This window comes from Temnothorax americanus, unplaced genomic scaffold (assembly GCF_048541705.1).
Source record: "Temnothorax americanus isolate GAGA-0224 unplaced genomic scaffold, ASM4854170v1 Scaffold8, whole genome shotgun sequence".
Taxonomy (NCBI): Eukaryota; Metazoa; Arthropoda; class Insecta; order Hymenoptera; family Formicidae; genus Temnothorax; species Temnothorax americanus.
Genome location: NW_027509802.1, coordinates 229727 through 348519, shown reverse-complemented (window position 1 = coordinate 348519; position 118793 = coordinate 229727). Strand labels below are relative to the sequence as shown.

The 118793-nt window shown below is 41.4% G+C and overlaps 8 protein-coding genes and 1 non-coding gene across 20 annotated transcripts; 4 read left to right on the top strand and 5 right to left on the bottom strand.

Annotated features, from left to right (window-relative positions):
* Positions 1-308: 308 nt before the first annotated feature.
* Positions 309-10287, bottom strand: LOC143907041 (uncharacterized). Its single transcript, XM_077423533.1, has 9 exons — positions 7235-10287; positions 6388-6719; positions 5832-6163; positions 5232-5413; positions 4433-4644; positions 3578-3913; positions 2728-2850; positions 2196-2363; positions 309-1725 (listed from the first exon to the last, which is right to left on the bottom strand). Exons 1-9 carry the CDS (start codon positions 7621-7623, stop codon positions 1487-1489), a joined length of 2313 nt encoding a protein of 770 aa, XP_077279659.1. The 5' UTR covers positions 7624-10287; the 3' UTR covers positions 309-1486.
* A 4021-nt stretch (positions 10288-14308) lies between these two features.
* LOC143907033 (retinal guanylyl cyclase 2) lies at positions 14309-60815 on the top strand. 4 transcript variants are annotated; one of them, XR_013259706.1, is made up of 24 exons: positions 14309-15094; positions 27503-29311; positions 34690-35045; positions 36564-36727; positions 38328-38454; positions 39261-39413; positions 42253-42631; positions 43867-44168; positions 44677-44779; positions 45290-45392; positions 46474-46662; positions 47525-47605; positions 47695-47871; positions 48253-48412; positions 48897-49046; positions 49600-49771; positions 50167-50307; positions 50543-50735; positions 51046-51217; positions 51664-51934; positions 53067-53078; positions 53960-54561; positions 54979-56711; positions 57310-60815. XR_013259706.1 is itself a non-coding variant. In XM_077423520.1 (24 exons), exons 4-24 carry the CDS (start codon positions 34778-34780, stop codon positions 55227-55229), a joined length of 4170 nt encoding a protein of 1389 aa, XP_077279646.1. In that variant the 5' UTR covers positions 14309-15094; positions 27503-28138; positions 28386-29311; positions 34690-34777; the 3' UTR covers positions 55230-60815. The 4 variants fall into 4 exon arrangements, 3 of the variants coding, with proteins under 3 accessions (XP_077279646.1, XP_077279645.1, XP_077279647.1); XM_077423520.1 differs by having other exon boundaries at positions 27503-28138; positions 28386-29311; positions 54979-60815; XM_077423519.1 differs by having other exon boundaries at positions 54979-60815.
* Positions 60816-60968: 153 nt separating this feature from the next.
* LOC143907034 (uncharacterized) lies at positions 60969-63040 on the bottom strand. Its single transcript, XM_077423522.1, has 4 exons — positions 62743-63040; positions 62066-62300; positions 61685-61864; positions 60969-61380 (listed from the first exon to the last, which is right to left on the bottom strand). The coding sequence occupies exons 2-4, from the start codon at positions 62296-62298 to the stop codon at positions 61371-61373; spliced, it is 423 nt and encodes a 140-aa protein (XP_077279648.1). The 5' UTR covers positions 62299-62300; positions 62743-63040; the 3' UTR covers positions 60969-61370.
* Positions 63041-66578: 3538 nt separating this feature from the next.
* LOC143907212 (uncharacterized) lies at positions 66579-74243 on the bottom strand. Of its 2 annotated transcripts, none has more exons than XM_077423842.1 (10): positions 74103-74243; positions 71338-71496; positions 70645-70809; positions 70001-70171; positions 69754-69862; positions 69287-69440; positions 68940-69066; positions 68241-68408; positions 67755-68069; positions 66579-67273 (listed from the first exon to the last, which is right to left on the bottom strand). In XM_077423842.1, the coding sequence occupies exons 3-10, from the start codon at positions 70766-70768 to the stop codon at positions 67008-67010; spliced, it is 1434 nt and encodes a 477-aa protein (XP_077279968.1). In that variant the 5' UTR covers positions 70769-70809; positions 71338-71496; positions 74103-74243; the 3' UTR covers positions 66579-67007. The 2 variants fall into 2 exon arrangements, with proteins under 2 accessions (XP_077279968.1, XP_077279967.1); XM_077423841.1 differs by lacking the exon at positions 74103-74243 and adding an exon at positions 72043-72470.
* Trnat-cgu (transfer RNA threonine (anticodon CGU)) lies at positions 73203-73274 on the top strand. The gene has a single exon. It is a non-coding gene; the product is annotated as a tRNA-Thr (tRNA).
* Positions 73951-78193, top strand: Parp1 (Poly-(ADP-ribose) polymerase). Of its 2 annotated transcripts, none has more exons than XM_077423823.1 (5): positions 73951-74195; positions 74707-74848; positions 74960-75462; positions 75613-75818; positions 75934-78193. In XM_077423823.1, exons 1-5 carry the CDS (start codon positions 74082-74084, stop codon positions 77888-77890), a joined length of 2922 nt encoding a protein of 973 aa, XP_077279949.1. In that variant the 5' UTR covers positions 73951-74081; the 3' UTR covers positions 77891-78193. The 2 variants fall into 2 exon arrangements, with proteins under 2 accessions (XP_077279949.1, XP_077279950.1); XM_077423824.1 differs by having other exon boundaries at positions 73956-74195; positions 74933-75462.
* Positions 78194-78877: 684 nt separating this feature from the next.
* Positions 78878-82082, top strand: LOC143907219 (uncharacterized). Its single transcript, XM_077423852.1, has 4 exons — positions 78878-79251; positions 79318-79416; positions 81249-81537; positions 81791-82082. Exons 1-4 carry the CDS (start codon positions 79144-79146, stop codon positions 81985-81987), a joined length of 693 nt encoding a protein of 230 aa, XP_077279978.1. The 5' UTR covers positions 78878-79143; the 3' UTR covers positions 81988-82082.
* Zip (myosin heavy chain 10) lies at positions 80859-114608 on the bottom strand. Of its 7 annotated transcripts, none has more exons than XR_013259763.1 (11): positions 113459-114608; positions 96500-96656; positions 95926-96044; positions 91246-91269; positions 90363-90392; positions 89055-89147; positions 88703-88865; positions 87271-88607; positions 83654-87189; positions 83262-83448; positions 80859-82679 (listed from the first exon to the last, which is right to left on the bottom strand). XR_013259763.1 is itself a non-coding variant. In XM_077423814.1 (11 exons), exons 1-10 carry the CDS (start codon positions 113813-113815, stop codon positions 83397-83399), a joined length of 5868 nt encoding a protein of 1955 aa, XP_077279940.1. In that variant the 5' UTR covers positions 113816-114608; the 3' UTR covers positions 80859-82679; positions 83353-83396. The 7 variants fall into 7 exon arrangements, 5 of the variants coding, with proteins under 5 accessions (XP_077279940.1, XP_077279941.1, XP_077279937.1 ...); XR_013259764.1 differs by having other exon boundaries at positions 83262-83380; XM_077423814.1 differs by having other exon boundaries at positions 83353-83448.
* Positions 114609-116074: 1466 nt separating this feature from the next.
* LOC143907226 (poly [ADP-ribose] polymerase-like) lies at positions 116075-118448 on the bottom strand. Its single transcript, XM_077423859.1, has 4 exons — positions 117839-118448; positions 116994-117334; positions 116677-116882; positions 116075-116557 (listed from the first exon to the last, which is right to left on the bottom strand). The coding sequence occupies exons 2-4, from the start codon at positions 117042-117044 to the stop codon at positions 116521-116523; spliced, it is 294 nt and encodes a 97-aa protein (XP_077279985.1). The 5' UTR covers positions 117045-117334; positions 117839-118448; the 3' UTR covers positions 116075-116520.
* Between the last annotated feature and the right edge of the window lie 345 nt (positions 118449-118793).

Genomic DNA, 118793 nt, shown 5'->3' with positions numbered 1-118793 from the left:
GAGAAAAAGAGAATAAAAACTACAAAAATGCGAACAGAAAGGCATCATCGTCTTTAAAAGAGAAACACCAATGAAGAAGTAACAATGTATACACTATACATAACATATGAGTATACAAAAATGAATAAATCTACGTATATATAAAAAATGAGAGATAGATTAATAAAAAATCTCAAGCCACTACATATCATTATTATTTACCAATGCCGAGAGTGTACTTACCTTACCTTACCTGTTATGCTTACCTTACCCCGATAAGCATAATCGATATTCTCAGTTTAAAGTTCGAGTAACTTAATTCGTAGGATATTTCGCAGGATGTGCGATTGTGAAGTCGAGAACGCAAATAAAGGTATACAGCGTTTGACATAAAAGAAACCGATTTAATTGGCTTAAAATAACAAATTGCATTGTACATTCGAATCTCGAAGAAAAAAAAACGCGACGTCGAGCATACGGTGCGAGCAAAGACGGAAAACGTATTCATAAAAAATAACAACGTTAGCTCCGCGTGTGTGAAATGTCACGCTCTGTGGCATTTCCCGGCGGCCGAGAAAGTGTAAATACTCGGCTCGCAGAGGATATCGCGTCGAATAAAATTCCACCAATTTACAGAGTCTAAAAGGGCCTCTCTGCGCGCGGATATATCACGTTATGTTCCATCGCATGTATAATTCTCGCGTGCGTACGATATGAAGGTAGATTTATAGAAAAAAAAAACAACGTGTGTGAAAAATACAATATCGCCTACAAAATGATGATTAAAATTCGAGAACGCGCGGAATCGTCCTCTCCCCACGCGAGGACACACGTTAATTTGCGCCGATTAAAAATTTCCGCGTTACGGCTAATCTGCGAGAGAAACGCGAAAGTGACTTACAAAAACTCGCTAAGTTGCTTGGCAAACTTCAACTTCAACCCTCTCATTTCATCGTCCCCTTGCTAACCCTGTTTGCTTGCCTTTTCTGCGGCAAATTCAATTTCGTTGTACAATTTAAGAAGCTCATTTAGGCTAATTTTAAAACGATGTAACAATTAAAACGCCCACTTTTTTCCGTCCGCGAATAATAAGATTTCATTCCTCCTGGGACATATTTTCCTCCGCCAACTTTTTTCGCGTTAATTTTTGGAAATTAAAAAGTCAGCCGGGATACGATGCTGTATCTTTTCAAAAATTGTAAATATGTTATTAAAAAATGATATTCCGTATATTTTGTCGAGTAAATAATTCTTAATGGTCAGCAGTAATTAAAAACATCGATATAATTTCATGTGTACCTTTCGAAAGATATCTTTTTTTTCCATATGTTATTATACGTTATTATTTATTCAATAATGATATCAGTTTATTAAAAATGTCATATCGCTAGTCAGCAAAAGTTGTTTACTCGATCGAACGTACAGGATATTATTTTCAACATTTACAAACTTGTAAAATATGACGATACAGCATCGTGCCAACTGACGCTTTAATTTTTAACGATATTCAATCGAGCTCATGTGCAACGTACAACGGTTCGTGCATCTCCTTGTCATCGTTGCCGTTCTCCTCCTCGTAAAAATTTCCGATACCGTCGGCCATACCGTCGGTGGGGCCAACAACGTGCACCTCCTCGCTAACATCCATTTGCTCATCCTCCTGCGCCGAGATTATGACGTTAGTCCCGTCAGAACCCTCGCCATCAGGCTGATCGGACTTTTCCCGATTCTTCGATGTCGCTTGGCCTGGAAAGGTCACATCGGCGTGCTTAATCTATTGGACGTCTCGTTGCGAAAAGGTGAAAAGTCGCGGCAAACGTGCCGCGACAAACAAAATTTCGGAATAAATGATTTCCCGCGTACTCTGTATACCTCGAAAGTTCGTGAATCTGGTTAAAAGATCCATTCCCACGCGCGCGCGGAATACTTTTTGCGATAATCTACGATGAATTTCGATGCTTTTTAACTGTCTGGCTCTCCGTCAACGACGCTTTTACAGGAATTGTGCAAATTTTACGGACGCTGTAACGTCCCTTACGACACAATAGGGAGAATTTCCCGGTGGAAGGGTCGATTATGAGGTGCGAGCCCACCGTGCGCGTTTATTTACACACATCGTAAATATGTATGGAGGTGTAGAGCGTATAGCCGGGAGCTTAATCACCTCCTTTGAGAGGGTCCGCGACGAAGGCTGCCGAGTCGGATATTATACTGACCTTGGCCGAGATCTCGCGCTTTGCCCAGATAGGAGTACTCCCGTGCGTTCGCTAAACCCGCTATCACACAGGCACTGAGCGCGCTGCGACTGAGATTCATAGGAGATGCATCGTACCATTCGTTGTAATCCGCGTCGTAGCACTCGACGTACGCGATTGTGTTGGATCCTATTACAATAACGTAGTTTGTTTGTAATCGTAAGCCGCTTATATTTTACGCGAAAGTGAAAACCGCTCTCTCAACGAGTAATTTTCGCATTTATAGCTCTTACTTCATATTTATTACATTTTACGCTTCGTCATTGCGCGCATATTCTGAATTATGACGAGAACTCAAAATTCCTAAAAGCTTTCCCATTATTTTCAAGCGGGTTAATTAACGTTTTCTGCACTTTTGCCGAAACCGTATCTTCCGTTACAGCAAAAAAGACCATTACAGAAAGACATAAATATGTACTTTTTTCTCGAAGTTACGCTCGAGGATATAATAAATCAGTAATATAAAGAAAATAGCTCTTTCTTTTTAGGATACCATTGTAGCCGCCGATAACGAAAATCATATCGTCGAGGATCACCGTGGCGAAATTGCTGCGTGGGCTAAACATCTCTGAGATTTCGTGCCATTGGTCCGAGTGATTTGGAGTGTAACGTTCCCCTGGAAAATATAAATGTTTATTTTTCTCCCCGAATGATGCCACTTTTTCCAGCACCTGTCACGTCAAACGTCCGCGTGGAAAATATTTAACACGTAGTTATGCACTATGCAAATACTAAAGATTACGTCATGTACAACGGGCGTTGCAATTCGAGAATGATATCGCGCAACTGACGTAGTTACAACTGAACGAGACTATCATTGTTTGCGCGAACATTTCAGTGTCAAACTAAATTCTGACAAATGTGCGGAGCATCCGCAAAACTTTTTTAATTAATTAATTGTTAACACCCGTACACGTTAACATATCCATTTATGTTATGCCTATATGTATGCAAATAATAATTACCAGAGAGATTTAATTTCCAGTAATTATTTATACAAGTGGAAAATATTAAAAATTGATTGCTTCCTTTTAATAAAGCATTTTTTTTCTTTAATAATATCTTGAAATGTCGAAGTATTTTCTGATCGCGATTTGATTGCTTTCCTGAATAAAGCATTTCTTTAATAATATCTCAGAAATAATGTCGGAAGTACTCTCCGATTGCGCGGTTGCAATTATTAATAACGAATAATAATGGCAAGAGATAACCGGAATTGTGCGTCGGTGAGTTAACTCTGTATCATCAGGCGATTTAATCCTGGACAAAGCCATAACTTTTCAATTGCTATCAGAAGCAATCGGGAGCCCTGTTGTATCGATATTGTAACAATCGAAACTAACCGGAGCTCAGTCTCGCGACGCCGCTGAATCCGCCGAGGGCGTAGAGACTGTCGCGAAAGGCGACTAAGGAGACGCCGGATCGCGGGCTGATCATCGAATTGATGCTGGTCCACTGATTGGTCTCCACGTCGAACACCTCCGCCGAGTCGAGGACCTCCTGGCCGTTGAAGCCGCCGACAATGTAGATCTTGTCGCGCAGAGCGGCCGCGCTCGCGTCCGATCGTTGCCGATGCATGGACGGTATCATCTCCCATTGATTCCGCTGCGGCTCGTACCGCTCGCCAGAACTCATTCTCGTGCGACCATTGTATCCGCCGAGCGCATAAATCTTGCCGCCTTGAACGATGCCAGAACCCAGAACAATGTGCGATAAGTAGACAATAGAAATTATATGAAAGAATGGTGAGACAAATGGTCTTTAGTTTTTATTAAAAAAATATATATAGGAGGATTTGTTTTAACGTAAGTAAGTAAGTAATAATACGAAGAGAGAAAAGAATTTTTTGCACGACTTTTATGCATACATTCGTCTTAAGTAACAAGGCAAATGTATGCATAAACGTCATGCAAGACAATGAGTAAATACCCATTTAAACAATAGCTTTACGCTATTTTAAAGCTTTTATTGATAAAGCGAACTTATCATTGTTTCAGAGACGGCAAAATCTGATTTAATTATACTTAATAATTTTTTTGAAACATTATGAACCAGATAAAAGCGAAGACTGCCGAGCTTTGAGTTTTATCTGTCTAATATCATTTAATGTTATATTAAGAGATTAGAATCGGAGAATTATATTTCGGGGAAAAAGATCTTCTCCTTCTTCTTAGATTATTATCTCGCAGAAAACTCACCGTGTGTACAAACGCTGACGTAACACCTGGCATGATACATGCAGGCTCGCTCCCGCCACGTTTTAGTCGTCGGATCGAAACATCGTACCGTATTAAAATGCTCGTTACCGTCAAATCCGCCGATCATATAGATGAGATTGTTCAGGACGCATAATCCGTGATAAGCCCTCGGCGTTACATCAGTGTTCACTGATAGAAACCATCTGTCAGCTCTAAAGTTCATATTTAGGTAAGTTACAAGACTCTTGAGGTGTTCGTCTCTACCTAACATTTGCGATGTTCTAAAGCGGTGCTTGTGTAAGATCAATATCCCTTTCGCGATGTCAAAATTGAACAAATATTGCACTAATATTCTTTTTAATTATTCTTTTTTTTATTGTCTTATATATCGTTTTATATTCCGCTATATTGTCTTAATATACTGTCTTAATATACCAAATTTTGACGATTATTTTTTGACGAATTTATAAAATATCAAAAGTATATGGTATATCATAATATTTAATATAATAATATTAAATAACAGAAATTGAGCAACATATATATTATTGATGTTAGAGAACAATGGACAATAATTAAAAAGTAAAATAAATATTTTTTCCTTAAGAGAGGTCGACTTCAAATGGGTTAGAAAAATACTGTCACTGTTTAAAAAAAGAAAACGTTTATTTATTCTTATTTAAATCTTAAACTGAAATCCAGCATAGACATCACGGTAATATTTTTGGAACCTTTGAGAAATTTCGATTTCTATGGAAATTTCGGTTATACGATGTCACTTTGTAAGAGCTCGGCGCACCTTGTGTCGTAAGTCTCTACAAAACTGGTGGGCGAACCAGCACTCCATCCGCCAATCGCAAAGAGAATTTCGTATGGCACTCGCGGTCTCGCAATAGGATTTTTTAGATCAATCTCGCCGTTTTGTTTCAACTCTTGCTCGGTTAGATGAGCGTTCACGGAGAGCAATATTTGTTGGCACGCCTTAGAAAATTCGAGCGGATTTTAACGTTAAACTAAAACATTATTTACAGAAACAAAAACCAAAAGAGACATCATAAAAATTAAAAATATAATAAGAATATTATTGCTCATATAATTCCATTTCAATTTATATTTTTATTACAATAATTGTATTAATAGATCGTATTTTTATGAAACTATTACGTATTTCGCGATTTCCATTTTAATATTTCTATATTCCCTTTTAGAGTAAAATAGGAACGTTAAATAGAACGTGAACAAAGTGCCAATTGACTTATATGCTGTAACAATATCTTGTTAGAAAGTAATTGCCAAGGAAACATATATCAGCACTACGCCTAACTCCATTATATTCGATTCGAAATGGAGCGGCAAAACAAGGCGCGAGGACAGCGGTGACGAAGGTATACGAGCTTACTTCATCGTTCTCGACGAGCTTCCAGTTGGCGATGTTATTAATGAAATACTTATGACTCATGAGACCGTAACGTATACATTCCAGCAACCTCGGTAAATAAACCCGCCTCTCCTCGACTCTGGCTTCGACCCACGTCTTGACGGCGTCAAACACGATTTCCTCGTTTTTAACATTGAGCTCGTCGTCGCGCAATATCGCTTCCAGCTCGTCGCAAAGAAGATCCTTGAACTCCGCGCTCTCCTGCAGTATCCGCTTGAAGTGATGACGTATGTACTTCCGGCCCTGTTTCTCGAGGTCGCGGCAGAAGTAGTGCCGTGCAAATTTGAAAATACCTGTAACCGTAACAACGGTCCAAGTTATTTCTAACATAAATGTGTCATAAATGTCATTGTTCGTCCGGAAAATCGAAAATCAACATCCCAAAGTTCGGTACGCGCAATTTAACTTTCAAACTGTTATCTCTGACTAGCGGAGAGCCAGACCGAAATTATACGCCGTACCGTTGTTTCGCGATTGATTGTGCATTTTTATATTTCATATACACCCTTTCGCTTACCTAAACAATTTTCCGGTCGTAGCTCCTGCAACAAAAACTGACAACAGAGCTGGACGATTCCGAGGACCTCGAATTGATCGGCCAGCGGCAATAATTGTTCGACATTATCGGCATTTACGGTGCAGGTGCCCGTGTAGGCGTAGTCGAGGATCAGGCTGAAGATTTCACCGGGGACGGAAACAACGACTTCCGTGGTCTCGGTTTTGCCGCCTTTCAGGCTGTTGGTGAACAGGGCCTTGAAATAGGGGCTCACCGCGGATAATATAGCGCGATGAACTGAGAAGACTTGATCCGGGCATCTTATGACACCGTCGCACAGCTGCTGGTTAACCCTGAAGCCGATAGACTCGTCACAATTCTGAGAACGTTGCACGTGTTTTATAATTAACCATTTATATGTAGAGTTTCAAACGTGCGAACGAATTGAACGTTGTTTGATTGAATTGAAGCTATATATGTAATATATTCGGGTAAATCAATTTACAAATCGTGAAATTTTACAACGCATTAAAGCTACGTTCAGCCCAATGTTTTCATGTCATTAGACATATGTAATAACATGTAGCTAATTTTATGAAACAAAATTATTATATTTTATCCTTAATCCTTAATCCTTAATCCTTAAAAGTACTCCTGAATCGCTCCTGTATAGAGCAGCCGTTCGCGTTACGCGTAACAATTGCGAAAATCAGCTAATTTCCTAAAAGCCAGCAAACATCTCGTAAGCTCGTACTATTATCTCGAAACCGCGCATTGTCCCGAGAGAGAAACGTTAATAATCCGCGCCGCGGACGAGGGAGGAAGCGAGGCAAACGCCTTAATTACGATGGCGCATGATTATACTGACCTGAGCTCGGACCAGACCACGGGGAAGTCCACGAGGGCGTAATTGGACGGCAGACACATGCATCTCCTGATTCTCGCAGACTGCTTTCGCCTGGCCTGCTTGAGGAGCCTGATGCCAGCGACGGTGGCGTGGTCCACGTGCGCCCGGTGTCGCGCCGAGTAGGTCAACGCGCGCGGTCCCGAGCTTCCTACAGCCTCCTCCGCTTCGCCGCTTCCGCTGAGCTGCCGGCAACCCTCGTATTCGTTCTCTTCGCAGACGCGAGTCCCGATAGCGCCGAGACGCGCGGCCATGACAGACGAAGGCCAAAAAATTGGGAAATTGGCCGACTTCGATTCGATCAAAATTGTATCTCTGTCTCCCTCGTTTTCGATCTCTCGACAAAATCGCATTAGATCGATGCTCGATGCATATTCCTGTCATTCGCGAACGATCAGTAAAATTATCTTTGTCGTATAATTATTATACACGAGACAATTATATTTTCTTGAGAATGAGAAAGTATATATCAAATTGTCTTGGTAATCGTGCAATTAAGCTTTTACACAGCACATTTCCACTGGAAATTTTTTTCTGTTTTTCTCCCATTAATCATATCGCGATGCACGATAGTACGCTATTTCCGAACACAAGCTTACCCTATCTTAACAGAAAGCAAAAATCTAACCAGAAGTTATTTCGCAAAAACTTGTGCAGGCATCTCGCCGGAACTATTTTATCAGAATTTTGTTACGGAGCACATAAAACGCTTTATCACGTCTCTCTCTTAGCTTGTGGTAATATCTTCCCTCGCAGATAAAATGTTTCTAACCCATTTATAATCTCGCAACAAATAAAAAATCAAGTAATCTCGAAATAAACGACTTTGAAATATAAAAGCCGTGTATTGACGGAGGATATACAATGTCTCCAACATATGATGCGCGGTTCGTAAAAAAATTCAATAAAGAATTATCGGTTTTACGGACAGAAAGTTTCAAGTAGACTCTACTTTCAATGCCACTCTAAAAAGGAACGGTCTTTCGTGCTCCACTCGGCTGATAATATACGCTCGTGTATAAAGGATAAAGGCACAGAACGAAAATGAAGAAACACGGTTAGAGAGAAAGAAAGCGGAGGCATTCTTATGGAACAGACAGATCTTTAATATATCGATTACTATCGGCGACTAAGATTCTGTTGCCTTATACTAGATAGACGCAGTATCCTTTATATCTTTCCGACAGCTAAATCAGCGGCAAGCTTTTCCAAGAAGTTTCCAAGGATCTCTTTATCTTTCGCGCTTCCATTATATTAACTATTATATTCGAGAAGCATTGAAATAAAATCCATAATTGTACAGGGTATCTGTATACAATTTATCTGTTTATTTACATAAAACATATTGCATCATGCAACATATCCATTTATTATCTCTATTAATAAACTTTGAGCAGAAAATTATAATTGCCATGCGCTCTCTCATGGAGGTTAACAATGTCGCTTTTTCTCTCAGAAAGCCTTTTTTCAACCCAACTCCGCAAAGTATTTTTCATATACCACTCGGGAAATATTTTTACTCGCACTTCTGAGTCCGCTCTCCCACAAAATCCTCTTAAATTAAATCGGCAATGCAATGATCTCCGGGACTGTTAGGCAATTTTTCATTTTTCTTATCTTATTGCCATGGCGAGACCCGCTGTGTCTGTCTCTATAATAAGCGGGTGCTGTGCCCGACTCGTTGATAAAACAATTCGCGCACCGGGAAGAAAATCGTCTCGGCGTTAAATAAATATGTATATACGACTGGCGGGGAGTTAACATTTACAGAGTCTCTCACAGGAACGCTTAAGAAAACTCCCCGTTCTCTTTTTCTCGTCCCGCCGCAATTTCCTTTAATTTACCCTTTATTTTAGACACTTTAGACAATGTCGATTTTCTAATTATTTTGTGCCCTATCTCCCCCTCTCTCGTTCCCTTTCTCGTTCATTTTCTTTATAAAATTAATAATAATTTGCAAAATATATTTGCTGAAAAAGATTATAGGTACGTAAAAGCGTAATATGCCTTCACGACTTGCAAACGGTACATCCAGCGCGAAAGATGATGAACTTCATATTTCTTTCATACATTTCATTCTTTCCGTTGTCTTTTCCTCTTTCTTTCCTTCTTCTTTTTCTATTATTTTTCTCTTGCTCGCCTCTCTTATTTTTCTTTCTTCTTCAGCTCTGAATATCTCTTGACATAAGAACTTTGGTTATACGCCCAACGTCGTATGAGTTCGCGAATTCTATTTCCTACGTCGCACGAATGTTTACGTATACAAATTTACACTGTCTATATACAGGAAGTACATATAAATTCTGCAAACACAACAATATGTATCGCAGGTATTACAGAAATTGAAGAAATTAGCGAAATGTCTCGTGTGGAGTATGATTGTTTCGTAACTGAAGTATTTAGCGAGTCTGCAGCTTCACGACAGTTTACACTCGGAAATGTAAACTCCGTAAATAGAATCGTTTGGATTTCCCGCATTTCCAATTACGCTTACACGAGAGCCAACATCGGCGTTAATCAAGCGCGCGCGCGCGCGAGTAAATTAAATTAACCGATAAAAATTACCCTGCGAGATAAACAACGATGTTGCTCACACACGTGAGTATTAAATACTTTAAGACTTAGGGCTCTGCGCAACAGTACGGAAATTTACGTAAAAGTTTCCGACACACGTCACTCTTAATTTACAGCTGAGATACGTATGCAAATTCCTGCACGGGCACCCCCGCACGGTTTCGCATTACGCGCATGCAGCGTAGTAAACCCCAGCACGCTCATATGCATGTTCACGACCGGAACATGACGCGTCTGTTACTAGGTGTTACGCTTTTGCCCGCGATAATTGTAAATAGGGGATAGGGTTTGCAGTGTTTGCACTACGGGGGTCACGGAAATATCAGCCACAAAATCAATTTATACAGACAATAACACCGGCATGAATCTCGCAATGTGACATTCAAACGAAATGCTTTTAGTGAGTTAGATATGTTATATATGTATAAATTTTAAAAATTACACGTCAGCTGTATATGCAAATTATTTTGATTTTGTTTACATCTCGAAATGACAACTACATTGACGTTTGAGTTTAAAATTAAGTGTCGAAGGAATTAAATTATAAGATGGGCAGCGACACAGCCTCGAGAGAAAGGGCAAAACATTTTATGGAGTATGGAAATGAGTCGATCTCTCTAACAATACGGTACGAGATGTCGCATAATGATAGAGCTGAACGTAATAATTCGAAAATGGTACAACCGGAATTTATCATTTTTATGGTTGCGAACTTTAGCGAATACTTCCACCGGCTTACGTACGTAACTGGTGACTATACCAATCGTCCGAAACGCGTGGAAAACACATTCTCTAATGGGCAGCGGGGGCATCGATGTTCTGAAAACGGCTAAAACTTGAAATCGTGTTTACCCGCGAGATCGGCCCGGCGCTAAGTTAATAAAAACGAAATTGTCAATTTCGCACGTCGACGGTAGAACGTTGCGTGATCGTTTTTTTACGAGTATTCGTGAAATATTCAACGCCGCGAATGCTTCTTAACATTTCGTTGATTATCACGTAATATAAATGTGGAGAGTTGGTAGCTCGCAATTATTTAAAATTTTAAAAGTTTGAAAGCTTTTAAAATAATGTTAAAGTTGATGCATCGAAAGGGTATATATTTATTTTCATGAATGTGTTTTACTATAATTCAATTATACTTGAGCGAAATAATTTTTGAGTGACGTTCGATATAATATTTGGGTCACGATAAATTTGCACAGATTCGCAAAATTATGTTTAAAGTGCCTATGATAATTTATTCAAGAACCAAATTTCGTATTTCGCAGACGATCTTCCGTCCGCTCATCCTTTCCACATTTCTGGGATACATTTTATTTCATTTTTTTTTACGCGCGCGCGCGGTCGACGGAGCTCAATCTCTCGTCATCAGATTTAATTTAAATTCGCGAAAAATGAGAAATATTCCGATAAATGAAAAATTCCGAGTGGCAGCGAATTGTCAAAGGATTGGTGGGGATGAAATGAAGAAAAGAGAAAGACATATATTAAATCCGTTTTTGTACATATACCACGTTCGCATCAGACCCGAGAAATTTGTCCAAGATGAATCGTTCAAGATCTTTTGATCGGAGAGACGCTTCACAATTTCAGCCAGTCATGCTACTTACACAAGCTTGACCGTTACCTCAATGGATACACATTGTTGCGCGATGATTTAATAAACAGTTTCTCATTTACTTGAGGGCAATTCAATATTTTATTTAATTTTTCAGCGGCGCTGACGGAATCTCACTTAATAACAGTTTTTATTATGATATCTCTCGTGCATCAAATAAAACAAATTAAATTGTATTATTTTAATGAAAATAATGTTTATTATCGCTGACACTTTAAAATGTATCGTCACGTTTACGGCCACAATTCGTGTGATTACATATAACATTGATGCGCGGTTGCTGATTTATTAATGCAGAAATACAGTGTGAAACGCGAAAGCAGGACATAAGAAGAAAAGGAAGATATGGAGCGACGAGACTTTCGTAGAAAGACACCGTTCAAGGAATATATCTGTCTATATGTAAATTTCTTATATACGAAAAATCGTGGACTTGCTGAAAAATATTTTAATCCGTAAAATAGTTTTCGAGGCGAGACCAGCTGTATAATACATGCACATATCTCACTTCGTCAGATCGAAAAGATAGAGAACGGAGAGAGAGAGAGAGAGAGAGAGAGAGAGAGAGAGAGAGAGAGAGAGAGAGAGAAATATTAATCTCAATTCTTCGCAATGACAGCGTGACTGACTGAGACAAATACAGGCTAAATCCCATGGCAAAGGTGAGTTATCGCGAAAGTTCTTTATACGCGAAAGCGAGTTTCTCGTCTTTCTCCAATCTCGCCGATCGCTTCGGCGCGATTTACTTAAATGTTATATCATACGCAGATTTAAATCCCACTTCGAATATATTACACACGTCACCAGAGCTCGCGCGCTCACATTTTCATTCTTATACGGTCGATGGCGTTCAATCAAATTGTTAGATTCCATTCCAATTCGTCGGATTCGTCTTCGGTAAACGCATAGGGAGATGGGGAGAGAAAAGTAACGAAACGTGAAAGCTTAATTTACTTCTCGACTGTCTGACATCGTCGTAAGGAGCATTTATCCCGCTGAAGTTGCTCGAAAGCTATTAACTGCCACGGCGTTTAAGCCGAATTAAAAATTAATCACTTTATCTTAATTGACAATTGATCCTAATTGAAGTTTAATAATTCGTAATAAGCGGAATAATTCGCCGATTAGTAGGAAATTTATCGAATTACGATGAATATTAGAGAGACGAATACTTAGAGGGAACAAAACTATTATTAAAGTAATTCGAGGAATTTGCCGTCTCTTTTAATTTACCCAAACGCCAACTAGTTCGAGTTACCACAGCTTAGCGAAGGGAGAGGCCCCATACCTCTCTGACCAAGACCGTCCATAACTCTAGTGTACTTCGGTAAACTTCACACTCTCTTCCGGCTTGAATTTACTTCGGTCTAGCTCGCGGTAATCTGGGTTACCGTGGTGAAAAGAATAACTATTCCGATTCTTCGTACTCTTTTCATGCTTACGTTAACAGTTCGACTTTCCAGCGTGTATTGATTTTACATGGTCGAGGGCCATGCATCTCATTGGATTTGCAACTTCCGCTTCAATCTACGTTTTGTTTCAATCTACAGAAAATTCCGGATTTCGCAGTAGGATAAAGATATAAATGGAAAAAAAGGATCCTATCTCGATTCTCCTCAGTGTGACGTCGACGATTAACGTGCACGTTGGATTCTCGACGGAATGAAAGAAATCAATTTTTTTTTATTTTTTTTTTTATTTTACTAAAATGTATTAAAACGGAATAAAGTTTTATTATTATTTAGTAATTGTTAATAATAAATATTGTGAACTAAATATATGTACGTAAACTTTTCAGCATACCTATATAATGTCATTAAAAAGGAATTTGTATATTTTAACATTTATTAAAATACAAATAAATCAAACCCACTTAATTAAATATTAAATATATTTATAAAAAAAATTATATAAATAAATTTGTAAATAAATTTATAAATATTATGAAGATAAGTAACATGCGCAGCTCTATATCAATGATACACATGATACAACGACGAGTTTTAAAATATCTTTTTATTATAATCTTTATTTAGTATTAAACGAAAACGAATAGGATAGAAAGTCAAGATAAAACAAGATAATAACTTTATCTTTAGAAATATAAAATTTGCAATATGGTTGCGTGACGGTCCGCATAATGTATGTTTATATCACTGAAATATACACAAGAGTCAAGAGATAAATATAACGGACACGAGCCATAAAAATAAACGTCTAATTTTATAAATCAGAAACACGCGTATGTGAATATCTCACACTCCTATAATATATCTTCCTTTCCATATCGAGAATACCCTGATATCCTGGAATTCCGAGACAATTTTTGCGAACCCTATTGGAATTGAATAGAATCCCAATACATTTAAGGGGCCGATATAAGATTGTTGTGCGTCATGTATAAGGGACCACACGCGCGCGCGCTCGATGACAGAAACCACGAAGAGGTGCGCACGCTGACCGCACGGCGCACGCGAGACCGCACCGAGATGCACGTTCCATTTCGTACGGACGAAGGCGTCCAATCAAGCTCCAGTCCGGTTTCAATTCCGATCCGCGAAACGTCCCGGTGAACGAAGGGAGCGAGAGAAGGAGAGGATTGCGCGCGACAGAAAAACAGAGAGAGAAAGAGAACAATTCGGATGTAGGACGACGAGACCAGGGGAAAAGTCTGCGGCGACGAGGATCCTCTCTCATCTCTCTCTCCCGCTCGCCTTCTCGCTCTTTCTCTGGGTGCAAGGGGGGTAGGTAGGGATGATCTGGCCTACCCTCTGGTGCTGCTGGCGCGCGCGCTGGTGCTTTCGACTTCCCCGGGACGGACTCTCGCGCTCTCGCCCGCTGCGCCGCGCCGCTCCGCTCTCTCTTCGTCGCCGCGCGATTGCGAGCGCGGCGCGGCGTCGCACGTCCCGTTAAGAGTAGGAGTGAGCTGGCCATAGCCTGCTGCTGATGCTGGCTTGCTCACACAGCGACAGCAGTCAGTTCGATACCGAGCGCCGAAGCGTTCGGTTCGCTCCGATTCCGGCGTGCGCCGTTATCGTCCCGCGGTTCCTACATATCCCGTCACCACGTTCGCGCGACCGAACCGGGCCGCCCCCTCCTCCCCCCCGCGTCCGGGGTACCGGGCCGGTGCGCGCTGACCGGGGGATGACCGGGGGCACGGAGCGCGCCGCGGGCTTACCTGCGACACGCGGAAACGTATACCGCGAGACATGTGCGCTCCCGCGGAGTTGAAAGAGCCGCTATAAAAAGTGTAACTGGACCGAAGGGGGTATCCCGCGCGCGAAATATTATAAAGGGTTACATTTTTCGATCGCGATCGAATAAGGGTTTCGCATTCTTCCTTTCGCGACGGAGAGAAAGTCTCGCTCCTTTATGAACGGGACGCGGTTCACCACGCGTTCGACCGGTGCGGGACAATGCTTTGGACCATGTGCACCTTTGAGGGTGCAGAGCTTCGCTCTGCGAACGAGCTTTTGAATTCCCGGGCCGTTGTGGCGAGCGGCGGTGAGACCGCGAAGGGGACACCGCCACTGCTCCTCTTCTCTTATTCAATGGGTCCTCGTGCGAGGATAGGAGAGCGTCGGGAGAAGAAAACGCAGCTTAAGTGCCATCGTTAACGCGATCGCCTTGTGAGTACACTCAGCTCTACGTTCGGTTTATCGCGTGTATATATACCCTACCTATATACCTACCTGTTAAAGCCCTTCCTTTTCACACGCCGTTCGTCGGCGATTACTTGGAACGCGTGTAACATCAGGCGGTATATTTACGCGGGCTTAGAGGTTGGAGGAAGACGGCTCTAAGGCCGAATTCCTTCGAGATGACGGAAAATAAGTTACTCGGCCGTTCTATGCGCGAATTTCTCTTTGAAAGGGAAAGTACTCCCCGCGCGCAATAAGCGACTGCGACATTAATACGCGAATTCTCGTTGCTGTTCCGCGAATTAATTCAAAGGGTGTTTTAATAACTCGTTGGAAAACGTCGTCCTCTTCGGCGAACGCGATTCTGAGAAAAGCCGTTTAACTTCTTTCTATTCTCGATAGGACGCGCTCGTCTTGATAGTCCACGATTTCATTAGATTCGCTCGTCGTGAGAAACGCGTTCGCGATTATTCGCGGAAAATTAACAATTTCGCGAGGAAGCGATGCGCGTACGGAGGAATGCAGCGGGTAATATGCCACACACGCCGTATATAGAGTCGGTAGAGTACGCGCGGCTGGAGTTTGCTTCGCCGTGTGCAGCAGCGGCAATTGGCGGGACGCCGGGGGTTCATATATAGCGAGCGGGCATAACCCACGCACTTCGCATATCGACCCTCTTCTCACATTTATCGCCCTATTAATTAAGCCGCTAAGCGATGTGATTTCGGGTAGCGAAACAACTTGGCTACGGAATGAGAGCGCCGGCGCCGCCGCGGCCGTCGAGGATGCTGGCTCTCGGCGAACGGGCGAGAAGTTAGGATTCACTGGCCGCGCGTTGGAAAAGCGGAGCGTTAAATAAAAAATGCGTATGTGCATTCAATGTTAAGGGATAATTAAATAGTAAGATTGATACCAATCGCTTTTAGCAAATTTATCGAGAACGAGAGAACAGATATGTAAATGGCATATTATCCATCAGTTTTTCAATCATCTTACTCTAAAATGTTTTAATCTGTCAAATTGTATATCGGTTCACGGTATACAACGAAAAATATTTTTGCGTATTAAATATTTCAATATTTGAGAACGTATGAAGCTTTTTTTAATATTTATTACAACTGTTCTCCAATGCTGATGTAAATTAGAAAGTATGGAAATGTAATCTTCAAACTTTGTTGCGGCGAAAAAGTGGTACCGTTTCTTTGAATTCTTTAGAAAACAAGACAACTTTTCTTTTCTGTCTCTCTCTTTTTTTTTTTTTTTTTTTTAATATAAAAACTAAATTTTTTTTTTTGGGTAAATTAATATTCTTTATTTTTGTACGGAAAATATGATACCGAAAAATGCCAAGTATCCTGATTGCATTTTGATTTGCAATATCTCGTAAAGTATTCACACTTTTTGTCCAATTCTAAATTTTCGTTATATGAAAATTGCTAATAACTGTTTTCATTGTGATCAAGTTGAACTATAATATGTACTTTGTAATGAACTCTTGAAGCGTTATCCAGAGCTTTCAAAAAAGAGCCAGATTTGCGAAATGAAATTTTAATTCAAAAAATTTCTAACTAAAAACTGAAAAATTTCCACAACTCTGTTTCGGTTTTTATCGTTCCAAGTGTTATTTGCGCAAAAGCTTTATCAAAAGTTAAAAAAAACTTCAGATCTCTTTAACGATGAAGCATGAGTCAAGTCTATCGAAATCTTAATGTAATATTTTGAAAGAGGGCTGGAACTAATTTTAAAACAAAGAGCTCTTGGACGGACAACTTTGTAAGAGTTTTTTATTGGGCTTGATTAAATTTGCTATCTCAAAGAAACAAAATTTAATTTTCTTTATTTAAAGGCGCAGATTATTAATTCACAGAGAAGATTCACACAGTCGCAATTACTTCCGCTTTAACTCCGTTTTTTTCCTTGTTCCTTCGATTCAGATGTGCGCATATATATATATAATGTAATTTAATTTCGTCGTAAATTATAACAGAATTGCGAAGCGTCGTTCAAAGGAATTTCTCTTGCGTTATAACTGTATACGTCACCACGCATACAGTGCGAAACTCGCAGGTTTTCCAGATACCTGATAATCGCGCGACTCGTTTTGCGCCGCGCTACAATTACTCGCGCTCCTGTTCTTGTTTCAAACAGGACACGCTAAATTGGTATGCACCGGACAGCGAAATGACAGCGTTTTGCCGGGGCTGCGAGAGTCCTGCACATTCGCGAGGGGACCGTCCTTAAAAACGTGCCACAGTGAAAGAAAAAAAAAGAGAAATTCTCGCTCGCGTACAGCGGCGAGTGAAAAGGCTCTGGCTCCACTACGCGTTTTATAAAACGGATAGCATCGAATTACATTCGTATCTCGCTGGAACAAGCGTCGGACGTGCGAGAACGAGAGAGGGGGAGGATGGAAAGAGAGGATATTTATTACGTTCTGGCACAATGTTCCCCCGAAGACTCTGTAAACAGTATCATAAGAAACACAGGGTACATATTTACAGATCGTGCGCGGCGTTCGCGTAGATTGCGGCTAACAATGAGCACTCCTTTTTATCTCATCGCTCTTTGAAACGGCGGTGAAAGTACGGCGCGGAATAAAGTACGACGCTTCCGGAAGAGCCTCTTTTCCGCGTTATAAATCCTTCTCCACTTTTCAAAGTTTTTCGCTAGATAAAGTCGAGTCAAAATTGCTCTGCGCCGGGCTCGGCTCCGCCGAGATTTTCCGCGGAGGCGCGAAAGAGCTTCATAACTCGAAAACGAGGTCCGCCCGGGCGCATAAATCTCTCTCGAACTTCTGTCATTGCGTTAATGAGGGTGGTACAGTCTGACGGATGATTACCTTCAATTTCGAAACGGCATCATGCGTAACACGGAGTAATTTCTACCGACGGTCGAGCGGGAAAGAAAGCGAAACGAACGAATAAGTTAAGCGCGCCCCGTGATGCGGAGTATAGTATTGAGAAAAAGCGCTCGCGCGGACGGACCTCAAATAAAAGTGAAAAGAACCTTTTTCTCGTTTCGGTAATATTGAATATAACGTCCCAAGGTCGCTTCTCGAAGTTCCAATCGTATCCTTTATTAGGATACGTCCGGAAGCGCCCGCGTTGATCCACCATTATCGTCCCTGCGCGGAATACGAAATGAAAGTGGCTCGATGTGCCCGCGCTTATTTGTAACTCCATTACCGGAGAGCGACGATTGAGATTTTCAGAGAGAGCGGGAGTCGCCCGGCGACGACGAGGAAGAAATGTCGAGATTGCAAATTCTCGACTTCTATAGAAGCGCAATTCGGCGATTCGAGTTAATAACTTTACTCTCAGGCCCGCGGCTTTTGTTTAACTATCGACGTTTAAAACGTCTCGCTAAATGACTTTTCATGCAAGAACAAATCAATGTGTTTCACTCGTTTCCCGCAACTTGCCGTTTTCAACATTAAAAGAGGAAGTTTAATAAAATTATGTTTCGAAGTTGCCGTGCCCGGATGTGATTTCTAGCTCGTGAGATATTCTGAAGTCCGCGAAAAAGGTCATACGCATGTGAAGTATTTCATAGGGCGCGCGCTGCCCTATGCGTACGTGGATTAAATCAAACTCTCCGGTGGAAGTACACTAATACTATCACGGTGCAATTCTCGCGATCGTCCGTAATCCTCGATTATGACGACAAATTGAAAACAGACAATTCCTGACGAAAAGAGATTTAAATCATTAAAGCCGCGCGCGTACGCGCGCGCGCGATCCGTCAAAGCTGGATCACATTCCCATTGTAAAATGTTGCAAAATTAGCGGAGGAGGTAAGCAACGTGGATCTATTTAGTATGCGAAACGCGCAAATTTTGTTTAGCCCGTTGATTGAAAAACAATATTTTGCCGCGAGCGTCCTATTAGTGTTTCCGTAACGAAATAGCACACGGTCGTGTTTTCACACGCGTATATAAGTTAATCGGTTAAATCTGAACGATCGCCACGATGTTTCACGTGGAGTTAATTTCCGCGTTTAAAGCAGCCCCGAGTATCGATTTAATAAAGCGCTTTAAATAAAGAGCGTCTCGGTTCCCCGGTCGTCGCAGATACGATGCAGACGATGATAAAGCGGCCGGCGAACGGTGACGGTGACGGACCGTATTTTCGTTGCGACTATCGGAAAATACAGCGGGGCGTTTTATATAATGAGCCGGCAATTATCTACGACGGAGAAATATTGAATACGCCCGGTGTTGTGCAGGTATTTTTTATTTTTAGTGTCAGCGCGGCACGTCCCTCTCGACCGGCCTCTGTGCTGGAAAATATTTACAGCGCGGCGCGGCCGCAGCTCAGCGTGATTAACAAGGAGGAAAACCGCTTGCGCCCGCGCCGTCCGCGCGTCCCGTCCCTCCTCGATTTTCATAGAGAGATACATTGCAGTAGCGCGGGAGTGGCACGAAGTAAGAGAGACCCGTATTCTTTTTTTATGTATATCTTCTCCTTTGCAAATTTAAGGGTTGGTTTACGGCCCCCTCGGAGCGAAGTCGATAAACGTGTCAACGGAATAAAATGTGAAGGGCTCCCGCAGGGGAAGGGACTCGTCGGCACTCGTCGGCATCCAACTTTTTCGTACCTACGGGGAATTTGAAAGTTCTGTTTTATTTCATCGATATTGAAAATCTATTAAATAACACAGCTGTTATTTTTTATTGATGTTGAACTTCTATGAAGTTACAGCTGTCATTTTATCGATATTAAATTTCCATCAATTCGCGGGACTCGACGGTACAGAGTTCGTTACAGAAACCATTGAGCGCGGATTACAATGTCGACAGTGAGCAATTAACAGCGCGGGAGTCTGTATTTTGTGAAATTAACGAGGACCAGGCCGTGTCTTCTTTCCCTCGTATAATTCTGCCCGCCGAAATTATTTTACCTCAAGCTGGCTCAGATTTTAGGGAATACGTGAGGGGCGCCGTCCAAAAGTCGCCTGTCCCGAGCTTTATCCAAGTTTATCCCCCATGCAGGCGGATCTTCAAGTTGGATACAGGATATATTCACGTATAGCTGCAAGCGTTAGGTCGGGGTGTTTCGGTAACCTGAACCTGAACATTTTCATCCGAAATGCCGCACGCAACGTTCAATCGAAAACTAATCGTTTTCGAGAGCCAGCGCGATTGTTGCACCAATAAATGGCACAAAATCGATTTCGTGTAAATACAAATACAGCTGCATGTATCGCGAGCGGGAGACAATATCGGGCAAAATGGAAAATCTCCCCTGACTGTCGACGGACATCTCTCTTTACCGCTTTTTACTTCTTCAACTAGGCCACGCGCCCCGTCAGGATGAAACTGTAGCCCCGGCTGCAACCGTTACGTCGAACTCTCTCCGCGTCGTTCCGTCTTATTGTTAGCTTAAGCGGCCTGGTTTGCCTGCAAATATTTGGGAGCGCCAGTAAAGTCATTTCCACGCGTTCGCGGAACAGTCTCATGAGCCAGAGGCAAGAGAGGCGCACGATGGTGATGAGACTATCGCACACGGTCTCGCATGACTGCGAATGTGGGCTCGTGTCTGTAACTGCCGCCATGGAATGTGTTTCCATCCAACCGCAGAGGAGAGAACAAAGAACAGAGAAATGTGTGGTAGCTGTTTCAATATTTAGTAACGAAAACTAGAACCGTTTGGCGAATTAAGCTGGCGAGGGGCTAAATAATAAAAACTTGTTGTCAGTTAATTTTATTTGACTTTGCCTCAACAGAAGTTTCGGAGCTGAATCGCCAAAGTTGACCGTAAGATAAAAGCTTGCAGTTAGCAGTCGTTTTCCATTAGAGCTTCGTTAGGAAATAGTTGAATTTAAATTTATTCTATTTGCTTCTATTAAAAAGCTTCCATGAATCAATTCCATAGATATAAATGTATTTTTATAATCAATCACAATTTTATCGAGATTTCAGATTTTTTAGATAATTTCTTACACAAGGCTATTGAACGAAATGAAATTATCCGAAATTATAAATTTACTTAACTGAAAGGTTAATTAAAATTAAAATTTATTTATCGCAGTTAATCTAAATTTAATTGAATCAAATTTCAGCATAATTAAACAATTTAATGCTACTTTATCATCTCGATTATCATCAAACATTTGATTATAATACCACGGGTTGTACAGTTTAATCTCGGTTAATGATATGTACATGGTATCCACACTGTCGTAAAAAGTTGCTTAACAAACTCGCTAAATGCTCGGATCGTTAAAAGTCGAAGCTTTTAATTAAAAGCAAATGCTAGGCACTTTCATGATTTCCTCTAGGGCGAAATTACAAAGCGGGGTAGTTTTGTCGGAGCTAATAAAAAAAATTTATCTCAACGTACAGAAATGAAAAGGTCTTGCTTTCACGTTTCAATTGCAAATTCAAAATATCGGATATAAAGCGCCAGCCGATAATCCGAGAACGCTGTATTTTTCCCCTGGAACACTTTGTAGCAAACGATTATAATATCAACGATATTAAATGACGCGCGCGCGGAAGCGAGGGAATCAACAATGTAAGACTCCTCTTGCGTTCCGAAGCTTTTGTTATCGGCAAGTGTCTCCGTTGATTTTCCGCAATCTCCGCGTTTTCAATTTACGACCTTAGACCGTTCCGCCGTTATTGCACCATGCATAAAATATGATCCAACAATAATAAGAGTGACCTCTCCTCTCCCGTCGGATGAACGGTCTTTTCAAACATTGCATGTCGGACGGGGGGAGTTCGTTGGGCTGCTTAATAAATGATTTTACGAGCCGGACCGTGAGACACGTATACGCTCGTGTAGGGCGGGTGGATTTTTCCGCCGGCACATTCTTCTCCGTTTGCTCTCTCTCCACCTTTGCCTATACCGCGTGTGTGCCTGCTCAATAAGAGATACAACGTCCATCCGTTCTCGTTGCATCGTTGCAAGCTCCCCCGAGGGAACAGTATTTTCCAAGCAGATGACAGCCGCACGGATTTCTCTCCGCGGTTTTGACACGGTTTTGTCTTTCGGGAGTGACTCAACGACGCTACTAACAGGTTGTTACATGTCGCATTGAGATAAATAACGTTTATCTTATTGCTGATACACAAGTAGTTCTTGAGACACGCAAACCATCGGGCATTAGTCTGGCAAACTAGACGAATGAAATTCGACCTTTGCACACAAATGCTCTCACACAAAACTGGTTTAATATTAACTAAATTTCCTGACAAACGAGCAACTACCCAGATATTAAATGGTGCTAATTAGGATATCATTGAAAAGGTATGGCCATTCATTAAAATAATTAATTGACACCCGAAAATCGATTTCAATTTACGACCCTTTAACGAGTATGCATACGTTACAATGTAATAATACGCAAATACCGTAAATTTTCGGGAAACAAGTTAATTAGCATTAATTAGCGTGGTGTAGTTAACTAATTCTATAATATTCTACAATTGGCGGGGTAGCAAATGTAAAATTAATTTGCGAGTAGGTATATAAAGTAAATTGCCTCGTGTGACATCCCCGCGATTTGTTGCCGCGCACGACAACAGGTCTCAATCACCTCTCTCTCTTTCGCGGAACAATGGGGCACATTTTTTTATTCAGCGTTTTTGTTTCCCCCGTATATATTTCGATTTCGCGGAACTTATTCATTCGTATGGTTGCTTTGTGCCGGGCGGGAACGCGCGCGCTCGGCAGCCAGTTACGTTATGTAAAATGATTGACTCGCTTTACTGGTTGAATAACTGGTCACAATAACGCAACGAAATCAATAATCATCCAGACACCGGTACGCGGTGCTGTCGGTGATTTTAGAGTGCCCCATTGTGCCAGCTGTTCTGTGTACCGCGTGTATTACATTTTGGAAATTTAATATCTCGAGAACAACGACCTTAACAGCTACCCTTGTGGATCTTTGATATCATTGTTTATATGCTTTTACGAAATTCCCTGTGCATTCACATGTACATGCACACGGAAAATACACCTAAATTATTATTCGCTATTACATTTGAATAGCATACGTTCGAATACATTGCTCCTTCTCGCTGGATAATCTCAATCATACGCGTGAAAAACATAAAAACAATCTTCCGCGGGAATATTTATAAAATACAAATTTAAGAAACCTTCTCTTGACAAATAGAATGTATAATTTCGAGAAGCCGCTTCCTTCCGAGCTGTTTTTATGTATACTTTATCTCTGACATCCCCGGTATTTAATTATGTCTTCTTGGAGTAAAGCTGCTCTCTAAGGAAAAGCGTCATCCTACAGAGTATCGAACATCAATGAACGTGCTAAGACGTTTCCGACTTTCGTAACAACGTCTGGCGTACTCACGCGCTATAATCACCCACGCGAAACTCACCTGTGCCATTTGACATTTTCACATCGTTACATTGAAATTGTATATTAAGACGCGCTCTGTGACATCGCGCCGTGTGACGCGTAAATCGTTGATCTCGAAAGTCACAGACGAGATAGCTGTTTAGTCGGGCGAGATCGAGGATGGCGGGGTACAGACGGCAATTAAGAGAGGATTACGCTATAGGGGAGAGATTTTGTGGCCTCCGCGAAGCCTTCTTCCAGGACATTGGCTCCCGTTTTGTCCCTTAACAAGGTCCCCGCTAAATTCGCCGTTTCAGCGTCGAGGGATCGATACACTTTTCTCAGCGATGCAAAGTTTCCCGCCGACAATGTAGGGCGGGGGGGGGGGACATTAAAGAAGAACGCGGACAACATTGGGCTCGGACACAGGGGGTACGAGAGGACGGAATTGCTACCGAGGTTCGTAGCGTCATATGTAAGGTGCCTCGGGCTAAATATTGATTTCTATTTTAACTTGCAAGTACGTAAAAGACTCCTTTCTACACGTAAACAATCGCGCGGAGTACGTGTTTTACAAATTGTAAACGTATAATAACATCACGTTCTGATATTCCGTCAACAAAATGAATTTAGTCATCAGACGATTTAACACGAGATGGCGAGAATATACATTTACAGGAAATTAATTACACAAGCGCTAATTAAGCGAAGAGCTGCATTAGGATAAAAAAAAATATGAATCGTTATCATAACTGTCTCAGTATAAATGCAATGTATTACTATTTCCTATTTTCTAATTATAATAAGAGAATCTAATGAACGCAGTTGGTCAAAGACATGTCCTAGGCACGAACCTATGTGTGTATAAGCCTTGTGTTTGCGGTGGCTGTTAGCCCTTAGCATTCAGCTTCCGTTGAACGACATGAATTTCTTGAGCACGTTCGTTAAACGATTACACCGTCGCGACGCACGTAGAATATGGCGGGGAATAAACGACGTGTGTGGGCAATAAACGATATTTTCATGTCGGCGCAGACGGGTACAAATGGCAGCGGATATATACGCGACGTCGCGCAAGAAACGTCGCGCGAGATAAACAGACCTCCTTTTATTTGCGCCGGCCGATTTTATGCCGGGCCGCGTACAATCTCTTCGCACATTTAGCCCGGCCACTAACAAGTTACGACCACCGACGGCGGACGAGCGGCGAAAGGAAATTGGGCAGGAAACCCCGCCGGGATAAATTTGCGCATCGCCTTGTGTACCGCGTAATTGAGAGATTATCCACCGCAAACACACGATGATTGACAAATTTTTCATTATCTCGATCGATACGCTCGTGTACGCTCGTGTGCTGCCACCACTATAATTTTGATTATCATTATTGGGATTTGCCCGTATATATATATATATTATATACAAAAGGGAGATACTTGTTTGTTTACCCTCAAGTAAACTTTATTATACTTGCGAATTACATTTGTTACATTTACTGCCTGCCGTAAAATTCAGTTTATGTAGTATAATCGCGACTAAGTGAATACAAACATCAATACGATTCTCGATTTAATGTAATCTTTATATGCACGAAACATATATGACGCTATAAATTTCCTGAGATAAAAAATGAGATTTTGTTTTCAACAAATTAATGTAACTGTCCATCCTTAAATAGAATGGCGTGATTAAAAATCTGTGGCAGGAAATGTACGCGATACACTTTTTCAATAAAATTAAAAAAGGTCGCTTGGAAGTCACGGTGGAAAAAATGATAAAGCACAAATTTACGTAACTTTGGCGAAAAAAAACTGTCACAAAGTGAAGTCAGAGAAACGTTTTAAACCCTGGAGCCTCGGCTTTTAAATTCCACCAAGTTTTTTCTCGATGACGCTTCTACTTCGAGCGACCTCATTTTCGCGATTCAAAATGATTCTTTAATTTTGATGAGAAGTGCATCTTATTTAACGGAAGAAATATAAACGTCAAATTCTTTTTCGCACTGTGCGCGTGACTTGAATCAAAAATTTCAAAATAATTAAATTGATTTCTTATCGAGTAAAAAATCGGACGAAAAGATTAAATACATCGTCTGATCCTCTGGAGAGTTAATTAACTGCCGGATAAAGAGGTAGATCAAGTGGACAACGCGCAGCAGCGTTTTAGTACAATTTATTTTAAGAGAGACGGATTATCTACTCATATAGTCTCTCTTTTGCGTAATCTCACAATCAGTAAAGGGGGTCTCTCTTTTTAAAGAAGTTTTCCTACGGCGTATAAATCGCAATACAGGCACGTTCTCTCGCACCCTATTCTCATGAATACACACCACCACCATTACATGCCTTGCATTTATTTCTGAAGTTTAATAACGGTAGAACCATTTAAATCAGGAGAGAGAGAATTTATACGGACGGAAGATGAGACCGTCGCGAGATACCCGAGTGTTCGAGGATCGATCCGATTCTGCGGTTTCCGTAGATGGCGAAAGAAAAGGGACGTATTACACGTTTATTCACGATACGGCAGCTGCGCGACGCAATTCAATTGCGATATATATATATATAATGCATATTTCATGATGAAAAGCACAAAAAGTTGGCTATTATTGCGAGATTCTGATAAGTGCAGACCGTTTGGTATAATCGAAAAACTTTACTCGTTATCGCGAGCCACGATTCTCATAATCGTTTTTATTTGTAAAAATTTTCGATCTTTTGTTTTTCCTCTCTCTCATTAAATATGAATAACTTATGCATCTTATAAATCCGTCGGGTAAAAGCGAATACGTCAAACGTCATTCTGACATCCTTAACGAATAGTTTATATGCACGATATTATATAATAACTGAAAATCTTTTTTCTTTTTAATAAATTGTTCACCATTTTTGAAGCATATATAATACCGAAATAAATTACATCGCGAAAAATGAGTACACGATGGCGTTTTATCATGTTAATAAATGTTAACAACATGATTTACAATCTGGTCGTGATCAAAAACTCGTTTTTAAACTATGAAATATTTTTTAATAACATCTACATAATGGATAATGATCAGCACGTTGTTCCACGTTGTTCAAAGAGCTCGATCGTAATAGTTATGTAAAATTAATTGCCCATCGAGGTATAACCGTGAGTTATTGTATCAGATCCGAATGCGCACAAATCAGTTCTTTATAATTGTCGCAAGTCACAGCTCACAGCTGTATTTAACACGCGGACTGCGCTTGATCCTCTCTGGATATATTTTAATGAAATGTCTTTGAGCCTGAGCGATAATTAACTTATCCTCGGTCCACCACGAGCACAGAAACTCGATAGGATTAAGCCAGAAGTAATAGTGGCTCGTAAACGCGGGCTTCCAGCCGTTGCCAGGTGCATGATGTACATTTACACGTACTACGAATCAATCTTTACTTGTAGCCTCGTACAAATACGTATTTCCAATTTTCCTAATGAATTCAATAAACGTATTTCGAACATTCGGATGATGACCAAATTGGTATTAAATTCAAAATTCTATTCCGGATAAATAAATTTAATACCATCCACATTGTGTGATATCTCGACGGGATGCGATAAGATTAATCCGATATCATTCACAACTCGTAAGTATTGGCTTTTATCGGCTTTTGCAGGTCACGATATACTTAAAAAAACCGGCATACTATATAGATTCTTGTTTGTAGCTTCCGTAACAATTCATTTTACAAGAGGTTTAATACATCCTCGATATCCAGAAAATATTTGTTCCCGATAAATGAGTATTATTACTCACCGTGTAATGTCTCGGGGCTTGACGAGAATTAACGCAGAATTATTAGCAGTTTTATAATTATTGGTTTTCTATCGGCTGCCGTGTAGAGATCGCGATATGTCTCAAATATATCGATATTAATCCTTAACTTCCGACCTCCGAAAATTCGCGTATATTCAGTTTCAATAAACGCGCCCCTGATATCCAGACAAATGCTCGAAGGAATTCATTGTTCTCTCTCCGTCCGCGCGTAACATATCGGGGGCACGACAGGATTAACCCGAAATTATTGGCAGCCCATAATTACTGGCTTTCGTTACCTGTTACAGGTCATGACGCTGCGAACGCGCACGACCTTTTCGCCTAATTAATCATCGCGCCCGGTACGTCATAATCGGTTCAGGTGCAATATCGCCTCGTCAGTGATTTCGTGTGCGGTCGCAGGTGTGCGTGCAGCTCGGACTCGCCCCAATCACGTCCAATTTGGCGACGTCGTCGACCAGGGGCACCGCGGGGAACCCTTTCTTCGGCGGGGGACGCGAGGACCGTTTGCGCCGCGCGATCAACGGCGATTCGAGCGCGTCGGGATGAGGTGGCGGACGACCGGCACCGGACTTCCGAATTGGGACGAATAAGCTGCGCTCCGGCGATCGAACGCGGCCACTCGCCCCTTGAAGCGGCGGAGGCTGCGGCACTCAACCCACCCTCCCGAGGAGGACACCTCCCCCGAAAAACAACGACCTCGATCCTCGTTCTCGCGCCGCCATCGTTTCCGGCGCGATCGATATATAGACGCTTCCGGGACGGAGAAACGCGCGGATCCCGCATGCATATGTATAGCCGCGTGCGTTAAAGTGTGCGGACAATCAGAGTCAAGGTTGAATCGGCCGTCCCGCTCCGCCAGACCGATATCTGAATCACGGACAGACGTAGTCGGAAATAGTGCGCTCAATATCGTCTCTCCGGTATTATATATATGCTATTCCTGGCTAAAACGAGCCAGGGTGTTATTGTCTCTGATTGGCAGTAACCGAGAGCTAAGATCGAGCCTTAGCCTCGCTCCATTCCTCACTCACTCTCTCTCTCTCTCTCTCTCTCTCTCTCTCTCTCTCTCTCTCTCTCTCTCTCTCTCTCTCTCTCTCTCTCTCTCTCTCTCTCTTTCTCTCTCTCTATCTATCTATCTATCTATCTCTCTCGTTTGAAACTTTGAAGCGGATATACCGCGATTGCGATGTGAACATTGTGCGAGCAACGATCTTTCTGCGGGAATGGAGATATCGGAAATGGAATTCGGTTTACGAGTGGTACAAGTGGACTCGATCGTAAAATATAAAATTTAATGGTCGACCGCCAGCCGCCCGGCACGTGAACGAGAACGTTTTGTGAACAGAAGCGTTTCTAACAAGGGAAGAGTATCGGAGATGGAGAATCGAATTTACGAGTGGAAAAACGATGTAAACGACAGTGTCGGGAATACAAAATTCGCCGAGCAAAGTTCAACGAGCTCAAAAGATCGCTGTGACCGCGAGAATATTTCTATTCGTTAGACACTATAAACTGCTGGAATGTGGAATTTGGTTTGGAACTTTGGACGATCCACCACACGCTCGACCAGTAAAGTTTCATAACTGTCAACACCGTCGGATTAGCTCTATAATGGTGGAAAATTAAAACGTGTGTTGCGGATTATCGGACAGCGGACGCGACGCAAACTATGATAGAAGAACGCTGAAATTGTTTAATCTCGCAAATTGACAATATTGAATGTCGCGGCAAGACCACGGACAAAAAAAATTTCGCGGATGGAAATAACGGCGCAACTGTTGCTGCCATAAATTAGGTCAATGTTTCAGCATCTCTTGTTCAATCTCCGCGTGCGAAGCGCGCTAACGCGGCATTAAACTCGACTCGGGAAGGGAGCTGAAAACTGGTGTGACGCGGTGTTTTTCCCCGCGGCGACGGCGACGGCGACGTTGCGACAAAATGTGTAAGCGCGGAAGTGGTTTGCACGCTATTCATTTTGAGAGGAAACGTTTTAACCACTCTGCGCGGTGAAGCATTTTATTAAGAAAGAGGCGTGACGTGCGGAGATGTCAACCCGAAGAATCGAGAGTTCCGTCGCGTGTAGCGCTTTACAGGTATGTGGACTTGCGCTTTGTTCCGAAATAAAAGCCACCGCCGACTTTGAAACACGAATTTTTCACGAGAGCATGCTGGAGTACCTCACAAAGCTGAGACTTCTCGAAGAAAATATATAAAGTTACAAGAAAGTTTTAACGGTAGCTAAACTCCAAACGGTTATACACAAGCACCAATATCAATTCTTAATTTTTTAGCACGTCGCTACTCTAACGTTAAAAGTTTCTAACTTCTATTTTTTAAATCTCTTAATTTTTAAATTGTAACTTCTGCGTGTTAAAAAATATATTTAATCGTTAAACTTTAGCGTTTCTCAGGCCGATATAATACCGCAACTCCTAAATGGTCAGTGTTATTTTAGCGATATATCAACACTAAGTCCAAAGTTATATACACCAGAACTAAGGTACAACATTTGACCCGATTTTCCAACTTGCAACCGCAACGACTGGGATCGGCGAACCTCGTTTGTCCTCGCCTCTTTGACAACATTCGAGGCTAATCTTCCACACACTTCTTAATGGATTAAAGACACTTCTTCTCGAAAAGGCCACTATACGTATAAAGGAAAAAAAACGGATAAAGTTTATCAACACCTCGGGAAACGTAATGATGTTAAAATGAGGAGTATATACACCGCGGATTACATGCAAAAATAAAGAATCGTTAACAAAAAAGCAATCAGATTACTTGTTGCAAATTTTAATCAATATTTTAAGATTCTTGCATTTGGTTATCTCTGGCATTTTCTTGTGCGAAATTTTTTCGTTAGACAAACACGTAAAAAATTTTATTCGTTTAAAATACAATTTTGCATCAACGCCAAATAAACCGTGCTTGATGCCGCAACAATTTATTTCCGCATCGTTGGGAAGTCGCGCGACAATGTAGCTGACGTTAAATTCCTCAGGTCCACTAATTTACCGTGCTCTATGCCATAGCAGATTCATCACCTGTTGATCTCATTCTTTCTGTATTTGACGCGAATTGGATCGGATTCAATGTGTCAACCTAACCCGCGTCAGTCTTCGCAATTTACGATCCGACAGGAATTAAGTGATCGAGTAGTGCAAACGTTGCTTTAGGCAAACGCTACCACGCCGTACAACTTTGATCAAAATTACGGTGCACTATTGATAAATTGAAGAATTTTTCTTGCAAAGACCGTATGTATAAGCAATAGCGATGTTTCTAAAAATAAACTTAAAAGATTAAAAAAAAGAATTAATTGCGCTAAATTTCACATAAAGCATAACACAATTAGAGGAATAATCTAAATTCGATGATAAGCGCGAACGACATATTGATCTGTATGAAAAGGTGTAAAGAAGATACAGAAAGAAATAATAGAATTATCAGATCGCGAACGTGGACTTCTAGCTTATGCAATATTAAGAATCTTTCATAATGAAGAAATAGAGTGAACTCTATATACATATATATACATATATATATAATAGAATCGATCACCTCGCATATGATATAATGCAATTCCAATTTAGCGTCATTATGAAATAATGAGTGACGTATCGAATTACGTAAAGTATCGATGCACATGGCAGATATTATATCGCTAAAGATTAAATTAAGACAATAATACATTTTTAATGCTTTTTCTTATAATTGCTTTATCCAGAAAAATCGGACTATTTAATTAAAAATCTGGCATTCGATTATTCGCAATTACATCTATGTATATGTACTTACACAATATATCTCTCGTCTCGAATACATTAATGGAGAGAAATATACAAGGGAATAAAGAGAGAGATGAGTTTGACGATGAGTCTGCTGAAACGAAAATAATCATTCCCGCAGTGAATGGCCCCGAAATGTTTTAGGATCTTACTTCTCGATTCTGATCATCGTAAAGTAACATCGCGACGATGTTTTGACGTACGGCCATAAAATTCAGGAGGTCGTCGCGCCATTTTCATTCAAAATTGACGTCTTCCATATCTTTCTGTCTTTCCCGTGCATTTTACGGCACGTTTCCAATTTAGGATGTTGAATTATGATAATCCCGCGTGTCTCCCGGGTGTCGTCGAGAACGTCGAGCTGTTCGCAAGAAATCGTTACGAGTATTCATCAGAGACCGATGCATCCGATTCAATGCATCTATCGATGACGGTTCTCGACGCGCGCTCGAAACTTGTTCAGACTGTGTAAACAGGAAAATCATCCTCTCGAAGTGCCCCATAGATGTTAGAGCGAATTTCTCTCGTTAATTGGCGCGTTACCGTTATTGGCATTTACACCGCGCTAATAAGAAGAGGAGAGAAAGACAGAGAGAAAGAGAGAGAGAACACGAATCTTGAGCATCACAGTGTGCGACGATTTTCTTTAATCATTACAGAGTGCATCGACGGTAAATAACTCGACATTACGTGTCTTGTTAATTACATCACGGCAATTTTCCCGACATAACAAGCTCGTAATCGATTATAAATGTCCGCGTAACGAGAAAACGAGACCAATACTTGATGTTGTCTGTAATAAACTGGCACCGGACCGTCTCAGATGTCGTAGGTTGCAACCTCCGTGAAAGACGAACCCTTTGAGACGTGTTCTCGTGTTCCAATCGTGTTCTAGATTGTCACGTTCCATCGGCGAGAGGATTGCGTAAAAATGAATTATTCTTTGTACGCTCGGCATCGCGAGTGATACGAAAGTTAAGGTATTCGCGAAGACTTTTATAGACAGACTCAAAGTGGATTTGTCCCGGATCATCCGAGGTCCGGGACAAAAGTCCGCGTCGATTCAGATACACGGAAAACGCGACTCGAGAAACGCTCACGTTCCTTTTATCAGAAAAATTCATCTATTTATTTCCGCCGTCGCGCATTCCATCGCCGCGAGAGTTCTCCATCGATATATCCGGCCTGAGAGAAACCAATTTAATATCCCGACGCGGTGGATAAAGTACATCTTTTCTTCTCTTTCAACGCGGAATAACGATAGTAATTATCATAGCCAATAACAGATACGGACGTGACAAGCGTCATAAAATTTTTCGCGGAGATTCGTGCAGCAAGAAATTCATTTCGGAATTTATTACCATGTAAATTCGTTGTATTACATGTATTGCGTTATTGCGTATATTGTTATTTGTTTCGAAGAGATTATTGCAATTTATATTCTGAATTACATTTGTAACTCATTGACGCAACGTATCATTATGTGTTCAATATCGTATTGACCTAAATTAATTAAAGATCTCGATATCACGTATTTTGTGCTCCCGTTTCAATCCCGTATTACGTATATTGCTTAACGTATAACAACCTTACAACATCAATCAATCTGAGATAAAAGATATTACGTGTTTGTTGCGTTCTTTATAATAAATATGTGGTTATAAAATTATCAATTGACGCATTGACGAAGTCGTGAATGATCTCGCGAATATTAACAACGAACCGCGCGGGTGCAGGAAACTTCAAACCGACGAAACAATCCTGTTTCCAATTCATGTCCTCTCTTCCTGGAAATCCACGGGGAGAGAGAATAAGTCACGTGCGCGAGCGGCATTCAATTTTGTAGTGATGACGTTACAGAAAGCTAGCGATGGAAAACGCAATTATGCGCAAATCTACTTACCGCCGTCGCGCGCAAAACGGAATCTGGAGCGTTATCCCAAAAGCGTTAAGGGAGACGAATGCGCGTCGGGATATGCCCTATTCATTATCGAGATAATCCCATGCGAAATCGAACCAGCAATCAACCGCGCTCGATAATTACGTTAAACGGAATTAAGCCGATAAGCATCATAAGTTCACACGTGGGCTGCTCTGTCGCGCATGTGTGCGTGTGTGTGTGTGTGTGTGTGTGTCAGGGGGTAACCGTTATCCAGTTATCATCATCAAAAGGATAGCTGTGCAAACAGAGTTAGAATGCAATTTCTGTTTTCCCAGTAACTCTCTGTAAAAACTGTGTACCCTGCACTGTGTAGTTCTGATCGCGTACTTGTAAAAACTGTTGGTGTACAGGTTTTTTTTTTACGGCGCGATAACGTTATAACAGTGTGTTTTCGATAAAACCGGGGCACCATCTCTGTTGTTCGACTTCGCGCGTATATTATACCAAAAAGATTTTAAAGCCGATGGAATGATCGAAGGGCACGTAAGTATATGACGAAAAGGAAATGACTCTTTTACGGCTGTTTTTCGCTTCGGCAGTTTCGACCAACATTGCGCGCGGTTTTTCCTTGTCAGTTTTATAAATTTTGTTGCGCCGACAGCGTTTTAACTATTATATTGGTTTAATTAGGAATTTTACGTGGCGTGCATAAGTTAAAAATAATTATTTTGACATTCATCAAACGACAACGACAATTCGAGCTTTCGTATGAAGTATGATAAATGATATAATTATAAACAGAAGTTCTAAAGTTTCTCTTTTATACACACGCTTAAATCTACTACCTTTTTTTTATCTGTTAAAAGTCTAAGCTGATTGAAATATTGTAGGCGAGACCGAGAGGAAAAGTGGAATGTTCGGCGAGTCTGAAATATATTCTATGCATTTTTATGTTTTCTTTCGTCATTTTGAGCATATAAAAATATTACAAAGTTTGTGTTGTACAGATAATGTTTCGTCGACTGTACGGGACATCGTTTGCCTGTTGCTCGCAAAGTTACGGAAGTTCATATAACTTTGCTCTCGCAATTTTTCACGTTAGTATTCATCTCATCACCAAACTCTGATTTTCCCCACACAAAGCGATAGGAGAGCGGACGCGCGAGTTGTTTAGAAAAATCTCACCTCGTTGCTGGATTCAGTTGCAGCATTTCAAAGAGCTCTAATTACGCCACGGAGCTCCTTGTTCTTGCGGCATTAAAGGAGAGGAAAAAAACACGCGCACGTATTCCGCGTGGCAAACAAAGAGTCGTCCCGATTTCATTGGCTCGCGATATCTACTTTCAAATCGCCTCACGCATTTTCTCGCGTATGCCGCGGACGGCTCGCTTCGCTAAAATGTTTCTGCGAGGTCAAATGTGACTTAAATAAATAAAAAGTGAAACTAATAACAATAAATTGACACATCGATCGGTTACTGTAAATTTCATATCTTCATCATACATGAGAAGTTCATTATTATTATTATTATTATATATTGATTAGAAAAAGTACATTTGTGTAAATAAAAACGTATCCAATAATATTAGGTCCATTCGTTTTCGCTGCACTTCTGAACTAGTGCCAATAAGTTAGAATGAAAGAAAATATATTTGTTTCATGATCTAAAATAAAGACATCGCGCCAGAAATCAATGCCATTATGAAGCAACTTTGAAAGAATCTTTCGAGTCCGATGCGAAAAAGATTTAGCCTTGTTAAGTATCGTCGAAATTAGGTCACGTTTACGTATTCCGCAGGCGAGGGTGAATCGACGGAACAGAGCGTTCTCCCGCCGTTCCCCGCCGCGGTGGCAGTGACATCGTGGTCGGCAGGGTCCAGGGGCCCATGGCCGGGAACTGTTTTCGCCGGTTCTGGTGGTGGCTCCCGATCGCGATCCTATCCGGGTGCTTCTCCCCCGCTGTCGAAGCCGGTATCTCGTGCACGTCCACCTACCCCTCGGAGACAGCGCGTGACGTGCGGCCCCGGCCCGACGCGGACGTGATAATCTTCCTGGGCGAGAGATGCGACGCGGAGATCAACGTCACCGAGATACAGGATCACTTGGAGCGCGATCTAGCCGGCGAGCACTCGATCAGCGTGATGCCGAGATCCGGTGAGTATATATATATATTATATATATACTACTTGTGCCGGGGATACTTTATCCGATGATACTACTTATTCAATAATTCGGCGAAGCAGCCGTGCGAGTACTGCAAATTTTATACGCGATATACGATATTGGAAAAAGTACAGTTTGAATATTTTATGTAATTACCAATTGATGTACACGTGATGTACGCGCGACTAGAAAATGTTGTCTGAACGTGTAAAACGGACGTTGAAAATTTACAAGCGCGCGGCCGATGGTATTTAATGACGCGTATATAATTAATTATACAGGGGGGATTACATGTGCGAAAGACGATAAATCTGAAACACGCACCTCGCAACATCGTAATCTCGAATACATTAATTAATTCGAGGGCTATTTCTCTCACCCGAGTAATTAATTATAATAATTATACAGAGCAAGCGCTTATGCGTTCGCTGCATGCCAGAGGTGGCAATGTTAAATTTTAACGTAACGTTTCGCTCCTCCCCCCGTCGAGAGTAATGCTATTACGCATATATTCGCAAATATACATAGATTATAGAGCGTAATATAATCATTCGCGCACTTCCGTAACAGGTTATCAAGCCGGCCCTAAATTTACACGCCCATGAATCACGCGACGTCCAATAATCCCATTACGTATTCAAATCGAAACTCGGCCGGCTATGCCGATTCGGCCGGTTCGACGTTCGACGTAAGTGCCGGGCTAGCGAGAACCGTTGATGGAGATTCTGTAGAAAGGGTCCAGGTCTCGAGAGAGCGCGACGCGTTTGCCGTTTGTAGACGGCAAACGCGTCTCACGGAAACGACGTATATAGCAAACTAGAGTACCGTGTATACCGTCGACGATGCGACCGGAATATAATGCGATTCGCGTGGCACGAAGTTGATACGCCGAGCTCGAGAACGACTCAGGCGACTCCCCGCAGTCCCCGCAAGTCCCCGCCGCAAATCCGATTCTCCGGATTCTCCCGCGAGAGTGGCCGCGAGAGATCAGCATTCAGGAAGCGCGGCTAATAGCGTCTCCGCCGCGCCGAATTGTTTGCGGCGTTTGCACCGTTGTATCTTGCGCCAATGATCGCCAACGGTCGCGTACACGTATCTCTTGCGCGCTGAGTGATACGTACGTATGCGTCTGGGTCGACTGGGTCTGAATAGAATCGTGGGATTCGACGTTGTTGAGTGCCGGCTGTAACGAGCGGAGGGCACGAGAGCGTATATAAGTACATCGGTGACTGTCTCCATCTCGGGATGGAGGAGGATAGCGAGTTTATCGGAATCGATAGCCGACCCATTGAAAATTACGCCATTAAATCAGTGCATCACATCCGCACTCGGCACTCGCCATCCTGTAACTGTAACCTGTAATCTGTAACACGTCCTTCAGAGGTGGTATAACAAGTAGTCGGAGACAGTGGAAGATCGCCCGGGCCGGTCGCCGATAAATCTCCGATCGTCGTCGCTCTAAATGGGAACTGAATGGTCCGATTAATTAATTTCCACTATTTCCATCAGAGACGTGTGAGACGGAAACCGGGGGCCTCGGCGCGCTGATCCACGCTCTCGGCGAGAGCAAGACGAAGGCGGTGATAGCCGCGCTCGACAGCTCGATCTGCGAGGTCGCCGCCAAACTCGCGCATCTTGGGAATAAACCGCTGCTAACTTGGACTTGTCCGCTGGTGAGTGTTATCGTTTACTCCGCGAACGGTCTTCGCAGTTTACACACAGTTATCGGAGCTGTCGAACAGCAATTAAGGTACATTTCCCGGTATCTCGAGAGACACAGCTGGGGTCTTGCGATAATACTCGATATAAAACGAAGCTGTTATACACTACAGCTCTTTCTCTTGAAGAAAAATAGCGGAGAGAGAAAGATCTAGAATTTTACGTCGGAGTAATTAAACGTTACGTTCCTCGGGTATGTCTGACTGTTGTTGACTTGTATCACTAGTATCACTTGAAAACATTCTACGTGGATATTTTGACTGTTATTATTTTTTATACCGATCAATAAAAGTATTTTAAACATTTTAGAAATTTAATTTTTCGAGTGTGACATTTATGATACATATTGATGTACGTGTCGCTTTGTTTAGATTAAATCAATGCGAAAATATGTTTTTACGGCAGATTCCGACACGTGTTTTTCGGGATGCCGATATCATACCTTGACAGGATGTTGTTATTAGTAAATAAATATATTCGCGCTCTTCTATGGAATAATAAATATAAAAGTGTAAAATAATAAGGACTGCGCCGCGTCAGACGTGCAAACGAAAGGAGATATCAAAATGCACGCGGTATGTTTATTGCCAGGCGCGTTTGTAGCAAACCGTGAAATACGGCGCGACGTTATTTAGCCCGTTGCATTTCTTCCCGGCGAGCAAAAGTTAAAATGATGAAAATTTGTGCGCTCGTAAATAATTATATACAACGTAATATCCCCGACTGGAAATTGGCAAGGCTGTAAATTTCGCCTCGGTCTCTGTATACGTAAATCGATTCTACTGGGAAGAAGCAATTTTAATTTTAATAACCGACTTGCGAGCATCGGTTGAATCGAACCGGATAAATGGTTATTTCCCGATATTTAGTTTTCTAATTGGTGCATGGTCCGATTATGGACATTTCCGATGCAAGCGGCAAACTCGCCAGTACTTATACTCCGTCAGGTGCCTGAGTGGAGGCAATAAATATATAGAGCTTCGTCAAATTTCCTTTGATTCATCCGTGAACTTTGTCATCGGCACAATTCGCTTGAGCGAAACAAATCGCCGCCTCCGCGAAAAAGCTTTTTATCCCGCTCGTAGATATTTCACACGTCCCCCAAGACGACAGTTATGTCATCGTTTCAGCAAATCCAACACTTTCGGGTATTCTTTGACTTGCCTAAAAGGAAATTGAATTTCACAATGCCGTTATATTTAACTTTTAACCTTTGTCCGAAGCAGTTTTTTAACGAAAAAGAAGCGAAAAATCGTTTCAAAATGATAACATTGCGGAATATGAATGCTATAAAAAATGTTTTGGATTTTATTTTACTATATGAAAAAACGCAAATAAACCATACGCACATCTGTTATTGCTTTGGAAAAGTTATGTGCACCAAAATGAATATCCTGAAAAATTTTTACAAATATTTTTCCGTAAAACAATTTTGTTCGTCGGATAGTATTGATTTCAAACAGAAGTACCGTAGACCCCGAACCGAAAATAAAACGTCTCGAGTAGCGCCTCGTTAAAATTTGAGATCGTGAATATCGCTAACTTGTTTTCCAGAGAGATTTAAAGGAAAGGGATCTATCCTCGATCATTAGGCTCTCTCCTTCATTACCGTCAATGGCTAATGCCGTAGCGGAAATATTCCTGCACTTGCAGTGGAAGTCCGCGGATGTTATCAGTATAGGTAAGTCCTCGGAAAACACTTACGTATATATGTATAATTACTCTAGATAAATTCTATTGAGCGAATAGCATTAGCTATAACAAATAAAAAATATTGCCTATTTCAATTTTTGTTTTATTCTAATGTTTTTTTATCATCAACATACAATATTTTTTCATTGTCCATCCAATTTAAATTATTTCAAAACTAAAATTTTACAAAATAGAAGATAAATAAGTGATTTTTAAGATATAAATACAACAAAAAATATGAACTATTTCAATAATCTTAAAAATATAATTTGTAAAAGATAAATTTTTTTATAGAGATGCTATAAAATTTAATCTAAATATGTTCTGCATTTCCAACAAAAATATAGATACTTCGTGACAGCTGATTAAAACTTGGTTAATTCACGTCTTTGTTAATTCACGACTTAGCTTAAGAATTACGTAATGTATTTTGCAAGTCGGCTCCGTCAAACGAAGCGAGAGAGGAAGAGAGAGAGAGAGAGAGAGAGAGAGAGAGAGAGAGAGAGAGAGAGAGAGAGAGAGAGAGAGAGAGAGAGAGATGCGCGATGCAAAAAAGCTCATTTATTCCAACGTGCGCCGCACGAGAAAATTACGTATGACTTTTTGCCCCCTGACGTCACAGCCCAATTTCGTTCAGTCGAGCCAGAGTTTAGGGATTAAGGATCTGGGACAATAATGACCGATAACAACCGAGGACAGTCGGAACCGAACTGTCCGACCTGTCCATTAAAACGCGATGCGCGACCAGCGCGTTGAATTTTAATGCGCATTAGAGAGATACGATTAATGCCGTAGATCGCGAGCCGTGGTCCAGTCTGGACCGTGCTGTGATCAATGCGTTCCGAAGGATCGGCGTCGCCCTGCGGTACCACCTGATTCTACCCCATCGCGCCACCCTCGAGCAGATCCGCAGGATTCTGAGGTCCGTGCACAGCGTTTCCCGTCGTGGTAAGTAATGCACGATTAATCCCGTTATACGAGAAACTCGCGAGTATTACTCGGCACTCACAGCCCCGGCTCCGAAGTCTCCGTGTGCGTGTGCGTGTGTGTGTGTGTGTGTGTGTGTGTGTGTGCGTGCGTGCGTGTGTGTGTGTGTGCGTGCGTGCGTGCGTGCGTGCGTGCGTGCGTGCGTGCGTGCGTGCGTGCGTGCGTGCGTGCGTGCGTGCGTGCGTGCGTGCGTGCGTGCGTGCGTGCGTGCGTGCGTGCGTGCGTGCGTGCGTGCGTGCGTGCGTGCGTGCGTGCGTGCGTGCGTGCGTGCGTGCGTGCGTGCGTGCGTGCGTGCGTGCGTGCGTGCGTGCGTGCGTGCGTGCGTGCGTGCGTGCGTGCGTGCGTGCGTGCGTGCGTGCGTGTGTGTGTGTGTGTGTGTGTGTGTGTGTGCGTGCGTGCGTGTGTGTGTGTGTCTATCTCTGCTGGAGTAACTACCGAAACTATCGGATTGAGGATTAAACGGCGTGAGGCAACGCGCGCCTTCGTCCTGAACACGAATGGCGCGTACACGCGTCCCCCTCGTACTTTCGTCCTGATGAAATCCCTTCGTGATCGAGGACGTTTATACAGTTCTAATGCCCTACGACTCGCGCGAGTCACAGTTTGATGGCGATGCCATCAGCTCTGAACTATTCCAGATGGTGTTCGCGAACTTAATCCTTTAATTACGTTCCGTCGTTGCGAATTTACATAGGGTGTCTCGGAACCCTTCGACTTTAACTCAATTTAATCCTATTTAGGGTCGATTTCCTTTCTTCCTTAATACACGTCGAAGTATCAAAAGGTGTCTTTCAATATTAAGCAGCAATCTTTTGCAGAGATGAAATAACAAAATTTTGAGAGACGCGAGTATCGTCAAAGAGAAGGAGAAAAATCCGTCGTTGAAATAAACATGCAGATTTATTACATTTTTGCAGAGTAAATTAATCCGCTTGAAAAATATTGCTCAAGACTAACACTGAAATAAAATAAACATAGCCGTCGCAATATAGACAGGTGCGAGTTTATTGCTGTTTATATGCTCTTTGAGAAATGGAATTTAAGTAGAAATCTATATATATATATATATATTTCTGAATCTCTTTACAAATCTTTTATGCGCTTTATATGGGGCTTAAGATAGCTCAGCAAGCGCAATTTCCAGCGAGTAGAAGTAAATAGACAAGAAGATTGCTCTCGCTAGTACGTGGTGTGCGTTTATGGAGGGTCGTGAAGTTAACAATGTCTTTTTAAATGTTTCGCCGTACATAAAAGACGTCGCGGGACTTAGCTCGGCTGCTGAACCCAGGTTTAGCGGCGATAAAACCCACCTGTGCGGCCAATCTGCAGGTCTTCCAACTGCTATATGTATGAGAGAAGAGAGAACGCTTATGAGCCATCCGAGGACCGTTACGAGAAATTGAAATTTCGTCGCAATTTTTTTTCTAAATTTTTCGCATCGCACCGATCGCCACGTAATAACCGCGCGTTTCAGCATCTCCGCAGAAGCGGGATTAACTTGTTAGTTAACAACAATTTACGACGCCCGGCGGTGTACTCGGGATTGCAAATGAATCGAGTAATGGCACGACGACGACGACGTGAACTTTCCATGGAGGGTTCGCCTCAAGCGAAACGTATAGCTTAATATGAGATATGACGTAGTCAAAGCTCGTTTTAATTAATTTCAGCCTTATGAATGAACGGTTCGCTTCGCATTTCACTGAGATAAGCGCAATCTGCGTTTACGCAAATGTAAAGGACACGAAATGGCTTTTACTACGTACGAGTGGGTCTTGCCCGTTTATCCGTTTTGTCGTCGGAATATACATTTCAGAGTTTACGATTTTATTCTACGACGGAAAGGTGCATGGCGTCTCTTTGTTTCTCTTTTTTTCCTGCAGTTAATTAATATCAGCATTTCCTATAATATTTTAATTAAAATCTCCGGCTTTAAAGTTCTTTTGAAAAGGTTATAGATATATATATACGGCTATATAAATTCAATCTCCACTCGATTGGTCATTCCCTGGTCGTTAGCTAATACATCATTTTCTACGATTTATCCTTCTTTTCTCCGTGCCCTTTTTCCGTTCGTCCTTTTACTCTCCTATTTATTCGTGCACGTACATTCATACAGTACAGAATATTGCGAATCATACCTAGGGGCTATATGATGGATGACGTAAAACTATAGCAAAAAGGATGAATTTTACTATTTACTTTGAAGACTTTCTCGTTTCTCGTGTCAATTAAACATATATTTTGACTTTTCAAATATTATTTTTATAGAAAACCAATAACTCATCGGAAGCATTTCAAATTTTTATTGATTATTATCCAATTAGATATATGAATACTGAACACGCTATTTAGGCGATTATATATTTCTAAGATATATATTATATATATATATATATATATATATATATATAGCAGTTACTATATCTAATCCCTTGGTTTATTAACGTGAATAAACTACGATAGATATTGCTTTGAATACAATTTCTAAAATAATATTACATGTTGAATAACGTCACTCTGAATGATAGATATAGAGAAGACTTCTACATGTCGATTTATAAGAACCTACTTACAAAAAAGATTGTAAAAATAGATTTATTATACCTTATCTTCTCTTTATCTAAATTACAAATCACTTAAAATCCAATAAGTAAATAATAACATCAAATAATAAATAATTCAATTATGATCTAAAATCGTCTATTCAGATCTCTCTTTGACCTTTTATTCGTTTACCTTCATTTCATATTCCTCTTTATGCAGTCACGCGAACTTGATCCTTCTTTTTTTTTGCCAGTTATGGTGCTTTGTCTGCCGCTACTCGACGAGATGACGAACCGCGTTCTGATCGAGCTGAACGCCGCGTGGCAAACGCACATCCAGAATTCCGTCATTCTGATGATCCACACGGAGGATATCGACCTCTTCCTACCGAGAGACGACTCGCCGCCGCCCACGTCACCCCCCACCGATCCGTCGACCTTGGCCGAATCCGCGATTACACAGTCTTCCAATTTTTCTACCTCGAATGTAACTCGCGCCGGCCCGTACACGACCCCGGAGAGAGACGAGAGAATGCGGAGGGTGCAGCAGACCTCGCGAAGATTCGCCCCGCCGAGGAATCTCAGCAGCACCACGATGGAGAATCTGCTTGTGGTCGCGCCACTCGATCAAAGGTAATCAATTATTAACGACGTTAACTCTCGGGGTCACTTTATATCGATGTAAGTAGTTGCGGGTTTGAGACATTCTAGACCCGCGCGGAATAATGCAGCTTCTTCATGAAATATAAAATTATACTTTTAGACAGAATATAAAGTTAATTAACAAAGATATAGATTATTCAGTTATAAACGTTATTATAAATTTTATATAAATGATAAAATCTATTCTAATTTTGTTACTGGTTGATTTCTTCAAGATCGATATAGACAATCGTTACAATATTCATAGCTTTTCTTTTCACAGCCTGAAATCTGCCTTCGTTACATTAGTCTATAAGTAAACGATATACCGTTCGTGATGAATTATCTACGTCATGAATATGTAATTTTTTTTTCTAGAAATCGATATCAAGTATCAGTTAGGGCATCTTAAGTCTCAATGATTATTAATTATCGCGATTAAGTCATCCACAAATGTCGTAGTTAGCAAGAACGCAACAACGGATCGTGAATAATTCTGCAGTCACGCTGGCAAATTAATTAACGTCCTCAGAATTACGTAATTAATCACTTGTCCTTCAGAATACTTGTAGCTCATTTTCTTCGCGTATATACTTGAAGGGATATATAAGTACTAACGAGAGAAGATTTATAATGGCAAAAATTTCCCGTTACTCAGATCATCCTTCAAAGATAGAGTTTTGAAGATCCTCGAAATAACAGCAAAAAATATCAGCGTGTCGTAATGCAAGCAACAGCTTTCATCTCTCTTTAGAAACACGCATTTTTACTGCGTTCTGGGAAAAACTAACATTAATATATTAAAAATATTATAAAACACGAGATAAAATAATGTTTAAGAGATGAATCATATTCTTAACCAAATTTGCATTAATTGTTTAACACAAATCTAAGGAAATTCGACTGGGACGTAAATTGTCGGGGAGTCAGCTGAGAGGTTGACCTTAATCAAAGGGCTTTTCTTTGATTGAGGCAACAACGAGGCTACGTAATTACGAAATTCCACCGCCGCCGCCGTGCGGTGCGCACATGACGATCCCGAATTATAATACAAATCGTGTCTGTCGGATCATCGAGCCGAGTTAATTGTAGACGTCGATCCGTATAATTCGCTACATGATTAACTCATGGGAAGTGGCCCCGCGGCGTCCCCGGCGCGGCGGGGCGTCGCGACGCCGCGTCGCCTCCTCAAGAGACACTCCCGACGTCGACGGTTTCTTACGCAGGTACGACGTGAGTAAGATCCTCAACGGCACGCAGAATTACGCGACGCTGGCGTTGCTCGATCGACTGAATGAATCGCTGACTGTGCTGACGCGCGACAACAGCAGCCTCGACAGCCACAACAACAAGATATACACGTATGCCCTAATGAACTGGCGTGACGCCGGCTGGGAGCCGATCCTCACGGTGGTCGAGCGGCATCAGCAGCAGCTGATGGTCCAGCAGCTGACGCCGAGTGCGATGGCGTTTCTCAACATCGAGGCGCCCGATCTGCCGTCGTGCGACGTCGACGGCGATTGCCCGAGTGAGTTTTCAGAGGATATGATAACAGCATCCCCGCCCCCGCCGTCTGTCTCTTTACGTGACGGTTTTATTGCGTAATTAATATGACATTAAAGGCAATAACACTTCAAATGGAAAATCGCGCTTGCGAACGGTGCAAACTAGTCTGCGGATGACGTGCAATTATTAATGCATAATTAACATCGTATATATATATATATATATATATATATATATATATATATATATCGTGGAAGAGAATGAATATATATATATATATATATATATATATTATATTTTTATTGGGTTTTGTCTATAATGTGCGATGCTCGTGCGATCGCGTCGCGCTACGATCGGAGGGGGTATTGTCAAAAATAGGATAGGATAATTGCGGAATGGGGAAAAGGTGCGAAGGAAGGGCCCTCCCTTTGTACCTTTCCGATCGGGATCGATAGGCAGCTCCCTCGATTCCGAAAATATCGCCCTATAACGCCGTAATGAGGTAATGCAGTGCATTAATTATTTAACAGATGGCTTGGCCGACATGTCTTTCCGTTCCACACATATCGTAGCTATTATTCTTGGGTCGCTGCTGTTCACCTTTGTCGCCATTGCCGTCGCAATTATAATCCGGTGAGCGATCACTTTATCACGTTATACATCATATCGTTTATAGCCTGTAGCCAAACCGAAGAAAGTGACGTGCGTCAACGCTTCCATTGCCCCCTAATCGCCAGAAATACTTCTTCTTTATTTCTGTTGAACATATATTTACAATTTTAGAATCAATATCAGGTTTTCATGGATATGTTCCTGAGTTATATTAAATTGATTAGCATTATTTTGATTTTTAATTGAAATAATAACTAGAAAACAAACAAGTTACAATAAATTTTAATATATTTTGAGAAATGATGAAGCATTTGTGTTGATCAATAGTAGCGTAATTTAAATTAATTACGCTACAAAGTTTTAATATACAGAATACGGGAAGCATTTTGATACAAAGCTATTTTGTTATGAAATTTTTCACACTTAAGGGAGCGTTTATTTACAAAGTGGACATAATTTATAAAGTTCTCAGACCCTTGTTATTCTTAATAAGCAGAGACTTTGTGTTGGATACATGGCAATTTATTGCAGGAAGCGGCTGCTTAAGAAAAGGATGTCCAAGGGCCCGTACAAAATCATTTTAACGACGTCGGACTTCGTTTTTCCTCAAGTGCCTCCAGTAGATTCAAGAACGGTGAGTGGAATTTCATTCGGAAGCAGAACATAACAGGGACTTTTAATCCTTTCCTTTCAGCGCCGCCGAAAGGATTATAAAGAATCCTTGCATAGAATTACTAAAATTATTAATAAAGCTACTTGGTTACTTTTTTCATCAATGTCTTTGATCGTTCCCCCGTGAAATATCCCGCGAATGGCGTGAAAGGAATTAATATATCTCGCTAAACTCGTCGGTGAGTTTACGTTGTGAAATTCCGTGTTCACTTTTTATTAGTATACGTCGAAACAAAACCGTAATGCGACGTTTTATATGGCGGGAGCAATTTTTCACTGTCGCCGAGTCAGGATTGTGGAGTCGTGTTAGCGCTGCGGACGAACTTTTCTTTGCGGGGAAAAATTCTTCTTAATATGACGCAACGGAACGTTTCGTACGCGAGGGGCCGCTACGCTCTTGATAGGATATATTTCACGCGGAGAGAACGGTCGCTGAGCTCCTAAATGATCAGTCTACGTGGTAGAAATAGCTGATAAAAGTGCTAAATGTCACCGTGACGCTAGTTCACTCGGCTTAATTGAACCGCCGAGCGAACTTTAACCGCGCTTCAGGCACCCCTTATATATATGCTACCGCATATTAAATATCATGAATAGTCATCGTAATCTTCGTTTTAAAAAAGTAATGTTTACGGCTCTTTTACGGTGCTCCATTCAACTGCATGCTTGACATAAAAGAATAATATAAACGACGTATTTCCAGAATAAAATCTCTCCTTGAAGAAAGAAATTATTTATACACAAAGTAAAAATCTTCTAGAAAGAAATGTACATAAAAGAGAGATTTGTAAAGCACAAAACGACTACAATGAATGCTTTTTGCATAGCTTGTTCATGCGTATAAGGTATTATATTAGCTTATTCAGTTTCTCTTTTTCCGCGTTTACAACCATTTTTATATCAAGGATATCAGGTCGTAGCGAGGTCGAGCTTTTCCGGCAAACATTATGTACAACCATTCGATCCTATTACCTCGCATCCTACCCGTTCGAATATCCGCGGTGAAGTACACTTTATCGCACACGGCGCGCGCGTGTTCTTAGGTAGACGAGGGCATCGAGGCGATGCTGTGCTGCTGGCTGCAGCAGCTGCAGGAGTTCGGCGGGCCGGAAGTCGAGAAGCCGGATCTGCTCCAGCTCGGGAGCGTGAACTCGCTGAGGCCGTACCTGCAGGCCAGCGGCGGGAACATACCGCGGAACACCTTCTTCAAGGATCCACGCGCTAGATATAACGTGAGTTGTGCACCTGGCAGTGCCTGTTTAACAATCGCGTCCGGATACACCTCGCGTTCACCTCGCCGTGGCTGCGAGACTCGAACGCTGCGAGAACCTCCGCGGTCCTCCTTTCCTTTATCTTCGCCCCAGATTTTAATCTCCGTCGATCGAGTTTCCGTGTTGATCCAGACAAGATCTAAGCTCGGGCTAACTTATATAAGCGTCTGATAATTTACGAGAGACGACACGCGATAAGAGGATAATAGTACGTAGAAGAAATATTGTACTTGACCAATATTTTCTAGCTTCCAATTTTATCCCGTACCCGTGTTTTTATATATAAAAAGAAAATAGAGCGAGAATCAGTGAGGAGGGGAAAAAGAAAACTTAGGATGTCCCATATATCTGCTTTCAAGGCATTATCGGTATTCTACATTGTATATGTACCTTCGCCCTTGCAAACAATTTCATCCTTGATCACTTCCGAGAATTTTCTGCTTGACACGACGCGCGGTATTATCCGATAGCGCTAAGAATATATTCCGAGACGCACATCGATATTCATTTTCGCACTGACGTCGTAGACGTCAGTGTCCCTTATATCCTTACACGGTGACGCTGATTAATGCCGATGCCGTAAGTTCCGGAATATGATCGGACCGATAAGAACCTTTTATACGTAATGAAGATTGATAAGATATATGGTATTAAAACGCACGCTGAAAAAGATGCGAGCTAATCTCCGGTTTTATCTCAATCAAATGTCACGTCGTCCGAACGCTCCCCCCCCCCTCGGGCGACAGAAGTCGATAGATTACAAGACGGATGTAACGTTGTATCAATGTGCTCCGAGTTAATGATCCGTCCTGATTTCTGGTAGGGCGACTTGGTTCAATTGAAGGAGCTGCCCTTTCAAGGTACGTTCGAACTGAAGAACAAGGCCATGGACGTGCTGGTCACGGTAAAGACGCACATCCTTTTATATTCATTCCTCTGAATTAGATTTTGATCTGTGTTTCTCCCCACTTGCACGTTTCTACTTTTGAGCAGATCCACGGGCTGCGACACGAGAACCTCAACCCACTGATTGGATGCCTTAATGAACCTACGAGACCCTGTCTGGTGTCGGAGTACTGCTCGAGGGGCTCCCTGGAGGACGTACTCGTCCAGGACGAGATTAAACTCGACTGGTCCTTCAGATTATCCTTGCTCACCGATCTTGTACGGGTGAGTAAGACCTGAAATATGATGCGTTAAACGCACGTGCCATGGCACACCGCCAAGAAGATTTCGAAAAACCAGAAAGATTTAAAAGAGATGAAAAAATATCAGTGGGATTATACATTTCGATTATATATTTCGTTACCGTTTAATTTTTAATTAATATAATGAGACTAACGTGAAAATGAAAAGGAAACATTGAGTGTGTGTGTATATGACATGCAAACAGGTTAAACCGTTAAAATTATTATGCAGAATAATCAGGGACGTGTAAATTTTAATTTTGATGAGAAATCCCTGAATAATTTTAAAGTTTTGAACTTGAAATTGATTCTATATGCATACTTTGAAACTATGATAATTTTGTATGGCTTATGTTTGCTTCAGGGTATGAAATACCTTCACAGCACTCCGATACGCGTCCACGGCTACCTCACGTCGCGGAATTGCGTGATCGATGCGCGGTGGGTCTTGAAAGTTACCGATTACGGCCTGCCTGCATTTTATGAAGTCCAGAACATAGTGCCGCCAGTGAAAACAGCTCGAGGTAAGTTTCCTTCGCTATATACGACTCTTGTTTTGCCTCATCATATCATCTTCATGGTACATTCGTTCGATGTGATCTCTTATGTGGAATTTTTAAATTTAAACTCAGATGAGCAAGAAAGATTACAATAACTCCTATAGCTCCTGAAAAATATCATATTGTTATAAAATTATCTTTTTGAACCTACTTTTTTAATTGCATGAAAATTACATTTTGTGCTCATCAGGCGCTATTATCTCAGTGTTTGCGCGCTATTTAGAAATTTTGCCGAGATACAAGTTACTCAAGTTACAAAGTTTTACTAATTAAAAGTTAAACTGCATGCTTTGCTAATTGAAGATATTCAAACTGTGAGATCCAGGGTTTCGTGTTACTTTAGATAATATAGGATTATATTAGGGGAGTGAGAATAGGATTAGAATAATTAGCATAAGCGAGCCGCTATTAATTTCGTTAATAACTGCCGGCTTGTTGTTCGGGATAGACCTGTTGTGGACCGCGCCGGAACTGCTTAGGCATCTGAATTTGCGGAAAAAAGGAACCCAGCCGGGGGATGTTTACAGTTTCGGAATTATCATGCAGGAAGTTGTTGTTCGCGGAGAACCATTTTGTATGCTCGCCCTATCTCCGGAAGGTAATGTGCGCACGATTTCTGTTAACGTTCGAAGTACATGAGGATCACCTCTTCTTCCATGAATCCAGACTTGAAATAATTCAGTAGACCGAGAAAAATGTATTTATTTCCTTATATCAATTATTTCAAGTTGTAATCAATTAATTGTTTCTGTAAGGCCAGGATTAACAATTTAAATTATGCTTAGAGATAATAATTGCTTGGCGAACATCTCGTATAGCTTTCCATTAAAATATCGAAAAAAATATAATTATAGTAAATGAAAGAGAAATGAGATAAGAATGAGCCAATTCTTCGCGCATATCGTTTTCCGATAAAATGATTAACGATAGACACGTAATTACAACTCAGATTTTGCGATTACTGAGGATTAACGCTGTATTTACGCATTAATTTATTGGCGTCAATTATCCAAAAATACAATAAGCGTGAAATTTCGGAATCTTGTAACGGCGCAGTGTCGATCGTCAGCGATTTGAAATTCTAACGCTAGAATTTTACAATCGCTACGTTTGAGGATCAAAACGTCAAAGGCATTTCACGTATCTCGTAGATATAATCGAGAAAGTAATGAAGCCACCGCCCCTGATCAGACCATCGGTCAGCAAGGGTGCCGCGCCACCGGAAGCCATAAACATCATGCGCCAGTGCTGGGCGGAAACTGCTGAAATGAGGCCCGACTTTGACGACGTTCACGATCTCTTCAAGAAGTTAAATCACGGGAGGTAAAATCGATGGCCGACCATATAATCTTCAAGGCATTGTGCCCCTTCAGAGCAGAAATATTGGATGTGACATTGGGCCGGAAGTCAAGGACTGCGGTGCCGAAATTTATTTTTCGCAAATCTAATCACGATTCAATGATGTCGAACAGTTTTAGCTTTGAAGATAAAGACTTTTTTTTGTTAAATATTAGTTACATTTTTTTTTACGTCAATAAACTTCAGCAAGTTAATAATGAGTAACTAAATATTTATTTTTTTTATTATATATTTAGAAAAAAAGATCTTTATCAATCTCAAAGAAATATTTATTTCTTTACCCAGCTTTAAATTTCATCGACAAAACAAGTATTTTGTGATAGTAATCGAAAAGACGCCCCAACACGTTTTATTTTCAGAAAGGTAAACTTCGTAGACACGATGTTTCAAATGCTGGAGAAGTATTCGAACAATCTGGAGGAACTCATTCGCGAGCGTACGGAACAGCTTGACATGGAGAAGAAAAAGACCGAGCAATTATTGAATAGAATGTTACCTAGGTAAACAACAGAGAAATATGTAAAATTTTTATTTCGCGAAAATAATGCTGTCAGAATTGGTTGGATAACGTTATTGTCGATATTAAATTAATTCACTTCTGTTGCTTAATAATTAAAATTGGAAATTGACCAATTTTTAACAAATTGACTATCGGTAAAAAATGTATTAAATTGACAGAATTATTATTTTAACTTTTTTCGGGGAAAATTAGCGTATTTGACTCGGTGTTTCTAGTTCGGTCGCCGAGAAACTGAAGCTCGGCATGCCCGTCGATCCCGAAGAGTTTCGCGAGGTCACGATTTATTTCTCGGACATCGTTGGCTTCACGACGATATCCGCGCGTTCGACGCCCTTTCAGGTGGTTGATCTTCTCAACGATCTGTACACTTGCTTCGACGACACGATTAACGCATACACGGTTTACAAGGTAATTGCATGATAATCGCGTGGCCATACTTTGTTTCCAACAAGTTTATTTACCTACAATCTTATTTATATAAAGATAAAATAAAATAAATAATTATGTTTGCAAAAGAAAGTCTTACAAAGGAAAATAATAAAATTAGATATCAAGTATAATTTCACCAAGTACTATATAAACTATATAAATAAAAGTCGGCTGCTGCTTTTCTAAAAAAAAAACAGCATCCAAAATTTTAATTTTCTGGTTAGACGATATTTTTATCAGAAGACATTTCGGATTCCGAAATTACAGAATGCATATTCGAATATCATAGGTGGAAACAATCGGAGATGCCTACATGGTTGTAGGCGGTTGCCCTGTTAGGATACCCGATCATGCGACTCAAATAGCAACCATGGCACTCGATCTGTTACATCAGAGTGGAAAGTTTAAGCTAAAACATCTTCCGGACACGCAGCTCAGGTTACGCATCGGTCTCCACACGGGTTAGCTATTCAAAAATAATTTCTAATTAATTTATAATATATATATACTATATATATATATAAAAGTAATCGTACGGTATAAAATTGCACTTGAAATTTATATCCATTTATTTATTTCACTCCTTTTGCTGTCAAGGAGCTAACACAATTTGTCACAATATAACGATCGATGACATCGGTTTAATTGAATGATTAAAATTTAAAAACTGACTTTCAATCAACTTTGAGAGCCTTGCGAAAACAAAGTTTCATGTAAATGGTCGATCGAATCCTCTCGCTCGGAGATTTATATCGCTCCTATATTTTACGCTGATTAAATCCGTGCTGAAATAGCAAATCCGGATGGCACGTCGTCGTTTCTTTCATTCGGCAACTTCGCGAAAAGCGTTTTCGCGTACCTCGATCGAAATATTAAGGAAAGGAATTTCACTTTTTCCTCTCGTCAGGCCCGTGTTGCGCCGGCGTGGTGGGTTTAACAATGCCGCGTTATTGCTTATTCGGCGACACGGTGAACACCGCTTCGAGGATGGAGTCGACCGGGGCGCCGTGGCGTATCCATCTAAGCCAAGCGACGAGGGATCGATTGACGCAGGTCGGCGGATACCACGTCGAATACCGCGGGCCCACCGACGTCAAGGGCAAAGGGAAGATGCCGACCTACTGGCTGCTCGGCAAGCAGGGCTTCGACAAGGAGCTCCCCAAACCGCCGCCCCTTAGGTAAGACGTTCCATCGAGAGCATTTTCTGAATTTCCACCCTACCTCATTCCCCGGCTTCCAGCAAACTCGGATCGTCGTGTAAACGTACTCCGTGATTTAACGCTTCACGCGCATCCGGCAGGTCTTATTAAGTTGAATTTATTGCGACCGGTCGCTTCCCCTCTTTTATTCGACGCGGATGTCACCACTCTTTTTTATCGCATTTCGGGCGTTTTGCTTGGAATGTAACGTGACAAGGGTAGTTCCAAATAAGTTGCCGAATACTTTCGGTCTACGAAGCGTACCCGAGTCTTCGTGAAGAAAAGGGTCGGATGTAATCAACGAAGTTACGACGCATATTCCTTTGATTAAGTGTCAGAGAGCGCCGAGCGCTCGAGAGTTTTTAATTATGTAACAATGGATTGCGCGGCAGGCGGCCCGTATACTACGTGCGCGTTAAGTTTATCGCAACAACCGCGCGACTTTTGCCTCGTATCTTACTATTTATGATTGTGCGACGTACTCGCGAAAGTGATACAACAACAAAGTTTCCTCTCCCGCACCGTAACTAGATTCTTTTATAACACCCGTGGGCAAAAAGTGACCTACTCGGTGCGTGAATAAGCGGGAAAGGAAGACCTGATATTGGAAGTATTTTTAGAATTAACGTTTATATGCAGGGTGTTTCTTCGATCTGACGCGCAACTTTTCAGCCGCAGATGGCAGAATCTAAGAAAAATAGCTTCCTCACAAAACCCGAGAGAGTCAATTTAATGTTCCGCGCGGTGGTGGAAAGTGGAAATAATTAAATTTACACTTATTACGCAAGTAGTGACAAAACTTTGTCGGAACTTTAGTTTATAATTAATTTCGAATGAATTTGAACAGGAATTTTTAATTAGTTAGTCGATCTTAAAATTAAACTGAAATATTTATATAAGCGAAATACTATTTGAAATGTATTCTAAATTTAATTAATTGAATTTTATCATCGTCGTTTAATGAAAATAATTTGATTACTTAGCATGATGAAAAGGCGTTCAAGTCTATTTTTAACCATGCTCTTTGCATTTTTAATGTAGTTTTATTCGCGTTATTTGATTTCCAGATATTTAATGCTTTTATCTGTTGCCATTCTGCTGCTGCACTCAGGGAAAACCATGGGTAAGTAGATTCGCATATAAATATGAACGCATTTAAATCGGTCATATTATTATCTCACATATTGAATAAATCTCTTTTCACGCTAGATACGTGGCGAAAAATTAAATTTTATAATATCATCTGTTAAAATTTTTTGTCCGACACGTTAAAGAGGAATTCTTATAAAAAATTCATCGCGAACTTTTTATCAGCCTGTTACAAGCAACGTAAACCAAAATGAGAATGCAAAACGCAGCGCATGAATAAACATACCCCAGTGACCATCAGGATCAAAACGATGTCAAAATGTCAATTACTCTCTAAAAGTTGCATCTCACGTCCTTAACTCGAAAAGTTTATTCCTTCCTCGCCTAAAGTTAAATCCTTTCCCTCCAATGATGTAATCATATCATTCCTCGGGATGCAACTATATAATCACTTTTATAACTTTCCAATTTCTGTCAGTTCTTCACGAGCGATATACCAGCCCAGCGTTTAAACGGCGCGACGTTCATGAATAAACACACCCATACGAAACATCTGGTTACACCCGGCATCGAAATGTCGTTCGCATATATGTCAATTCGCGCAAAAAATTCTCACATATCCCCGCGTTTTCCGGCATATGAACCTCTCGGCGGAAAAATAGCGGTACACATAAGTAACGCAAACATTCGATACGTACCAATTCTCGTGCGCCAGCACTTCGGAATGAAATTCGAGTTCTTTTTCCTTATAGGAACCGTAAAAAAGCTACGATAAAAGTTGCATTTTAAATATATCGCAACTCCCAGAAACTTGTATAAACGCGAAAAATATGTGGCGCTTGCGTCAGTCACGTTTCCACCCGGCGGTTCCTACGCGTTCTCCCCTGAATATTCTATAAAACTTTTCTTTCGAAGGCTCGACGAGAGTCTCTTGCTGGTCGGTCACCAGAACGGAGCGTCGAGCGACTCGGCGTGCTCGCAGCTACCGGTGATCCCGTCGCAGGACGAGACGCACGAGGAGGAGCCGGCGAGTCCCGTCGAGGTCGTACCCGACGGTCAAAACCGCCAGGATTCCGTCAGCAGCGGAATGACTACCAGCGACAGTCGAGCCGCGTCCTTCGAGGAAGGCGCCGGCACCAGGAAAGTCGCCGTGTCCGTGCACAACGAGCGCACGTTGCTGCCGAGCTACTCCTTGAAGTCCACCAACGACTTCGTCGAGGTGTTGCAGGGCAAGCAGGAGACGGTGACGAGGACGAGCGAGACGGTACACGACGGCGTGACCAAGAGCACGTCCAGCGACAACCAGGCCTCCCTCAGCGTGTCGACCTCGATGACCGGGGGCGATACGACCGCGGCGATCCTCGGCGCGTCCACCAGCTCGCTCTCGTCGATCGCTAGCTCGGCGGCGTATCGGCAGCCGCTGGCGAGGCATCGCCGCTTCGCTGGATGCATCGACGAGAATGATCTCAGCACACCGTACAATTATTACAGATGTCTGTCGCCCAACGAGCATCACGGTGCGTATTCGGAAAAGAGAATCTTGCACGGCAGCCCTTTACTTATTCGAAGACCCCGAAGCCCGAAAATCATTTTTTTAAGTCGAATTCGATGACCGATCGATTAACGAATGTTGTCTATCTTTAGAATTTAAGATAAGAATTTTTTATTGCAATTTAAAATTCTTAGTACATACAAACGAGAGATATTTCAAGATATCTGACCTCAATTTCGGTAATTGAATTATTTATTATACATATATAGATGAGACGATTCCATACATAAACTTTAATCTACATCTAGATTATTATGTTTTATTACGTAGAAAGATATCGGATTATTCAAATATTCCCAATATCCCAAAAATATAAATGGAACTCCTCTCATTTGATCAGTCCTCCGCCCTTAACGGATCATATTACTTTCTCTGATTTCAGGGAAGGGTCCCGGGTGCCGAATGCTCAAAAGGCAGTTCAGCCTGGACCGTCCGGACGAGCCGGTGTCTATAATTCCCGAGCAGCCCCAGCCAAGGTCGACTCCTCGTCTCTACAAGCAAAATAGCGCGGGCGCGGCCAACGACTTGGAGAGAATCGAGGAAGTGCCACCAGCCACTCCTAAGCCCCTCCTACAGAATTACCGTCATGCCGCTTCCGTATCCCTCTCCGTCGAATCCCTGTCGTTACGTTAAAATCCCCGTCGAGAAAAGCGTTTCACGAACGAAAGATCAAGCGACGCGAGCGTGTCGCGTTTGGAGCAGCGAACGATTCACGCCAAGAATCGCTATTATACGATGTGATTGATAAAACGCCGTGTAAAAGATGCGAAAGATACGAATTGCAGTTTTACGTCTAGCCGTAATTCTATACTTCTAGGAAAAAAAATACAAGAGAGCTCGGTTAAACTCCGAGATTGGAATCAACGTTAATTGAGATTAACGGTCAACTGAGATTAATCAACATTGACGGCACCGATCTGCTTCGACGATCATGACCGAGATAGAAACGTCGACTTGAAAACTCGACCGCAATAATTTGAGGGTCGGTATCCTTGAAGACGCGTTCCGCGCGTAATTAAGTGACGAGTAAATGTGCAGTTTACGATTGCTGTGACTCGCTGCTCCGTCTGTATTCTTATCATTGTGAGTGTACATTGTATTGGTGTCTGATAATACCCGCAGGCAGGGGATCGTAACGAACGTAATTCGTGATTAGAGATTTAATGGTTTAGGCGTGTGTTGTAAATTTACAAATAATCGTTGGTGCAAAAAGAAAAACTTCCTAGGATTTACGGGCGATCCGCTCTTTCCTCGGAACGTGTCTGTACCTGTCAATCTTACGCGTATTTCGACGTTTCATCGATAACGATTCAACGACGCTGTCATCATCCGATCTTCGATGCTGAATTATTAGCATCCCAGATATTTACAGCACAGATATTTAAGGAACACTCTTAGATATCTATCGAATATGTTTAAATGACGCGCGATATTCAGAATTCTGAATGTTTTGGGTATCCAAGAGGTTTCGTTAAATTTCTATGCCTCAATTTTGTACTAGATATAACTCAATTTCTTTATTAGAACGTTGAAATCTTGAGCAAACAATGTACTTCTCGTTTTCAGATTTTTTTTCACAATACTGCGTAAAAGCGATCGTTTTTTACCTTGCAAAAATTAAAAATTTTCCTCTCTCCCACGATTATTTATTATCTGTAATCGTCAACGGTTGTATACTCTCGCTAGATGTACCTCTATCTGTGAAGCGAAGATCTAAAGTCGATTTTACTGAACGAAATTTAATGTTATAAAATCACTTCCGCGCATCTCGTGGAAGATAAGAAAGTTCCAATTCCATAAAATTAACGTGGATCTTAGGCTATTGACAGAGGCAAGACAGATAGTAAGATAAATACAAAAGGAAAAATATTTAACTAATTAATCAGTCATTTATAATTTTTTGTTAAATATATCTCGATAAAAAAATTATTCTTTAAGAAAGAAGTTGAATATATTGCTCGTACATGTACAGTCTTTTATGTTAATAATTATATTTCGGTCGAGACTCACGATGCCATCGATGGACTGTGATGTCAATCGAGAAAGAAAGTTACACAGGAATTAATTAACCATCTCGCGATTATGGCAGCAGAGAAGTACTTCGTCGGTCAGCAGGTACGTAAATATAAATGATTGATACTGTTGTTATTTCCGGCCTAATAGATTTATGATGAAGACCGAAGAAATCCACTCGGTCTTCCGTCGCATGCGAGTGGATTAACAAAAAACATCCTTTTAAAACATATAGGCATTGTGCGCGAAAAATAGATAAATGCGATGCTTTAATCATGAACAGATAAAGACTTTATCCATAATTGAATAAAAATTACACGCGTAAGCAAATGGTACTAATTTTTTTTCCAATAATTTATTTTAGAAATTCACCATTTGAAATCTTCGAATTTTTTGTTTAACAAATTAAATACATTTTTTCCCACCAAAAATTAATTAAATGTCATTTCTTTCTAGCAATTTTTTAATATTTATTATTAATTATCTTTGTAATCAACTTTTATGTCAAATTCTATTAAAATACGGTTAGCATAAAATTTGATAAAAATACAATTTATTTATAATTTAAAAAGCTTAGTGTCATTTAAATAAATTGTTAATTGTGGTTAATGACGATAGTTTTGGAACAATCTGTTAATCATTGTAAGATTATATGGCTATCAGATAGTTACAGTATATCTTTGAACCATTTGTGTTAAAGATTCTCTCTGAAGCCAACATAATTGCATGGATTATGACAGGAGGGAGTTATATCCAACTGGCTTTCCTAATTCACCGTTTTAGAAAATCTCTTGCGGTCGACGAGCGAAAATCAATCTTGCGGCGAGTCACGAGTGACGAGTGACATAAGAAACGATAGACCGGCGATGAGATGAACTTTCTTCTCTATACGCGTTCCCTCGTGCCAAGTGAGATTGCTATGCGGCACAGGTTCTTACTTTATGATCGTAAACGCTGGTAATGTCACGCCAAGCGCACGGATGACGGAGTGCGCGACGTAAACATCCGGAGATCGCCAAGTGATCATATAATGTACGAGAGACCTCGATCGGCTATGGCGACGTGCTATGGCTAAGGGATGGATTTTATTGTCGAGATAAAAGTGCCGTCACTCGATCGAGCTTCCAGCTGTTTATTGATTTTTAAATGCACCCATTTATATATGCGGCTTCTAAATTGCTGTTTGACTATATAGCGTCGCGTGCAAAAAAAAATCGCCAGATTTCTTATAAAAGCGAAATACTTATTATTTTTTATTCTTGACTTGTTCTTGAAGTGCAATCGCGTCGATTTGCACGAAACAGATACTTTTCTATACTTAATGAATATTAGAAATGATTGATTCTTATTTTAACAGAAGCGTGATAATTCTATTGATACAAAAGAGATTTTTGCATTGAATTAAAATGTGCCAACAATATATTTAAAATTTTTAATGTTTGACAATACATAAGAGAGAGAAGTCATGATTATAAACATGAATGTTCAAAAGATATATAAATATAAATATAAATCTTCAATGTATAGTCGAGGCACTTTATCACGGTCGATTCAACATCGCAGAGATTTTGACGAGACGATGAATACGATCCTCAGACACGAATGGCTGATAACAGGGAGGATATAGGACAAGGCACTCTCTTATCGCGGACGACAATCTCCATTGCGCTAATCTCTTGTCTTTTTGGTATCGCTTTTAACAATCGCGCCAGAATCAGATTTATTCCGCTATAACCGCAGTTTCTCCAAAGCGGAGCTGTAAAACAAATTCATGTTTTGCATGTCACTCGAATTCTCGGCGGCCATATCCGAGTGCGAATATCCGAAAACGCTGTGTTTGGCCACTTTAAACCAGAATCCCGTATTTGAATTTATTCGGAAAATATATATCCGGATGATGCAACTTATGGATATTCGAATATTTATCAGCTCTACGTACCTCGAGCGTCGCGTGTCGCCCATGCATTAACTTTCGTCCGTTTCTTGAAACAGCTGTATCCTGATATGTCAATGTATATTCATAAATTTGATCTATTTTTGCAGAATGATGTATTATTCGATAATAATTATGTAAAAATGTAATTAATATACTTCTCGAGTCGACGTCCATCTCCACATACCTGTCAACATTCACGTTTTTAGCTTCGCCATCTGTCTTAGGTTTAGCTTTCCTCTAGTGATAATAACTGATTTCATCACCTTTTGACATAAACAAAATTTGACTGCGAGCACTGTGCGTGGTATATAGTATCTTTCTGAATTCTTTAAACGATTCACGAGATTATCACAATATGTGCTTGCCTAATCTCAAAATTCAACCTAAGCGTTATATCAGCGCCGCTTTACGCGGCAATCTCAGTAATTCTGTGCCCATAACGGCAAACACGTATACGATGTTAATTAAAACCTTTGACTGTATCCCATGTACAATAATAAGTGTGCGAAACAGGAGCGAAGCAGACACGTTGCGTAACTCTTGACGAATATTAATCATCGAAGCGAGGTGACAAATTAGTTAGAATGTTATATTATAAACCACTTTCCCGAATCAAAAGAGGATTCCTTGAACGGCAAAAAAGTTTCCCTTTTCATTCCGCGGTACATGAGTCTCGAATCAAACACGCTCGTCGAGCCTGACTATAGCTTCTCGACGAGCTCCCTTCTTTATTCGATATAGAATCGAATATACTATCCGACCTTTTCTAAATCAGCCTCGACTGCGTCGAGGTGCTAATTCGGACGACAATCGTTAAGGGATATAATCGCATTTTTTTAACGTAACAAATAGTTATCCGATCATTCTCGATGGCTGTCCGTAGCTCGCGCGAGAGAAAGAGAACTCTTGGCAGTTTTTCGCACGATACCCTCGCGAATAAAAAAGACCGGGTATTCGTTTTAATATTCCATAGCTCGGAAATATGTGCGCAACATACGTACACGTGGCCGGGCCTACGTACTCGACGGATATACGTACCTCGATGTAATTCGATGTAGTCACGTAGTTCACTAATGTTAGAAATATAAATAGGTATAAGTAGCTTGTACATCTCGAAGCGATTCGCGTTCCGTACGACAGGCATCCTCGAATTGCACACGAACGGATTGATATAATTTCCGGAGACACTCGATTGACTCGTTTCGCTACCCGATTTTTATTCCCTTTTCACTCTCGCTCGATATTTAATTATTCTTCACCCTGAAATTTTTTTTACATTGACATTTCCTTCCAATTTCTTTCATTTTTAAGAAGTTCAATAATATGTCTCTCGCGATGTATAATGTATAATAAAAGAATGAAAAAAATACGGTAAGAAAATTAAATATAATATTAATTATGAAAATGTGGAGTTAAAAAAGATCAATCAAAATTCTAATTAATTTTATTAAAAATGCTAATTAAAGAGCAGGTACTCTTACTATTTAGTATATTATCTTTGAGAATTTTAAACTATCCAATGTATCGTTCTACTTATTCGCGCCATTGTTATAAATAAAGATGAAAGACTAAGAATAATAAAACTGTTAAAATCAAAGCAAAATCATAAAATAAGGAAGCGTAAAGAGTTGATACAAGGATGCTTGTCAATCAGTTTATCGCCAATGATCACTTGTTATCATATGTGCATGGCGTAGCAAATATGCATCAAATGCCCACTCATAGATAATTAAGTGACAGTATGTAACTAGAACGCTCAATTTGTCTCTACATATTTTTACGTACTAATTATAGTTTCTCAATAAGCGAGACAACTGTTTAAACAATCTGTTTAATTAATATCATTAATGCAATTTTCTTTTATAAACGATAAACACGTTGGAAAAATCTAATAAACTGCAGTCATCGCTAATGGTTGAAATCGGTTGCCGGAGGACAAATTGTGCATTTTCACACGTTCTAACATTAAGACCTACGTTTAATTATTTAACAGATCGAATGGCAGAATATTCGCTACGCTACTGGCCATCGTTTCTACACTTATATCTGGCTGTGTGAATAGAAGAGAACTTATTGTACACGTATGAATGTTACATGTTAAAAGATGTTATCGGAGGAATATCTAAATGCATAGTATTACAGTAATCGATGGCGACGACGGTTGGATATTTGTATATTTCAGACGCATCGTGCGATTATATACTCGTTATTAATACTTCAATGTTACTCGGTAACATCTTCGGCAATAAAGATAATCATACGGCCGTAAAGCTGTCCGCTTTGTACCTCCTGATGCGTGTGTAGCTCCTCTCCCTTCAATAATTTATCGTCGGGAAACGATCAGAGCCTTGTGCAATTTTCTAATTTACGAAATGCAATTTGAACTAAAATTCTCATAAAATCAAATCAGAGTTAACAATAACATTATACAATTACATATTAACTATTGTATATAAATATAAATCATATTTAGAAAGTCTGAAAATAATGTGCTAAAAATTTTGGATCAAGAATAATGTTTTCCGCTGAATATTTTATCGTGCTTTTTTCAACAGAAATAGAAGGAGTAAATGATTTTAACGATAAATACGCTTGTGATATTTACAGGCCGCGGTTTATTAATCTGTAATATCGGTAACAAAAATAACAATCTCTTCGATTATACTATCGCTAGATAATCTTACACTTAAAGTTGGATGACCTGACTGACTGAGACTCAACATGATGCACGCGCAATTATATGGCTGTTCCTAGAATTTCGAGGTAAAACGGAGGGAGAGATCAGACTGGTACGCTATTATTAACGCGAGCTGTGCACTTCGGATTTACCAGCCACTGTAAAGAAAAATCAAAGGAACATTAGAGAGATTTAGCAGGCAGTAATTTTCTGAGAATAATTGATTTCCAAATAATAGTCGTGATATCTAAGCACGCTTCACTTAAGCTATTCTTAATATCTGTTTGAGCAAGTAGTAACTTTGATGTTGAATTTTTCTAAAGGTCGATATATATGCACTTTTTCAATAAACTTTTTTTACCAAACAAAATATAAATCCAACTGCAATAAAAGAGGGATCGTATTTTAACAATATATACTAATTATTAGAAAGGACAGAAGAGAGTGACCAATTTTTCTCACCCATAGGATGGGTCTGGTTGCGACCAGACTGGCGCAGCATACTCGGCATGCGGTTTGTAAATAGGTTTTGGAACAATTCTCTCGATATAAACTGGTTTCTCGACGTATTCCACGTACTTTACCGGTGGCGAAAGATAGACGTGGTGTACTTCCGGCGCGCTAAAGTAACCAGCTTTGTAGCTGAAAATAAAATAAGAAATATTTAAAAAGAGAGATAATATAAAATCTATATATAATAAAATGTTATTGCTGAAATATATATTATTAAAACACATATATCTTACTGATTTTTGCAAAATTGGAATCTTTATTAATAAAGATAAAACGGATATATACAACTTGAATGCGTGAAAAAAGATGTAAATTACAAATTTATGTTACCCCTTCGCGACGCCAAGACCGAAACCAAGAAGACCAGCGCCGAGCAGCTTCTTTTTCAAGAACAGCGTCCTCTTTTCCCTGGTGTGCATCGCACCGTTATCGATCTGATCTTCGACAGCGACGTTTCCGAGGTCCAACGATTGTTGATTCCGTTGGACAGCCTCTTCCGCTGTTGCTCTCAATACGAGAAAACAACAAACGGCGGCGATGAAGGTGACAATAGCGCGATGCATCTCTGTGTTCACAAAAAACAAATACTTTCTATCGCTATTTGCTATTTCACATCATTCACCATCAATTTCTCCAAGCGATGTAAGCTGAGCATTCGCGCAAATACCTAGCGCAAATTTACAATATAAATATGCAAAACTTTTTATTCAATTAACAACGCGCGCATACAAATGCACGCGCACGGTGTTGCAAGCGACATACGGAGAATTTGATTTTAATTTTTAACGCCGTAAACACCACATTTAAAATTAACTTTAATTGGAGATAATTTCTAATCCGATTAACGATTTACACTAGGCATCTCCTCGGGAACGCATGTCGTCTTTCGCCATCAAAGTCAGATTCGTAGTCGAAATTGATAATGAAAGTGCTGTGAATTAATTTCACGTTTCCTTTCCCCAGGATCCCATTTATTAATCCCGAGGAACCGGTTTCGGCGGTCTTACCTTGCGTCTCAGTCACGATGATGCACGGTAGGGATCACGGTGACGATACACCGCGAGAACAGGCCCGAATATACTGTGACTTTGATCGAGGAATCGTTCGATTTTATACCGACTTGCCTACCTCGCCGCTGTTTGCGGCCGGTATAAGCGTAATTTCGAAGGCGCCTCCTCCCCTACCACGGCGCCGGGAATGGCCGGGAATCAGCGGTTTAACATCGAGTTTAGGACGATTAAACCAATTGTGACACCCGGGAGAGGCATTGTTGCACACATCGCGATATATAGCAACCGCTCAGCCTCGTACCTCACCGAGGTGGAAGTTCCGTGGGAATTTCATTAATCTCTTCAGCTTTCTTTAAATGACGAAAAAGATTGACTGCAATTAATTTGCTTAAAAAAAATCTCTTTCTATCAATCAAAGCGCGTTATTTCAATCTCTTTTCTCTAATGTAAGTACATATACCTACTTTATGCAGTTTTAGCAGAGATATATCTCCGACTTGTTTCTTTTATTTCCTGATTATATCTGACCTTTCAATGAAAAATTGGTTTTTTAAGAAATATAAAATTAGAAAAAAATTATTCTTAAAAAGAAATTTTTTAAGAAATATAAAATTAAAAAAAATTATTCTTAAAAAACCAATTTTTTATTGAAAGGTCAGATATAATCAGGAAATAAAAGAAACAAGTCGCGGAGATATATCTCTGCTAAAGCTGCATAAAGTAGGTATGTACATTAATTATTACTTTTATATCGCGACATAAGAATTTTCTGGTTATACGTGCTCTGCATTTCCGTGTATTTGATGCGGCTTCTTTAAAGAAATAAACACCGCATTTGGCGCGCTCGCTATTGTTTGCAGTTGCAATGGTCGGTTTCTCCAGAAACCTGTCCGAGTCGTTTTCCTCCGCTCGCGCTTGGAAAAGTGTCCATGGAAGGATCCATTACCAGCGATCTAGATCTCCGGATATGGGACGTATATAGACAGAATTAACTTGGCAGATTCGCGGAGGCGAATTCGAGGAAAGTGAAAGAAAGCGGAGCGGTAATAGGGACATGACGCGGACGTCGTTTCGATTTATCAACCCCGCGACGTGACAAGCAGATAATGCACGCTATTGTCGGCTGCAACAAGTAGAGCGGCGGAGGAAAGAAAAGAATGGGAAGGCCAGAGAGAGAGAGAGAGAGAGAGAGAGAGAGAAAGAAAAAGAGGAGCGCGGAGGAGACGTGGAGAAAGCGAGAGACTGCGCAACGTACTTCCCATTCCTCCTACGTGGCGGGTGCTGCCACGTGGTTCGCCTTTCAGCGATACACGTGCTTTTGTCGCACGCAATTGCGGGGCTCGTTACGTTTGCGATCTGATACATACGCGTAATCATTGGCACGCACGCGGCCACACACGCGCGTACGCGAAATGCGATCGACGACGAGCGAATGACAATGGAAATCCCGATCCGCGCGCGTCACCGCCGTCACCGCGATCATAATCCGACATCCGACGGCGAATCCGAAGCAAGCGACCGATAATCCGGCTAGTGATCGACATGTAGCGTTTGTAGCGATGTTGCTGGCGTGTTTAGGCATTGCAACATTACGGGTATCTTGCGTGTCGCAATAAAACTGGCGCGCGAATATTCTCGCAATGATATAGCGAGAAATATCGAGAAGAAATGTAAAACTTGCGGTAATGAAGAAATAACGAGTATAGGAATAACGAGGCTCTCTTCTAGATTCATGTTAATGAGTTTGCAATAATTAATCGATAAACTAATTGCGTGTGCAATACTTCTTAATAAATATCGATTAATGGTCTATTTCTTCCCTCAAAGATATATCGCCTTTCACACCCGCGTTCGGCGCGTTTCCCACTATACTCATCATGTTTATTTTATATTTCACGCTCTGTTCGTTTCGTTTCAAAAATTAAATTTATTATGATTTTTTTTAATCAACTTGTATTTTAAAGTTAAGGTATCAATTGCAATCTTAAAGAGGCGCCACACAGCACGTGGACTTGAAACCTACAAGTCTCCAAGTCCATTGCTGATGGGCAGGATCGATGGGCCGGTGGGAGATGACACGCGACGCAATTCGGTAATCGACGTAGAAAGTGTCCGAGAGAGAAGAACCGAGCTTTCGCAAGCAGACGTGAAGCAGGCGCGAAATTTCACTGATGGGTCGCGAAGGCCGCCGCGCCGCGCCGCGAGGAATAAGGTGCCAGCGACGTATTTCCAATATATTTTTTCGACGCTCCTCGCTAAGGACGGGCACATCACTCGGCAGTCGGCACGCTGCGCTGTTTGCGGAGACGTGCCCCCACGTCTCGTAAGTACAAGTCTCGCTGGAAACTGACAGGCTATTTGTACGAGGAGATTAGCATGGAAATGGAAGTTCAGTCCGCGGTTCGCGCTCTAATAAGAGATGCTTCCGCGCCGGAGGTATAGACAGCTTGTCGGGACAAAGTTCGCTCTTTACGCTATTTATCCTCTAAATTGCATTCCGAGAAATAAATACGTTGTTCGTCACGTCGTTGATATAATCCTGCGCGCGCAAGTAGGTCTAGTATAATTATATTTTATTTAATATTAATATTGATGTAAATAAAAATAAGTATAATTGCAGAAATTGGAAAATGTTTCCTAATTTTCTATGCTAACGACGTTAGAATATCGAATAATGAATAGAATTTTGTAGATGTAGATTTAATTTCTTTCTAAGAGGTATATAGTAGGAGTGAGGAATATCAGAAGAAATATAAAAATAAACAAGTTATGTTGAACTTTATATCTTAAATAAAAAGGATTTCCTTCTATTAATTTAAAATAAACTTGAAAGCAATTTTAATAAGATTCTATCAAAGTCGAGATTCAAAAATTTGATGATTGCGAAAAAAATATGCGGAAATTTTACGATAGTATAATGTATAGAGAGAGAGACACACACACAGAACACTCTCTTCTTTGAAGAACTTTATGTCTCATACTCGTTCAAAGTAAAATGTATAATAATATCCAAATCGCGCGCACAATGCGTTTGCACATGTTAGAACGTGAAACACGACCGATACTGCGCCGCGCAGCGAATCGACCACGCACGTACTAAATTCAATATTCACTGCTTTTCGCTTTGTATTCTTCCTCGGTACTCTCTCCTGGGAGAAAAGCGCCGTTTCACGACATCCGCAAACTTGTATGGTTCACCACAAAACAACTCCGCATGCCGCGACTACGGAGTGGCTTCATAAATAATTTATCAGGCCGACATTCGCGGGACCTTTTGCAAGGGGTGCGCTTAATTAATTAAAAAAATCTTTCTCGAGACTCTGTAAACTGAGAGCTTCCCCTTTGAACGCGAATGCATGCTCTGTTACTCGCGCCTTGTGAACCATCCAGATATGTAATATAACTATATATAAACGTGTCTAGAGACTAGACGCTTGAAAACGTCCATCTGTCTAGCGACCGATTGTCTAGACGTGCTATTGAAACTACGTGCTCTGGCATACATATTTTGGCAATGACGTATTCGCAGAGTGAAATCAATCGGTGCGCCCGACATCGGTCCAAGGTGCGTGTTTGACTTCCCAAACAGAGCGTTGCACAACGTCGCTATCGGTTAATCTCTCGGGTGCTACCTTCATCATCGACGAATTAGGTCGCACTGTGCTGAAATTATGAAAATGAATAAGAGCACGATGTTGAGGTAAATGATTAATTATGAACCCCTCGATGAAAGTATATATGTATAAAATGACATTGGTATCACATTAAAATAATGTTAAATTGTGTGAAAAGCAGAAAATGATATAAGTAAAATGATCTAAAATGATCTAAAATTTTGGTAAAATAATTTATTCTTTTGTAGGTACATTAGTATCTTAACTTTTCACAGATTCTTAATAATGATGCAATAATACGTTCGCAGTAATATTTATTATTCCTATTAGCACAAAAGTTAAGTTTTATCATAGATTTTGTTTTTAAAAAATAGTCAAAAATATATATAACTTCAATATTTCAAAGAAACATATACAGTTTCCTCGAGATAAGCAAAAATCGAAAATTTTGTTTTGCCCATAAATGGAAAAGATAAAAAGATTGGGCGATAATAATCAATCAAGAAAGCTGCGATTGTGTTCCACTCGTACAGTTTTCTACGTGGTTCTATTCGCTTAATCATGCAATTTGTTAATTCGTATAACCGTTCGATCAAAGGCTGAATTTAATTTAACTCCATTTAAAGAAGGGATTTTAATAACGTAGGGCTACATTTCGTCGTTATCGGTAGGTCGGGCTAAATTGAAATCAAGGATTTCATCCGATGTCAAGAAACGGACGTCGCTGTCCTCCGAGAGCGCCGATCCGCTCGCTCCTCTCTTATAAGTCTTTCTCCTCCTGATAACGATAATCACGATCGCAAGCGCCACGACGTGTACGGCCAAAGTTGCACCCACCGCGGCGACGATCTCCAATACTTCGATGCCTCTTCCTTGTTTTACCTTTTCCGAATTCAGCTCCGCGTCGTGTAGATCTGTAAATTTTTCGCATCGTCGGTAACAGCAGCCAGTATAATCCTGGCAGACAAAAATCTATTGTCGAACTGCCGACATTTTTCATTGTATATTATAAATCATCAAATTAATCAGATTTCAATATGATTCACACATAGCGCGGTGTGTGAGTAAACATTTTTAAATAATTAAATTGGGTTGTCTCGAGACACGCTATTTGTGTTAAAAATTTGCATTTTTTCCTTCTAATTATCAGCCAATAATACTGTACACAATTAGAAGAGAAGGGTCAATCGCGATACTTATTGTTAGACACAGGTATAAAATGCATTATAAATCTATAACACAATTTCTCAAAGTTAGTAAGTCTATACTTGAACTTTTCAATTCACTTCGAGATCCTTTTCAAGGGATGGCTTAAACTGGGCCAAAACGTCCTATTACGATTAAATATCAGATAATTTTTTAACTTTCTCTGTATATATAATGAAACAGATATACCAGATCGAGCCTGAAGTTCTATGTATTTCGTCGTCGAAGTTATCTTGGATACAAAAGGCGTCTCCTTCGTTTCCACCTGCCGTGTTGGCTTCGCAGACGTTGTCCTCCGCGACGGTTTTTTAGTTTGAGGCTTGACCGTTGTAGTCGTGGTCGTGGGTTTTTGCGGCGTCGTCGACGTCGTCGACGAGTTGAACATACCTGGATCGATATCATCCTTCGGATTTATAGGAAATCCTGTCAGAGTGGAATTCTTCATCGGTGCAATCGTAGCGTTACTCGGTGATCCCGTAATACTGTCGAGTATCGTGTTGTATCCTGCAATCATAATTAAGATTCTAATTGTAGAAATCTCGCAGAATTACCATAAGCTGGCATATCTGTGGCGCTATCGTGATTTTATAATTCAATCAACCGATCAATGGATCCTGATGGTACATCCTGTCGAAACATCTCACTGAGAATTCTGTTAAAATAATAAACAGTTACCCAGTATGCAGTATTCAGCGTAATCTGGGCAGCAAATAGAGCGTTCCGCACAATCGATCGTGCAAACGCACTTCTCCGGTCCAAATGGCGGGGCGGAAGTAACATTGCTTTCCGACGAAACGCATCTGTCTCGACAGGTTTGTTGCGCGTTGATTATTTCAACTTGATCTGGAACAGATTTTTTAGAATAGATGTAGGTATATTTGTGTAGTCTATTTCTCTCTGTACATGAAATTTTTTTAGACAACATGATATTAATTTTTATACTGTGACGTTGCGGCCGGGCCCGCCGCTTCGTGGCAGCGCCCCGCCGCGCCGCCGTCACAAGGCGCGGAAATTCGCGCCCAGGGACGAGCCAGGGAGGCGACGACGAGATCTCCAGGGGCCGAAAAATTAATTGTAATACGCGCGGCGCCTCACCCACACCACGGCGAATTTTCGAGGGAGTACCCATAACGGAAGGGGTCCGGGAGGATCGCAAGGACCGAGGAGGGGAGAGCGGAAACTACAGGGATCACGGGCGGCGAGAGCAACGCGGCAGGCGTGCGGCGCGTGAGGCAGCGATGGACGAAGACCGCCGATGGCGGAGCCCCAGGTAACGGGGAAAGACCCGGCCTCAGCAATTTGTCACCACGAAATACCGGCCCGCGGGGTGGCCGGCCATATCTTGAATAAAAATTGATTTACATAAGAACCTACCATCATCGCCTACGGTTACGCTAGTAGACTCGTTTTTAACAACACATTCCTCGCCTTGTAAAATAGCGACGTCGTCTATCGCGATATCGCTCACGTAACTAGCACCTCGCACTCCTTCTACAATAATCTATAAACAAATATTCCAAAATTTTGTTTCAATTCAAGATCAATTGAAATTATAATTATCTATTAACAAGACAATCGAATTTGAACATGCAAAATATATATATAAGCTTTGGCAAGAATTTTTTTATTTCTTATAACATATTTTAATAACGATGTTTCAATGATCAAAAACCCAACTTAATTATTTAAAAAACAATTAAAGTTTGAGATCACGCACGTACCTGAAAGCTGGCATTAGCTTTTGGTAGATCGGATATGCCGTGAAACCACTGATTTCCTTGATTTCCACTTTTGGTGAATATCAATAGGGACGTGCTATTCTCTTGCTTGAAATATATATTCAATGAGCCGATCGTGGCACCATACATATGATACCTATTGAAACAATTCATAAAATATATAATGTAAGCTTTATATGAAATCGTATATACATTTATGTTATATCTTCATTTTAATATGATATATAAGTTCAATGTTGGAATTTCCACAACAACATGCCGCATTTATCTCTTTATATATTTTACTTCATTTTATTTCATCTGATTTTATTTTAATAAATTTATGAACAAATATCGTTAAGCTTACATAGAAATGGTTAAAAAAAATATATATTTTTTACCTACGTTTTAAAAAACTTAATTTATATAAAAATTGAAGCAATGTTATATTTTTATGTTACATTACTTACCAGAATGAGAAACATCCCGATTCGGTCAATGAGGAATTGTATAGAGGAGATATGATTCTAGCCGTATCGTTCACCAATCGTCCGGATGCCTCAATATAAAGATAGTGCCCTGAAATCAGTGAGTGAGCGAGTAGTGAGTGCGTCACAGTCACAATTATTCGAAAACAAACACAGCCTCTTTCCTCACTATAATCTATATAACATTCCAGTGAAACGTTTAAAAAGAGTTACACGGAAAATGACGTACCGTCATTGCCAGCTCCTAGCGTATGGTCATGCGTCGGACCGGTACCGATGTGTAAACTCGGTGTCTCGAAGTTGTGGCGTTTCCAATCGAAATCGTGCTGCGGATCTTGTTGCCACCAGCAAAGATCCGGGCTTTCAAAATCGCATTTTGTCGGCGCGGATGCACTCGCGTCTTACCATAGATTATCACAAAAGACGTTGCATTAACACGAATAAAACTTGTGGCATTGTTATATGCGAAGAAGAAAAAAAAATTGAAGTTGAAATAAAAATAAAATTAATAAAATAAAATTTTTAATTAAAGGTGGAGCAGGGAAAGGAAAAGGCTGAAAAGGGAGAAAAAGAAAAAAAGCAGTTATGTATAAGTTATGCAGTTATGTAAAAGAATAAATATATTGCATAAATATATAGAATAAATACACATATATATATTTATATATATACATATATTGCAAATTGAGCAAGCGTGACCTATTAAGCTTTACTTATCAGTAGCAAGAAGTAAGTAATTATATCTTTTTGCGCTGCTAAAAACCATTTTTGTCACAAAATGTACATGTAACTTGATTGCAGAATTCATAGTGCAATTGTTAAGCGAGCGAAGCAGTAATAACGAAATAAAATTAGTTCTCTATTGCGGAGTACTTCGACAATAAGGAATCGTTCCATTCCATTGGCGTCCGTCGCAATAAATTTCAGCGCTGCCGATCAAGGAGTAACCAGGTTCGCAAAAGAACATTAGTATGGCACCATTAAATTTCTGTGCCATAATCAGGTGATCCGTCGCAGGCGTTGAGGGGCATCCCGTGTCTAACGATAAGTGTCAAAAAGATAAAAATCAAATCTATAACATGCATGTTATCCTATTTAAAAGTTTAATAAACGTCGCACTTAAAATATTCGCTCTGTTTGTCCCATCGATAATTCCTTTCCGCATTAAATCCGAGATTGAAAATCTGATTAAAGTATTGACAGCGCGAGCCATTTTGTATTTTTCCATTATCGCACGTTGCTTTACGCACGCATTTTATTTTAACATATTCTGAAATATTTAGCACCATTTCGTAGCTCGCGCGCGAACGATCGAAAACGAAACAAAGAGACAATACATTTTGTATAAGACTTCGCTTCTTCCTCGAAGTTATAAATTTTAATTGCCAGATATTTTTGTTAAGAGAACTCGCTGTTCTTTTGCGTCTTTAAATATTAAATTACCGAAGATCAAATTATCCGAGGGAAAATAATATGAAGATACATGCCGCGCCGTCGCGTTTACATATGAGGCAACATTTTCCGATTAACAATTTTCCCAACGTTCTCACATAAAATTTTACTTACTCACACACACGGGAGCAGGTGTGTCCCACTGGCCACGTACGCACGTGGAATATTTGTTGCCCACAAGAGTGAATCCGTCCAAACAATTAAATCTCACGATTCTACCTCGACTCCGAATGCGAATTCTTCCGTTATTCAGTCGCGTCACGGGACATCGGCCTGTAAGGGAATGATCACTGTTACGAAATGCCGTTAGAAGCGCATCATTTATGAGAACTAAAAATCGATTCCATGGATTTGAGTCACCGCATCCGTTCCACGTTCCATGTCCATAGAAATAATTGCAAGTGGAATAGATTTATTTATAAAACTAATATAGCGCCTTTTAATCCAACGAGATTAATAATAATAAAATAAATTCAAGTAAAATCAAATAAAATAAACGTGTTATGACAATAGGATAAGTTTATAATATTGTTAATCAACTGTAATACTTGTTATCAATTTTTCATTTGTTTTTAAATTGACGTTTTCCCGAATTTGTAAAAGCGATGGCATTTCAATCTCGAGCGCGCGCGCGTAACAATATAGTTTTCCGCGATAAAGTAAATTTCTCTGGCAGACCATCCGTGATGACCATCGCGAAGAAGTAACTCGATATTGGTTTTACAAAAAAGTATCACGCTGATTGCACGTCGCGGTTTCAACGTCATTCGAATATTTCAATCTTTTTTTTTTTCATCGAAAAATTTTATTTCCGCTTACTCGACAGAGCGAACTGCCAAGAGCGAACGATGGACTGGCCGAAGAAAACGAATAGCAGCAATATCATCGAAGAGCACTTCATCTTCACGCAACTATGTGAAACGCACATGCATGTACGTAACTCGCGGGCAAACGATGAGTTAACGGAAGAATCTCCACGTGGTTTTCGATATTCCCCGAGACAATTCGAAAGATCTTATTTCCGTTTTATTTCAAGAGCGAACACCGCGAGGCCGCGTCTTTACGTCCGGAACAATAACGCGGAGTTTACGCGGTTTTTTAAATATTTCCGGCTTCGCGCACCGCTTCGCACGACAATCACAATACGCGATCTCGCTACGCGAGAGAAAGGATTCCGACGAAAGAAGAAAATTGTTAAGCGCGGCGAGGACGTAAATGGAGCCGCCCCGATTCATCCTTCCATCTGGGGCTCGCACTTCGTCGTAGGGCGGGAACACGGTTTCCGCCTCGCGAGCGATAGCTTTTTTATCGTCTTCCGGTGCTTTATCTTTGTCGCGCGTCGTCCAGGCCTTGAGGAAAATCCCTGGAGATTGCATTTCGCGCGAAACATGTCCGGCGCTAAACTCGATAATCTTGATTCGGAAACTTTTAGATTCGGGCTGTCGGATGAAATCTACGATGGATTTATCGCTCGGAATCGTGATCTGGAGGAAGCTCCCGGAAAGACTCGAACTTCACGGAGCACGGATCCATCATCGGGTTCATTGAAGAAACATCATCCTCCGTTTGTTCCACGATAATTATTTCCGCCTTAAATCAATTTTTAAATTTCCATTCAACGATGCGAGTTCTTTCATTTTTATCGCATCTCTATACACTACGCCTATTAAAATTTTACGAAACATACTTTAATATAACAAAATAAAATTGTTGCTAATCTTCTGTTATAACGCTAAATACTAATTTAGTTTTCATCATGGAGATATACAAAGAAAAAGTAAAAAAATTAGTTAAAAAAATTATTCGTTTTTGGTATATGGCACGATCAATGGATATACAAACAAATGCGTCGAAGAGGTATTCAAAATTCAATTTCCCATCCTTATGTAAAATTATTTTTGTAAAAGTTATTTTTATCACAATTCTTGTTGTTAGATCAAGAAACGGTTTATGGCTTTCTAAGCGAACACCAATCTGAAGCCTCTTTAGCTCAGTGGTAGAGCACTGGTCTCGTAAACCAGGGGTCGTGAGTTCAAACCTCACAGGAGGCATTTTTTTTTTTTTTTTTTTTTTACATTTCGTATATATCGTAAGTATTTTATCTTTCATTATTTTAAAAAAAATGCTAAATCGCCAACGTGCGCCATTAATTTTCTGATACCATCTACTTTTCAATAGATTACAATCAAAAACATTATTTCAAATTTTATATATTTATGTATAAAATACGCTGTATGCGTGTGCACGCATCTCTTTCTCCGTTAAAATGACAAATTTTCTTTTCTTTTAATTTAAATTTTTATAATTAAGATTTAAGAAAGATTTTTTGTAATTTAATTTAATTTAATTTTAATTAACGTAATTTTAATTGACGCAATTAATTAAATTCTAAAAAGTTCCTAAAATTTTTAGACCTTTTAAAATAAATTAATTAAAATTTAAAAAGACTTGAAACTTTCATGCATTGCGAATTAAAACTGCATGATATCTATTTCATATATTTTTATAAAGGATTAAATATACAAGAGATAAAAAATGAGTAGCAGAGCCAATAGATAAGATTAGAATTCGAAACAAAATTTTCGTTTCGATTTTTGCAGTTTTAATTAGACACGACGCGGCCGACCGGAAACGCCGAGTGATCCCGGAAGTGACGTGGCGTCGATGAGCGTGCGTTCAAAACCTGCCGTTACCTATATATTTTCGAACGTGACCGGTGTCAGCGGCCAGCGCCACATGTCAACATATTGTTAACCCGTAACCGGCATTGTCCGTCTTTTGCGCGCGCGAGGCGAGAGGAGCCGCTTCGTTTCCCATTGTTTTCACGGCGATCCGAGGTCGACGGGCGTTTCGGCGAGATGAACGACGATCTGCCGTACCTGGTGGAGTACGCGAAGAGCGACCGGTCCAAGTGTCAATTATGCAAACAGTCCATCTGCAAGGCTAGCCTGAGGCTCGCCGCCATCGTTCAGGTACGACGTTGAATTTTGCGACGGAGAAGCCCGCGTCGTATCCGAAATATTTATCCTCGGGACTGACGGCGAGCTACGGTTCACGATACGAGGACGCGATTGCACGCGGGCCGGTGTCATCGGCGTTATCATCGAACTATCGATCCTGGGTCATGATAACGCGCGCGACGGTGTGTCGGTCCGGATAAACGCGTCACCCGCGCGATTCTATCGCTATCACAACCACACCACGACACACGTTGAATTATTCAAACATTTGCATGCCGTTGCTTTCTCTCTGCAACTGTGTTTCCTTATTCGGCTCAGGTTGTAAAAACTAAACACACGTTTCCCGTTATGTTACCTGGAAAGCTAATAAAATGTTCCTTTCCTTACAATTCAACATTGTATTTTCGTTCTTTATTACTCGTTTTAGACAACAATCTAAATAAATGTACTTATAATTGTACAAGTCACGTTTGTTTAAAAAACTGTACTTCCAAGATATTAGAAATATTGTTTATATTTTTAGAGCCCCGTTCACGATGGGAAGATACCCAAATGGTATCACACCAAATGCTTCTTCTTAAAACAAAGACCAAAGTCTACCGGTGACATAGCTTGTTTCGATGAGATTCGCAACGAAGATCAAGATACTATTCGGAAGAACCTCGGTTTGTATACGACTTGAGCAGGAACTGTAATTTTAATTGATTTATTTTGTTACCTCAGCTACTTCTTATATTTTTTATGCGCAGAGAAATCTCTCGACGCGCCTCCCGCAGCAAAGGGGAGGAAAAGGACAAAAGGTGCTGGCGGTTCTGGAGACTTCAGAGTTGAATACGCCAAGTCTAGTAAATCCACCTGTAGAGGATGCGAGCAAAAGATAATAAAGGGCGAAACGAGAATATCGAAGAAGGATTATGAGTCCGAGGATGCCAGGAGGTTTGGCGGTTTGGACAGATGGCATCACGTGGAGTGCTTTGCAAAATTAAGACCGGAAATGGGATATTACGGGAGGGGAGACGAGCTTCCAGGTGCCAAAGAACTCTCGAAGGAAGATCGCGAAAGTCTCAAGGCTGCACTGCCCAAAATGACTGCGGGCGACATACCACCGCCTCCTAAAAAGGTTAAGGACGAGCCGGAAGACGCGGAGGAGGAAAAGTTGATGAAAAAGCAAAATGAAAAATTATACGCTATAAAGGATCAAATATCAACACTTGATAAAAAAGACATGATTGAGATATTGGAACTAAATGATCAGGAGATTCCAACTGGGCTGTCAAACGTAAGTGCTTTATTATATATATATATATATATATATATATATGTATCGTGACATCTAATAAATATTTTTTTCAATTTGTGTATCATAAATCTGTTCATTATATGACAGGCAGATTTATTTTATATCACTTTATTTGGATTTTATTTCTAGATCCTAAGTCTTTTATCTGATATACTGTATTTTGGAGCTCTACAACCCTGTCCAAAATGTGGAGGACAATTTATATACAACTCTGGTTTGGGTTATAAATGCACTGGTAATGCAACAGAATGGACTAAATGCGAATATGTTACCCAAGATCCGAAAAGAAAGAAGTGCGAAATACCAAGTGATTTGAAGGATGATTTTCCAGTTAGGTAAGTTATCTCGTTAGACAATGTGAAACTTAAACGAATTCTACAAATTTTTTTGTTTCAACATTGATAAATACGATATAAATATGATTTATTAATACTCGTCATTTGTTCTTAGGTCATACAAGTCTAAGGTACAAAAACGAGTGTTTAAACTAACGGTGCCGTCATCGTCGAGTTCTATTAAGAAGGAGGGAGATGAAACAGATGGTCCGAAAGTACAAGGAAAACCACGTCCCTTGAACAACATGCAGTTTGTTATAATAGGTCGTACACAGAAAGATAAAGAGGAATTGAAAAAAGAAATTCAGTTACTAGGAGGTACCGTTGTAACAAAAATCCATCGAGAATTGGCCGCTGCAATTTCGAACGAAAATGAAGTGAAAAAGATGACTAAAAGAATGGAGGATGTTAAATCGCGCGACATTCAAGTAATAACGGAAGATTTTATAGAAGAAGCGAAGGAGTACACGGATGCTCCCGTCATGCTCCTAAAAAAGAAAACCATTTCTAGCTGGGGTGGCGACATTGCTGCTAGACTTGGTAACGTCATCGCGAAATCTACTGCCTCCAAGAGTAAGAGCAGGTTTGAGAAGTCGAGTTCTGGTAAAGTGAAGGTGAAGGTAAAAGGCGGTGGAGCTGTTGATCCCGATAGCGGTTTAGAAAATTGTGCGCACGTTTATCAAAAGGGCAAAGACAAATACACCGTGACGTTGGGTCTAACGGACATCCAATCGAAGAAAAACAGTTACTACAAGTTGCAAATTCTGAAACACGACAATCAAGAGAGGTATCACTTGTTTAGAAGTTGGGGCCGGATCGGCACCACAATTGGCGGTAACAAGTTGGAGGGAATGTCTTTGGAAGAGTGTATAGAACAGTTTGAATCGTTATACGAGGAAAAGACGGGCAATCAGTGGAAGAATAGAGAGAATTTTGTTAAGATGGCGAGATTTATGTATCCAATCGACATAGATCACGGAGATCAGGAGGTTGCTTCTCTAGATTCGGACATCAAGAGCAACTTGCAGAAACCGATTCAGGATCTGATGCGCCTTATTTTCGACGTAGCCGAGATGAAAAAAGTTCTCCTGGAGTTTGAGATAGACATGGACAAGATGCCGCTCGGGAAATTGTCCAAGAAACAAATTGAGAAAGCTTATGCCGTTCTAACGGAATTGCAAGAGATACTGAAGAAGGCTAATATAGACCGCACTGTATTGATCGATGCTTCCAACAGATTCTATACACTGATACCGCACAACTTTGGGATTTCCGGACCGAAAATTCTCGAAACGTCGGAAGAGATTCAGAGCAAATGCGACATGCTGGACGCGCTGCTCGAGATGGAGATCGCGTACAATCTTTTGTGTGACAAGACCGATGAGAAGGAGAATCCGCTCGACGGTCATTACAAGCAGTTGAAGACGGACATCGACGTGTTGGACAAGACCAGCGAAGAGTTCAAGATGATCGAGAAATACGTTCAGAATACTCACGCGGCTACTCATACGCAGTACGCTCTCGAGATCGAGGACGTGTTCGTCGTCAAGAGACAGGGCGAAGAACAAAGATTCAAGCCCTTCAAGAAATTGCCCAACAGAAAGCTGCTCTGGCACGGGTCCAGGACTACGAATTACGCGGGAATACTGTCTCAGGGTTTGCGTATCGCGCCGCCGGAAGCGCCCGTTACCGGTTACATGTTCGGCAAGGGTATATATTTCGCCGACATGGTGTCGAAGTCCGCGAATTACTGCTGTACCCACAGCAACAGTCCGACCGGTTTGTTGCTGCTTTGCGAGGTCGCCCTGGGTAATATGTACGAGAGGTATCAAGCTGACTACATCGAGAAGCTACCGAAAGGGAAACACTCGACGCTCGGTCGTGGTCAGACGCAACCCGATCCGCAAACCGTCTACAAGACCGAGGACGGCGTTGAAGTGCCCTATGGAAAGGGAATACCTGCCAATATTAACAAAAATTCGGCATTGTTATACAATGAATACATCGTATATGACGTGGCTCAGGTAAAAGTACGATACATGGTAAGGATGAATTTCAAATACAAATATTAAGATACGTAACACGAAGGTGTGACGTTCAGGTTTAAGGTACAGTTAAGATTTTTTATCTTGTGAGATTTATACGAATTTCATTTATTATTATTAATTAAAGATGTTACTACATAAATTCCAGTGAAGATTTCGCTAGTGTTACAAATATTAAACCATGGAACTGTTTTACTTTCAATGATAATTTTTTGAATTTGAATTATTCATGTTTTGTTGTGCATACAATTTGTTTCACGAGCACCAAATAGTGTTTGCTACCTCGAATATTGATTGTAAGATTATATAATAAATTTTTCACAAAATCAAGCGTTTCTTTGTTCTTTACATTAACCTGGAGATAATCACGTTATTATCTTGCATGAATGATCACCTGGAATGTTTTTTACCTCAATTAGAAGTCACTGTTAATAATTATACTTATATTGAACATTGTTGACAGTTTTATTAGTACTAAATCATTGTGTATATGTATAGATCTGTTCAATTTATTTAAAAAATATATTATAAGGGATTCTCGATCAATAAAGGAATCTGCTGTGACCGATCTCATTTTCTCGCTGCTAGGAGCTGTAAAAATCACCCCAGAACTTAACGCATCTCTCCTTATGTCGTCTTTCGCATTGATGGTTATTAAGTTGTCAAATAAATCCTAAACAATTCAATAAGTTTTAACTAAAAGATAATTTGGAGGATAATAATTATTTTTACAATAACTAAATAACAATAAATTGTTTATGCTGTCCATTTTGTCTCGTGAAATATCAACTAACAACCGATATTTCCTAATAAATAAAATCATGATTTTTTTATTTTGTATGTAAAAATATCAGCATAAAGTTATCGATAGTTTCAAATATTTTATTGCTATCTCGAAAACTTCATTGCGAATTCTCTCCATATAAATATATAAATAGGAATACATATATGTATGTACATATATACATATGTCCATGATTCTCTTGTCAACACACCAGCACCAGCTGACCAGCCATGATGCGTGAGCATTTACTGAGGTGTTGTGATGTGCATTGTGCACTTTCATGTTCGTCCCATCGATGTACGAACTTCGTTATCACGCGCGTAATTGTGATGTGTGATGCGTTGTGACTAAAAGAATCGTGACAAGTCGAGATTGGTGACAAAATAGCGTCGAGCAATTCCTGATTCCTGCGCGCGCGTTCAAAACAACGCGCAACAACGTCCCGGAGCGTCAAGATCGCGTCGATCTTATCAGTGAAACCTCGAGAGCCGCGAAAATGTTGCAGCAAGAGCCGACGGCGTACGATCTGGCGTATCGCGGCAGAACCGCGGCAGTGAAGATCCTGCTGAGCGAGAACGAGAGGCTAAAGACGCAAACGGACAGCGTTAGTATCCGCGCTGCTTTCGTGCTCGTCTGTTTTGAGGTTATATCGCGCATTCTCTCTTTGTAGAACGGCCGAATGTTGATACACTGGGCGGCGCTGGGCGGCCACGACGACCTGGTCAGGCATTTGCTGTCTCTCGACGTACCGGTGGATCCCAACGACGACGTAAGAAATCGCCACGCATCGCAATGCCAATTAGTAGCGTGATCAGCGTGATGTAAACAAACGGGAGATGTGCTCTTCGTAGCAGCACTACGTTACACTTTTTGCACTTGAAACGACATGGGTATATGAAATTGGATATAGGAAAGAGATTGAGTTAAGATGGAAAGAATTTAATTACAAATGTGTATAATATTGCGCATAATAGCGATAGCATTATAACAGACGAGTAAAGAAACTGATCAAAGCCCTCATCTACGGGGTCAATATAATGTTTAACAAATTTATAGCTTGCCTTTTAAAATTTCGGAAAAATCTCTAATCGGTTGCTGCAAACGAGCGCGTGTTTACGGGAATATTAGGGTTGATCCAGACAAAAATTTGTATAATCATATGCATAAAGTAAATTATCCAATTGCATTTTACGCGCGTCATAAATGAGCCGTTGCGCGCAGTGAAATCTCGACGGTACGATCGCGCGCCCGCGACCGAATCTCTCGCCAGTCGGAACAGATTTTTCCTCGTTTTAATTGAGTTTTCTCGAAATTTTATTTCTTTCCTTCATTTTTTTTTTTATATCTCAAAAAACATGCCCGTTTCAAGACGTAATCGCGACGCGGTAATTTCGTATGCGACAATTCCGAATTCAGAGCGACGCGACGAACGCAACATACACATGCTGGATTTCTAATAAATTAATTTTCGGCGTAAATTTTAAGATTAAAGATGCAAAAATTCGTTGAAATTTCGATGAAATTTTATGGATCGCACGAAAATTTAAACGAGATGACTTAAACAAGATGGTGAATTCTTACATATATTCTCCTAAAAAAAGTTGCTACAATGTATATTAACTTTTCGGATGTATTAAATGCGTTACAACAGTATCTCTTTACCATACTATTAATTAAAAATGCTGTTATCGTCTGAAATTATATCGATCCACGATTGTTGAAACCGTTGCCGAGCCGTATTATTGTCTAATTACAATTCATAGTTATACTTAAAGATTCATTATTTTTAAATCTGTTTCTGAGGCATTTTTAAAATTCTCCGGGATTATGTGTGAGTATTACGCGAAACGCGCTTATGTTCAGGTCAGCTTTATTTTTGTATCTCAAAATATCATCTATCCTTTCAAGAAAATTATAATTCTTGCATGCTACGCACTGGCCGTTAAGCTCTCGTAGCTTCAAACGAGATTCTACACGGTAACACAAATAAATAGTACAATCATGTACATTCCTTTTTCCTGAAAAATATCTCGGTCTTTATAAAAATACTTCAAAATACGTTATCTATTGTTAGTAGCAGTCAGCGGTACAGTTGAATTTCAATGAATCGTAGACCTACTTACTTAAAACGTCCTTTAGATCATAATTTGAAAAAAATCTAACGAATAATAGCTTGAGTTAACTTTAACATGATATCAAGCGGAATCTTACATTATTCCATCGAGCTATTCCATCCCTCGTTCCGAGAAGCCTATCGAGAGCAAGATGGAGATCTTAATAATATACAACGCTTGAGGACGTATAATTATATTATAATTTTTCCAAAGATCATTTATAAGAAAAAAAAACTTATAAGAAAATAAGTATAAAGCGAAAATGCGTCCAAAATGCATCGCACGTTACGTTACATTTGTTTTTATATCCTGTTCTCTTTCTCTCCCTCTCTTTCTCACACACACACGCACGCACGCACGCACACACACACACACACACATGCGTAACGCACGTCGCATAATCACCGCGAGACTTTCATCCCGTTCGTTGCGTCGGCTAAATCCTCGTACGAAATCAAACGTTAAATCGCGCGTCTAAATCATGCAGACAAACATGACTCCGCTGATCCTGGCGGCGTCCGCCGGCCGCGAGAAGGTCGTTAACACGCTGCTGACCGAAGGCGCGAACGTGAACGCGACGACGGTCGACGGTCACTCGGCGTTGCAGTACGCCGCGTCTAAGAACTGGAAGTCCATCTGCGTGGCGTTGCTCGAGAAGGATGCGGACGTGAACATCGTGGACAAACGGGGTGCCACGCCTCTTCACAGATCCGCCTCGAAGGGCAACACCGGCATCGTCGAGCTCCTCATGGAGTGCGGGAAGAAATTGAACATCGGTAAGCGGAGTGTCTGTGTGTGTCTCGCTGGTCTCGCTCTCTCTCTCTCTCTCTCTGTGTGTGTGGGTTATTGAAATGCAGCTCTCTTATTACAGTATAATAATATATAAAATATCAAATATAATCTATATATATATATATATATCTATATATAAATATTTTCGATTATAACTTAGAGAAGTACAAAGGTTCGCTCGCTCTCCCATCGACACGCAATTTCGCGCATTACGTTTCATGCTGTCTCGTTTCTCAGATCAGAGAGACGCGTATGGTAACACGCCGTTGCATCTCGCTTGCGAGGAGAACCGCGTGGAAGAAGCAAAACTGCTGACGGCGCACGGCGCGGACTTGGCGATCACCAACCGGGAGCGCAAGACACCGTTGGATCTCGCCAGTCTCGGATTGGCCCGACAGCTCGAGGAAATCAAGCGGGGGACTGCGTCAAAATGAAATGCTCCCTCGCGCGAATTTTTCGTACGAGAGATTTATTTTTACGCGATTTAAGTTTCATTAAATAAGTCTCCAATAAATTTATTCATGATTAAGAGTTTCCTTTTCCAAATTTTATTTTACCCTTTCTCTCTCTCTTTCTCTCTCTCTCTCTCTCTCGCTCTCTTTCTCTCACACCCTCCTTTCCTTACACATATATGTAAAATGCGGTCAACGTTTGCGTTCATTCTATATAAAATGTATCAAAAGTCCTCTATTCGATTATTCTCGTTATCTTTTTCGCTGCTTCGCCTCTCTTGGCTCTTTCTTTCGGATCGTCGGCACCTTATCGGTTAATCGAATTCTCTCGAGACGAGCGATAATCTTAAGGCCGGAAACGCCATGGGACATTGTCGAAACGACTTTTGATTTTAATCGTGGAGCTGGTCTCGTACTCGCGACACGAGACATCAGTTTAGCCCGCGTGACGCGCCGAATCGAACAAAAAAAAAAGCCAACACCCTCTCGACGCACGTATGTACATAATTCACAGAGGTTCGAGAGCACATTGGGCTGACTCCGATACTCAATTGGCATTCTCCTCGCCGTCGATGCTCTCGTCCTGCGTCGTCGAATCGTCACCCGAGCCGCCGGTTTGTACGGAACCGCGTTTCAGCCTCGTGGAGCTCAGACTTATCGGAGGACCACCGCGCCTTTAAACAAATCAGATTACATTAATTAGGCGATGTGTCTCATTGTTGAAAGATATGTGCATAAATAATACGAAAAAAATATATACACTATCGGTCAGTAGTTTAAATATATTTTTCTCTTCTTTCGGATTAAACACAATCCCCTATTGAAGTTTAATTTTATATTTAAGTACTCAACATTAGATAACAAATAATAATACTGTGAAACAAGTGAAAGATTTGTCTATGTATCATCAATGAAACGGATTATACCTACACAAATTTATATTTAAATCTTTGTGAGGGCTATATATAAAATAGTAAGTAAGGAGTTTTAAATGAGAAGACTGTTATATTAAACCGGAGAAGTCGATTTTCTAGACAGTTGCATTGTCAAACTATCGACCGATAGTGCGTACTGCAAATCAAATAATCAAAACATAATGGAGAAAGAAAAAAAAACACATTCACACAAACAACTGCATACAAGGGGATGCCGGGGATTGAAGTATGTCATTATCACACAAGGTAGCAGTCCAAGTTGGCATTATTATTTTCAGGGTTAGCGGTTTCAAATTAACCAAAAGAGCTCGTTTAACTCACTGTAGCACACTGGGGACACTAATGGGATTGTTTCCTAGCAAAAAACTCTCTCAGGTAGGATACCAATCGTTTTTTCTCTCTTGACACCTACACATGTCATGTCAGAAGTTGATCACTTCCTTCAAAGATAAAACACTACTTTAATACTGCCTCATTACGTTCGCCTAAGGTTACAGATACGTATGGCCTAAAAAGTGCAACATAAAATAATACGTAATATGTAAATCATCCAAAGGAATAGTATCCTCTCGTTATTTCATATCCTCCGAATTAAAACTCTTTACCCCCAATACCTTTCAATATTTTCAAGACCTTTTGATATTTAAAAGATATTTTTATCACTTCCATATTTATATGTACGTGTATGTGAGAGAGAATAAAGATGAAATTACCTTAATTTATTCTTTAGATGCGTCAATTCTCGCGTGAGCTCTTCGTGAGATTCTATCATGTCGTCCATCTCTCTCTGCGCTTTCCGCTTCATGGTCTTATGCCTACTGATCTCCTCCTCCGCTTCGTCCAATTGTCTCTTCAACGCCTTCATTCTGGCATTGACTTTCTCCGCCTGTTCTTTATACTGATCGGAGTTTCGTCTCTCATCCTCCAACTGTAGGCTTAGTTCTTTCAATTTCTTCTCCAGCTTGCGATTGATCTTCTGCTGGGCGAATCTCTCCTTGGCTTCGGTCTCGAGTTGCTCATCGAGATTGTTGATCTTCGATTCCAGTTGCTGTATCGTAGCCTTGGTCTTGGCACGTTGCGCGGTTTCCAGTTCGGTCAATTTGGCCTTGAGCTCCTTGTTCTGTCTCTCCAACAACATCTTGTGCGATTCCAACTTTTGCGTGGTGGATCGCTCAGTCGCCAAGTCCGTTGCACACTGCTCGTACATCATCTGGCTTTTTCTGGCGCGATCATTCACGATCTCGGCATTCGACTGCTCCTCTTCCAGTTCTTCCTCCAGAGTGGCAATTCTTGCCTCCAGTCTACGTTTCTCATCTAACATCAGAGTGCCTTTGTTGGCGTTGTTGTTGACCTCTTCTTGCAGCTCATCCCTCTCATTCTCGGCGGTTCTTCTGGCGCGTTCGCTGCTGGCAAAGTCCTCGGTCAATTGCAACACATCAGCTTCTAAGCTCTTAACTTTTCTCTCGGTTTCCTTCGAGGCAGCCGCCAGTTCATCTCTAGCAGCTCTGGCTTCCTCCGTCTCTCTAGTGCAATCCTTGATTTGAGCTTGAAGTTTCTTCAGTTGTTTGAGCGCGTCTTCCTTCACCTTGTTATGCATCTCCAACTGTTGTTCGATGTCCTTGTAATCCGCCTCCATTTTTTTACGTGCTGCGATGGCCGCGGCACGCTGTTTTCTCTCATCTTCAAGCTCCGCCTCGAGGTCACGAAGCTGCTTCACTAATCCCCGACGTTTCTCTTCCGCCTGTTCTTCCTTGGTCTGGAGATCACGCTCGAACTGAGCTCGTAACGCCTGCATGTTTACTTCCAAGCGCAGCTTAGCATCTTCCGTGAATTGTAACTCGTCCTCCAATTCTTCTACCTGCGACTTCTGCTCTTGCAGCTGCGACTCTAATGAACGCTTTGCCTTCTCCAACTCGTGAACATTCTTGTCAGCGGTACCTTGGTTGTTAACCAATTCGTCCAGTTCCGATTGTAGGCCTCTACGGCCCCGTTCAAGTTCCTCAACTTTCTCATTAAGCTCGTCCAATTCGCGAGTCAACGATAACACTCTTGTCTCCTTTTCGCGCGCTTCTCTCTCCGCGGCGTCCCGTTGTTCCGCATACTGCTCGGACACGGCCTTCTCCTCGGCCAGTACTTTGTCGAAGTTCTTCTGCTTCTTTTCCAACTCGAGTACCTTCGCTCGCTGCACCTCCAGCTCGATGATACTGTCCTCCAGTTCCGCCTGGATTTTCTTCTTCGATTTGTCCAACTTGTCGTTGGCTGCCTGCAACTCCTCAACTTGTCGCTGGAGACCTTCAATGTCCTTCGTGCAACGTTTCCTGGCCTCCTCGAGAGCGGCGGCCGCCTCTGCTTCATCGTCGGCACGTTTCTTGGCTTCGGCCAATTGTACATTCAGACTCAGCACTTGCTTGTCCAAGGCACGTTTCGCTTCCTCTTCCTCCTCAAGTTGATCGTGCAAGCTCTCTTTCTCACTTTCTAACGCGCGCAACTTCGAGCTAAGGGCCAGTTTTTGCCGAGTTTCTTCTTCCAATTGCTGTTGAAGCTCGGTAAACTGGGATTCGCAGGTGGCCGACGCCTTCAATGCCGCAGACGCTTTCAGTTCGGCGGTTTCTAATTGCTGCATCACACTTTCCGCCTCTTGTTGCAGTTTCGTCACTTTCTCGGCTAATTCTTGTTTATTTCGTTCTACCTCGGCCAATTTTGCGTTTATTTCCACCAATTGCTGCTCCGCTTGCTTACGACGACGATCAGACTCTTGTCTGCTTGCGCTGACCGATCTGAGTTCTGTAGCCAGATCGGCGTTTTCGGCCTCTAGAGATCCTTTGGCCTTCTCTAGAACCGCCTTCGTTTTCTTCAACGCGTCCATCTGTTCGTTCAGAGCGGTCAATTCTTGCGTATGCTTGTGACGCATATCGGCGAGCGTGGCTTCATGCAACGATGTTTCCTCTTCGAGATTCTTCTTCAACGTCGCGAGTTCTTGTTCTCGTTTGCTTCTCAACTCCTGTTGAGCCGCGGTAGTATCTAGAGAATCGAGCAATTCGTTCTTCAACGCCTCGAGTTCCTCATTCAAATCGCGCTTCTGTTTCTCCGCTTTGCCCCTAGCCACCTTTTCAGCTTCCAAATCTTCCTGAAGTTCGGCTAATTGTGATTCTAATTCTCTAAGCGCTTTTTGAGCCTGGGCTTTAGAGGCACCTTCTTCATCCATTTTTGCCATGACTTGATTGAGCTCTTCTTCGCGTTTGCCAAGTTGAAGCTGCATTTCCTCAACTTGCGTTTTCCTCTCGGCCAATTGCTCCTTCAAGTCTGATACCTCGGTCTCAACTTTCCTCTTGGATCTATCCACCTCCTGTCGTTGCTGATGATCTCTGAGAAGCCTCTCCTCGAGATCGGCAATCGTAGCTTCATGCTTAGCTTTCAATTTCGACAAATGCTTTGCCTTCTCCTCTTCCTCGGCCAAAGTTTGTGAAAGATCATTGGCACGTTCCTCGAGAATCTTTTTCTCTTTCAGTAATTTTTGATTGGTATCTTCCGAAAGAGCGAGATCTTCCTCTAATTTCTTAATCTTTGCGTCACATTGGACCTTTTCCAATTGCAGTTTTTGTCTAGCAGCTTCCTCCTCCTCTAGTTGCTCTTCCAGATCACTGATGTTCAACTGTAACTTCTTCTTCTCCTGGGTCAACGCGGCACTTCTTTCTTCTTCCTCCTCAATACGCGCTTCCAAATCGTGCAAAATTTCCTCCAGCTCTTGCTTTCTCGCAGCCAACCTGGCTCTCATTTCTTCGGCTTCCGCGCAAAGCTCGACCTCCGCCTGCAATTGCTCAGCCAGCATAGTCTTTTCTTCGATCGCCTGTTGATATTTGCGCTCGTATTCCTGAGCCGAGTGCAGCTGTAACTCCAGCTTATCGCGAACCTGCTTCAGTTCATCTTCCTTCTGCGTGAGTTTCTCCTCTTGCTTGGTAACCTCCAGCAGAGGCTTCACTTTGGTGTACAACCGCCACCATTGCCAGTTGCGCAACTTCAGGTAGGCCGCACAGTTTCTCTGAATGATACGGATTGCGTTAAGCTGCTGCAGACGTTTTTGATAATTACGCCTGGCCAAGAAACCGCGACAAAAGGCCTGGAAATTGACGATTATGTCCGTGATCTTGTAGTCCCTCTCCTCCTCCAAGTGAGCCAACACTCCGGCGCGGAAAAAGATCTTCGATTGTCCAACACGATAAAGATTCGGATCTAGCTCCAATGCTTGAATCTATAATAAAAGTTTATTATTTAGCGATACATTCTTATTGTCCGTATTATAATCGAAATGCGCAAATATAAAGATACATACCATCTTTTCGCAAGCCTTCTTCCCGTCCATAAATCCTTTGGGGATAGCATTCGGAGTAAGCAGTTCGTAGCGCTGTCTGAATTCTTGGAACGGAATTCTGTTTGGAAAGCCTTGCCGGCAGATACGGATACCCTCCAACACGCCGTTACATCGCAGCTGATCTAGCACAAGCGGAGCGTCGATCTTGCCGGCTCTCTTCTCGTGATTCGGAATAATACATCTGACGAAGTTCGGATTCGTATTGCGCAATGTCACCATCAGCTTGGCCAACTGTTCTTTATACAGTTGCGAAACCGTCCTGAACATGCCTTTCCTCGTCCTCGCACCGAACTGCGTGTCTGTAAGCGCTTGCTGGGCCATACCGACGATCTCAGCGTCTTTCCAGATATGACACACAAACGGATCCTGCGAGGCTTGTAGAAGACTGACGACGTTCTCATTCAACGGGTCCATGTTCTTCATCAACCACTTAGCGGCAGAGTAGTCCACTTTGCCGGCATAATGGATGATCGCGAAATCGGCCACACCGCGGAAATCAGTCTTCATGAACTTCGGGTGGACACTGTGAGCGCCAACCAATTTTTCCACGAATGTCTTGTCTGTGGCTTTAGGGAACCAACACTCCTCATCTAGAAGCGCCATAATGCCCATCGGTTTGTCGATTAGATCGATCGTTGGCTGCAGATCCAGCCCGAAGTCTATGAACTTCCATTCAATTCCCTCACGCTGATATTCCTCCTGCTCCAAAATAAACATCGTATGATTGAACAATTGTTGCAGCTTCTCATTTGTGTAATTAATACACAGCTGCTCGAAGGAATTCAGCTCGAATATCTCAAAACCGGCCATATCCAATATGCCGATGAAGCTGGCACCCTGTCGCTTCGTTCTATCAAGGGACCTGTTGATTCTATTCACTAGCCAACGGAACATCCTCTCGTAGCAGGCCTTTGAGATCGCCTCCACGGCGAATTCCACTTGTTCCTTCGTCTGTGCCTTCGTAACGAAATCACGGCCGACCTTGATGCGCGGCTTCAAGAAGGCTTTCGTCATCTCGGTCACGCTTAGGCCCAACAGATGCGAGATCTTCTGCGCCACGGTGTTGTCCGGTAACGTCGCCTGATCAGAATTTCGTTCCTGGCGGAACTGCATCGAACCAAACAACATCACGGCGGAAACGATACGGAAGATAGAAGAGAAGTCCTCGTTGGTCATGCCCATGATGTGCATCGACTTTACCGTGGAGAAGAATTCCGCGGAATCGTCGACACCGGGAACTGGTAGAGCTCCATTCGACAGGAAGGGATAGTGCTTCGGATCTTCCAGTATAAATTCCTCTGAAAAAATTGACAAAAATCACAAGTTACGAAAGTTGAACACAATAAGTTAAAAAGTATGAAGATTCTTTGTATTTAGGTATCGCTTGACTCACTCTTTTGTTCCACTGAGGCGCCTGCCAACAGCTGATAAAATATGTGGAAGGTCCTTTCATCTTTCGCTTGCCGAATGGCTCTCGACTTCTCTAGAAGATACGTCTCGATGTTTGCACCGGCTATATAACCGGATGCATCAAAATTTATTCTTATAAATTTACCCTGCAACATGCGTATTATTATATAAACAACACGATTAATTGCAATAGGATAGGGAAATAACATGCTAAAACAAAAAACACATTGCATCTCAAAATTAGCAATATGTATTTTAATGCAATTACTTTAGCTTCATATTTAAAATTAATTTTTTTAAATAGAATTATTAAAATTAAAAATTATTAAACTTACGAAACGGGATGAATTATCATTCTTCACGGTCTTCGCATTACCAAATGCTTCCAAAATTGGATTTGCCTGAAGAAGCTGTTGCTCGAGCTCACCCTATGAAAAAAAGTTTCAACAATTAATAACATACATTGTCGAGAATATTCATTCTTCGAGACTGATAAAAATAGCGCAAATGAGCAAAGTAAATGGCTTATTGCGTACATTAAGAAATAATGCAATGATATAAAAGAACTCGTTGTTCTTTTCGATGCGAAGCAAATGACACCAACGAATTCATTTCTATGAGTTCTTTTCTGATTTTTCAAATATTTATACATAGAAAAAATTATTACGATAAGCAATAAAGTTTATTTACAAACATAAATAACAATGTTAAGTTGTTGAAAGCATTATCTACATAAAATGTATCTAATAAATATATGAGATATTATTCCACTAATAATATTAAGTAATAATAAATAATATTAAATATCATGTTATTAATAGATAATATACAAAAATAAATATTGAATTGTGGCACTAATATAATCTATTTTAAAAAATATCTGTTAAAATAGCAGATAAGTTAAAAGATATAATTTTTACTCAAAATATTTCGTCAGAAATATGAAACACAAGAACGTTGGTGATTTAACGTCAACTATATACAATAACGCTAAATATGTACAACAGCTAATAAGAAAGATATAAGTAACGGCGATAAACAATTATAATGCTCGCTATCTATAAATATCGAAGATGTATGTAAAAATGTAAAAAAAAAAAAAAAAAAAGGACGAAGCTTAACTGGTCATTTCGAGATGTTGATTATTTAACACGAGAACGCAAATTCGATCGATTTATCTTAAAGGAGCATGACTAGCGTGAAAATTTTCATTCTAGAAGGATTTCTAAAACAAATTAAGCTTTATCAAAGTATGCATGAAGCAGTTATGGCATAAAAGTAAAAGAAATTATCTACTGTACAAATATAGAACATTTATCTTTCTACTTTCAAACGTCCGAACATTATTCGTGTCGTTTCGTGACACATAGAAGATTTTTATATCAATTATATAAGCATAAGCGGTAACGAAATCTTTCACGCTTCCTTGCTCAGCGATGTACAATAACATATTACGATTAACACAAGCGCATTAGACTTGCGACTTGTTAAACTGCGGCACAAGGGTAAACAAACAAAAAAAGAAATAAACGGCAATAAACGACGACAAAAGCAAGCTGTAAGGCAAGACACTTATCACGACACCACACCAGTGTTAATATCGTTTTCTCCCACTTTTTTTCTCCCTTTCTCACGTTAATTACCGCAAACTTTTCCGTTACACTCCCAGATCCCTGGATCCGCAAGCAGCAGGTAAAAAGAGGTAAAGGGGAAGCTTTCGTTAGCCACGAGAACACCGATAGTTCCGACAGTTTTGCGACGATTAATTTCTCACAGGAGGGTAATGCAATACGACACAATGATATCTCTACGCGCGAAACACATGCAGGTACCGAGAGGTCGTTATCCCATTAACATGTTACGTTAAGAGAATTTGTGTTTTTATCCATCTATTACCTTTCAAAAGAACTGCGAGACACGTTTCCATCCCGTTAAACCAAAACGAATATATAAAAAATGTCTTAACATAATTAAAGTACTTAAATCGATGCATTATAATAAAAATGCATCGTAATATACAAAAATTACAAAAATTAGTTTAATCGAATGTAATATTGATATTATTCTCCTGAGAAATAATAAAAATTTAAACGTCAAATCATTCATCACGCAATTCTTTCCAAAATGTCATTTTCTTTTACATCCAATATGACAACAATTTCTTATCAAACTCCCCACGTTTAAATCTCTTCTTCTCTCTCTCTCTCTAAAAGTAGATCATATAAATAAATATATATACATATGTACAATATATTTTTATGCATGTTTATATAATAAAATAGTGTCATATTTTTTGTAGACGTGAATGTGTGACGTTATTGTGCGGTAATTAATATATACCAATATCTCTTCTTTTCTCTCGGCACGTGCGTCATTGAAGATAAATAAAAAAAACATCAAAACAGTCTGTTAGTATAAAGGGGGTGGATAAGCGGGGAAAATAATATAAAGCCTCGCGCTGCAGGCGTCGTCAGCCGCCTGAGCCGGGCCTCTGTTTTTTTTTTTTTTTTTTTTTCATTGACTTACTATGATTAATGCCGGGCTCGGAGTCTAGGTGGGCGGCCGCCAAAAGTCAGCACCGAAAATAAAAGAATTTTCAGCATTAGAATCAGAATCGACCATGGTGTGGTGCTTTCGAGTCGCGCGTTCGTCCTTGGCCTTGGCCCGCGCGATTCCCTCACGTCCGTGTACCGAATGGCAGGTAAGTACACGAAGGACAAAACCGACCGGCGAATAAACGCACACTCGAGTGAAATCGAATCTTAACAGACAATGGAATCAATTCTTTCTCTTTTCTTTATTTTTTTTTAATTAGATTCGATTCGATTTTGATTTCGGTTTTAAGATACAAAGACTTGAAAATAAAGACTTGGACTAGAAAATAAATTTCTCAGATATCAGATTACGTAATTTAATTTTGATATCGGCTACATAATAACGCCGCATTATAACTTTTCAAGTTCTTGATGAATTCAAAATCGATCAAGAAATATTTAATATCGAAAGGCGACATACGCGACAGACTCGCGAAATGTTCGTCAAGGAATCGTTGACTCCAAGCTCATCAACGAATTAATGAACGTTAAAAAAATAACCCGGCAGCTGCGGGACACCCTATATACTCGGGAAGTAACGCCCCGATCGGAATGGTTTGAAATGTGTCCGTAGTGGCGAGTCGGCGAAACAAGCGAGCTTATTTGCTCTTGTGCATGCGAAACGATCAGGAATGTGCTGGCTGTGAACAAAAGTAAGACGATAATGCAGCCGATGCGATAGCATGCAGTCGTTCCGTATAAGGCGAGTGTTCTCGTTTTACAGACTTTTTTTTTTACACATACACTTTTGCGTTGTACAAACGCCGTGCGATCGACGGTGAAGAATAAGGAACATTAAGAAGAAATCTGATACGCTGAAAAAGGTCGAATCCTCTCGAGATTTGTGCATGCAGAATTGCCAGTTGAACGAGACGAGCGATTCGTCGGTTTGTGTGTGTGTGTGTGTGTGTGTGTGTGTGTGATCGGTGCAAGATATTAAAGATATATTTATTATTAAAGTATATTAATTTTCCAATTTTTAAATTAGAATAAGAGTGACCGATTTCCTCCGATATTAATTTAACTCCAACCGCGCTCCTTGTCTCCTCTTAAAAAAGACAAAAAGAAGTAAAAGAAGTAAAATTCCAAATTATAAATTAGCACTCTTATATACAGTATTTATAGAATTTATTTAATTTAATATCAGAGAGGGGAAGCCAGACGTCTCGTGCGAAACTCGTTAAAATTTCATGATTGAACGACTGATCCTGGAATATCATAGGTATTACTTTTTTGTCAGATGATTGTTAACACGGTGTCTTTTACTTGTCTACAATCATGACTTTTTTAGATGAAGCTGTAAATATCACGCGATTAAGAAATTTTAATATTATGTCATGCTTATCAAAGAATTTTTCCCCCCCCCCCAAGAAATGAATTGGCATTCTCTCTTTAGAGAGCCGTATGGATGGGTTGTGAGTCAAGAATCTTTTAGATATTTATTAAAGAGTAAGACAGAGAAAGAGCACGAGATTGTTTGAGAGCCTCTGCCGTACAGGTTCGCGTACAGTGGCTTCTTTGTTCTCGCGCGTTTCGCCGGGATACTTGAAGAGTTATAATCCGAACCATCGCGCGAAGCGCAACGTTATTAATAAATCGAGAAAGATGCACGAAACGGAACTGTTTTTTTTTTCCGGATCACAAATTACGCCGAGATTCGGGCGGAAGACCGGCGAATAAAGAAAAAGGGAGAAACGTGCAGATATAATCTTCGACTGGTAACATTCATTTCTCAGGCTCTGTCCTGACATTCTGGCCTCGCCTTCCGAAGTCTTGTAACCGCCTTTGTAAATTTTTATAAGTCACATGGTTATTTTTATCGTCCGTGAATCAGATAAAAATTTAAGCAGAAATAATGGCGACCATGTGTTAAACGTAAACAATAATAATTTAATCCCTCGCAGGCATTTTAAAGACGTTGAGGGCTCGATTTCGTAAGTAACAGTACATGGTAAAATATACAGATTGGCGCACATAAAACCGGCCCCAGACAGTTTTTTGTAACTGTATTTTGCGTTTGGGGCCGGTTTTATGCGCGCCACCCTGTACAAAGCGATGAGTCTCACACTTTGAAAAATATTGTGATATTTTATGGTGATAATATTGAATCGATCATTTCAGAAATAACAAATTACTAATTAGAAAACACAGGCTTAGGAAATTTAAATCTTTTTGCGCGTTAAACTTCTTATAATTGTTAGATACCAAAATTAAAAAAAGATATACATTAAAAATGTTTAATTACCCCTGTCACCATTACGCTAACCAACACTTCCATTTTATTTACTCACTACAATTTCACCTCGATCAAAGTTTGCTGTACAAAGTATTAGACACGTGTGTTTCAGATGTGCGTATACTTATTATACATCGACATGCTATATATACATGACTCGTCTCGACTCGATCTTAAAGGCCGTTAAAAAATCAGACAGATAACACGGAAATTTAATTGCGTCGATCGCGTGTTCTATGCGACCGGCAAAGATTAGTTTGCGACAATATTACGGTCACGACAAGAAGCGATAAAGACTGTCGAGCGCAAATTAAGTGCTACAACGAATTAATTTAATGTTCAGTGTTATTTAGATTTTACTATATGATATGCACTGTTACGCAGAATATTTATAAAAAAAAAAAAAAAAAAATACAGTTGGAAGAAAACGCGACGAAACACCTGGAGTACAAATTTCTATTTACATTTATTTTTTTTCCTTTTTATTTATGGCAGGCCTAGATTCTGCGCTCGCGAGATGAGTCACGCGCGGGCAGACCGGCTCGCGTGACTCAAGAGAATCGGAAAGAGACTATCGGTCCGATAAGTGGATCGTTTGTCTGGAAAAGGAGAGGTCCTTCGATGAGCACGATGCACGCGTTATCACCGACTCCGTCCTCCTTCCTCTTTGCCGAGTCATCGCGAGCCGCGAGCTACGTGTACGCGAGGCAATATAGATCGATTGGGCTTAATCAACGTATAAACAAGCGCGTCCATCCGCCGCTCGAGTCGTAATGCGAGCGCAAACTTTATTGTAATCGAAAATGTGTTAAGGCTTGTGAAATTGTATAGTGAGTAAATAACATGGAAGTGTTAGTTAGCGAAATGGCGACAGAGGTAATTTGTATTCTTCGATGAACCTGGAAAGAGTTGGTGCCATTTTTAGAAGAGATAAAAACCTAATTTTGAAATTCGTGGCACCGCGAGCTCGTGGTAAGAACGTCATATTGAACGTCATAGAATCGGATATTGAGGTTGGACTTCCGGCGACGAAAGCGAGCGACAGCGAGGTTTTCCGAGCTTCGGAAAGACTGACGCGATTGCGGTGAGCATGATGACTCGATTACGCGAAATTTCGACGCTTTTAAACGCTGACCGGTCTGCATTGTCGCGCGTCAGTCATCCGGCTCTCTTTGTGACGTCAACACTTTGCAGTCCACATCGAAGTAAACTCAACAATCTCGCGATAACTCGAAACGTTCGACACTTTGCAAAATTTTTCAACCGCAAAAATAATTGCCATTTTAGACGATATCGGAAATATTAAAATGAAAACGATATTGACGATTTTGTCAATAATCCGTCAAGCTAGAAACGTATTTGAATATCAATCGCGCGATATATAATTTGAGTCTCTTTCGCTTCAGCTTATATATATATCTTAGGAAACGAGCATGTTTTGATGACGCTTATTCGACTAGGAAGATGAGAAAAAAAGACCACGCCAAATAATAATTGGCTAAACACGTTCACGGCCGAGCATTGTAATCGCATACCACGATCGCTTCGGGTAACAAACGCCGCCGTTGTATAGTTAAATCTATTTACCGAGCAGCGTGTCAATTGTAGTAGTCCCTCGTGTCGTTTCGACGTAGTCGCTTTGGTCATTAACCTTGGCAACGTGTACATATAGTCGCGAGTAGTAGACGTCTGTCGCGTAAAACATAAATTGTGCGAGGTAATCGGAACCCTTCAACCGTAACGACATTATTGCGCACGCGCGAATACTGTCATTTCAAGCCGGTAAAAAATGCAGGAAGACGATATGTGGAACAGGATGGTATTTATTAAGAAAATTAAGTTGCAAGGTATCGCATGGTGCCATTTTCACCTGTTCACCTGTTTCAAATTATAGTAATCGCGCATATGTCGTCTCGTCTTACCGTCCGGTAATTATAACGTCCCAGTTTATAAAAAAAAAACCCGTTGATTACTTTCCTCCGTGTCTTTAAATAGTTTAAATATCGGAAACCCGACGTAACCCGATGAATCGGAGAAAACAAGCTCGATATTACTTCACTAACTCGAAATATCTGTCACGAAGAACCTTCGCTTTTCAATCGACCCACATGCATATTTCCGGGGACAGAGATCATTCTCGCGCGCGCCTCAGGAAGCTCGCAGGGAGCAGCATTCGCACGTTTACGGGAGCATCGGGAGGTTAAACGGCTCGTATAAACCGCGGTGGTTCAATTCGTCGAGCGCGCGCGTGTCTTCGGCGAGGCGAGCGCGTGCGTGAAACACAATGGATTCGCCGCGCGGCGAAAACCACCGCCGCCGCCGCCGACAATGACGACGACGACGACGACGAACGTGTGCTAATGGACGTTGACTTACCGCGTTGGACTTGGGTTTCGACGCGGCCACGTAGGCCAAATATTGAATCACTTTCTTCGTATTCTCGGTCTTGCCGGCGCCGGACTCGCCGGTGCACAAAATCGACTGATCCTCGCGATCTGCAATACACACACAGAATACTGGCGATTGTATTATATATAAAGAGAGTATAATTAAATAATGGGATATATATATTTAGATGCATTAAGACACATATCCTCTGATGAGAATTTTATTTCAAATGTAATGCGTATTGCACACGGAATAATATGAAGAGTATAACAACGCATGCTATAGCTAGAACTTCGGAAACGGATAAAATAATTTTGAAAGATTGTGCGAAATAATTGTTTGTTGATTATAATTTTCCTTTTCTCATCGTGCAAGATTAAAATAATTAAAAATTCAAATTTGTAAATGAATTAACAAGACTTATTATTATCGCTTATTGTAATTTAAGTCTAAATAAAATTGCCGACTTAAAGTCCTTTTTTCGAACGTTGGATCTTGATGTGCCGGCTAACGATACTAATTCGACGCTAATAGCTAATAAAATGTTTAATTATGCCGTTACCTTGCAACATGGAACGGTAAGCCGTATCGGTAATGGCAAATACGTGTGGCGGCACCTCGTGTCTCTTGATGCCTTTGTACCTTTCCATGATCTTCTCCGTGTATATCGGCAGTCTCTTGTAAGGGTTTACTACGACGCAAAAGAGGCCAGAGTATGTCTGTAACGAGAGAAGATTTCGATTATGACAATTCAATTGTATCGAGCTTCGTATTTATAAAATCTACAAATTGACACAGTTGTGGACCAGCTTCTTAAGCCTTCCCTTCGAGAAACGAAAGCTTTAGGCTTCGTCCGTAATTTTATTCGTATCTTTCAAGCATGCAAGAATATTATCTCCGTTATATCAACTAATTAAGTATCGAACCGATTGCTTCATTCGGGTCTTCCGAAGCTAAACAAGAGGGAAAGCACTCGCTCGCGGACCTATTCGTGTGACCTAATTGTTTCGGCGAGCATTGTTTTCGCTGACACTGATGAGCATTCCAGGAATTCTCTCGCGACAGTGCGAGAGGGAGCTGGAACGGCACGTAAAGCTCGATGGAATGTCCGATCGATGACGTCACGTTCACGTCCGCGCGATGCCGGTTCGCGAGCGCGAGGTAGAGAGCGAAGTAGCAGAAAGAGGCCGGCATATACTTCTGGTTTCGCCGCTCTCCGGCGTCTTCTACCTCCGCGCTCTCCCTTTCTCGTTCGGTCGCGCGTTCTCCCGCACGTTGGCACGTTTTCTCCGTCGCGCCGCGCCGACACATATATACGCATGTGCATGCGGGCAACGTTGCTGTACAACGACCGGTGGTCCTGAAACCGAGAGCCTTGACTCTCGCTCCTATCCTCGGCGAAACGAGCCATTTCGAAGGGGAGTTGAAGCTCGGAGCTGAAAGGTACCCCGCGACTCCAGATCCAGAGATAAACCGTAAAAATTTGTACGATTTACGGAGAGCAACGTGTTCGGTTGTCAGATGATTCTCGGCGAGTGAGCGAGACGACGAAGATGTCTTTTATGCGCCAGGTTGGATGCTGAGATTTTTCAACTCTTGATTTTAAGATAAAAAATTTACACGAAGGGGAATATATTCGTGTGTACGCATTTTATAAATGTTCGTGGTCATATTCTTTCAGAAAAATTATTTATCTTAAACTCTAGAGATTTAAAAGGATATATATACCGTACCGGATGACAGATGTTACTTAAATACGAATTGTTGCTCTCATCAAATAACACTCAATTCGTTAATTCCCATACTTAATTCCCGTCGTTGGTTTAAGAAAAAAAGTCTAATGACATCTTTATTTAATCTTCGACCAAGATACAGATAACAAAATAAATTAGAGCTATTCAATTAGATTCGATAAGATTCTTGATACGTTATGTAGAATAACGTCATTGATATATCGTGCTGCGTGACTTCCTCGCTTTTTAAGATCGTTTACTTATAAAGCGCGTATAGAGTTTTTCATAATTTAACGATAAGATAAAATCTTATCCGCCGGAAGCATATCGTTCGAAAAATATACTTAATTTAATTACTAACGTCGATCAAAGTTCAGTTTTAAGTATCTAGCGTCTAGTTTTGCGAGCTAAAATAAATGACGTGTAAAATGCATTGCTATTGCGATTTGCGCAAGTTTATGTTAGTAATTTACGATTTAGTTCGGCCGAATCGAAAGTGTTTATCGCAACGCGAAGAGCGTTTCACTACCACAAGGATATCCGCTAACAAGCGAATAAATCATGTATCTCGCGTATACAGCGGACAGACAGACCCCTATGACTAACTAACGAAGGGATACTTAATCTCTCGAACGTGATATCGGGACGGAGCAAAGTTATTTAACCTTTTATCGGTGCCGAGCAAGTGCCATCCACGCGAAGGGTTGTCTGGTAACACTTGCAAAATAATGTTTATATATATAATTCTCCACGCGTACCGTCTCGCATTATCTCTCCTAATCGTGATAAACTGTACGTAATTTATGAATACAGGATATATACACGTTATACCTACGTTTCCTATCTCATTACTGTATGTATAAGAAGGTATACTATTTGCTATTGATTGATAAATACGTCTTTCTGATGCTAAAATAGGAAAGAAAATAAATCGATCGCAATGTAGTCTTCACAGCGAAGCGGTTCTCTCGTACGCAGAGAGTGATCGATTTCGACCACTTATACGCGCGTATACATTGTATAATACACATTTTATGCCAGAAAGACAGTTCGCACAGCCTACGCGTAGACGTGAATTATCGTTGTTTACGCGCATAAACGCCCAACATTGATACCGTTGCAACAGTCCCGCAAACGATACTCGTCGGCGGGAGACAGCGCGCGGGCGTAGGTGTTAATAAACGTCCCTCTCGCTTTTATCTGCCTTCCATTAAACACTTAATTGCGCGAGTCCACTCGAATTATTCACGTCGTCATTAGGGCCGCCGGACAATTACAGAGAGATTGTTAGCTTATTGGGTCCCGATCCGGATACGTTCCTTCGCGACCAGATTGAGGTCCCCCGGCTCCTCGGGCATTTTTTCGACATTACCCGTCATCGTCGTCGTCGTCGTCGTCGTCGCCGTTTTCCTGCTCCTCGTGTTCGCCGCTTCTCGCGCGTATACATATATCCACTTTCAAAGGTCGCGACGAATCACCGCCGCGCCGGTTGCCTCCAGAACTGCCTACAGCGTGATTCACACGCATTCGCTTTCCCCGGTTCGCTCGCGGCTATACCCGCGTCATTCTTCGTGGAAGAAGCCACCCGGAACCGGGTGCCGGGTTTATTTATTCTCCACGGCGCGATTCTCCACGTTAATTTACCGCGTACTCTTTCGTAACTTTTCCAATTACGGGCTCGTAAACAGCGATCGCAGTTAACCGAGGTTTATCGTATTTCTCTGCCCGATTCTCCGCCCGCGAGGGAAGACGGAGAATATATGCCGAGCCTCGGTTATAACTTTAAACAATGTTTGCGGTCATTCATCTCACGACGCAGCACATTGTTTCCTCATAGATCTCTGTCATATAGGCACGTGTCGGTGTTCCACGACCTTCTTTACGAGCCGATCGACTAATGAATGAATCAAGTAAAACGGAACGATCCCTGGAACTATTGTTTCGCATTTCTGAATTGGATTTTCCGTCCTATCCTCGTCTAAAGATGCAATAGGTAATTCTCCTTTATTTCAATGTAATGCATGGCGCTTTACGAACACAATCGTCGAACTTAGAAAGTAAATTGTGATACTTTAAATATATTTCCAACACTTAAATCCTGATCATATATGCAATGAAAATATTAAGAATCAAAAATTTGAGAAATTGAATTGATTCTCGATAATTTCGTTTCTTTACAGCTGTTCACGCGCACGCGCATCATCGAGAAATAAAAATGCTTTGAAGAATCTTAATTAAAGAACGATCGCCGCTCCTGTGTCCTCGAAATTCATGATTTTTCTCCTTGGCATCATTGCGAAGCGTCTTGCTCGCGTTTACGGAATTTACGATTTAAGCGATTCCATCGCGCTCGCATAAAAATTGCGCGGGCCGATCGAGCTGCGATTCAACAATGCGACGCTTTTGAAAATTCCGTCGCAAACCGACTGAATATATATGAAACGGAAACCTTTGTCCCCTTTTTCCAGGCAGGACTGCTCGTTCGGAGGTCCTCGAAAACCGGTCTCGGTACTCTCGGGTGTCATCGACCCTGCCCAACATTCCTGACGTGACGGGTGCCTTCTATAAGCAAATCGGCAGCCGGCGCGATCGCGACGTGCGTTACGTCTCACGAAGCCGACATCTTTCACCGCAAGGATATATAGCAATCTCCAAATGTATATACGCGGAGGTACGCTGTCAATACAGCTCACACCGAGCTCCGGAAGCACGAATCCGGAGATAAATCGACCGACGCGACGGGACGGTGCTTCAAGTTTGAAGAAAAGTAAACGGCGTTGTTCTTCGCAAAATTTGGAAGGTAACAATTATTCAGAAATTATACAATTATACATAAATAACGGGCACGAGAGAGAGCACGATGTCAAAGAAGTTTAATTGTCAGAGAAACTTAATTGAGAGCGACGAAGAATAATGATCCCGCGAATTCGTCGCGATTTCTCAACATAAAACCAAACTTTTTATATGGTTCATGATTGCTCAGACGTAAATTTACATAATGACTTCACATAGATGGACTATCGAAGACGCGCGGTATCTCTCCGTGAATCACCTTCTACGCCGATCAAACGCAACGGATGCGTCACTCGCGGTGTTTAGTTACACGCGCGAGCACACGTCCCTCGCCTCTCGTATTTTCTATTATGGGACATCGCTAAGCTTTTTTACGGCGCCCCAGGGGGTTTCGTCAGAATTTTCTTTCGTGGCGCCGGTGGTAACGAGCAACGAATACGGGACGACGACCGTAAAAGGCATCGGACCTGCCGTGACTCCGTTTGATCCGGCTCACGGGATCGCTCCCGCCGATCGTCTCGCGGCTGGGGGCCCCGCGTCTCAAAGGCACCGGCGAGTAAGCGGGTTAAGGACGCCTCGTCCTAATAAGGACTCGTCTTGGCCTTTTTGCGCCACCCTGCAAAGCGCGTCCGTCTCCTCTCTCTCTCTCGCACTTTTTTTTCAACCTGCGACTGGCATCTGGCCGCCTCTCCCTGATGCATGCATCCGCAACGCGATCACCCTCGATCGAGACAAGATCGAAAGTCTTGATCCCGACGCGGCCCGCTCATCGTTCACTCGCTCGAGACGGCGGCGGCGGCGGCGCGAGAGGCACGCGCGTGATCAAGTGCAATTTGTAACGAACGGTAAAAGCGCGATTGGATGCGGTGTGCTTTATTATTGCGGGTCAAAGTTGCGGCCCGCGAAACAAGATCGTAAACCTCCACGACAAAGTCGCGAACGCTACTCGGGGCTATTTGGGAAATTTGCATAAATTCGCTGTTAGCGTATGCAGATGGCGACTCTCCCCGCTGCATTCGTCGCGATTTTTTTCCACCGTGACAGATATTTCTGAGAAATCTTAAATTGACTATATTCTCTTTCTCTCTATTTTTCTGCTTTATTATTATGGAGTAAAATTATAATCTGCAAAGCAGAATTCTACCGCGACAAGACTGCAAACGCCCAGTCATTTGCGAAATCAGTATAACGTATATTAATGTCTACTAAACACAGCATGTTTTTCGATTTCCACAGTTCCCGTCACTGATACAGTATTTTTTTTTTTTTAAGAACCTTGCATTTATTTATCTTCCTTTATTATCGTAAATTAAGAATGCAATCGTAAATCCTGTGACAAAAACGCAAGCGTCTAAAGCCCTAAATTTAGTATATATGTATATCTCTCGAAATCTGAATCAGCGAATAGTCACTGATTCACAGTACTATTCACTGATTCAGATTTAAAGAGCACGTGTACACGCGGCATGTTCTTATCGACAGATTTGTATCAAAGAAATACAGGTCATTACCAAAAGTAGATGCAGGCGCTGACCGAGAATTATAGACGGGATCCGCGATGCCACGTGAAAATAAAGCTGCGATTCCTCGACGTTGCGCAATTTAAAGAGCGCATTGGGTTTATAACCAGTCTTTAAAAGGACGAAAACCTGGCGATACCATACGCCTCCCTGTAGCCGGCCACTCTCTAAAAATGGTACCGTCGGCGTCGTGTGCCATAATGATTCCAGATACGGGAATGTAAGAACTTGCTAACCATTTTGTTAAAGCCGGCTCTAGACAACCAGCATTCGCGTGTCGAGTAATCGACGCGTACGGCTGGTAGCGCTCATATGAGAAATTAGAATGTCACGTACAATTTCGACACATCGTCGCACCGACATACGTCATCTCGTCGCTCCGGGGCGACAATTATATATATCGCTTCAGCGAATATTTATCGAGCGGATGCCTTCGTGCCGGCTACAGACGATGCCTTCACTCGCCAAATATTCGCCATGCACCTCTCCCGAATGCATTCGCGTGACGAATTTTAAATGGGCTACCGAACGCGCGACGGCGTTCGCTCGACAAATATTTATCAATGAGATATACAGGTATCGCGCGGACGAGGTAATATACGGGACGCTATTGCAGTTTTATACGACGGATATTGCCGCAACTTTGTGCGACGTTGCAATAAAACCTCGTCGCGTAAGAGCGACATATTTTATTTTGCCGAATGATGCAGAAGCGAACGTGTCGCGTGTTATTACATTGACAATTGGCATTACGTCATGACGTATCGCGACCACGCGATATTTATCTTGGTTCGGCAAATAATTGGCCAGCGAGCGTTGTTTGAAACCCGCTTAAAAGCCGTGTCGTATTACGTATCGGGGATTGCGACGCCATATGCACGCACAGCGATTGCGTATCGGAGATCGATACGCGGCCAATGAAGACGGGAATGAAGATGAAGCGAACGATGATTGAGATTGAACATTTGCAATTTTTTTTTTTTACTTCGAGGCCCATTAGCCTGATCTACAATTGTTATACGATCGCAACATGAAACTTCAATACAAAAAAAATCCAAACGAAGAACTTATATGTATTTTCACTCTTATATTTTATCTATCGTAGCTCTATAATTATATTTTTAAATAAAAGCTAATGCAATTTTTTCAAGTAAATATTCATAATTTAATTGTATCCGTATAGAAAAATTCTTAAACTACCTGGTGCATTATGCAAATTTTGATAATATAACTCCAGAATATTCGCTAGTATCTTTTACATACAAAATTTACTTCGCACTGTAAATGCATATTATAATAATCACTATACTAAATTTTACATGAAACAAATAATTAAAATTTAATGTAAGTGCATAAAAATCCTAAAAATACAGAAAAAGGGTAAAAGATTTTCGTATAGATAGATACATTACGACACGCATGCGACGGTCGATTTTCTGATTGTAAGAAGCAACGACGAGTAAGGGTAAAGTAATAGTAAAGTAAATCACGCGGTCGGTACAGTTGTCGAACCGTTACAGTCCAGATACGGCCCATATACGGTATGCATGGGCAAAATCAATCGGATTCGCACCATGTACGGACAGGGATAACGATGTATACGCAAGCGTTGCGCAAGAGCTACGTTCTTTACGGAGTTACCTCCTGGCAACGGAATTACGAAAAACTGCTGACGAGAACGGATCGCCTTTTGACCTTACGAAAAATCGGATCGCCGACCGTTCGCCGCGCCGGTGCTTTCGGAGATAAGCAACGCACCGTCAAATTGCGACACGAGTATAGAATGCCAGGCGACAGGTGCAGGTAAGAAATGTAGAAATACGTATATGCGCGCACCAAATATCACGCCCCTATACACTCCAATTCGCGTTGTGACTTACAATTAGATTCCGAAAGACACGTGTTGAATAACCTGATAATTAAAATTAAAATGTCCCTCCAAAATATAAAATACAATAAAATAAAACAAATATACACAATTTATAAATTTAAATACAGATCATGATCTCTCGATTATATGGTTGCGTTTATGACGGATTTTTTATCGACTTAAACTCGAAATTTCTAAAAGCACATCGTTGTAACGTTGCGTAACGTGTATCATTGTTAATAACTGTAATTCATAATCATTCTCGTAACCAGAAAATTTAATTTTTTTTTTTCATTTCATCATCTTCAGTCAACCTTTTCACACATTCGTTACCAAAATAAAATCATTTTTGACATTCTATAGGGGGACGTCGCAGCAAGATGAATTTTAACAACGCAAGGTAAAATTAATGACAATAGGCGTTAAATAACGCTCAATACTTCCGTTTACGGGCTCATTTTTACGCACGTACGTACTTCTCATGCGCCGACGACACGTTTGTATCTCGAAAGCGAATGTCTTAACGATCGCACGTCGATCATGCCGGTCGAGCGGCGGCCCTGAGACGGCCGAGGCGAGAATTCCGCGTGAATTCCGGAATGTTTCTACTCGTGCGGTATCTCCGCGCGCGGGGTAAAAGAAATTCCGCGTGCGGTTACTACACGCGTTGCGAATGCTAATGCGCATACTAATCGGACATCGGACTAATGCCGCGAGGCGGAGACCTCGCGTGGCCGTGCTACCTTCTCGTTGCAGTGCTGAGAATTCTAGTTCCGAGAAGCCGGTTAAAAGTAAAAAAAAAAAAAACGTCCACCGGAGTCTTCCCGATCTGTCATCGATAACTATGTGACGAATATCGAGTAAAATGTAGCATTAAATGATGAAAGAATTAAGCAGCATCTCTGAAATACTGCCCACTTCTCATTGTTTTTCAAATAACTAATTATTTGATTAATTTGAAATTAATGTTTTCGCGGCGAAAATATCGAAACAGTTTGTAGTTTTTAAATAATTAGCGATCGTAGAAAGGAAACGTCTGACGAATTCAGTTTTAAGAGAGAAAGTATACATGACAGAATCATATTTCAATTAAACTTCAAGCGGGCATTTAAAACTTTGATTTATGACTCGGTTAGAGATAAAAAAATGTTGAAAGTGGAAAGGTTGGTGAATCAATCTGACGATCTTCTTCGTGATTGCAATGATTAGCAAAAAAACTTCGCGGGAAAGTAAAAGTCGAAGAAATAACACGGAAGAAAGGTATCTATACGGTGTAACCTTTCGACAATGCAATAAATCATAAAGATACAATCATCTATGTATTTAAAAAAGTGACGAATTTTATTACCTAATTTCAATTGGGAATAAATTTATTACTCGATTTTGTAGCTTCATCGAAGAATTCGCCGGCTCGTCGGCGGGCAACAAATTCGCAGATTTCGGTAAGCTGCACACATTTCGCCAAGGTGACTTTGTTTAAACCGCTAAGATGGCGTCTCAAAGATCGGCCTCCCAACGAATATCCGAACCTTCCTCCGCCTTCGCCCCGTTGCTCACCCTTTCCTCGCGCTCTCTGTCACTTTGCCTCTCTCGCGCTGTCGCTTTCTTACCTTCTCCTCCGGAGACCGTCATCGGACTCCGTCTACCTTCGGAGTCGCGTTTACCGAATCAGTCACGCGTGAGTCACGACGAGCATCGACTCTCATTCTACGAGTCTAGCATCGAAGGAAAAAAAACACAACGAGAAAGAGATTATACATTACTCCGTTCAGGCCTCAAGTTGCCTCGCGTTTATTCGCATCCAAATTACATCGACCTTGCGAAATAAGTGATCAAAAATTTGAATCCGTCAGCGAAAATGGAAGATAAACGTCAATAAATTACATCAGGAATTCAATTCGCGTCTAACAGTTAGCGTCGGTGATTCTTTTCGGAGTAAATGGCGCGTCCCGACCGTTCGTCGCCTCCGATTTAGCACACGGTCTGGTACACCGAGATAGGAAACGATCGGATCGCGAAATTTCAATCGAGTTTACCGAGCAAACAATTTTTAGATCGCGATTTCGTACCGTTGTGTACCGTGCAGTTTCCCCCCCCCCCCCATATACGCGACGGCGAACATCAACGAACGATATACCGAATGTCGGCGATACCGGTTGAAATTCTGAGCATCTCTTGTCCAAACAACATACCTACACGCTCGCGTGAACCGACGAGAGAGTTATGACGAAGCCCGTGTGGAATTTCTGACGCAAATTTCAGCCAAATCCCTCGCGCATCCGCCCGGTTGTGGCACGACAAATTCATTAAGAGGCAGCGAGATGATACACGATGACCTAAACACGCGCGCTTCTTATGCGAGGATCATAAAAACGTTGCCTGTGCAATCGCATTTATAGACCCGTTCCGGCCCCCAAACTACATGACATCATTTTCCCGACACACAAAATCACCCATATACAGGATGTTCGACAAATCATTCCCTTTGAGCCGAAAATATTAAACGCGTTGATTTTTTACGGTTATTTTCGAGTCGTTTTATAGCGCGCGCGCGTAATGTCTGTAGCGATAAACGCGTTGATTGCAATCGACTTTTCGTTTTAAGAGACGAAGACACTCGGTCTGTCATCTGGCTGGCAAAGGTGCGCCTCTTCAATGCGCGGCGTATAAGGTTACAAGTTACATTCGTTCAACGCGTGTGATAGTCCAGTCACTATGTACAAAAAAACGGATTATAAAAGACATAATTCTGACCCAGGATTTTTCTTTTGGGGGGTGTTGGGGGGCTCAAGAAAAGCTTAATCTCAAGTTTTCGACCTCTGTTTCCCGCTTGCTTTTTTTACGGGAGTAAAAAATGTGAAAAAATGGTTTTTTCGCGATAACTCGGTTTCTAATAAAGTTACAAGGTCGAATCGGATCTCATTTTAAAGCTTTTTTTACGCTCTACAAATTATGTCGTATGACATTTTTACGTACGATCGATTGTTTTTGAGGCATCGAACAAGAAAGGGAAATAAAAAAGTATGATATTTAGTTTTTTTCTTTTTACTCATTATTGTCGTCCGAAATTGCAAAATGCTTCAAATAAAACTTGTAGAGCGTAAAAAAACCTACAATATTCATTTGTTATTCATTTCATTTAGTTGAAAATTACGCCTTGTAGAGCGCCTCAAAGTGGAGAGTCGTCGCCATCGCGTCAGCGGCGCGTTGGTTACGTCGATACGCGGCACCGAACGCTTTCAGACTTCATTGTTTTCTTCATGGTTTTATATAAAGTAAACATACTAGCAAATGTTTACTATATATAGTAAACATCTGCTCGCCGCGGCGCCGGTCCTTTTTATTGCATTTGCCAGTCGTTTTCTGTATATCGCAGCGAGCGGATGCTTTTCGAAACGAGAATTTTGTGGACATTTTGTTAATGCAGTTTTTGGACATTTTGTCAGTGCAGTTTTTAGTGAACAACAATGAGTGACTCGGATTGTTTTATATGTGAAAAACCTTTGATAACAGACGTTCAAGTGGTGAAATCGAGAGGTATTAAATCTCTTTTATTGGCGAGCGAGCAAAGAGGAGATGCGGAATATCATCGAAAGTTGCAGACATTGACCGAAGTTGCTGTACACGGGGCGTGTTACAAAACGAGGCACCATGCGTTCAGCGGGTGCGATACCACGTCCTGTTTGTTCAACGTAGGAAAATTGAAATTCATAACTACATTGAAAAATCGGCCGGATTTGCAGTCAGCGGTGGAACTTTTCAAAGTAAAAAACATCGATCCCGAAATCCTCGTGTCAGCCGGAGAAGTGTTTCTCGTCGCTTTGTATGGCGGTGATAAACAAGAGAAATGTTTAGACACACTTCGGTTTAAACGTTTCTTAAAAGCGTCTTCGACCACAAAATTGAATTTGTCCGTGCTGCCTCCAACGAAAACCTCAGCACGTGAACATGTTTTGCGCACATACCAACAAGTGCAGACTTGGCTTGGCAATTACAAAGATCCCGAAGAATGGGGTTGGAAAAGGACATTTGCAGGTTTACAGCCAATCACAACTCAAGCCCCACCTGCGCCTGCTGAGCTACTGCAATTAATTTCATGTAAATGCAAGGGAAACTGCAGTGGCTCGTGTGGTTGCCGAAAAGCTGGCATTAAATGTTCGATGATTTGCTATCACTGTTCCGGACAAACATGCCTGAATTCGATAACTCCGGCAGAAATTATGGCAAGTGAGATGGATGACTATTTTAACGACGACGAAGACGACGAGCAACACCCGAACGAGGTTCAACTTCAAGAAGACGATGGCGACAATCAGCCACCACCAAAACGTTCAAGACATGAATAACTTGTTATTTATTAATGAACAAGAATATTGTCACTTAGATATAAAACTGCACGCTTTCATGTATTCTTCAATGAAACGGTAAGTGTAATTTTTGTTTTTAAAACAACTATCTGCAATGGCAAATACGTGTTTGATTCCCTTAAGAAAACTTGACGGTTTCAAAATATAATAATTTCAGGCTTTGCAAGATTTATTTGCAGGCGTAGTGCGATATGGAATTTTCAACGAAATTAAAGTAATAAATAAGAACATTTTACGATTTTTATTGCTGTGCAAGTTTTATTTGAAGCGTTTATACAGATTCGTGTGCGAAAAATGATAAAATAGAAAAAAAAATTTTTTGCGTCACTGAAATCGGAAATCTTAGCGAAAGCGTTCGGGGCCGCGTATCGACGTAACCAACGCGCCGCTGACGCGATGGCGACGACTCTCCACTTTGAGGCGCTCTACAAGGCGTAATTTTCAACTAAATGAAATGAATAACAAATGAATATTGTAGGTTTTTTTACGCTCTACAAGTTTTATTTGAAGCATTTTGCAATTTCGGACGACAATAATGAGTAAAAAGAAAAAAAACTAAATATCATACTTTTTTATTTCCCTTTCTTGTTCGATGCCTCAAAAACAATCGATCGTACGTAAAAATGTCATACGACATAATTTGTAGAGCGTAAAAAAAAGCTTTAAAATGAGAACAGATTCGACCTTATAACTTTATTAGATACCGACTTATCGCGAAAAAAACCATTTTTCACATTTTTTACTCCCGTAAAAAAAGCAAGCCGGAAACAGAGGTCGAAAACTTGAGATTAAGCTTTTCTTGAACCCCCCCAACACCCCCCAAAAGAAAAATCCTGGGTCAAAATTATGTCTTTTTTAAATGCACATAGTGACTGGACTATGAGAACAGCTGCACGATTCGCTATCTTATCGAATGCGACTATCGTCGAATACTTTCTTGGCGGCTGGGAGGAAACACGAAAACCGATGTGATAGTACGCGGTAGTACGAGGAAGAGAAATCACGCGGCAGGAAAACGTTGTGTGGGAATGCAATTTTTTTTCTCATTGAAATAACAACCAATATTTGTTTGACATTTGTTCCGCGTATATACAGCTATTCTTTAAATCCCGAGCAAATCTTATCGCTGTAATATATATATGTCTAACACGTTTTATCTGACGGAAGTACATGCTAAAAATTCCATTTTGACAAGCTTAATTATTTCGATTACGTTGCAGATGTTTATTAATGACTTCGATTTTTTTATGCAGCTCAATAAGGAATGTATGAATACATAATTTTTCTCCGCACGTAACTATATAGGTAATTTATTTGCGTCGATAAAAATTTTGTTTGTGTCCTAAAATACATTTCTAATTTATCTAAAAATAAATTGAAATTTTATCCATTCCTGAAAAGACTTTTTCAAATTTCTTTGGCTTAAATATCCCATTGTGATCTGTCAATGTAAATGATCCAAGAATCATTGCGAGCCAATACGATCCGTGGCACGCATAAATTATCCTAAATTATACCTCCTAAAATTTACGCAATATAGCGGGTCGTATAATAGTTATTCCTGCAAAATTCAGAATTACGACGCACCGCTTCATTCTCTCTGACATCTCGAATATAGTCTTTCGCCGATGTTTGAGCTGTTAGTGATAATATTTGAGATTCAAAAGGAACGCGTTTCCACAGGAGGCGACGGAAAGGCCAACACCTGCTTTCCAAGTACGGGATCAAAGTCGAGGAGCGTATAATCGGCGTTCGAAGTGTATGTAGTCGAAATTGTCGTGAGTCACCAGGCTCGCCACCGAGCAAGGTGCGGAGTGAGGTTCTTATCACCCGGCGATAAGCTTAAACGTCAAGGAAACGCGGTGCCCGCGCGCGTACTCGTCTCCCAACACGTTGACTCGTGGAATCGGTGACCATCGGCACCGCCCCATGTCCTTCTTTTTTTCGTCACAGTTTCCCCCTCCTCCCAAATGCCTGGCCGCGCGAATTTCGTCCTTGACCATAGGACCAGATCCTCCTTTCGGAAACTTCGCGCATCGGGAATGCCATCGCCGGCCCCGTGTTTATCGCGAGCGGAAAAAGAGCCGAAACGTTAAAAGATTCTGAAAAGGTCGTGCCTGATAATTGCGCACGTGAGAGTCTATCTAACGATGAAAACCCGTGGGCGGCTTTTGCTCGATATTAATTAACTCTACACCGGACCCGGTGCTCAAGACCTGCCGGCGCAGGTATGTGAGACGAGCGTTTTTACTTCCCACACACCGCAATTATCTCTTGCAAAACAACTTTCTTCACGGTACATTTTTATACCGTGACAGTTCGTTACCTTATCTCGCGCTTTGCATCACAACCCGCGTACTTTTATGCTTTTCCTCAATGAAATCCGATATCGACATCGCGAAATACGATACGTTCTCAAGATGCGTTCGCGGTACAGCAATAACTTTGACTTTATGCTCTAATAATATATTTAGAAAATGTATACGATAATTGAAAATATATAGATACATATGGTAATTAAAAAATTAGGTTGCGTTACATTTAGATAAAAATTGACATAAAAAATTAATATTACGTTATATATTAATTGCCATATATATACATATGGTAATTAAAGACGCGAAAAAAAAATGTTTGGAAACTCTAATTTGACAATTAAGTTTGCTATTAAAAACGCAAATAGGTATTTAAATCGCCGCCACCGCGGCCGCCTTTTCCCGATCGAATTCATTATTCGCGTCGCGCGCATTTTTTCTCTCGGACTCTCTCTACCTCCTTCGCGCCTCCTCTCTTTCCGTCCCCGTCTCACCGTCGGTCTCCCGACATTTCCGATATATCTCGCGCGCGGATTAATTCCAGACGAGGACGAGCAAGAGCCGTACCGAACCGAGAGCTATCTTTAGTCCGCCTTACGAGCGAAAGAGAGTCGTACCGGTCTCTCGCGCGTCGGTCGAAATAAGACGGCGACCGATTTCTCGACGAGCGACGCGAGACCGCCTATTTTTCAAAACCGTGGCCCGACGGCCAGTCAGACCGAGTCGTTAATCGACAGAAATGCGATATACGCGAGAATATAAACGACGCTGGATTTTCCTTTCAATAAATTCTCCGCGGCCGCCATCAATTCTCGTTTCAACATCGCGCGCGATCGCGACGACGAATATATTTTCCCGATCGGGTAAACGGGGAGGATAAATGATCCGAGAAAATTTCAAACGCATTAAGATACACGGCGCTGTCTGAAACACGCGCATACATTTTACGGTAGAGAGACTCGTGGCCGATCTTACTTAATCGATTATTGCCCAACAAAAATACAGGAGTCGCGGGTATCGGTATTTTCTTCGGAATCCTGATTATTGCCAATTCGCTTTGTCGTCGATCACAATGCGATTTAATATCTTGGGGTGAAAATAATCAATATGTCAAAATAAATTTGTCTATTCCCACCGAATATTCAAATATCTTATCTCGAGATTGCGACAATCAATATCGCGATATCGCAATGTCGCCTGCACTCACAAAAGAGGCGTTATACGGGATAATCATTATTAATTTCAGTAATCCGGTATCGGAGGAAACAATGTCTCTCTCCGGAGTTGTAGAGAAACGAATGTTTCAGCATGGAAATTTCCTCTCTTCCACTCCCGAGCGACGGGCGGGAGCGATATAGCGTTCCACTTTCGCGCTATTGATTCACTTATCCCGTTCGTCTCTGGTTAACGCAAAAAAGCAACGAAAGGCCATACAACTCGAAACACACGAACTGTGTTTTTCCACAGCGACGACGTCTGCCTCGAGCTTGCCGCAACGAGGAATACCGTCGTTTTTGTATCGCGCGTTTCCGCGTCGCGCCGCTCCGTAAATATTTTGAAGCTGTCGTCCGAGTACGCCGCCGTCGTCGTGAATTCCACATAATTTCGCGGAGGGATGAATCTTCACGGCGACGCGCACGCGGCCGCCGAATTAATAACGCCAACGTGAATTTCGAAGCCGGGGCTCGCGGACGTATAGCGCGGTGAGTCACCGGCGCTACGACAAACATATTAATTCCGCAACGTCCCGAAGAGAAGGAATTTCCAGGCGTTCCTCGAGAAGGAAGATTTCCTCGCTAGGGAAATATCGAAGTCGGCCACGCTAGAGCAGACATCGGCGCTCTAACTCCTTTTCTTTCCTCTCCGAACAATCGTTGCTCCTGAAATTTTTCCAAATTTTCTCATCTATCTGTACCACAAATTCGGAGCGGAATATGAAACTTTGATATAGGATGGAACTCGTGCTCCTCTCAGAATTATAATTCTAATTGTATAGATACGAACCTCGAGAGATGTTTAATAACAATCATTTCATTTTGCAAACGTCGGTTGGCTCCAATCGTGTGGCTCGATTTAAATTTAGAGATTTTTCCCCGGATTCTGGTTCTGCCGAAGGAACACATTTTAAACCGGAGGTTAGAGTTAACCGACATTAGGAGAAACCGGCCCTAGGGGCCGCGTGGAAGGGCCGGCGCACGCATCTGGCACTCTTGCACCTGCACCGCGGCGCGGCGCGGCGGCTTTCCACGAAACCGTCCGCCCCGAACATCAATTCTTAACATCGTGAAAGAAGAAAAGAGCGAAAGAGAAGCGCCGAATCATTCGCAGCGAGCAAATACCGGGTCGTTCGTTCTAGAAACGTTTCAGAATGGCACGTCGAGCCGTTAAAAGCGAAATTTATCTTCCCGCGTCTCTCTCTCTCTCTCTCTCTCTCTCTCTCTCTCTCTCGCGCGCTCCCTTCCTCGCGAAAAGAACGGCAAAACAAATTCTCGAATTATTTCTTCGAGGTTTACGATGAGCCGCAAACTGTAATTTTTACGCTTTATCTAGAATCTCTCGTGGCGCACGACTTCAGTTTCACGCTCGAGTTGCCGAGTTTCGTGTCACACTCGAGTCTCTCGACGAGCTCGGACTTCTCGGAACGCGAGACCCGGGACCCGGGTGGGCGAAATCAATCCGCAGCACCGAGAAGGAAAATTGGGTTAGCGGCGAGCGTAAGGTCGTCGGGGCTCCGGGCACTCCGGCGAGAGAGAGAGAGAGAGAGAGAAAGAAAGGCGAGATTTAAATACCGCCTGAAACACCGAACGAGAAAGAGACTCGCGCTTAATCGCGCATCGAGGAAGCGAGGGCAGGCAGGCGCGATGCCAGAAATAAGAAGAACAAGGGTGAGGCAAAAGAGAGAAAGAGAGAGGGATTTACTCACGTAAATCAGTCCGGAGTAGTACCGGTCCTTGAGGTTGTGCAGAACGGAGGCCTCGTTGAGACAGGTAAGCTCCGCCATGTCCTCGACCTTGTCGAACTTGGGCGGATTCATCTTCTGTATGTCGTCCTTGGCGACGAGCACACGCTTGCCGGTCTCCGCGATCTCCACCTCGACCTCGTCGCCGCGCTCGCCCTTGATGCCGGCGGCGACGAAGCCCTGCGTCTCGTGCGGCACCCACACCAGCTTCTTCTGCGTCCATTCCGCCTGGGTAGCCGGGTCGTTGAAGCTGTTCCTGTCCACCGACAAGATACGCAGCTCCGGATCGGATCGGTCTACCCTCGAGTCCACGTCCGCCATCTTTGTTTAGCGAGCGCGCAACGCGACGCGAGCAAAGCTGCCGCTGCCGCTGCCGTTGCTGCTCGCTGCCGCCGCTGCTGCTTGCTGCTGCTGCTGCTGCCGCTGCTGCTGCCGCGGACCTGCCCCTTGCGCGTCCCGACTGCGTGTACTTTCTCTCGTCCCAGGCGCGCGCGCGCGGGCGCGCTCACCGTTACCCGTTGTTACCTCGTATCCCGAACGCGCGCGCGCGCGATGCCCGCGAGATTACCCGCGCAGCACTGCGTATCGTACTCTCGCGCACGCGACTCGTAGTCGAGCCCAACGACGACGGGGACGGCGGCGACGGCGACGGCGACGTGCGACGACGGCTGCCGCTACTAGTTGTCGCCACGATGCGCAACCAACGACGAGCGACGCGACGAGTGCCGAGACTGCCGAGTGCGCGACGGCGGCACCAACACCACCGCCACTACCGCTGTTGCACCACCACCACCACCACCACCTCTGTCGCCACTACCACCACCGCTGCCGCGGCGCGACGACTGGCCAGACCAGACTCGCCCTCCGCGCTTTCGAAAATGCTGTCGCGCCGGCGACGGGAGACCGCACATGTGACGGAGTCGGAGTCGCGGCCAGTCGCGGCCGAATTACGCGGGCTTCGCGAGCGTTCGCGTTCCTTCTCTTCCTCTCGCAGAGAATTGCTCTCTCCTTATCCCGCTCGCTCGCTCCTGATCGCTCCTCGACACACGCCTCGACCGCGCCGATCAACTGCCGCACTACCGCCTGCCGCCTGTGCCGCCTGCCGCCCGATGTCGTCGAGCGTGACCGCCGGACCGCCCGCGGCACCGCGCCACATTCGGCTCTCACCCCCCCCTGACCCCCCACTATTTTTCTGACCGTCCCACTCGCGCCAATCCGCGTCGTTCTCCCGCTTTCGAACGACTTCACTAGGGTACTAGGGACTAGGGACATGCGCACATTCGCGAGGCTTCAGGTCGAGAATCAGGTTCGACTCGTCGAGTTCGATTCGAGTTGGAATAAATCGATTGTTCGCGAAACTTTTCCTTTTAAATTACATTTCTATCAATGTAGATAAACTTTAATCTCGATTTAACTTACTTTTTATCTTTTTCTAGTTCTGAGAATTGAAAAAAAGTAAGTTGAAGCGAGACTAAAGTTAATCAGAATTCATAGAAATGGGCATGTTTTCGATTTATTGAAACTTTGAGCGACTTCGACCAAACTTTGATTAAACTCAATTAAACTTGATCGGCGATTAATTCACGAGATAGCGTTGATAATAGCAAGATTTAAAGTTTGCCATACAAATCTCTAATCTCTTCTTTCATGTATTTCAAACAAAAAATTAATAATTTTATTTGAGATTTATTCAAATTCACCGACTCGAACGGCTCGAGCCAAGTTCGATTTATTTAACGCGAAGAATTTTGAATCGATCGATGCTCAGACAAACGCAGTAGAAGAAAGATACGAAATGCAAAAATGCAACCAAAACTATTTCATTGACGCTCTCTCAGTTCCAGTTTAGATATTTTTTAATCGAGCGCGATCGATCGTATCTAAATTATTTTAATTAGCTTTTACTTCCAAATTAGACATTTTTCAACGCGCCGCATTTAAATATCTATATCCGTCGCTTTGCCATTTAAAAACTCCACCCTCATATTTGTAGTTAATTTAATATACCGTATTGTTTATTTTTTAGTATCTCGTCTACGAAATAGTTGAAGATATCAAAATTTTGCACGTCTAACTCTCAGCCATGATTCGCGAATGTCTAGACACGACGCGTCCGGCTCAAAAATGCCTAATTCGGAAATGGAAAACATTAATAACGTGGATTTCTGAAATGGAGATTGCCGTGCGTGAATATATTCAAAACGTCCCAGCAAACACCAATAGCGAAACTACATCGATATTATAATTCCTCACTCAACAAAGTGTATGATGGGACGAACGTGAAAGTGCACAATGCACATCACACCTCGACCTCTCTGTAGTAAATGCTCACGCATCACGGCTGGTCAGGCTGGTGCGTCGACAAGAGAATCATGGACATATGTATATATATGTATTCCTATGTATATGGAATCAGAGAATTCGCAATAAATGAAGATTTCGAGAAAGCAATGAAATATTTGAAACTATCGATCCATTCGATAACTTTATGTTGATATTTTTACATACAAAATAAAAAAAATCATGATTTTATTTATTAGGAAATATCGGTTGTTAGTTGATATTTTACGAGACAAAATAGACAGTATAAACAATGTATTGTTACATATATTTTTTGTAAAAATAATTATCCTCCAAATTATCTTTTATAGTTGTTGTTAAATCTTATCAAATTGTTTAGGATTTATTTGACAACTTAATAACCATCAATGCGAAGGATTTCGCTTCTTCTATAAAATCTTCCGTTATTACTTGAATGTCGCGCGATTTAACATCCTCCATTCTTTTAGTCATCTTTTTCACTTCATTTTCGTTCGAAATTGCAGCGGCCAATTCTCGATGGATTTTTGTTACAACGGTACCTCCTAGTAACTGAATTTCTTTTTTCAATTCCTCTTTATCTTTCTGTGTACGACCTATTATAACAAACTGCATGTTGTTCAAGGGACGTGGTTTTCCTTGTACTTTCGGACCATCTGTTTCATCTCCCTCCTTCTTAATAGAACTCGACGATGACGGCACCTAGTTTAAACACTCGTTTTTTGTACCTTAGACTTGTATGACCTAAGAACAAATGACGAGTATTAATAAATCATATTTATATCGTATTTATCAATGTTGAAACAAAGAAAAGTGTAGAATTAATTCGTTTAAGTTTCACATTGTCTAACGAGATAACTTACCTAACTGGGAAATCATCCTTCCAATCACTTGGTATTTCGCATTTTTTTCTTTTCGGATCTTGGGTAACATATTCGCATTTAGTCCATTCTGTTGCATTACCAGTGCATTTATAACCCAAACCAGAGTTGTATATAAAATGTCCTCCACATTTTGGACAGGGTTGTAGAGCTCCAAAATACAGTATATCAGATAAAAGACTTAGGATCTAGAAATAAAATCCGAATAAAGTAATATAATAAATCTGCCTGTCACATAATGAACAGATTTATGATATATATATATATATATATATATATATATATAATAAAGCACTTACGTTTGACAGCTCAGTTGGAATCTGATCATTTAGTTCCAATATCGCAATCATGTCTTTTTTATCAAGTGTTGATATTTGATCCTTTATAGCGTATAATTTTTAATTTTGCTTTTTTATTAACTTTTCCTCCTCCGCGTCTTCCGGCTCGTCTTTAATCTTTTTAGGAGGCGGTGGTATGTCGCTCAAGTCGTATACAAACCGACGTTCTTCCGAATAGTATCTTGGTCTTCGTTGCGAATCTCATCGAAACAAGCTATGTCACCGGTAGACTTTGGTCTTTGTTTTGAGAAGAAGCAGTTGGTGCGATACCATTTGGATATCTTCCCATCGTGAACGGGGCTCTAAAAATATAAACAATATTTCTAATATTTTGGAAGTACAGTTTAAAAAGTCGGAACATCTCTTGATACAAACCGTGACTCGTATAATTATAAGTACATTTATTTAGATTGTTGTCTAAAACGAGTAGTAAAGGACGAAAATACATGAATGTTGCATTGTAAGGAAAGGAACATTTCATTAAGCTTTCCAGGTAACATAACGGGAAACATGTTTATGTTTTTTTGTAACCTGAGCCGAATAAGGAAACACAGTTGCAGAGAGAAAGCAACAGCGTGCAAATGTTTGAATAATTCAACGTGTGTTGCGATAGCGATAGAATCGCGCGGGTGACGCGGTTATCCGGACCGACACACCGTCGCGCGCGTTATCATGACCCAGCGATAATTCGATGATAACGCCGATGATACCGGTCCTCGCATCGTGAACCGTAGCTCGCCGTCAGTCGCGAGGATAAATATTTCGGATACCATGCGGCTTCTCCGTCGCAAAATTCGACGTCGTACCTGCACGATGCAGGCGAGCCTCGGGCTAGCCTTGCAGATGAACCGTTGGCATAATTGACACTTGGACCGGCCGCTCTTCGCGTACTCCACCAGGTACGGCAGATCGTCGTTCATCTCGCCGAAACGCCCGTCGACCTCGGATCGCCGTGAACACAATAATGGGAAACGAAGCGGCTCCTCGCGCGCGCAAGACGGACAATGCCGGTTAAAGCGGGGAGCACACACCTGCTTCTGCATCGCATTAAACGCATAATGCGTAAGCATAAAAAAATTGATTGGTCTATTATTGTGCGTTACGGAAGTGTGTGCTCTCCGCAACAATGTTGACACGTGGCGCTGACACCGGTCACGTGTCACGTTCGACAATAAGGGCTGCATTCCGATATTCACTGTCAGTACTGCAAATCTATATTTTACGTCACGTATATTATAGATTTTCAGTACTGAAACTTGCTGAGTATGCAGCTAAAGGTAACGGCAGGTTTTGTACGCACCATCATCGACGCACGTCACTTCCGGGATCGCTCGGCGTTTCCGGTTGACCGCGTCCGTGTCTAAAGATATTCGTGCATCGTGACCGATAATTAGAACCGCAAAAATCGAAACGAAAATTTTGTTTCGACGAAAAAAAATTATAATCTTATCTATTGGCTCAAATATCAAGTGTAATATATGTAATAACACGTACATATGTGTTGCACATAACACTTATACATATTGTTGAGTAGAAAAATAAAATATTGGATATAATTTGATAATTGATATTAATTACTGTTAATTGGTGTTTGCTGGGAAATTACGTAATGTTAAACTGACCTATAAAAGTAATCTTGTGCGCTTTAATCTAAAAACCCACGTGAGCGTACTACTATACCTAACGTTACTTCGCAATCTATGCTTATCTTCAATATTTTTCAGTATTTTTTGCTCGCATGCCAACTACAGAAAGATAACG

Excerpts from the sequence above, each read along its gene's own strand:
- LOC143907041 (XM_077423533.1), bottom strand. The coding sequence starts at position 7,623 with ATGCGATTTTGTCGAGAGATCGAAAACGAGGGAGACAGAGATACAATT. Across the intron at positions 4,645-5,231 it reads GTAGAGACTTACGACACAAG|AGCTGACAGATGGTTTCTAT; the intron begins GTGCGCCGAGCT and ends TATGAACTTTAG. Across the intron at positions 2,364-2,727 it reads CGTTATCGGCGGCTACAATG|GATCCAACACAATCGCGTAC; the intron begins GTATCCTAAAAA and ends TTATTGTAATAG.
- LOC143907033 (XM_077423521.1), top strand. The coding sequence starts at position 34,778 with ATGGCCGGGAACTGTTTTCGCCGGTTCTGGTGGTGGCTCCCGATCGCG. Across the intron at positions 47,872-48,252 it reads TGCTCACCGATCTTGTACGG|GGTATGAAATACCTTCACAG; the intron begins GTGAGTAAGACC and ends TGTTTGCTTCAG. Across the intron at positions 49,047-49,599 it reads GCTCGCCCTATCTCCGGAAG|ATATAATCGAGAAAGTAATG; the intron begins GTAATGTGCGCA and ends CGTATCTCGTAG.
- LOC143907034 (XM_077423522.1), bottom strand. The coding sequence starts at position 62,298 with ATGCATCGCGCTATTGTCACCTTCATCGCCGCCGTTTGTTGTTTTCTC. Across the intron at positions 61,865-62,065 it reads GGTCTTGGCGTCGCGAAGGG|CTACAAAGCTGGTTACTTTA; the intron begins GTAACATAAATT and ends TTTTATTTTCAG.
- LOC143907212 (XM_077423841.1), bottom strand. The coding sequence starts at position 72,151 with ATGTGCGTTTCACATAGTTGCGTGAAGATGAAGTGCTCTTCGATGATA. Across the intron at positions 71,497-72,042 it reads TTGGCAGTTCGCTCTGTCGA|GCCGATGTCCCGTGACGCGA; the intron begins GTAAGCGGAAAT and ends ATTCCCTTACAG. Across the intron at positions 68,409-68,939 it reads CGTAACCGTAGGCGATGATG|ATCAAGTTGAAATAATCAAC; the intron begins GTAGGTTCTTAT and ends AATCTGTTCCAG.
- Parp1 (XM_077423824.1), top strand. The coding sequence starts at position 74,082 with ATGAACGACGATCTGCCGTACCTGGTGGAGTACGCGAAGAGCGACCGG. Across the intron at positions 74,196-74,706 it reads GGCTCGCCGCCATCGTTCAG|AGCCCCGTTCACGATGGGAA; the intron begins GTACGACGTTGA and ends TTATATTTTTAG. Across the intron at positions 75,463-75,612 it reads TTCCAACTGGGCTGTCAAAC|ATCCTAAGTCTTTTATCTGA; the intron begins GTAAGTGCTTTA and ends TTTTATTTCTAG.
- LOC143907219 (XM_077423852.1), top strand. The coding sequence starts at position 79,144 with ATGTTGCAGCAAGAGCCGACGGCGTACGATCTGGCGTATCGCGGCAGA. Across the intron at positions 79,417-81,248 it reads CGGTGGATCCCAACGACGAC|ACAAACATGACTCCGCTGAT; the intron begins GTAAGAAATCGC and ends TAAATCATGCAG. Across the intron at positions 81,538-81,790 it reads CGGGAAGAAATTGAACATCG|ATCAGAGAGACGCGTATGGT; the intron begins GTAAGCGGAGTG and ends CTCGTTTCTCAG.
- Zip (XM_077423811.1), bottom strand. The coding sequence starts at position 113,815 with ATGGCGGACGTGGACTCGAGGGTAGACCGATCCGATCCGGAGCTGCGT. Across the intron at positions 96,657-113,458 it reads ACTACTCCGGACTGATTTAC|ACATACTCTGGCCTCTTTTG; the intron begins GTGAGTAAATCC and ends CTCTCGTTACAG. Across the intron at positions 89,148-90,362 it reads GTGTAACGGAAAAGTTTGCG|GGTGAGCTCGAGCAACAGCT; the intron begins GTAATTAACGTG and ends TTTTTTTCATAG.
- LOC143907226 (XM_077423859.1), bottom strand. The coding sequence starts at position 117,044 with ATGATTGCGATATTGGAACTAAATGATCAGATTCCAACTGAGCTGTCA. Across the intron at positions 116,883-116,993 it reads TTCCAACTGAGCTGTCAAAC|ATCCTAAGTCTTTTATCTGA; the intron begins GTAAGTGCTTTA and ends TTTTATTTCTAG. Across the intron at positions 116,558-116,676 it reads AAGGATGATTTCCCAGTTAG|GTCATACAAGTCTAAGGTAC; the intron begins GTAAGTTATCTC and ends ATTTGTTCTTAG.